This window comes from Manacus vitellinus, unplaced genomic scaffold (genome assembly GCF_001715985.3).
Source record: "Manacus vitellinus isolate BGI_N305 unplaced genomic scaffold, ASM171598v3 scaffold_27_pilon, whole genome shotgun sequence".
NCBI classification, from domain to species: Eukaryota; Metazoa; Chordata; class Aves; order Passeriformes; family Pipridae; genus Manacus; species Manacus vitellinus.
In genome coordinates this window covers 4308975-4450874 of record NW_021940039.1, presented here as the reverse complement: position 1 = coordinate 4450874, position 141900 = coordinate 4308975, and the positions used below count along the sequence as shown (strand labels likewise).

Genomic DNA, 141900 nt, shown 5'->3' with positions numbered 1-141900 from the left:
TGGATGAGGGGATGTCCTCATGTCTCAAACCACGACAGGGGAGCATTCCTGAGTGGCTCCCAGGCTGCAGCCACACAAGCAGCCCTTGGAGAAAACTGTATTTTCTACCATATGAGGCAGCTTCTGGTTATCTGGTTATCTAAAATACATAGAGCTGACCAAAGTGGTTTTTAGGAAAAAAAAAAAGAAAAAGAAGAAAAAAGCATCTTGAAGAAAGCTATTAAGATTTTGTTTCCAAAAGGCACACTTTTCCATTCAGAGCATTCCCAGTATCTCCACAGTCCAATGCTGTGCTGCTGGGCCCATCAGGGACCCCTCCCTGCACACTGACAGACATCCCAAAAAAGCACAGGCAGAGCTGTTCCCAAGATGTTTTCCAGGTTCAGGTCACTGCCAGGTCGTGGGTAAAGCCCACTTGGGCACCAGAGGACGGGAGAATTAGTGCAAGAGAAGTGGCCCCTGGCCAGGCAGCTCCCAGTGCCCTCCCATATTCCTTGGAGCAATGAGCAGGGAGGGCACAGACCTTCACCTGGGCTCACAGGGAAGGGCCAGTGTGGGGTGTTTGGAACAAGAGGGGCCTCATATTCCTCCTCATCTCTCTCCGAGCTCCCAGCCCTCTCTGCAGTGAGTTATGCCACTTGCCAGCTGTTGGAAATAATCGCTGTAAATTAATTACGGTTGTTTCACCCCTCTGATCCCTCCCAGCCCATGAATAGAGTGAAAATTAATTGTCAGAGAGTATTTCCAGTTCTCTGGGAGTCCCATCCCGGCCACTGGCAGGTTATGGTTTATGCCCTGAAGCATGAGACTTAATTACTCACAAATGTTATTTTTGATCATAAAATCACCTTGTCTTTTCATAAATCCAGACAGAGCAGTTGAACCCTCAGATCAGGAGCAGCAAGAGTGAAAACACCCTGAAGTGACATTAGGGTGAGCCTGTGTTTTCTCCCAGGTAAATGCAATTCTGTTTGGGAAAGAACATCACGTCCTGGAGCAATTATTGGAAGAAAAAACCAAGAAAGCTTCCCAAAACAGGCATTGCTCAGTGTGACCCTTGTCAAAAATTTGTGTTGCAGAAAATAGGTTTAACTTGGTGTCTGTGGGGAGCTGGATCAGGGACAGCATCTTCCCCACTTGGTGGGTGATTTTCCGGTGCTCACAGACACCAGAGCAAACCTACAGCCCAGCCAGGATGGGGACAGAGATCCCTGTGAAGCCCTGGCAGAGTCAGGAAAACAGGGGATGGAAGGGAAGTGAAGCCTCACAGCTCAATCCCAGCGTGAAGTGGGGGAACTCAGCCGAGTGTAAAGCAGGAAAGCAAATGTGTCAGGACGGTCGTTTCAGCTCCACCCTGCAGCCCGTGGAGCAAATGGATCCAATTTGCTGCTGGATGGGGAAAGGGAGGGGGGAAAATAAGGTATTGTGAGGGGCAGTGTGTTCCCAAACACCCGTGGGAGAGGCAGGGATTGGGGTTGGGGACACTCATCTCCCATGGCCATCCGTCCTCCCGTGACAGGTTGTTCAGGGAAGGGGAGGCTGCAGGACACCCACGGTGGCACCACTCCACGGCAGGGACGTTATCAGGGCAGGAGGGATCAGGTGCACATGAAGATTTTGCTGATATGGTTGTTTTGCAGGATTTGGAGGAAATTTGATACCAACTTCAGGGCTTAGTTGCAGCGCGAGGCAGCGCAGGGACTTTGTGAACCTCATCAGCTGAGCTTTGAGCAGAAACTCAAAGGCAGCATCAGAGGTGCCCTGAGGGAGCCAGAAGGGCCTTGGGATGCACCTAAGAGCTCCTTAAGCATCACAGCTGGATAGGATGGGTGCTATGGAAGGGGAATTGTCCCCTCCTGGGTGGAGATGGAGTTCCAGACCAAGGTTTCCTCAGCCATAAGCACTCCCGAGGAGGGAAGGAGGTTCCTGTGCCATCTCCTGCTTCTCCTCATGTCAAGGGAGCCAGACATGGCTCTTCAGGCTATGAAGGGGGCTATCAAACAGCCCCCAGTCCCAACCATCATCAGCACTTGCAGGAGAGCCTGGAGACACCCCAGGTCTCTGGTTGGGTTTGAGAGCCAGTTCACAGTTGAAAAAAAAAAACCCACTACAGAAAAAAGGACCCAAGAGAAACCCACACAGCAGCTTAGGTCTTTGTGCCAAATAAACATATTTAAATTTTTCCCCCTTTGATAAAAATCTTCCTATAAAAAGCCAAGGATTTCCCCCCCCCCAATTAAGAAAAATAAAAAAAAATTGTTTTCCAAGACTAGTCCAAGTTGATGAGACCTTGTCAGTACTCTTATTAGGAGACTATAAGTAAAAACAAGTGATCCCAGGGTGCTCTGGGTTTTAGCAGAGGCCTTGGCTTAAACAATGAGCAGAAGAGACCCCAAAAAGCAAAAGAAGTCCGAAGGGGTTCCCTGGACTAAGACACCGTTGAACACATCACACTAAGTTTGAGAGCTGTGATGAGCATCCCTGGCTGAGCAGTACGAGCTCCTACATCATCTACTTATTTTTCCATGCTCAAATCTTGGTCCTTGTTTTTTATTTCCCCTTTAATATTATTGTTATTATTCTTATTTTTCTTCACTGTGCAGCTAGTGGTTGCAATTGCTTTCCAGCTTCCCTTTGGCACGGAGATCTAAAAGCTGCAGTCTTATTTCTGTGCAGCTTTCACCATTCACAGCAAATGTCTAGTTTGTTTAAAATATTCAACAGCTTAATGATTAATCAAGCAATTTCACCTACAAAAATACATAATTTTATGCTGTGAGGCTTAAAAATGGCATTATCTGCTGGAGGGGGGGGGAAGGCAAAAAAACTTTTGGGCTCATTGAGAGCCCTAAAAACCAGCTGGGCTTTGTAAAACCGGGGCTTTTTATTGTGCTTGTTTTCCCCCATTCCCTCCCTTTTCAGCAAGGTGGGGAGCAGCTTTGCTGCAGCGTCCTGGATTCCTGTCATTGTGCTTTGTCAGAACCAAGATCTTGTTTCTTAAGAAATCCTCCTCAAGGAGCAAGTCTCCGCTGCCACCTTCAGAAAGTCCCTTTTGCAGCATTTTTGCCCAGCACAGACTCCAGGAACCAAGAGGAGGCAAAACCAAGGGCTGGGTCTGCAATCACCGGGACTGGGACACGTTTCCAGCTCGAGGAGTGGGTCCATTGGGACCTCATGAGGTTCAACAAAGCCAAGCACAAGGTCCTGCATCTGAGTGAGGGCAACTCCTGGTATCAGTCCAGGCTGGGGGATGAAGGGATTGAGAGCAGCCCTGCCAAGGAGGACTTTGAGTCCCTTCCAGTGTCTAAAGGGGCCCACAGGAAAGATGGGGAGGGAGTCTTTATCAGGAATTGTAGTGATAGGACAAGGGATAATGGTTTTAAATGCAAAAAGGTTAGATTCAATTAGTTATAAGGAAGAAAGCTTTTACAGTGAGTGTGGTAAAACACTGGCACAGGTTGCTCAAAGACATGATGGATGTCCCATCCATGGAAACATTCAAGGTCAGGTTGGATGGGGCTTTGAGTAACCTGATCTAGTTGAAGATGTCTTTGCCTATTTGGAATAAATTACCTTTAAAAGTCCCCTCCAACCCAAACCACTCTGTGATTTCCTCGTGGAGGCACAATCTTGTTATGATGCCATTTATTTAGGACAACGTGTCCTCAACAAGGCTCTTGCAGTTTGTCCCCTAGAGATTTGTCCCTTTGGGCTGAGCTGGGGCTAAGTAAGGCTGCAACACTCTTTGTTGCACCCTGAAGAAATGCACAACCAGAAGAGCTGGAGAGCCTGAAACCTCCAATGTCTGGTTGTCGTGAGGACGCTCACGACTGATTTAATAGCGTGAGACTCGAAGTGAACTGATTTATTTTAAGCTCACTGAGACCAAGTTTGCCTGGCTAATGCATCCTGACTTTTAGATTGAAGACTTAAATATCATGAGACTTTGGACAGATTCTTTGGAGGACACACGGCTTGGGGGAGGAAACCAGATTCAAAAATAATACCTGGAATTGTTTCAATAGTGCTATATCTGATCTTACCAGGACCAAGGGAGCAGCCAAAGTATGGCCATCTGTTTCCGCTCCCCCCTGCCCTCCTGGCTCACTTCAAACCACCCACCCCCCCCGGCAGAAAAGGCATTGAGCATCCCGCAGAGGAAGGACAATTCAATAAACCTAAACCCAAAAAGGAACACTTCATTTTAGCAGAGGAAGCTGTAGTGATGTGACTCACTCGGTGGCTTTTGAGGCTCTCCCCCACCTTCCAGCACTGTCACTTAGAGGTTATTTTTGCGTTTGCCCTCTGACAGCCGTGCAGCCCTCGAGCCATGTGGCTCTGCAAAACGTGAGGGTGGTTAAAGGCATCTTTGGGGTTGCTGCCTGCTGGGCTGAGCACACTCAGGCAGGGATTGGGATGCACACAGGTTGGGATGCACGGGATGCACACAGGTTGGGATGCACGGGAGCCATCAGGGATCGGGCACCTCCAGTCCCTCATCTCTGGGACAAAGCATATGGCAGACAGGCAGAGTTTTGGCTTTGCTTCTCCCTGCTCCTGACCCGCCAGATCCCCTGCCAGGGACATGCCTGGCCAGCCCTGTCCCTCCAGACGGGACACTGGGAGAGGGATCACGCTTGTCAGACTCGGTTGCTTCCCCCACTGCTCGTGGGAAACCTGTCCCACCTCCCATCCTGGCCATCCTTTGCTGGTCTGGGTAATGTTTTCTTATTGTGGTTTGGTCACAGAGTCCTTCCTTTGTTCAATTTGGCCACTGCTTAAGGAAGCCTCCAGAGAAAGCCTTGATAGGAGCATTGTAGCCCTGGAGGTGAAGGTGGCCACTGTGGCCATGCTGGAGGCAGCTCATGTGGCAAATATTCAGTGGAGATTGATCTTACACCAGCTCAAGGGCTTTGGCAGCCCCAGTGGCTGCTGCACACAGAGAAAGGAAGGTGCACAGCAAGAGCCAGGGCAGCTCTGTGACACAGACTCCTCTCAGACAGAGCCACTCTGAGCAGCAAGGCGGGTTTATCAGGGAATTTTCTGCTGCCATCCCAAGCCAATTCTCCACCTGAGCCCACTAAGACATTGCACTGCTGCACCCTCCTTCAGACAAGTGCTGAAATAGGACCTCAGGGATGGTCTTTTCAGGACTGCCCTATTAAGCCATCTGTATGGCCACATTGGCAGGAGGACCATACTGCAACACAATATGTTGCCTCAGCGCAGGAAACACACTCACAGAGCCCCCAGCACTTCAGCTGAGGGGGATTTTTCTGCCTTTTCCATCAGCCACTGCTGTAAAGCTGCGCTGAGAGGCAGCTCCATCCCCCAGCAGGAAGCTGTGTCTCATTAGCAGAGGTAAACAATTCCTCTGAACGTGACGAGTCAGGAGAGCATATTAAATATGTCACTATCTCAGGGTTTCTTAATCCCTCCTCCAGAACAGCGTGTTGAGGCAGGAGAGGACCCCCCAGCGTGGCTCAGAGTTCCACCACACCCCAGCTGGCATTCCCCCCTCTTTGGGGGGATAGTGGGGAGCACCGGGCAGGTGCCCTCACCCTTCAGCCTCCCCCACCCAAGCAAGCCTGAGCACTCCATTGATTTCCCTTGCTCAGTTGTCACAGCTGAGAATAAAACAATGATAAAACCTATCCAGCCACTTGCCTTTAAAACATCAACCAACACATCTATTCAGTACCAGAATCACAGAATCAACTTTCATGCTCTGGGGTGGGCACCACACTGAAGCTCAGCAGCCCTGGCTCCAGCCCTTCCTCCTGGCACACACAGAGGAGGCAAAAGCCACACACTGCTCAAGTTCAGGCTGTAACAGGAGGAACAAACCCCAGCACTGCGCTCGCAGCTTTTCCATCAGGCAGGTGCGTGTCAGAGCAAGACAGTGCTGAAAACAGTTTGAGTGTTGACCTGTTTTCTGATCTGCTTTCCCTGGCAGCCTCGTGCACACACACACACAACGTGTGCTGTGTTTACAGGAGTCCCCTTGTCTCCCCAAGGCTGTCGCTGTCTCCCCTGCAGACGATCCTGGTGCTCACGTGCAGATCAGTTCCTCGCTGTTTTGTTTTATCCCCCGTGCCGACGGAGCAGCCTCCTGCCTTATTTACAGTGCATTACTCACACGCTGCTCTGAACACGGAATTATTTATGCCCTCCTGAGCTTTTCAGGGCTCCTGGGTGCCGTGGCCTCCGCTCTCTTTGCAAAGCTCAGCGCGTGGCTCCGAGCTGTGGGGAGGCACCCAAGGCCCATTTTACAGACACAGAATGGAGAAGCTCTGAGTAGTTCCCAAGACCTTTGGTTGCCCAGCTGGCAGTGGCAAAGCACAGATTTTCCAAAGCACCTTGTGTTACACAGAGGTTTCCACGTTCAAAGCACAGCCCCAAAGCTCCCCTTTGCACCCCATTTGTACAAGCCAGCTCCTCTCCTCTGCTTTGCCTGGGGTATACACAGGGCACCCTAAAAGCAGGTCACAAGCATTCAGACTCCAGCAGTTTCCCAGATCAAAGCAAGCCACGGTGCAGGGTCAGTCCCCAGTGCCACGGACACAGGAGCAGCCTCTTCCCACTCCTGCAGCAGGGCTCTCCGAGTCCAGGGACACAACCAGCCTGCAGAGATCCCAGCCCTGCATCTCATTTTTCAGAGACCCCAGCTACCAACACGAGCTCCCTGCACCCCAGCACAGCCCTAGCACTGCAGGAGGTCTCCAGAGATGGGTGGGAACACACTGATCCCCCCAAACAGCACCTTCCCATGGCCCAGCCACACACAAGGCACCCACAAACCAAACCACAGCACCCGGCTCGGTCTTACCTTGTAAATCCACTGTGCTTGGGAGGGACAGACCTCACACCCCAGCAGGCTCCTCACCTCCAGCCAGAAGCTCTGAGCAGCTCCAGCTGCTTTATCACCTCCTCCTCCTCTGCCAGGTGCCTCTGCCTCCCTGACAAGGGTCCCACTGCAGCAGAGCCTGCTGTTGTACCAATGCCTCTCCCTCTCCAACCCTTTGGATTTTGAGTCTGAGAGGGAGGTAAAGTGACAGCAAAGAGATGCTTCATATGCAAAAAAGATTTGCATTGTGTTGCAGAGTTGATCTGTGGTCTGTACCCACTATAACACAGACCTTCATTATCCCCAAGGAAGGTCTGACCCACCTGCTCACTCCTGGAGGCAGAAGCTGCAGGGCAAGTAATGTTGGGCTTTAACACACATATGGATGAGGAATAAACCCATTGGCACAGCTAATAACCCTGATGCCCAAGTCCAAAGCTTCAACCTTCACACTATGTCCTGGTGCAGCTCAGCACATGGATGGGTACATGTGTCCCTGCAGAACACTCCAGCTTGGCCGTGCACTGTCATTTGTGGGCAAAATGGGGTGACTGTTCCTTTTCTCCCATTGCCAGGCCTGCAGGTGATGGACATTTTCACCTGGATGGGATGAGCCATCCTTCCCTCCATGGTCCCTGCAGGCAGGAGAGGACCGTGGCACTGGGAGCACAAATCTCTGCTCTCCCTGCTACTCCTCAGTCCTATCCCATCTTGGAGATGGAGAAATTTATCTTCCCTCCTCTAGCCATGCTCGGTGGTACAGGGGGGATGGTGTGTCCCCAGGATTTTTGGCATCAGGAGCCATGAGAGACAGGGATGTGTTTGGGGGATTTTAGCCGTGCAGTTCTTCCAAGGCAGAGCAAAGCTTTCTGTAGGCTTGTAAATTGGCCAAGCTTAACCGAAGTTTCCCAGAGACCATCTCAGGGAAGGCACTTTCTATGAAAATTGCCCCTGTGCCAAATTGAAAAGCCCTTTCCCAGAGGGCCTTTCAAAGGAAACAGCTCAGCCGTTCTTACAGTGGAGGCAAAGCCGCATCTTTCTGCCTTAAATTCATTCTCAGAAACAGCTTCCTCCAGAGCCAGGCCCGTGGCACACTCCAGTCCAGTCCAGCAGTTAATGTTTGACACAAGCAGCCAGATCCAGGGCCTGGTAATGGTGTGAGCTTGGCTGTGATGCCCACACAATGCCCACACGGTGCCCACACGATGCCCAGGCTTTGCCTTCTTCCCCGGTGACCGTTGTTGTTGTTCCAGGAGAACCCGTACCTGTGCAGCGACGAGTGCGACGCCTCCAACCCGGACCTGGCCCACCCGCCCAAACTCATGTTCGACAGCGAGGACGAGGGGCTGGCCACGTACTGGCAGAGCGTGACGTGGCGCCGGTACCCGGAGCCGCTGCTGGCCAACATCACCCTGTCCTGGAACAAGAGCATCGAGCTGACGGACGACATCGTGATCACCTTCGAGTACGGGCGCCCCACCATCATGATGCTGGAGAAGTCGCTGGACAACGGGAGGACTTGGCACCCGTACCAGTATTACGCAGATGACTGCATGGAGGCCTTCAGCATGCCAGCACGGAGGGTCCGAGACCTCTCCACCACCAGTGCCAACAGGGTCCTCTGCACGGAGGAGTATTCCCGCTGGGCGGGCTCCAAGAAAGAGAAGACCGTCCGGTTCGAGGTCAGGGACCGCTTTGCCATCTTTGCTGGCCCCGACCTCAAGAACATGGACAACTTGTACACCCGGCTGGAGAGCGCCAAAGGACTCAAGGACTTCTTTACCGTGACTGACCTGCGGATGAGGCTGCTGAGACCCGCCCTGGGGGGCACCTACGTGCAGAGGGAGAACTTGTACAAGTACTTCTATGCCGTCTCCAACATTGAAGTCACCGGCAGGTAACGGCTGCTGTATTTCTTTGGGCATCTCTTCTCTGAGGGATGAGAAGTTACTGCTGGTAAACTAAGCCATCAGCATTTCTGCAAAGAGTGTTTCTCCCTCTGACGCCCCTTCTCCCCAGGCAGGGCAGCACTGGAAATAAAACAGATGTGTCCTTGCAGGGAACGGCTGGGGCACCTCCAAGGCTGTGTCTGAGAGAGGGGCTGTGTCCTCCTGCAGCCGGTGCTGGGGGAAGTGGGACATGGCTTAGGTGGACAGTCAGGGTCTGAATTCCCTCCCAATACCCTGTCCCCAGCTGTGCAAACACAGCCAGCAGTCCCAGGGGTGATGCTGATGCATCTGGGGGATGAGGAATGATGCTCATCCCACTAAACTCCAGATCACTGCCAGTGCAAGCAGGATGGGTCATCCCAAGTCAGCCCAGCACCCCCTGAGCAGCCTCAGCTCCAGCAGAGGAAGTTTGGGGTGAGGGTAAACCCCCCAGACAGATCTGGGGCAGGGGAGGTGGGTGGGGGGTGTTTCTCCTGGGTTTTGTTTTTAATTTCTCTGTATAGTGCCATATGTTACGTTATGACATCAACTGAAAAAGCAAAGTAAGGTGGAAAAGTGCCGAGATGGCTGATTTCCCATCCAGCTTGTGCGAGACTTACAGGCGAGAGGGGAGAAATCTCCCCATCACCCTCCCCGTGCTAACAAGCATCACCACAGCGACAGAGGAGCCGTTTGTATCGGTTCCAAACTGTTTGCTACTAAGACTTGCAAGTGGAAATGTTTTGCAGGTGCCACTGAGGCTGGCTTTGAACAGGCTCCAAGGGGAAGGAAGCTGCAGTGAGGGATGGGAGAGCCCCTTCCACCCACCAGGGCAGGCAGGAGGCAGCGGTGAGGGTCTTTCTCACAGTGTGGTCGCCTGTCTGGGACGAGCAGCTGTGGCTCTCAGCTGGACTGGTGGCATGTTGGGGTGCCCACCATTGGGATTGCTCAGGGAGAAGCCCTGAGGGGCTCAGGCACATGGGCAGAGGAGTGGCAGAGCCCAGGTTTCAGTGCAAGGTGCTTCTGTGTAGATATGTACTGCCCATAAGAAGCATTGCCAGGTGTACTAAATATCCACAGTCCAAAACCAGCTCAGGATGCAGCAAAATAGCAAAGTAAGGAGGGTGGAAGGGAAGAAAAGCAGGCAAAGGCAAGGAAAAGGGCAAGTGCCTTGCCATCACCTCCAACCCAGCGACAGCCAGTCCTGTCCCCTGCTCCTTCTTTTGTGGCCTTGCTCCTCCCCAGGTGGCCCAGTTGCCCACAGGGACACTTGGTGTTACTGACAGCAGTGGCAAAACCACAGGGATCAAACCCCAGCCAAAGCCCACACTGACCAGAGCATCTGGCAGGAAGGGTTGGAGCTGGTGTATCAACTTGCCCGGGCTGGTTAGACTCTGTAACAGGGACACAGAGTTTTCAGCCTAGAAAGTGGTAAATTAGGACTAGAGGTTTGATGTCAGTGCTTGTGCAATGACCTTTGGCTTCCAAGCACCAACATAACTGCAGATAACCAAGGACTTGTTGCTGCTCCTGCAGCAGCTGCAGGATACTTCATGCTTCAAAGAGGTAAAGTACTCTCGGTGTCCTGTGAACGTGATCCTCCTCCTCCTCCCTCTACCTTCCCTGCCTGGCTTGGGCAGCACTTGTTGCTCCAGTACTTTGGATTTCAGGCCATGCTGACAGGATTCTCCCCAAACCAGCACCTTGCTGTTGGCTGCCCTCCTTCCCCCCCACCCAATCCCTCACCAGCTTTTGAGCTCACCAGCCAAGTTTAACACCGTTTAATAGTAGCAGCCATCAGTTCAAGAGGTTAAAATCCAAAAAAATTCTGCGAAAAGAACTCAGGCAGGGGGAGGGAAACCCTTTCAAACACCATGGCTGGGGTGGGTAGGGAGGGGGGGGGCGTGTCACAACCTCTCTGAGGGGGGCGTGTCACAACCTCTCTGAGACATCCAAGATTCCACAGCCACCTGCACCCCAAGGACAGGGCTGGCAAGGGAGGGCCGGGCTGTGAACGCCCGGTGGAAGCTGCAATGCTGCTTTTTAGCTGGGGCCAGGATGAGACAGGTTGGGGTTTGTTGGCTGGTTCCTGGCAGCCTCCCCCCGGCGCTGGCTCTGTGCCGGTGTGGCCGGCTGCCCACGGCTGCTGCAGAGCAGCGGCTCCCGCTCGCCTCCACTTCCCTCTTGGCTCCACTCACCACGAGCTGCCTGACCCACTCCTCTCATGCAGCAGGGCCTCTGGGAGGACAGGGCTTTTCCTTGGCTGGGAACACAGAAAACTATGAAATCTGGTTTTCTTCAGCCCAAACTCCCAAGTCTTGAGCTGCAGCAGGACCCAGCTTTGCACTGCTCCGGCTCTCCCAGCTTGCTGGGATGGTTCCCGGGAGAGGGGGACACAGCTTGGACAGGGAAAAGGTCGATGCCTGTCCTGTGCTGACTCTTCCAGCCCCGGTGGGCACAGGACAGAAAAAGGTGACCAGCTGAGGAACTGTGGATAAGTGGTGTATAAGATGGAGAAGCCTCATGTGAATTAACTCTGCTCCTGTGATTATTCCAGTCCCAGCAAGCAGGTTTCTCACTGAAAAGCAATCTAATTCCAGCTGTAAGCAAAGCCAGTTACAGTGCAGGGACTAAAACCAAATTAAATCTTGTGTATGGCTCAACAAGGGATGGGTTATTGAGAGGAAGAGAGGAGAAATCAATGTGAGCCTGACAGGAGCCCTGTGCAGGGAAGGGGGGAGGAAGGGTAGGCAGGGATGGGGATGGACACACACTGCCACTTCCAGCATGTGGGAACGACTGTGTTTGAGGAACAGAAGGATAAAATTGGAGTGGTGTTAGGGATCCACTGCAGGGGGCATGGAAACAAGAGGGAAGATGATTATGAAAAAATGAGGGCTTAGAGGTAAAAAGCAGCCAGAAAATTCCACCTGGAGAGCAGAGGTGTGAGCAGCCCTGGGAGGCTGGAGGAGCTGTGCCCAGCCATGGTGTGTGGCATTGGAGGAGCAGTGTGTGCTGTCAGAGCATGGCATTGCCTCTGTCCCTGCACAGCACCGGGATTTTGGCAGCAGCTGGCAGTGCCCACGGGGTGATGAGACACTTGGCAGCTCGTTTCTAGTTGATGTTCACAGTCAAGGGAAGAGTAAAACACTTTGCCCTCAGAGCAGACCATGAGCCAGGGCAGTTTCTCCTGCTGCAGCCTTGGCAGGTGGGTTCACAGAGGTTTCTGTGATCCCATCACTCCATGTGCTCCTGGGCCCCCATCCAAGCCCACCCCTTCCTTCACACCTCAGCCTCCCACCACAAAAGACCCCTCACCACAGTCTCCCAGAACTTTGGGGAAAAGCAGAAAGAGATGGAGCAAAGGACACAGGGACAAGGGGGAGGAATTCTCTGCCTTCTCCCAAAAGCCAGATGGACTGGGGTGGTCAAGAGTTTGACAGAGGATCTGGTGACTCCAGGGGTCACTACTTCTTCCCTGGGAGCTGGTGCAATGGGCTGGTGCTTCAGGGTCTCCTCTGCATCTCCTCCTCCCACAGCCTCAGCTGGGTCCATTTCTCCGTTCATGGCTGACAGTTTATTTTTACTCTCTTTCTTCTTGGTATCTTTATCCTTTTCTTTTCTTTTTTTTTTCCTTTCTTCTACCATCCTGTCCCTATTGATCCGCGGAGTAACTGGAGACGCAGAAGAGTCAAGACAGGAATAGACGCGAGCGAGCCCTTGGCCTGTGTGCTGTGTGTGTGTGTGTGCCAGGCAGGGTGGGGAAGGGAAGCGGGAAGACTTTCCCCCACAGATCTCTACCCGTTGCTTGATTTTCTCCTCGGTGCAGCAACAAGCTCAGTCATCTCCTCAGGAACGGGTGAATGAGCTTTCCCCGGCTGCCGGGGCCGGCGCGATGAAAGCCGCTGCTCCTCTTTCCATTACACGCTGAGTCTCTTTGGAGTAATTTTTTCCCCTCCATAACGTCAGTCACCGCCGTGCTCAGCAGGCCAAGCTCCATCACGGAGACATTAATAAGCTGTAATTGAAGTTAATGTGCCATGGCCGGGACATGTGGATCCAGTTAGGAGAAATCACATTGAGCAGAAGCGAATCAATTTTAGGCTGATTTATATTAGGATTTCTCTCCTTTATCCTCCCCTACCCCAATGCGTGCACTGTCTGTCTGTCTGACCATCCTGCTGGTGATGAGCAGTCCCTGGAGGAAGGCAGGAGGAGGGAGTGTTCCTCATCCCTGAGCAGCTCCATGGAACAGTGCCTCCTCTCAGGCTGCACTTCCCCTGCAGTTGTACCTCAGTTCAATCCAGGGGTGTCAGAGCAAAGTGCATCCTGGCAGCACGTGGGCTGCTTTGCCCTGCTTGGACATTCCTCCTTCTGGCTCTGTTGAAGTTGTTGGAGACCCTCCAGCTGATCTTGGCTTCTCCAGCAAAGCTGTCTCTAGAAAGGAGAAAAGAAGCAGGTTTGGTCCATGGAACAGTCTCTTGTTGAGGGTCTTGGATTTTGTGTGGTGGCTGATGTCCCCACTGAGCATCTCTCCCTGGGGAGCAGGGTGGGATCTGCACTGCTACTGCTTTGCCAAAGGGGAACAGGCAGGACCTGGGGTGATCTGTGAGAGCATGGGCTTACCCAGCTGAGCTTTCCCAGCCACAGTGCTGGAGCATCACCCCCAAAATAGCCACAGGCTCACCCAAAAAATTCGCAAGAACTTGCCCAGTGCCCCTGCAGCCCTGAGCCAGCTGCCGCCCACACTCAGCAACTTTGGGAAGGCCACAAAAACCAGGGCAAGCACTGCCTGTGCCTGTCCCTGCTCCTTCCCCTGCAGCTCCTGGCAGACAGAATTCAGGTCCCAAGAGGTAGCAGCATCCTCGTGTCAAGGACGGCCAAGTCTGTGCCAATGGTGCGCCGTGTTCCTCGGCCCGTCCTCGCCTCCACGCTGGGCAGCCCCTGGGAGCTGGATGGCTGAATTTCCCTGGCACTCCTCCAGGCTGGAATTAGCTTGAGTTCAAGCAAAATCTTGCTCTTGGTCAGATAGTTAAATTGAGTTAATGCAGAGCAACTGTTCACACGAGTCTTGCGAAGGTTTCTGCTCCCACCGCAGAACAACGGAGGGGAAACTTGCAGAGCGAGAGGGAGGGAGGGAGTTAGAGAGAAACCCAGAGAGCTCCTCCTTCCCCCAGAGCTCCTGACGCTTTGTCAATAGCCAGAGACGGATGCCCAAGGTCCTGTTACCTGCTCCTGGCTTCGGTTTGTGAGGGTTTTTATTTCCCCTCCGATTCTGTTGCCGAGTTGCGTCCGGCCCTGAGCGGATAATAGGATTTCATCGATAGACTGAGAAGGTGATGTATGTTAAAGCACTTAATATAAAGAGACTTCTACAGGAGCCCAAATTCAATTTGGCCAATGAACTCAATTGCAGGCATTATTGCATTCCAGGAGAAAGACCAAGAGCATTTATACACATTACTCTGCAAATATTTATGTTCAGATATCCGTGTGATGTCCTTTTCACCCTTCCTCCCTTCTGCTGCCCGACCCCCTAATGGGGAAGTTTGGTTTCGTGTTTGCTTTTTTAAGACAGCTTTGAATGTAAATAATGTTCCACCAGTCAGCAGGATCTTGACAGCTGGTGAGTGTCAACTTATTTAAAATAAATAGCCTCTCGGATGGGAACAGCCAGCTAGCGTGCTCTCCACTCTGGCATCTTTTAAATTGTCTCATCTTTGTAACCCAAACCTCAAACCATTTTGAAGGGCACGAGGAGGGTTCCTTCCATCCCGGCCACACAACCAAAAGTAAAAACCCACAAGGAAAATAACCCACTCACATGTCCCTCTGACCGAACTCAGGTGTGTTTTTGTTTTTTTTTTCATTTTTTTTGGGTCTGCACAAAGCAGTGAAACCCAGAAGCCTCTCACCCTGGTTCAAGCTGAAAGAAACAACATGTTAAAATGGCTTTTCCTGCCCTTCAGTCCCTGGACCACAGGCTCCAGTAAGCTCCCAGTCCTGCTCCTGGGATGAATGAGCCACCTTTGTCTTCTTCAGCCCTTTCAGCCCTGCTCCAGGCCTGGCAATAGCAAACCTCTGCCAGAGCAATCTCCCAGCAAGGCAAATCCTCATATAACTGCTCCCCACAAAGGGACTGCGCTTCTTCCATGGCCCAGCCATTAGAAGCTATTTTTACCTGCTTCCACACGCACAGATGGGCCAGAAACAATCCAAGCTCAGCACCCGTTATGCTTTGCCCAAAAGATTTGCTCCCTGCTTTTGCTGAGCTGCCAAAACAGTTGCAAAGGAGCAGGTAAAAGTGGGTAAGTGATGGCCAGGCAGCTGCTGGAGCGTGCTGAGAGCAACGGCTGGGGATGACAATAGAGAGATGGAAAAGAGTTATTCATGTTTCCCCGAGAGCCGAGATCAGTTGAAACATCATTTTCCTTGGGGATGGAGAGGAAAGAGCTCCCTTCAAACACATCGTCCCATGAGACTCATTAAAGGCTCATCAATTACAGTGAGAGCAAACAATTCAGGGGAAGCTCTGATAAGCCTTCCTTTGGCCGGCAGTCATTAGCAGCTCTCTGAGCGCTGCCTCTCCCCAGCACCAGCTCAGGGAGCAGAGGGGGAGCAGGGGGGCAAAGCCACACGGGTAAGGGTGAAAAGCAGGAGCCCAGTGTCTCAGAAACCAGCAGGAGGGGACCAGTCTCCACAGAATCCCTGGGGACACACGGCAGCATCCTCGTGGTGAGCACAGGGTGGAGAGGAATGTGCAGGCTGGGCTGGAAGGAGACTTGGAAAGGAGATGGTAGCCCACTGTGGTGGACTTCTGCTGCTCCGTGTCCTGTCCCAGGATTTTTTAAGGAGCTCAGGGCAGTGTTGTCTCCATGGGAACTCGGTGGAAGGTGCAAGGGGACAGAACAGCTCTCTGGGTCTCCAGCCAGCAAGTGGTTCCTCCAGCCCTACCCCACACAGCAGCGGGGTCACCGCATCAGTCCTGAAGGGGGGTACCAGCACCCCAACACTGTCTCAGCCCCATGGGGAGGGAGAGGGATAAGGAGGTGCTCTTTGCCTTTCTTTGCCTTACTTCCCTGCTCTGCAAGTGGGGTTATGGACAAAAAAAGAGGTTGTAAAACACATAAGAATCCTCGGAAGGAAAACAAAGGGCTGGGAGGACTTTTTAAAATCACTTCAAAAGTAATTATTAATGAAAGCTCAGGGAAAGGGGCTGTTTTCCCAATCCCAGCATGGCTTCTGCACTCACCCCCTTCCTCTGCATGGGCATCTCCTTCCCTCACACGTGGGCTTGGCACCAGACACCTCTCCAGCCGCTCGCTGCTGTGACCTCCAGGATGCTGACTTGGAGAAATGCAGGAAACTGTTCTTTATGGCTGGGAAAAAAAAAGAAAAGAAAAAAAAAGAAGGACACTTTCCTGTAAACTTTCCTTGGCGCTCCAAGCTCCATGATGTTCCCTGGTGGAGGCATTGGCAGCATCAGATCGCACTGCACCACTCTGAGGAAAGGCAGCAGCTGAACAACTGCACTAAAATAAGCTCCTAAATACCCCATTGTGCAAACTGTAACGTCCTGGGCCACACAGTGCCCCAGCCTCCCTTGCTGGGAACAGTGTGAGCCAGTCTCTGTTTAATGCACAATGCAGTTGTGTGACCTGCTACCCAGTGCAGGATGGGTGTCCCCAGGCCATGGGTGCTGCTCACGGGTGTGCTCTGGGGCTGCTCTCCTCGGGCTCTTCACCACCGTGGGCTCTGAATGCTCACTGAGGAACAGCACTGTCAGTGTGTGCCTTGACCCACGAGTTGGAGGAGAAACACTCCTGGCTCTTCAGCCCTCCAGAGCCAGAGAGACCATATTGCAACCAGCACTTTGCTGGAGCAGCCCCGGGGCTGGAGCGGGGCCATCGCTGCAGGACACGGCGCAGGTGTCTGCCCCGAGCCTGCTATTTAAGCCTCACTGCTAAGTAGCTCCTAACCTTTCCCTTCATCCTCTCCTTCCTGCCGTGGCTGGCCGCCGAGGAAGACGGGCAGAGGCAGGCAGGACTAGCAGCTCCCACCCAGGGGACTGGGCTAATGCCATTTGCTCCAGTCTCTGCCAGCTGAGTCTTGGCTGTGCACAGACCATCAACAAGCACATGTCCTTGGGCTGCAGGCCCAGAGAAGGAGGCAGAGAAGCCTGAAGAAGGGGTTGAAGATGAGCCTCTGAGCCCAAGCAGCAGGAAGGCTGGGATGCAAAAGCCTTCTCCCCAAAACAGGGCTGGCTGACAGCGCTCGGCTGTTGGCCATTAAATAATGCAGCCTGATTGATTGGGCTGAAAAGTGCTGTGCTGAGGGGTCAGCCTGCTGGGGTTACAGTTCCCTGCTTAGATTGATGATCCTCAAAGGTCAAATTCAGAAAGCAATTCCCTGGTAAAATTGATCCTTTGGATAAAAAGACTTCTGCACGGTGGCAAAGGGCGAGTGAGAAAAATCAGTGACCTGGGCCCAGGCAGGCAAGGTGAATGTCTGCCTCTGCTTTCTCTTTACTTAGTTTTCCTTGTTTACACCAATTAGGAAGTGAGGATCTTCTCTGGGAAGAGCAGAGCTCCATCACACCTACATGCAGTGGCTGGGGGACGTCCTTGAGCGCCCACCCCATCTCCATCCCGCTAGCCAGGGCAGGAGGCAGCTGGGGCTGTCCCAGGAGCTGGTGCTCAGCTCCCAGCCCTCCTCAGCAGTAAGTGAGCAGTGTGTGTGTATGAGCAGACACATCTGACTGCTCTTGTTTTCCCTAGAGCAAGAAGTCTGGGTCCCACTGCTTGGTGAAGGTTTTGTAGCTGGAGCCAAATTAACAGGTCTCGCCCTCCTGCACTGCAGCAGCTTGGAGCCAGAAGAAGCACCTCAAAACATCTGCTTGGCTCTTGGTGGGGGATGCCAGGAGCAACGATGTGCTATGTGTGGAGGGGGTTATTGAGGCTGTCCCAGGCCACCTCAGAGACCAGGTGGTGGCCCCCAGGGCTGCTGTTCCCACTGTGAGACTTGCAGGGTCAAGGACTGGAGCCAAGCACTACCCTCCACATCATCCCAACCCTCAGGGAAAACAAGGGGCATGACAGTCCCTGCATTCCTCCAACCCACTCCCCTGGGGCTCTTAAACTTGCCTTCAGCTGGATTGTGACACTGTGCCCTGGAGCTGGTCCCATCCCCTCGCTCCCACCACAGGAGGAGGGAGGAGAGAGGAGAGCTGCAGCTCCCAGAAGCTGTTGCTCTGTTCAGGCTGGGCCCAGAGCAGCAGCAGTGAGGCTTTGACCTGCTTTAACCCACTATCTTGCCTGCTTTGCTCTCGTCTGCTCATTCTGAAGTGAGAGAAGGAGGCCACGCTGTGTGGACGCTGAATAATTCAGAGCCAGGCTCTGCAGCACTCCGGGGCTGGGCATCACCTCTGCCACAGGGCTGGGACAGCTCAGCCAAAATCCTTCCTCACCAGAGGCAGAGGGGACACAGAGCATCTGAAATTCAGCTTCCCTCCTGTGTAGGTACCAGCCAAAGCCACTTCCTCCCCCTGGATGCTTGGATTTGTGACTTGCTCCCAGAGCACCGATGCTCGGAGGCTGTTAATGCTTTCAGCCGTGACACGGCATCTCCAGCTCTCACCAACACACAGTTTCAAGTGGAGCATGCTGAGTGTGTCTGCCTCTGCTCCCTGGAACACGTTTTCTTCTTTCTTCCCTTTTAGAAACTGCAAAATTCCCTCCTCTGCTTGGTCAGAGACAGGGCAGGATTGTAAGATGGGGAGAGAGATCGTTCATCCAGCTTATGCTGAGCCTCTGAGCGGGGTTTGCTAGAATTAAGGACAGGGAGGGGAGAGGGGGGGGAAAAATCATACATGAGGTCAGCTTATCCAGCCATGCGTGAGGAGAGCACAGCAAAGGCAGCCTTGGTGGGTCAGGCAGGTGGCTGGGGAGCTTCTTTGGGGGCTCCAAGGGAGAGGGGGAGAGGCACCAGGAGCTGGGGGGCATGCACAGCACCAGCTCCCAGCCTAATCCAGGCTGTTTATCCCAGTGCAGATAGAGCACAAGGAGCAGCAGGCCATGTTTCCTCTGTCTTCTCTGCATGTGGCTCATTCCCTCAGCTCTGCATCTCTTCAGCTCTGTAAAACAAAGTGTTGCCCCATCAGATTTCACCCGTGCACAAAAGGCTCAGCGTTACTGTTTTCCTAATGGTTCTGCTTCTGAGAGTGTAAATTATTGCACAAAGCATCGGGCTGTGCTAGGGATCGACTGTCTGGAATGAAATGAGATGTTTTGGTCCCCAAAGTCTCTGTCTGATGGTCTGAGCTCGGGCCCAGGAGTCACCAGAGCCACGTGTGAGTTATGGGCTCAGTCTCTGTGCTCTGCGCAAGTCACCTCCGGAGTGTGAGCAACAGGAATTATTGTGCACAGACATAATTATTCCCTGCATACTGCACTACAGCTCATTAAAAGTTTCTTAATGTTTGCAAATTGCTGAATAGTGTTTTTAGTTGTTGCCTTCTCTGATGAGGCGCATTCTGATGGTGACTTGCTCTCTGTGTTATTTTGGTCACAGCAGGCTGGGGAAAAGGGTTTGTGCTGTGCAGCTTCACACCACGGGAGAAAACACTGCTGGCTTTATCACAAGGGGCAAGGGCCAAGTCCCACCAGTGCTGGCCATGCTCCTCCATCTAAAGTCCAAGACTGCCTCCCAGTAAAAGGGTAATCACCCAGATTTCTGTAACAGCCCTGAAATGTGAGTGACTCCTTCCTGGAGCCTCAGCTGGAGACATTGACTTACCATTAAAATCTGTGCTACTGCAGTCGGATGGTGGGAGGAAAGCATCTCTCATCTTGGACTAGAGACAGCAGATGCACCTTGGGCAAGAAATTGGACATCATAACTCCAGCACATACCTGGGGAAAACAGCTGAGTTCAGTGATAAGTCCTGCAGAAGGAACAGAAAGGGGGTGACCAGCCTGGCTTCAGCACTACGTTTTCAGCACTACACCGGGGGCAAAGAGGAGCAGCAGTGACACCTGACAGCTCTTCCCTGTCTTCCTCCTCCAGGTGTAAATGCAACCTCCATGCTAACCTGTGCACCTTCAAAGAGGGCAGCCTGCAGTGCGAGTGTGAGCACAACACCACGGGGCAGGACTGTGGCAAGTGCAAGAAGAACTTTCGCTCCCGGTCTTGGCGAGCAGGATCCTACCTGCCTCTCCCTAACGGGTCCCCCAATGCATGTAAGTAACCTGCAGGGAGCCAGCCCTGGCTGCACTCCCACCTTGGGCTGCACAACACCCACAGATGGGAGCAGGGTCTCATCATGTCCTTCTGTGACTGGAATCGGTGCAGGATGCTCAGCTTTCGAAAGGGAAGCGGGTGTTTACCCCTGTCTTTGTACACAGAGACATGAAAGAGGATCTGGTGGATGCAGAGGTGGTGTGTTGGCTGCTGGTAGATGAGCGATGAGCCTAAATGATGGTCAGGAATAGGGAGGATAACCTCAGGCCAAGATACAGGTCCATGGCTTTGTGGCAATGCAAATTATTGTCCGTTAGAGAAAGCATTGTTACCCACAGCAGAGCACTGGCTGGGGAGTAGGAGTAGCAGTGCAGGTTGATTCCTGGATCCCGTTCTGTGCACGTCAGTGTTCCAGGCAAGCGCCGCGAGCTCCGGTCCCTCTGCGCAGCTCCAGTCTCATCCAATTGCTGCTGGAACAAGGCTCTGACAGGAGCAAAGGCGCGCAGGCGGGATGGAGGATCCATCCCCACCATCGCTCGAGCAGGGGAGTTGGGGCAGGAAACATCACAGATGGGCCTGTTCCTCCTGGGTTTCTGTCCAGTCCACATTGGCAGACTTGTTTAAATGTCACGGAGCCACGGTGGCCACTCCAGCCTTTCAAGCAGCAGCTTTGAGCGTTGCCAAAGAGAACCTTTTCCCTCCCACCCCCCAAATTTTTTTGAAAGATTCATGTGCTTTAAGATGATCAAAGCTGAAATTCAGGCTCCGAAGGCCGTGACAGGAATGTTTTGTGTGTGCCAGGGCTGGTAGACGAGCAGGTTCTTTGAAAGGGAACGAGCTTGTCAGCTCCCACCAAGCGGCTGCATTGCTTCAAAGGAGCCTGGGAGAGTTTCTGGTGTTGACAGGCACAGACATGCTGTTCTGTCTCTCTCCCTCCCCTCCGTTCCTTGTGTCTCTTCCTATTTCTCTTTCTCCTCTGCTTGCTCTTCTCCCATTCATCTCTCTTCCCATCTGTCACTCAGTCTTCTTCCTCCTCCCCACCCCAACTCTCTCTGCTGCTTCCTCCTCCCCACATCAACATCCTCTTCCTCTGCAGCAGAGGCAGTTCTCTGAAGCCCTCTCCTCTTGGTAGTCCTACCTCTTCTGTTGTTGCTCCTGTGCTTTATATTCATGCAGAGCTGAGACTTTCCATGATTTACCCACAGCAGGGAGGAGCAGGGCCACTCATCTCCTGGGTGCCAAAAGCCAGAAGCTGGTCCTTGGATGGACTTTGGAGCTGGTGCCTTTGCAGTGTCCTGTGGAGCAAATGCTGCAGTGGGAAGAGTGTCCAGCCCTTCTTGCTCACTGAGAACTGGTTCAGTCCCTACAGCTTGTCCTTAGCCCACTGAGCCTCAGGGGATGTGCTTGTCCTTTGCTGGGCTTTAAGGGCAGGTCAAGGAAACGGTTAAGAGAAAAAACCATCAGCAAAGGCCACTGCTGGTTTTCCTTCCCCACATGACAGGCTTGAGATGCCAAGACCCCAGACAGCACTGTCTGGTTGCTTCTGTGGTTTGACAAAAGCAGCTTTTAAGCTGTTTGTTGCAGCAAACTGATGTGCCCATGAGCAAGACCCCCACTAATTAACTGCTGTTTGGTCCAAGGTTGTGTGTCTGTGTGACCTGCTGGTAAGAAAGTTGGTGCTGCCCTGCTTCCAGTGACTGGGCTTCTTCTTCTTTTTTCCAGGTGCAGCTGCAGGCTCAGCCTTTGGCAGTAAGTAAAACCCAAACTGAAATGCTGGCATTTAACACCTCGGTGCATGGTCCTTGTGGATGTCACTAGGAGAAAGAAATATGGTTATTTTCCGTCCATTATCGTTTTCCAGGCAATAAGTCTTCCCTAATTGTGCCTCATTTTCTGTCTTGCCGAAGAGTCTTACATTTTCCTCCTTTGACTTCAGGAGCCTCATTTTGCCTCTTCCTCTGGCATGGTTTCCCCCCATGAGGTTCGTTAGTATGGCAGCCGGAAAGGAAATAAAAAAAGACTCTTCAAAATCACCAGCGCTCGCTGTGAACTCCCCCCACCCCTCCAGGATTGCAGGATTCTGCTCTGAGAAGGAGCTGGGTGTGAATTATTTGGCATAGAATCCAGTCTGGGTCACCTTGGGCTATCAGTAAAAAAACATATAGAGCATGTGTACATCTGCATGTACACGTGTATGTGTATGAACATATGTCTGTGAAGTGTCGGCAGCAAAGGCAGCAGAGCTCAGTGGGGATTTCTGCTGCAAGATTGATGGGATGAGAGGACTCCTTATTTAACAAAGCTGGAGGTAGTCTGATATCAAAGAGCCTGGAGTTTTGGGTAAGCAGAAGCCCGGGTTTGAATTTTGTGGCTCAGAATTCCCCTCCAGAAGAAACAAATCAGAGAGCTGAATGAATAATGAATTCTTTGGTTTGCAGGCAAGTGGGAAGAATTGGAGGAGAAAGAGTTTCAGAGAAATGCAAATGCAATTAAGAAAAATGCACCTAATTGACAAGTGGAGGACAGGTTTTCTGGGTAAATGAGCCATATTTAGATTTTAAGCAGTTAAATGCTTAAAATTTTCAAATGAAAATTAAAAGTCTCCCTTCAGTAATTTAGAATTAGAAAAAATAAATGTTTTAACAGTCCAAAATGTTCTTCACCTTCCTGGTCAAAACCATTTTGATAACTCTTTTTTTCCCCCCTTAACAAAGCTTGGCATCCTCAGCTCTACCTTTGTTTCACTGGAAAGCGTTTCCCATCAAAATTTGCTGCTGGGGAGAAGCTTTGGGGGTGCTGGGAGCGATGTGCAGGAGGTGGACAGGAGGGATTTGTGTCCAAGGCCAGTTAAGGAGAGATTATTTAGCCTGCACAGGAGACTAGAAGTGACCTAAATTAAGTATTTAAACTAGCTCAGGGCTATTATGAAATTAAGCATGATAATCTGCATGAAGCAGTGGGACAAACAAGGACAGGAGGGCAGCAGGTGTAAGTTAAGTAGGAATTTGTGTTTGAGTGTTATTTCAGTTCGGGCTGTTGTGGTGCCACACTCGGGGTGGCTCCTGCCCAGCTCTGCGGGGGCTCCCTGACCCTGAACCATCCTTTAATTTGCAGGGTGCCAGTGGAAATGAACAGGTGCCAGTGATCCTGGTTGGTTTTGATGGTGCTGAGTAGTTTGGGGGTGTCAGGAGGGAATGGTGTTGGGTAAGGAGCACAACTGGGCATGTGGACACTGGGCAGTGGAAGCACAGCTTGGGCTGGGAGTTCATTCCGCCTGCACCTCGCCCCATCCTTGCCCAGACATGCCTTCATTTCCCCTTTTCAGCTTAATTGGCAATTAGTTTATGATAGAGCTGTAAGTATTTAAGCCAATATCTGCACCAACAGAGTAAGCTGATACAGGCACAGCCTCCAGCCCCTGCACACACACACACACACACACACACACACTCATGTGTGTCATCGAGCTGCCGTCGCCTTAATCCTCTCGGTGCCCCAGTTGTGACCGTGCTGAGAAATCAGTCACCAGTTCAGCCCAGCAGCAGCAGCCTCGTGGGAGTGCAGGCTGGCAAGGAAACCCTCCATTCCCCCCAGTAAGTGCCTCCCACCTCTTCTCTTTGCTTGTCAGCGTATGAGCGACCGCAGCGGGTAAACACCCCAAAAACCACCACTGCAAAAACGACCACCACAACAACGCCCACCACCACCACCACCACCACCTCAACCACCACCACCACCACCACCACCACCACCACCACGCCCCTACCAGCCACCACCACCCAGCCAGGTGGGTGCCACGCTCGCTGCCTCACCTGGAGGCCAGGACTCTTCCCAGCTCCTCTCTTCAGCTGCTTCCCATGGGACTGCCGTGTCGGTGGCCCTGGATATCTGCTCTGTAGGATGATGATAAAGAGACATGGATAAAAATCACCCTGACTCATTTCACATCTCCCAGCCTCCAGGCAGCTCTGGTTTGCTGTTATCTTTATTCAGCTCCTGTCCAACATGAGCCAGGAGCAAGGTTTATGGTCCCTGTAAGCAGGGACAGCCACAGCAGGTCCACCTCAAAGTCAAGAGACAACCACCCCATGGGTTGCCATCCCACCTCACCAGCTGTCCCTCTGTTACCATCAGGACAGCAAGAAGTAAAGCCAGGACTGGATGTGGGGGAACCATTGCTTTTCCCTTTTTTTCCTCTCAATTTTCTTGTTTTTTAAAAACAGAAGGTTTTCAAAATCCGTCCGTCCTAGAGCCACTTGGCAATGCTGTCCTGCACAGGGCTGGCAGGGCTGCAAGAGGTGCTCTCTTACAGCTCCACCACAAGGCAGGGCAGGAAGGCAAGGAAGATTTTCCTGTCCCATAAGAAAGTTAAACCACACATCTCTCTGGAGGGAGAGGGGAACTGCACCCCATCCTGCTCCATCCCTGACCTCCTGCCAACATTCCCCAGGCAGCTGCTGTACAAGCAGCCAGGGGGCATGTGGGGCTGCAACTCACACACACGTGCCAGAAACATCCTTCCCTAATTTCCAAAATCACCCCGTGGAGGAAAACTTCTGTCCTTTTCCTGGGGGTTCCTCCTTCCCTCCCCCCGTGAACAAGGAGACGGCGTTTTCGCTTGTCTTTTGGAAATGAGCAGATAAAACTTAACAGCAGGACATTTTTTTTGAGCTTCTCAGAGGGGAATTAGACACGCATTCCTCCCCTTGCCATGCTTTCAGGGCCTGATATTTCCCAGGAGGACGTTTTACACCCACAGTATGTTAGTAACAGTCTGTCTGGGGGAGCTGCCAGAAGCCAGTCAAAGGGATGAGGAAACTTGATTGCATGTTTATGCAAATATAGATATATTCATGGAAGTACCCTGCTTGGGGAGTTAATCAGGAAGCTGAGAGCTTATGACCAACTTCCATGGAGTTGGAGTGACCCTGGAAACAAAGTAGAAGTCTCAGCTCTGTTAAGAAGTGTTCCTCACCCAGATCCATGCTGTACTTGTGCAGGAGGAGGTTCATCCACCACCCCTGCCTGGAGCTCACACCATCAGCACGGCCCCAGCAGGGGCAGTGGTCACATCTCCATCCACACCAAATGCTTGGGGTCATTTGATTTTTATCCATGCTCTCCTGTAGCAACATTTTAGGGCTGTTTTTTAGCTGTGTACATGTGGGTGATGTGCTTAGTGCCTCTCTTGTGTCTGACTTGCAGTGCTCTGCCTTGTGTGGTACATCTGGCGTAGGCAGGATGCACCTGTGGGGCTGGGGGTGGTGGGGGGAAATCTCTCCTGCCAAACTACTCTGAGGGACCTGAGAGACATCATGCACCTTGGGGTTTATTCCTTCTCCAAAACCTGCTTCCTGGCCAGAGAAAATGTTTTCCTCATGCTTTCATTAACTAAGGGCAAGGGACAAAATTAATAGATGGCAGCCCAGCTGACAGATCCCTGCCTGGATACAGTCAGGCCTGAGCTCCAAGCTCCTTGTCCCCATCCAGATCCCCATCTGTGCTTCTGCACAGCCAGGTCCCACCATAGAGTGGTGACAGTCCCTGGAGGGGCTGTCCCACATAAGAAGGCAGCCAGGGCCACCCAGCAGCTCAGGGACCTGCTCTTACCTGGGCAACACGCTGGGTTTGATGACAAAGGTCCACCTGTGCCCTTGACCAGCAATAGGGAATCAAGGCCCAGCTTAATTCTGATCTGCTTTTGGCCAGAGACGTTCCTCCTCCTCCCTGCAAAACATAAAGTATTTCTTTAAACACTATGACGTCCCCACAGGGTGCAGATCTAACTCACCTGGACCTCAAGGGAAACATCCTGTGAAAGAGGTGACCCCTCGAGCTCCTGGTGGGACACGTTTGCAGGAGACACAGTAACCCCAAGCAGGGTCAGAATCCCAAAGTGAGACACCCTGTTGTCACCCCCTTTCTGAGTTTTAGAAGCATTAAAATCCCTCCTTGCTTTAAAGCCACCTCGGTCAGCCAGGCACTTAAAAAAGTCCTCTCAGAGCCCTGCCCCATCCCCGCGCTGCTTCACCCTCTAACTGACACACTGTCTTCTGCCCTCTGAATTTCTTCTTCCCACCATAAGCAAGCGTCATCAGACCAGCCTCTGAGTTTGCTGCCTCTGTGCCTGTGACAGAAACACAGAAAAAAGCAGGTATTTAAAGCCAGCCCGATGTTTTTTCCCCCTTCTCCTTCGTGCCTCCGCACACCAGTGGGTAGCAGCAGTGCTGCACGTAGGCTTAGAGGAGTAGATTAGATTTGGGTTGTCTCTGGGTTGCATGGATCTGCTAGACATCTGCTTCCTTTGGCTGCTCGTGGTGTTTTCCGTGGTCAAGGTGGAGCTGTGGTCGTGTTTGGAGGATGCTTTTGTCGCCTGCTGTGCGGTGAGAGGGGAGAGAAGAATGAGTTCATGGGCAAGGCCTGTGGTCTGAAGGCAGTTGAGGCTGCCAAAATGGGTAGAAGAAAGGGAAACTGCAGAGTTACCCTAAGGAGGATGAATTAAGTGCTATTCTCCTTTGCCTTCTGCGGTTCTGTTATTTCAAAACCTTCCTCGAAGCCTGTCAGATTCTTCCTTGCCATTTGTTACATTTTTCCCGTGTTCAGAATAAGCAAAAAAAATAAGCTTTCCCCCCCTCTCTGATTTGTGGCAGTTTCAGCAGTGCCAGTTCACCTCTGGGAAAAACAGAATGAACCTGAGCCCTGCTTGATGGTTACGAGCTCCTGACAGCCTGGCTTTGTGGAGGTCCTGCAGAAAGGGGACCCCTGTTTATGTTTTGAGCAGGACTTTTTCAGGGCCTCCCACTACCCCCAGCACTGTTTGCCCCAATGGTTTTTGCTATGAAGTGGGACTTCTTGGTTCAGTTTATTCCACTTCTCCAGAAACCCACCAAGAACAGTGATTTCCATCAGAGCTGCCCATCGTTTCCCATTTGTACAACCTGGGTCTAGGGGCAAAACGTGTCTCTCCCCCTCCCAAAATGTAAAACTGTCCATTATGGCCCTGAGCTGCAAGGGAAAGGTTCTCAGGATAATGAGCATTAATAATTTTCCTGGCTCTGTAAATGTGATTGAGTGGAGGTGTATGTGAATGACTAAAAAGCAAAATGCCTCCAGGGCTGTTTTTTATTGTGACTCTAATTAAACCCTTGCCAATTTGCACCGGGCTTTTTTCATATTCTCTTTAACACCGTATTAATATCAATTGGTTTCCACTTTCCAGCTGAAAAGGACAATGTCTATCACCTTCTCTTAGAGCTTGTCATTAAAAAAATTATTTTTTTTTACTTTTTCATTCTGTATTGTTTATCACCCCCCTGACAAGGCTGGGAAATCACATTTTTCTCCTACTCGGGTTTGTCCTTTGAAACTTGGCAAGGATCAAGAGATTTTTTTTTTTGATTTTTTTTTTTCCTCCTCCTCCTTATGTTACCCAACTGGAGCTCGAAATTAATAATATGGCTTTTAAAATTTTTAGTCCTTGGTTTGTTTTCTAGCAAACCTGAAGATTGTTACCAATACTGAGGAGCTGGGGAGGGGGATGGAGCCAGTGGGGGTGAGGGTTTGCAGGGAAATCAAACAAGTGAGCTATAAATTTCTTGCTGGTTTAATTTCCCTGCAAACTGGCATTTTCTGAGGGAAGGGCAGAGCCTGAGGGAAGGCCTGGAAGTTGGGATTAGGAACCAGGACTTGGTGCCTCTGTCCCAAGACACCTGTGCTGTTTCTCAGCGCTGTTATTTCAAAGGGGTGCAGAGCAGGTGCTGATGCAAATACAAGAGGAAACAAGTGTGTTGAGCTGAGCTGAGAATGGGCAGCTCAGCACACACTGCCATCCTGCCCCTCCCAATCCAAGGGCTTCCCAGCCCCTCCAGAGCCTGAGGACACACTGGCCACCCTGTGCCAGCAGCAGTGCTGGCATCAAGCAGGTGCGAGAACCCGAGTGGCACAGGGTTGGGGGGTTTGGTTTGGGGCTCTGGCTCCCCCTCGGGGTTCTGCAGGGCTGCTCGTGGGACACCAGCCCTCCCAGCACACCCAGTAACACACCTTTCCCCTCTGATCACTCCAAGACTACACCGACTTGTCGGCGGCTGCCCCGCTGCAGGTGGGCTCTCCCCCGGCCCAGGCTGGCCCAGGAGCAGAAGGTAGGAGCCACTCAGTGGCTGAGCTGGGTCCTGCCAGTGAGAACCAGCTCCTGGTGCTCTGAGAACGCTTTAGTTTCCAGCTCTGAAGCTCTGCTTTCCATGCCTCTCTCCTCCTCCACCTGGGAAAGAGCTCGGGGTTTGTCTGTGCCCTGCACGCAGCTGGGACTCTGGTGAGGCTGCTTTGAGCCTCGGGGTTTAGTCGTGTACATGAAAGATGAGGATGGTAAGTGGTAGAAGGGATTGTTCACAGCTTGCTGCTGGGGTGAACGGAGAGGATCATGGAAATCCTGTCATCTCCCGAGACCAGAGCCTGTTTGTAGAGCAGAATCACTCTGTAAATGGATAAGCCTGTGTTGTCTAGAGCATAGATGCCTTCTTGTTCTCCTGAGTGACTGCCTAAGGTGAGCTGCTCCTGGTGGGAATCTTGGGAGGTTTCACACTGACTGTCGAGGCTGAAGCTTCTCCTCCTCAGGGTTCCCACCAGCACACACTTCAGCAGCTGCCCACTGGTGCTCAGCTCCCATTTCCCACCCAAGATCCTGTAGCTGCTCCTGCTGTAGACACTGGCATCACTTCCAGTGCAGAACAGGGCACCCTGGGCCTGTCTCTGGCCTCACAGAGAGACAAAGCTGCATTTGGTGCAGTAACAAGGGATAGAGCCACACCACAGCCATCAGGGCTGGGTGGTGCTGACAGTCTGTGCTGAACCAGGAGGGCTGTGCTGAGTCCTGACAGTGGTCTGCAGATTTGGCTTCTCTCTGTGCTTGGGCAATGTAAAGACCACATGCCAACACTCAGCCACCCAGCAGCTCCCACAGCCTCCCCTTAGGAACACTTTCCCTGTCTCTCTTCACGCTTAGAAATGCTAATTTTCAGGAGACTTTGTCTCTCGTTCCTGCTTCAGCACATCCTCAACCAGATACGGCTCCGCCCACCTACCCTAGAGACCTGCCTAGAGCTTCCAGTGTCCCTTTGCCACCTTTGTAAGCAAACAAGGGGGGATCTGTGTTAAATCTGATGTTCTCTCTGATGCCACCTGTGATGTCCCACCAAACACAGCAGCACTTGGACGCAAGCTGAAGCCCCCAGACCCTCCCAAGAACATGCGAGGTAAGGCTGTGCCCGTCCCCAGGGTCAGGACAGGGCAGGTTTCTCCCTCAGTGCCATAGGCCAGGACAACCCACCTGTCCTCAGCATGACCATCAAATAATCTAGTCTCCTTCTTGCAGAGTCCATCTCAGCTCAGTTCTGCTCCTCCAGCCCCATGGAGGTCTCTTTGGAGACATGTTTGGGGCTGGGAGAGCCCAAGGGCTTCTTTGGGAAGGGGTTTTATGCCATGGCCAAAGTCAATTGGGCAAGGTTAATTGGGCTGATGGGTTGCTTTGGCCCATTAGGGCCAAGCCTTGTTAGCAGATCACCCTGTTCCCAACAGCCCGTGGAGCCTCCTCAGAGCCATGACCCCCTTCTCACTGAGGGCTGTTGCTGTCAGGACGTGACTGACACAGGTGGTTGTAGCTGGCAGTGCCCACCCAGCGCCTCCCTGAGCCCCACAGTGCTTGCCAGGGCTTGTGTTCCACAAATAAACAGCAAGACCCCTTCCCAAACACCCTGTGGGACCTCAGTGCTGCTCCACCAAAGCGCAAAACCCCCCAAGCACCAACCAAACCCCATCAGCTCGATGGCCTTTACCCCCAGCGCTGGGTCATTCCATGTGGGACGGGGGTCTGGCTGGCAGCACAGCCCCCAGAGAGCCCTATCCCGGCTGGGGCAGCCCCTTGCCCCGAGGAAACATCCCAGCCCAGCCGTACTGGGCTGGCCCTGGGAGCCCTCTGCCCATCACAGCTCTCAGGCGTGTTTTGTCCTCTGCCGTAGCGGCTCCGAAGAGCAAAGCAGGGCGCACAGCACACTCTGCAGGCAAGAGGCACGGCAAAAAACCAGGTACGTGCTGCTGGGGACGGGCCAGGCTGGGGCAGCACCTGCTCTGCGGGACCCTGTAGCACCCCCTGCCAGATCCCACCTCCGTAGCACTTTTCCTCCTCGCAGCTTTTTGGTGGTGACCACCACCAAACACTGTAGATGTTGTTTTTAAGCTGTTTAGACTTGTAGATCCTTGTCCCAACCAACCCAATCCACACCACTGAAGGTGCATAAAGTGGGTAGGAAGATGTGTGAGTAGCTCCTCCCAGCTCTGCAATAGAGCCGCGCATGGAGTTTTTCATGCATCAAACTTCGAGGGGGGGGAGAAGAGGAGGAGGAATTTAGCAGCTCCCAGCTCCTGGTGCAGAAATAGAGAGGGGTGTTCCTGGCTTGGCATTGTTCTCGTGGCAGAGCTGCTCGTGGTGTTAAGCAGTGAGAAAAAGCATGTCTCTGATTTCTCTTAAGCGTCCTCAAAGAGCTCAAAACTCATCCGGCTCAAACCAAACTCTGGCCCAGTGGCTCCTATCGAATCATACAGAGGTAAGAGGAGGGAGGGTGGTGCTCCAGGGCTCCTTGTCTTCACTCAGGTGATGTGGTCCAAGAGACTCAGATATGGAGAGCATGGGGAGGGTCTGGCTATCCAAGTCATGGTTAGCTGTCAGCTGTATGTAGGAGTGCATCCCTAGACTGCAACAACACTTGGGAACTGCAGACACAATAATTTGGGCTGAAATTCTTTGGATATTGGTTGATGAGGCAGAAGTTGTTTCACAGCAGGTCAAGATTACAACAGACTGCCAGCTCCTCCTCAGGCAGCTGTGAACCATGGGGAAACCTCTGCCCTGCTTCATCTTCCCTGGTCATCATCTCATTGAGACAAGTCTCCTTCTCCAGTTGCATGTGCATGGCAACCCACACCCTTCCATCCCATCCCTCTGCCATCCTTGAATGTTTAATGTTACTTGCCTGGAACAAAGTCCCAGCTCTGAGCTTTCCCCCTCCTCCTCTCCAAAGGCTGGGGAAGCTCAGACTTGGATGACACTATTTCTTCCCACATTATTCCCTGCCCATGCTGGCTGGGAACCTCCTGACCAGGACAGCTGGGACATAAGGGAACCAAGTCATCTCCTTTCCTCCTGCATTATTATCCTTTTAAACTCCCAGTAAGATCCAGCAGTGGATCTGACACTGCAAGGTTGTCACCGTCCCAGGTCATGGTAATAAAAAGCAAACACAAGAACCACATCATGCAATTCCTCTGGCTACAAATTCAGCCTGGCTGGTTGTGTTCTAACATGTGCCCACAGCAGAGAGAGGTCAGCCCTGGGGACAGGAGCAGCGCTTGGCCAAGTGACGGTGGCATCTCCCACCCCACCAGCTGTGCCAGGCAGCCCTGCTTCAAACCTTCACACACGTGTCCACCAGCTTTTGAAGGACCCCACCCAAGCCACATTGCCTTGCACAGACTCATTTTAAGCATTTAACCTGAGAGTCATCACCCTTCTCAAGCAGCATTGGCTTGGGAGACACAAGGGGTGTGCTGAGAAGGGACACAGAGGGAAAAAAGCCAGAGACAGCAAGGTTTTACCTGGACATACAGCAGCTTCAGGTCCACCTGAGCACCCTCTGCCAGCTCCATCCCATGGGCCAGTGCCCTCTGTGCCCAGCAAGGCAAAGGCTTCACCAGACTGGCTCCTCATGGGTCCTGCAACCTCCCCAGAGCCAAACCCAGCTCTGCTCACTAACAAGGCAGCTGTGTAATTAGCACCTGACTCCACTGCCTGCTCCCACAATTATGCAGTTCCTGAAAGAATCATAGAATCAGCCAGGTTGGAAAGGACCTCTAAGATCTTCAAGTCCAACCCTTGTTCCATTACCACCATGGTTACTAGACCATGGCACTAAGTGCCACATCCAGTCTCATCTTAGAAACCTCCAGGGATGGAGAATCCACCACTTCCCTGGGCAGCCCATTCAGACATCATGTCCTGGGATTGCCAGGGTCTGTCTCCACACCCCAGGGGGACAGAGACCCTCACCCTGCTCTACTCTCTGAGCGATGACTTCCAGCCCTGATGCCCCCATGGTGGTGAAGAACAGCCACCACTGTGTGCACTCATCCTGCCCAGCCCAGCCCTGTGTGGGCAGTGGCCATGACATTCCACCCGGGCAGGAGCAGGAGCATCCCCCGGTGTGGCTCCTCTCCTCCGCCCAGCGGGAGGGAGGGTGTGCCCAGCCCGGCTCCCCAGGTCTCTCGTCCTCTCCGCAGACTGTGAGTGCTACGGGCACTCCAACCGCTGCAGCTACATCGACTTTCTGAACGTGGTGACCTGCGTGAGCTGCAAGCACAACACGCGGGGGCAGCACTGCCAGCACTGCCGCCTGGGCTTCTACCGCAACAGCTCGGCCGAGCTGGACGACGAGAATGTCTGCATAGGTGAGTGTGCCAGCCCCGGGCAGGGCCGCCGGCCTGGGGGATGGCTCATCTGGGTCCTCGCTCTGTGGGGTGGGCTTCGGTTCAGCCCCTGTCCGGAGGATGGTGTGCCCACCTGTGTGTTCCACAAAGATGATGGTTATTACAGTCTGTGCAGCTTCCCAAGGGAGCTCTTCCCTGAAAACAAACCCCAGATAATATCCAGAATCACAGAATGGTTTGAGTTGGAAGGGATCTGCCTTAAAGATAATTTCATTACAACCCCCTGCCATGGGCAGGGACACCTTCCACTAGCCCAGTTTGCTCCAAGACCTGTCCAACCTGGCCTTGAACACTTCCAGGGATGGGGCAGCCACAGCTTCTCTGGGCAACCTGTGCCAGGGCCTCCCCACCCTCACAGTAAAACAATTGTTCCAACTGGATTCAGATGCGTTGCTGAGCCAGGAGGGGCTCAGCTCCAAAGAGGGGTGTTCTTTGCACCCATGGCTGTTTGCACCATCAGAGTGTCTCAGGCCTCCATGTCCTTCCTTGGTCTGTAATGCCCCTCCTGTAGCACATTGCTGGGCTTTTCCAAAGTCCCCAGTGCCTCCCTCAGGGAATGGGCATGCACAGAGGCCCCAGGCAGGGCAGGCTCTGACCAGAATGTCTCTGGCCAGAATGTAACTGCAACCAGATCGGCTCCATGCACGACCGCTGCAACGAGACCGGCTACTGTGAATGCAGGGAAGGCGCCACGGGGCCCAAGTGCGACGACTGCCTGCCCAACTACTACTGGAGACAGGGCTGCTTCCGTGAGTACCGGGGCTGGAGAGGCACGGGGACGTGGGGATGGGTCCAGGCAGGAGGGGGATCTTCAGCACTGGGATGCTCGGGGTGGAGGGTGAGCAGATTCCTGCCATTCGTCCCAACTCCAAAACAACTTCGTAGCTTTGTCTGTGGAGTCTGCACCTCCCACTGTGTTCCTCTGGCCTTGGAAGTGCTCTAGCACTATGAGGGTTGGATAATTGAACCACTAGGAGCTAAGAGCTTCTAGTTCCTGCTGCAGTCAAGGGGTTTAACACCCACACCCTTCCTCTCGCCTCGTAGCCAACGTCTGCGACGACGAGCTCCTGCTCTGCCAGAACGGCGGCACCTGCTACCAGAACCAGCGCTGCATCTGCCCCGTGGGCTTCAAGGGGGTGCTGTGCCAGCAGTCCAGGTGTGAAGTGGACAAGAAGGACTGTGACGGTGCCCCCGGTGTGGGCGGCAGCCTCGGCACGGTCGCCCTGGGGGTGCTGGCCCTGCAGCTGCGCGCCTGGGGGGACCTCTGACCCCGCAGGGCGGGGGGCCCAGCCCAGGCACGTCGCCCGAGGGGGACCTGGGAGCCAGGTAACGGGTGGCTCTCCCCACCGTCTCCTCCGCCTTCCTTCACGCTAGGACTTGCACAACTTTGGGCCCACTTTCCCAGCAGAGGTATCCGCAGAGAACCCGGGGCTGGCTCCTGCCCAGCCGGGGTGGCCCAGCCCAGAGCCGGCTGTGGAGTGTGGGGACTGCACCAGCCTGTGCCAGGGGCGTGGGCACATCCTTCCCTCTGCACAGGGACTCTCCTTCCCTGCCCCACACAGGGCGAGCCGGGGCCGGGGCCGCCGGGGCCCTGCTGAAATAGTGCCGCGATCCAAGGGAGATTTTTTTTATTCTTACTTTCTTTACTTTGGTATAGGCTGGGGTGTTCTTTTTATTTTTCCTCCTCTTAGTGTCCTGTTTCGAAAGAGCCTGTCATGACAACTCCGGAGCCCCACGACACAACAGGCAGGGGAAGGGGAGGGAGGGAAGGGGGGACTCTGGTCCATCCCTGCTGCATAGTCCCACATCCCACCATCGGCCTGGCCGGGCCACGCACATACTGTTGCCTACAACTCTAGTTGCTGCATTGATTTTGTATTTTCATTGCTGGGTTTTGTTTTCTTGCACTTATGGAGGACACAGGGGCCACGAGGCCCGTGGTACGTGAGGAGTGCAGTGTCTTATCCACACATGTCCGAATAGTGTACGGTTCAAATACTTTTTTTGGTAGAGACTTATTTTTGTTTGGATTAAATGTTATAACAGAACCACAACTTAAAGGGACATTTTGCCATGAGCATTTGATTCTGGTGTATTCTCCTCCAGTAAAGCAACTATTAATGGCTGCTTGATCACCACGTTTTCCTTTTTGTGTGCACAGTTAATTACAGGTAAAGACTTATTTTTTTGATTCATAATGTCCTCTTGTGTTTTCTGAGTCACTACCAAGGTGCACCACATGGTGAGGGAGAGGGGAGGGAGAGAGAGGTTGCCTCATCACTGAGAGCTGTTAATTATTTCTCCTAATTACTTTGCTGAACCTAGGTTAGACTACTAACTGCAGATGACGAACAAAGCCTGGGTGATGCATTAAGCACTGGTATTGTGTGGAAAGGCCATTTCCAAATGAGTCTGTGGCAGGAGAAGGCTGGCTAGTCCAAGGCTGCTTCTCCAGGGGGACCTCAGCTGTCCCAGTCCCATTCCAGCTCCCCCTGCCTCCAGCTGGTGCTATGATGCACCTTTTGCAGACAATGCTCTTTATTTTGTCAGCCTAGAATTTCAGTATAGAGATCACAGGGACTAGATAACTTATTTAAGGCTCACAAACATGCCCCTATCTGAGGAGGCATTTGCAACCAAGTGCATAAGCAAAGGCAGGAGAAACCAGAGACAAGAAATGATGTAACTCAGTCAGAACAACGGGAACGTCACAAACACAAGAGCTTTGGTGTTATCATATCCAAAGATTTGGATTTCCTTGACAGGTGAGCAGCCCTTGGTCCCCATCCCAACTCCAGGATGCTCCCTGAGCCAGCCCAGCAGCTTCAAACAGTCCAGGCTTCAGCCTCCACTGTCACTTCAAAGAGCAACACAAATCTGGTGCACATTTGGAGCAGCATTTAACATCACAAAGGCAGGACACAGGGCTTATAAAATAAAAGAGGGTTAAACTCCCCCTGCTGAGATTTGATCCTTGAGGAAGTGGGCTGGCCCCAGCATTGCCTCCCTGTCTGTAACACTCTCTGTTGGTATCAACACTTGCTTTTCTTTGTACTTCCTCACTGCCACAGATTTAAATCATCATGTTACTGTTCGTACAAGTAATAGCAGAGAAAAGGCCGTAACAAGATCAAGATCTCTAATGGCACTTCTGGAAGGTGAAGCAACATTCTCCTTTCCCTGGACTGGTGTTTTTCTCTAGAATATTAGATTAAGCATCAGAAAATTTACTGTTTCATAAAGCCATATCCCAGACAAGCTCTGCTCCCAGCAGATTCACGTTTATTGCAATGCAAGCAGGAACGTGCCAAGCAGCAGCACCAAATTCCTGCAGAAAATAACCTCAGAAGGGCACAACAAAGCTCAGAACAGCCCAGGAATGAAGACTGCTGAAGGCAATAGACCCCTGCACTAGACCTTTTGAGGTTTGGGGATTTTCTCTGGGTTGATTGGGTGTTGGCTGTTTGGCTCTGGGGTTTTAGAATCATAGAACAGTTTGAGTGGAAAGGGACCTTTTAAAGGTCACCTAGTTCAACTCCCCTACACTGAGCAGGGGCATCTTCAGCTAGACATTTTTAAAATAAAGCATCACTGGCTTCCAAACTCGGCTCCAGAGATGGTACCACCTCCCTATGAGCCCTGAATACCAGTAAGATTCAGCCCTGGACCTGCTTTATAACCAAAGCCCAGTGGATGGTTCTGTGACTCCCATCAGAAGCAGAAGGTTGCAGCACAAACCCTCCTGCAGCTGTGCCACAGGACACCTGAAAAATGCTGGGGAACAAAACCACAAGCCCACCCTCCACACCAAGGGCACCATCCTTGGGCTCTTCCCAGTCGTGCAGAAGCAAAACCCTCTGAATCAGTGACTGCAAAGAACAAACACATGTTCCACCCCACAGAAGAAATCAAATGGCCTAAAGGCCGTGAGCAGGGGGGAGTTTTGGATGTCCCTCCCATGGCTCTGCCTGCACTACAGCTCAGACACAGAGCCAGCCCCATGTGTGGGACATCAGGACAGCATTTGACTTGTCCCAACGTGCTGTAGAACTTGAAATCACATAACACAAACCACTGCAAGACAGAAAAGAAAACCTCTCACAGAAAAACTTACATTTGGTATTTAAGAAAATAATTTGAAGCTTCTGAAAGCTTCAGCACTGAAGATCCATTAACTGCAGACATCTGTTAGCACAGGGGTGTCTGCACAAAGAGAACTGAGCATTATTGAAATAACACAGAGAAACCATCACAACAAGTACCCACAGATCCCAAAGTTCATCTTCTTTAAGATACAAACATTTGTACATCAGTTAATGCTTCCAAATGGGAGAAGTTGTCCAATGAGCTTGATGCTTTACTTGGAGAAAGGTTAACCAAAAGGTACTTCTCTTTCTGAGAAAAGCCACTTGCACTCTTTCAAGAGCCTCCATGTGCATCCTGTCACCAGCATTTGATTCCCTTGAAAAAGTTTTTAAATTACACTTCTGTCTGCAAAAAAGTGACCTCTCCAAACAGCAGAAGTAGAGCTTTTGATTTTTCTTGTTTACCTCAAATTTCTACTCTGATTTTAACTATTTAGAGCACCAGCACATCTGAATAACCAAAAGCCCCAAGGCAACAAAAACCTGCCCGATGTAAAATGTTAAACCAAGAGTCCCTGGGAGCTGGAGACAGAAGGAGGAGGGGGGGAAGAATTCCATTGGCACTTCCCAGGTATGTTATTTGGGTTTTCAAAGATGAGGGAGCAGACATCTCATCTGCAGGAGTGACTCCTAAGGACTCCTAAGGAGCCCTGCGGGGGCTGGAGGAGAGAACCAACACTTTAGTGGGAGTAAAATATACGGTCTCACCTCCCAGTTCTGCTCTGTAATTGGCTTTCATGAAAAGACTCAAATGTAAATAAAATGAAGTATAAAGGAGGAGCTGAGTGTTCTCGCTCAGAAACAAGAGCAGAGCTGGGTTTTGAAGAGCTCTGTATCCCCCCTCTTCTCAGCCCTGCTGGCAGGGAGCTGGAGTTTGGCCACAATCACATAGAAAATGGCAAAAAGAAAAAAAAAAAAAGCACACCCTGATTTGAGATGCAGAGAAAAGCTTCAGACCCTCCTAAAGGCTCCTTTGGCATTTTGATTCCCTGCGTGTTGTAACAAGTTTCACTGCAGGGTGAAACGTGTGAGGAAAGCCTAAACCCACCCATTTGTCCTGGTCAGCAACAATACCAGGCTCCAAAAGCTCCATCCTGACCCCATTCTGCATCACTTCATGGATAAAAACAGAGGGGGAAACTGATGGGATTCCTCTGCAGCAAAGGGAGTTCTTGCTTTATGCAACAGTGAAATCAGTGACGACACTGAACAGCTGCACCAGTGCAGCCTGTTGGGCCTTAAAATAAGGTTTTCTCCATTTTCCCAAAAACAGATGTGATGTGCTCTCAAACCACCTTCACTTCCATCATGCTTTTCCTGGGAGTTGGTGGCAAATTAGCCAAGGCCAGAGCAGACAGGTACATATGGTGAGGAGGTCTCGTGTCAGCGATATTGGATGTCCAAGGCTGCTTAGCTCACATTTATTTGCACTAAAGAATAAGGCATTGGGCTCCTTTCCAAGCAGCTTAAAAAGACAAGGAAGGAGACCTTTTATATTACTTGGGAATGGACCCGTTGTGGCAAGAGACTGTATTATATCATTAACATTATAAATTCCATTTACAATACAGCAGTCATTTCATCCATCATTTATTCATGCAGAAGGGAGAGGACGTCCTGCATTTTTAGGACAGTGGTTCACCCTACCCACAGTATTGCTCCAACCACAGGGCTGTGAATGAACAGCCCAGCTCCAACTGTTGGATGATCCCAGGTTCTCCCTTCTCCACACAAAAGTGAACCCCAGCATCTCACCACACTTCAGTGGCTGCCAAAACCCAAAATCAGCTCTGAAATTACTGGTGTTCCATGTTATCTTTCAGATGCTGACTGAGAATGTTGTTTACCCCCAGTCAGTAAGTTTGGTCACCACAAGTTCTGTCTTGCTCTGGAAGCTCTGTGCTTCCCCACATCAGAATAGCAGGGGTGGGGGCTGTTCTCATTCCATGGGCTAGCACAGGGAAGAGGGGAAGTGCCTTTCCAGCCTGCACATCTCTCTCCCGGCTCCTGTACCACCATCCATTAGACCAGTTGCTAATTAGCTACTGCACTCAGCTGCTCTAGGAGACAGCACTGTAAAAAACTCGTTACCCCACCAGTACTCCCAGCAGCAGAAGTGTGAATGCAGAGACTGGGAGGAAGGAGAGGCTGATGCCTCGTGTCCTCCCAGGAGCCTGGCACAGCTCCTGTGATTGTCATTCACAACCCAGTGGCACCACCAGTTCTCAGCACCACTCAGACCCCCCAAACCACCACAGCACGAGGCCAAAATCTCCCTCCTGCAATCCCCAAGCAGAGAATGCTCCTGAAAACTGCTGGTTTCCCTCTGGTGTCCCACAGCCAGCTGGTAAGGCAGCACCCCACTGCATGCACAGGGCCACTGCCCAGAGAACAGTACCTGCTGGATGTCACCACTGCACACACCTGGTTTGCTCTCACATCTCCACGACTGGGAGTAACGACCTGGAAAACAATTACAGCAAACCTTAAAGGAAAAGGGAATAGCCACAGTTATACTCCACCTTTAGTGGAAAACCTATTTTGTGTACAAAGAATAACTTTAAAAAAAAAACCCACACCCCAAAATCCCCTGAACAAAACGTAGTCCAACACTTACAAGAGACTTTCCTTTCTTCCTGATATCCAAGACCACAGAGGGGACTGGCTTTGCACTGAGAATTAAGCTGCCAAGCTTGGAAGCAGCATGGAAGCCTCTGTATAAAAACCTGGATACTGCTTCTTCCAAAGGGTTTCGGCACAACCTCCAATAAAGTGTTTTACATGAAGCTGTGTTGAATGGTTCTTTACTGATTTTTCCAACTTTTAACACTCAGTAATCACTGAACAGCCTCCTCTCATAGCCACCAGTTCTGAGACATTATAAATGGACTAAAGCAAGTCTGTGCTCACAGTTTTCATACACTGACTGCCCATCACTACTCAGCACTTTGTAACACACAGTGGAAACAGCAGAGAAGATATGAAAATTGTACCTGATCTGTTTGTTGCCCATTGCAGATTTGAATCAGTGACAAAACTGCTTTGGATGGGATTTTGTTTGGTTTTCCATGTTATGGGTATAAAACAAAAGGGAAAAAAGTTAATTACAGCTACAAACCTACTCTGAGCAGTATGGGAAGAGGGAGAAGTGTTCTAAGAGCAACAACCCAAGGATTTTTTTATTAATAAATACATCATTAATGATACAGACTGATATGGCAGCAATAAGCCACTGCTGAAAGACTGACAGCTTAAGTCATATAAATCTTGGATTAAATCAGCAAAAAGGTCTGAGCCATTGACCACACCTCAGAGATGACTTAGGGAAAAACACAAGTGTTAGAGAGCACAATAAAAATGAAATATTAAAACAAAATTCCTTCCAGCATGGGGCAAGTATCTCTCTCAGGACACGTTCTGAAATGCAGATTGAGGAGAAAGAAAACTAGAAGACAAGTTTGAGAAACATTCTTGTGACAAAGTTGTATTTAATTACCAGCAAAGCATTTCCTCATTTTATTTTGTTGCCAGCTTCACTTTATTTACATCAAGACAGTCCAAATGGCTTCCCCAGCCATGGGGTTCACAGAGCAGCAGCCTTTTAATGTGCTAAGTACAAACAGCAGGCAGGGCAGCACAGCCCTGCCAACAAGAGCCAAGGGGGTTGAAAGATGGCAGTGTTTTTAAATATTCCTATTAACATAAAGGGAGATAACACACAGGGCAGGGAGCCTGTGATGTGGGAGTGACCAAAATGTCCGGTTCACTAAAGTCAGACCCACTCCAGCTGCCTTCCCTCCTCTCACAAGAGCCCCAGCAGCTGGAGAGGAGCACACACTGCTGACAAGAGGTGGTCAGGGCTCACTGAAGCCACTCAGATTGCAACAGAACAAGTAATTTAAGCCAGACAATGCACAGATGCTGCTCCCACCTCACAGGGATCTCAAGGATTCTCCCATTACACTGAAATGCTCTGTCCTGCACAGCACAAGCTGGACAGTCACAGATGGCAACTAAAAGCTTCCCAACACACCCACAGTGCAGCTGCTGCCAGTAAAGCACCTTTGTTCCAGGCTGGGATGCATTAAAGGATGTTTTACTGGCAGTTACAGTGTGAACCAGCACCCAATGGTTAGTGCTGTAAGTCCAGTTTCCCTTGACTGGATCCCATGGACCCGTTCAAGGGAGGGTTAAAAGGGGCAAAGCTGACACTGATCACTGGGTGCAGGACAGAAACTGGAACTAGAAATGATGGCAAAGAGAATTCTGGTGGCTCTTTTGCTTCAGCAAAGCCCCTGGCATGACACAGGTTCAGTCAGTGAGCAAGGGACAGCAGGGCCCTGTCTGCTTCAGGCTGTACTTGAACACACACAGGGAGATTGCCCAACACTCCCAGTGCACCCAACTGGCACTGACAGCACAACCACTCCATTCCCAAGGGGCTGCACTCCCAGGTTGTCTCCATGCAAAATTCTGAGCAGGTGAAATGTTGCTCTTCCCCTCCCTGAGACAGACACATGGCTCCAGAAAAAGAAAAGTGATACTTCAGAGTGACCCAAAGGACCTCTTAGTAGAAATAATTCCACTTTTATTGTGAGATGTTGTGATTAGAGGAAGGTTTCCTTACAAATAGTTTGGTTTTCCCCCATCCCCTGTTAGTGGTTGTATATTCCTCATCAGCACAGTGGAAACAATCCAGTAATAACACCTAGAAAGAACTACCTGCCCTTTTTACCCCTGTAGATCTCAAAAAAGCTCCACACAAAGAAACTCAGGTGTTATTACCAATAACTGTTAACTAAATCTTTGACCAAGATTCCACAGTGCTACTGATTATTCCTCACATGGACACAAACAGACCTCGTGGGTTTTAATCTGCAGGTTGTGTTGCCACTGCAACAGGAAAGGGATTCCAACTGATGGAGCAGCAGCAAGAGCAAAACTCAAGGCACATCTGTACAAACAAAAACTCTTCTGTTCCTATAAAAACAGGCAATAAAATATACAAAATAAGTAGAATTCTCTCCATCCAACCAATGTACATCTGCCTCAGTCTTTCCTGAGGCACTTGTGGAGCATGAGGAAGAACCACTGCTACCACATTTTCAACATTCACTTTTGCTATTAAATAAATTAGACTCATTAGTGCAAAGGGAAAAAGAAGTCTGGCTGTTTTTTTGATTTGGGGGTGGTTTTGTTTGGGGTGTTTTTTTCGCTTTGCTCTGGTTCTTCATAAAAAAATTACATCTCTAAGAAATTAGCATTTACACAAGGAAAAAAGAAGCTACATATTTGCCAAATTAAATCTTAAAATAATTCTGTATACTGTACAAATATACACTGTTAAACATTTACAACCTTAGCTTCCTAGATGACAAAATTCACTGCTCTTCCAAGCAATTCAGCTGCCCAACTTCTCTTTTCCAAACCTCAAAGCTCCCACCTGTCAGATATAGTCCCTTCACAACCAGGGACACGATGGGAAAAACATCTACTGAGAGTAGTGGTATCAACAGGAGGGAGTTCCAGGTGTGCTGAATAATTTAAAATACAGTCCTTGCTAGACAGAAATCTGGGAATACACTTTCCAGTGATGAGCCAGTAGTGAAGTCAATGAAAGATCTTTCTTCGCTTGGGAGTGCCTGATTCTGTGTTCTCTGGTGGTTCCTCTGATGGTCTCCTGGTTAAACCACGACAGTCCTTGTTCCCCCCACTGCTATTGCTTTGACCTCCTTCACTGAGGGGTTTTGAACCACTTTTAGACACAGCCCCTCTCCTGTCACCCTCGTGCTGAGCTGTGTGAGATGTGGAAAGCACATTGCACTGTCCTGTTGTTTGCTGGGCCTTCCCGAGGTTCTCTGTTCTGGAAATCTGATCCCTGGCAGCTGAGGATGCATTAAGGCCTTGCTGTGATGTGGATCCTGGATTGCTCTGGGCTGACCAACTACCATCTTTCAAGGCCTGCTCCTTCCCTTTTGTCTCAGTTCTACTGGCCAGCCTTGGGTCTCGTGGTTTCTCTGGATTGGCAGGAAGTGCTGCAGCCCCCACGGGCACAGGGGCACTGCCCCTCCTGGAATCTCCAGCAGGAGACCCCATGGATGCAGGGGCACTGCCCCTCCTGGAATCTCCAGCAGGAGTCCCCATGGATACAGGGGCACTGCTCCTCCTGGAGTCTGTAGCTGGAGCCCCCATGGGAGCAGGGGCACTGCCCCTCCTGGAATCTGCAGCAGGAGTCCCCGTGGGCACAGGGACATTGGCCCTCCTGGAATCTCCAGCAGGAGTCCCCATGGATGCAGGGGCACTGCCTCTCCTGGAATCTGTAGCTGGAGCCCCTGGAGGCTGTGGGGGCCCTCGGCTTCCTTGGGGCACTGCATGGCCAAGGCCAGCAGCAGCTTCCCGTGGGCTGCTCCCAGGATTTGAGAGCTCACCCCTCTTGCCACTGTTAGAACCAGCCTGCACCAGAGGAGCTGTCATTGTCCCTGCTTTGGCTGGGAGCTGCACTGCTGGCCTGAGCTTCAAAATCTTCAGAGCATCTTTCTTGTAGTTCTTCTCCACTGTCCTGATAATGGCACCTCTTTTCTGAGCATCCTGAATCAAGTGATTCCAGTTTTTATCTTCCTTTAAAAAAAAAAAAAAGAAAGAAAGAAAAAACCCCAGTTATTAGCCAGAAATCAACACAGAAGGACAGAGGTGTCAGGGGATGAACAACCCCTTTAACCAAGGTACCTGACACAACTGTCATGGAAACCACTGTTATGTTCCTTCTGGAATGGAAGAATCTTATGTTTCAGCTGCAAAACAGCTGCAGACACTCTGGCTGCTGTAACACAGGGAAGGTACTTCGAACCAGCAGAAGCACCAAAAATGACAAATTCCCTGTTTCCAGGGGTTTCTCTCACTGGCACGTGGCTTTATCGCCCTCTAAAGGCAAACGGACACACACACCCCCCCCTGCCCTCAGGAAAGAGCAACCAAGAGCTGAGACACAAAGTTTATTCTCTTCCCGGGAGAATTCTTGAGGATGGGTTTGAGTTCCCAGCCCTGCCTTGAGGGTGGATCACAGAGGACTGTCCAGCTGACACTGCACCTACCATGAGGGTCTGCAGCCTGCCCAGGATGAAGAGGCTGAACCTGGCCCGGGTGATGGTGACGTTCAGGCGCTGAAGACTCGCCAGGAACCTGAGTGACAAGACAAAACTAAGCTCCTAAACTACTCCTTCCACAGGGTTTAGGGGTTGTGAGAAAAAGAGATAAAATTAAGTGTCACTGAAATGAGCAGCAGCAGTTCCACAGGCAGTGGTAGCAGCTCCTGCCCCATCCCCAGACCCCCTGGCAGCAGCCCTGCTTTACATGGAAGGCCTGGCGTGAACTGTGTTTTCTTTCACCACTCTGATCCCTTGAAGGGAATTCCAGTTCTTTCTAGCTCTTGCCGTTGATGTTTCCTTTCTTAGAGCAAATCCCCTCTTAATGCCAACCACTGCTTCTTTAAACGTTCCTCAAAGTACCCAGGACATCAACCTCACTTCACCTATCAAGACTTTAAGCTTCTTTTTGACTTGAACTGAAATAGATTAACAATATTTGGCATGATTAATGGGAAAATATCCTACTGAAATACTGAGCACTGGACATGAATATTTTATTTTAAAGGTGACCTGCACTGGAAGCACGTCAAGGCAGACTTTTGCTTTGTCATGCTTCAAGAGTGGAAAGCGTGTTCTTGCAGAACAAAGTCTGGTTTTGCACTATGAAGAGTGTCTAGTTCTGTTTTTGTGGGATCACCAAGGTACTGAAACCTAAGCAAATGCTTAGTGTATTCTTAAAGGTTCATTTCTGTTAGGACTTACTTATGAAAACTCAAAAAAAGGTTTGTGAAACTAAATATGAACTATTTCTTATCTAATAAAAAAGCTCCCCAAATGCACAGTTTATTCCATACTAGCAACAGCTGCAAATCAAAGTCCATGTACAACTTAAACTAAGTGTGTTCACTATCAGTGCCTGACACTGTGGGCACTGCACTGAGAACTCATCTTCAGCAGATTCACAACCCCTGCAGTACAAAGATTGCAAAAACCACAGAGTCACCTCCAAAAACTTGGACAGTGCAGGAAAAAAGTGAGAAAGGCAGGAAGCAGATGGGGGAGAGGATTCAGCAGCACAGGTATTATAATTCTCTAGGTCTGGAGAAGTAAAAGAGGGGGGATTCTGAAAGACTACTAAATATTCTTAACAGCTTTTGCAATTGAAAGACAGTAAGATAATTTTCTCAGGAAAGATAAAAAAATCCATTGTCATCTCTTGGTGTTTTCTCCTCCCTTTGCAAGTTACTTTCAGAGTAAATTTAACGCTGGACCAGCAACCTTGGAGAACAGAATACTTTGCTGAGCTACAAAATCATAGGTAAGGGTCTGGCAAACTTATCCCATCACACCTCACCCTGAAACACAGATATCCAAGTCATCAGCACCTACAGCTGCTAAGGCAAAGCTTGAATGTATAAACCTTCATATATTTTTTATAGTAAGCTGGAAAGTTTTCTTCCAAAAGAACAGAAAGAATTTAAGTCCTGTGTCAGCCAAAAGAACTGGCAGGTTCCAGATGCCTTCAGTTTCCAAACTCAAATCAACCAGATTAAGAAAACTTCAAAAAGCATTATTGTTGTTTACTCTAGGATTTGGATTCTTTCTCTTCCCACAGTAATGTGGATCAGCACAATTAAAAGCCATTTGTCTTGCAATCAGAGAAACATAAGCAGCTTAGTGAAACCTGGTATGTAGAAACAAAGATTTCTGTTTATGCAACCAGGTTTTCTATAGTTTAACTTAGAAGTCAGCAAACTCTAAGAAGGCATATTTTGTATTTCCACCACCATTTTTTAAACTAAAATTATCCACAAGTTACAGAAAAAAATCAGCAACTGCTGTAGTGCTCTGGGGTTAAATAGCACATTCAGTGTTTAGTTCCTTCTGTTTCAGACAGAAAAAGCAACATATAAAATGAACAAATCTGTGCTCTTGAATCAAGATTCCTGCAAATTTGCCCTTTACTCAAAAGACAAGGACATTCATCTACAAATCTCAGATCCAGCTCAGCTACATCACGTTCCAAGTGACATATATAACTAGTTACCCATATTTTCACAGACAGAATGCTGTACTGACAGGACAGCAGTCACATTTTGAGAGAACAGTGTTTAGAAAGTTACAACATGTACCAAAAGCTACAGGAACAGTAACTGCTGCAGAATTAATGCACAGAGCCAAGACCCCAAGGCCAATCCTGCCAAGCCTAAAGAGCGAAGGGCTAAGGGAGCCGTGCAAACAGATCAGCAAGGAGCAGAGAGCAGAACACCAGCATTTCCCTGTCCCTTCTGTTCTGAGATCCCAAACCAGTAACATGAATTCATGCCCTTTAATTCACTGACTGGTAGAAGTGACTCGTTCTCTGTAACATTCTCACTGGTCCTATCAAAAATACAACTTTATCCACAGTGTCATTGGAAATGTAACCTGCAATTCAGTGCAGGACACGTACCCAATGGATCCTTTGGTGCTGTTTGCCTGGACATATGTCAGAGCTGACCCCTCAGAGTTGTTTGCCCGCACACAGGACACTATGATACAATCCTTCTCTCGACCCTGGAACGCATCCACTGTGTCCACTTCTCCTGGGCTGTTGAAGAAAGAATTAGCAAGCTCTTAAATTCTATTAGTTGAATTTTTCAGCAGCTCACTGATGCAAAGAGTCCAAACACTGTCCTTAATGCTCTGTCAAAACCACCCAGGGTGAATTTCTGCTTCTGTGTATGAGCCTAAAAGATGAATTTACTTTTCTGAGAGCAGCATCATTACTGAAAAGCTGTTCTGGTCCATACAGCTTGGAATTTTAGGTTGTCTTTTAAATCAGCTTTATTCAGAACAGCAATATAATCAAAGCATGTGCACAGGTAATAATTAAGAAATGGTACAAGGAGACCATGCCTGTTTTAAGCAAGAGGGTTGCACTTCCCCTTTGAAGGCACAACCAAACACAAATTTTAGCAGTAGACAAGTTTGAGAGTTTTTGCCATTACTTTAAGAGGATAAACAAAGGATTAGTATGCAAGAGCCAGGTCTCATTTGAAAACTTGTGGTTTCTTTACCTGTTATTCCTAAACACACTGTCCAGTTGACCTTGAATTCTCTTTTTCTGTGCACTGTAAGGGGTGATTATTCCAATGCGACGAAGACCCAGATCCTTCCTTTTTTCCTTAATTGTTCTAATTAATTCCATCACCAGCTTCACTTCCCGAGGGTTACTGTAAGAGCTGAACAGGACAAAATGGAAACATTACAGAAACACCTTTGACAGATCTTTCCAGTTCAATGCCCAGTTTGTTGGGGGACTGTGAGTCACAGCTTGGCTTGAACTTGTGCAGCCTCTTTCACACAGAGGCTCAAAGAATTTGGCTAACAGACTCTGAGGAGGGGCTGCCAACCACGAGAAGTGCAGGCAGGGAAAGGCTGCACTTCCATGTTCCTTTAGCACCTCCCAGCTGTGCTTTCCTTACACAGCAGGCAAAGGGGAGGATTGAGCCTGCCACCTCCTGGCATCACCTCAGCCTGCACCTGGGAAAGGGAAGTCACTGATGATAAAAAAAAATTAGGAACTCAAACTATTACAGAGTTAGCAGAGACTGAAGGCACTTACTGGCATCTAACAGGTAAGTCAAACCAGGATTAAAACCAGAGTTAATAAAAAAAAAAGCCAAAAACATTCAACAGTTGTTTTTTGTAAAATTAAATCAAATCAAGTAAAAAAATGCAGTTCTAGCTACTTAGTGTATATTGGGAACAAGAGAGAAGAGAAGACAAGCCTTCTCTAGGTAATTAATTATCAGAAAATCTGAACTTTGGCTGATTAAAATGCAGGACTTACTCGCAGTCTCGCTCCTCACGACCATCTGCTACATCAAAAATAAGGTAGGGCTGGAATGGCCAGTCTGAAGAACATCTGTTCTCTTCTATTGCTCTGTAAATAACATTTAATCACTAGGTAACCATACAGAAATGCTAACAACTGATGCTTCATTTATGTACATCAAAGTTATCAAACACAAGGAACTCTCCAGGATGAGAGGAAACGGCTTCAAGTTGCACCAACAGAGGTTTGATTAAATATTAGGAATTAGGATTTTTTTTTTTTCCCAGGGAAAGGGTTGTGAAGCACTGGAACAAACTGTCCAAGGAAGTGACAGAGTCACCATTCCTGGAAATGTTCAAAAATCCTGTGGCACTTGAGGACATGGTTTGATGGTGAACACGGCTGACACTTGAACTCGATGATCTTGAAAGGTCTTTTCCAACCTTAACAATTCTCTGATTCCAACTTTCAGCTTTCCCCCCCTCTGTTAGAGTCCTTAATTTCCACTGCTCCCCAAATATACTGAGGCCTAAAAATGAGCTCCTGGCAGTCTGTATGCTCCATTCTAAGGGATCTAGTTAACTCACCTATCACAGCCAGTACCAACAGGACACGGAATGCACAATTTCTCCCCCAAACCATCTTCCCCCCCCCTCCCACAACCTCAAGAATTTTTAGACTTAAAAGAATATCCTGACCTCAGAAGTTATCTTTGACAGAAAGGAAAACAGAGAGCTACTCACTTGGCAGTCTTCAGGGTTTTGCCATAGACATAGTTGGATGGGAAGAGGCAGATGTCAGGGTGCATCCTGTACTGCACAGTGAGCTGCACCACAGGCAGGCTCCGCAGGACGTTCCTCTGCACTTGCTCCTCCAGGAGCCTCTGCAGACGTGCCATCAAGGACTGGTCATAGCCATACTGCTGAGCTTTCTGCCAGAGGGAGAACAGGACACTGACTGCTGGGGAATTAGGTCCCAAATTACAAAGAGGAATTTGGTTGGGTTTTTTTTGAAATTAAAGCTATTCGTTTTCTTCTGAATCGCTGGCAAAATGGCAACTACTTGCACTTCAATTTTTCATGTGTGTTAGTCTTACTATTGCAGTAAAGGTCAACCTGCATAAATGTGAATTTCTGTCTTTAGCAAGGCAACTTTCCTTTGTGAGTCACAACACGGTAACATTTTAAAAACATCAGTAATGAAAAGCAAAGTCTTCCAGGTGGGATCTCATTCAACAAGCCTCTAGAGGATTTATCCCTCTAAGGAAGCCAGTCTGTTTTCTCTCCTTTCTTCATCAGGTGTTTAAAACAGTCCAGAGTGTTGGATACAAGGAAGTGCTCCTATATGTTCACCCTTACAACACACCTGTAGGGTAAGGAAGTGTCCATACAAACAGGTAGTCTTCATCCTCCCTTCCTTAAGGAATGTGACACTGAAGTTCCCAAAATAAGATACCAGCCTGCCACAACATCCCTCACAACCCACTTGAAGTTCCTATTGCCACAATGAAATGCCTCTTTTCCCCTCCTTTAAACATTTTCTATAAATACGATTCTTAAACTACATAGCAAGAAAAAAAGGGTATAGTTTGAACACTTACAACTGATTTCACAGTAGGAGGGAGCTGTTTGGGATCTCCAACAAGGACGAGTTTATTACAGCGATGGATCAGTGGAATCAGTGTCTCCACCTCACAGGACTGCCCTGCCTTTTGTAAATGCAGACAGGACAAAAAGTAGTCGTAAGCAAAGGAAGGAAGTATGTTAAATTTCCTGTAACACAGCCAGATAACTTACATGCTTTAAGTCTTCTTAAAAAAAAAAAGAAAAAGGAAAAAGAAGGACTTTTCCCTAGTTAAAAACTGCAACCAGATTTATTTTATTATTGCATTTGCAGAGCTCTCCAAACAGATATAAATATAACCAAACCATCTGGAAATCTCTACAGCAAGAACCACACTTTAGCCATGATTTTCAAGTAAAAGCTGCCTGCCATTAAAGCACCAAACAAAGTCAGCAAAAGAGGCAATTAAAAGTAATTCTTTCTCCTCATGGTTCTACACAGCAGGACTGGCTGGGTGTCAGTTAAAAGGTGGGGATGGGGCAGGAAACCCACAGTATATTCCACCAGCAGCCAAACAACTACAAGTAGCTCAAGCAGAGCTAGAACACTGGAGTCCAAAAAAGCTGCTCTGACCTCATCCACGATGACACAGCTGAAGGGGTCGTGGCCTTGCCGTGCAAAAGCCGATTCCAGCAGACTCCCTCCACTGGTGCTCAGGGTGCAGCAGATGATGTCAGACTCCAGGATGATGTCTGTCTGGACCTTCTGGGAGTGCCCACGAACCTTCAAGTACAACAGGACATCTCTTTTAGCTTTCTGTAACCTCCTCAGAGCAACTGTTAACTGCCTGGACAGGTCTAATTGCCAACCAGCTCGTGGGTGATGCACCATCCCAGTGGAACTGTCTCCATTATGACAAATGAAAGTCACAAGTTTATTTAACTGAAGTGTTCCCTTCACTTGAAATTACAGGTCAGTGCCACTGAGGGTGGCAAACTGGAAAGAAATGCTCCTTTCTATAGCTATGCAATCTAAACACACTGAGAGCAGAGTTTAGTTTGCCATCCTATTTGTAACTCCAAGCCTCCAAGACCATTAAGGGTCAGCATATATTCATTAGAGGAATCTTCATTCATCTCATTGTTCATGCTACTTCACATTAATTACTGGTTTTGCTATCAGTGCCTGTTTCCCCTTTCAGATCTACAAACACACAGAAAACCCTCCAGCTGTTGCTTTACTCAGAAACATTTAAGAGTATCTCAATTCCAGCAGGACTGTATGGGAGTGTGGATGAAGATACATCCTAGAACATGAGGATATGCACATTTTTATTACCTTATTTGTCAAACATGTTACATTTTGTTTAAAATTCACTCTTAATTTTAACAGTGAATATTCCTGTTTGGCTTTTCTGTCTGTTGCTGGTTTTTTTCCCAGCCAGAGCACACACCAGATTTCACACCTGCTTGTCCATAACTTACTTAGCTTTTAACCTTTTCTTTACTTTACAAATATTCCCAACCACATCAAAACCAAATTCCACCACAATTAAAGGATGCCAAGTATATAAATACATCAGCTGAAGCTTAATAAAGAGCTGCCTTAAAGATAAATTCCTACCTCCTTTTGCTGAGAAGCAAGTTGTTGTCTCTCCTTTGCAAGTCTGGCAATCTCTTCATCTAACATTTGACTCTAGATGGGGAAAAAATAAAGAGAAATCACCTTTAATACCACCCATTTCCCATATTTCTTCTTTCCTCCCATACCCTACATTTAGACTTGCTCAGACTGATTTTTAATATCAGATGTGTCCAAAGAAGCTGAGCAGTTTCTTGCTAAGTTGTCAACACACAACACACAATACTACCTCTTACATCTCTGTGCAACTGGGAAATGGTTCACCATCAGAAATCTGTAATTTGAGCAGAAATTCCCAATTTTTAAACAAAAAAAAAGTGGGAAACTTCAAGGGCAACACATATTCCAAAAATCTCAGGTCAAAAGATCTCTTACTATTTCCAGTGAAACAAAACCAGACCTTTGAAGTATACAATCAAATTAAGCCATTAAGATTTATAAATATGGTTACATTAAAAACTAAAGGTGACAGAACCAAACTGAACACTGGAGCAACAAGTGGCATGAGCAACCAGTGGAAAACACTGGCATAAATAAACAAAAAAAAAAATCCCTGATGCAAAGTTCTTCATTCCCTTTTACAGTTACTGCTCAGAGGTGACATAAAGTTATTCTTTATGCTTTCAATTCTACAAACAGGATTAAAAGCTATCTTGCTACCTCTCTCTTCTCACATCTGTGCATGGCACGCTGCCGGGACAGCATGTCCAGCTTCTGATCCAGAGCTGCTTTTCTCTTCTGAACATCCTGGTCAGAGTCCCCTGGCTTTCGTTCTGTCACAAACCAAAGGACAAGTTACAGGAGGAACAGAAAAACTGTCACAATAACTCTTGCTCTCAGCCATGGATATGAAACTTTTAAGAGCAAACGGCCCATATATAAACTGCCACCTTCCCACTAAGACTGAGAAAAACGACACTTTGCTGCAATACTCCTGGAGAAGAATCTTCCTTCTTACAGGACACGTAGTCCCACGTGTAAAACATCATCAAGTTCTTAAAGAAGACTGAGGGAAAGTCTGATTTGCATGTTACTTACTCATTCTATGTTCCACTTGCTTATCCAGGCTAAATGCCCGGACTTCATTGTTGATGGCTTTTTCAGCACCAAGTCGCACTAATTTGATATCACCACAATTTCCTGTTTAAAAAAAACAGAGTCAAAATACTTCTACATTACTCCAGTCATCTCTCCACTTTGGTATGAGAATTAAAAAAATGTTAACATCGTGGATATCAAACAAGGCTTTTCCTTTTCTACTTATCTGGGGTTTTCAACAATTCACTTGTACTTATCTAAATGCAGCTACAAAAAAATCCAGTACTTCCAGACTCTAAAAAATGAAGATGTTACCTGTGTTTTAGTGGTGGTTAACACTTAATAATGTTATTTTGAATTAACAGAATTACATCTTATTCTCAGGTTTATCTAAAACTTACAGAACTCCTAATTTAGACAATTACTGAGTACCATCAAGAAATGCAGTTGGTAAGTCAATAAAAATTAACATTTGGTCACGACACAGATATTTTTCCCCTTGCCACAGACAAAATACCTTGTTCTGGATTCATCTACTTTGTGTTAGTCACAAACTGGGAGGAGGAAAAATGAGAGGCTCTGACATGTCAAAATTTTCATCACTTTGTTCCACATGATCAGCAAAGCCCGACTTTATTCAAAATCAAGGCAATGGCCTTCTGTTCAAAGCTTTAAGTGCTTAAAAACTGATGAACTTAAACCAACAGCATGAGGAAAAGATCACTGTCTATATACAAACAAAGTGTAATTTATTTAAAAAGAAACACACAACACACCTTTTAGAAAAGCACATTAAAATTAACAACAGTGTGAGGATGTACCGGTCACGTTCTGCAAGAGGAAAAAGCTGCTCAGAGGAGCGTGTAAGTACAATGTGTGATCAACTGTTTCAGTTCCTCCTTCAGGCTTTGCCTGTTTAACATAAAAACAGAATTTTGAAACAAGCCATACCCAAAGGCTCCTGTTTGTTTTGGCACTTTTCCTTAAAGGCCACGATGATCTTTTTCATGAGCTCATCCACAGCAGCGTTTGAGGGGGCACAGACCAGAAAACGGTTTGGCTTCATCTTGGAATTCTTTTTCCGGGCTGTTTTCTCATTCCTGGTGTTCTGTAGAGGAATTCACAACAAACCAAAACGTGCTCTTTAGATGGTTTCATTTGTGATTTAGAAACCAGACAGTACGTTCATTTAATCAGCAGGCAGAGTGTGGGGGCTCTGGCACTTGAACATCCCTTAAGGTATGTTTTATACTGAGGAACAAGCAGTCAAATATATTAATACTATTTGCATAAATTCCCTTCAATAATGTACTTGAATCTACTGGCTGCTTATATGAAAACCATTAAGTGGGACAAGCCAAAAAACATTCTTTAATAAATCAAAATATTACTTTTTTATGTAACAGGTGTTTACACTACAATTGTGCATGTTTTCTTGATTTTTCCATTTTAAGTTCTAAAAAATAAGTGTTCCAAAAAGTATTATTTCCACCTTTCCACCCTATACAACACAGATTTAATCACATCAGCTTCATGAATTACACCCTCAGTAATTACCAATACTACATTTTCAATTAGTTTAAGCTATCACTGACTTCCATTGAGGAACCAAACCCCAGCACATGACCTTCACATCATGTTCACTTACTTCTCTCAAAACACGAGACAGAAGTCCTACAATAGTTTTTGATTTCCCTGTCCCAGGTGGCCCATGGATGAGGCAGATCTTGGGAAGCCCTGGATGTTGCTTTAGCATGGCATAAGCTGTCTCAATGGCTCTCTTTTGATCTTCATTGTATTCATTCATATAAGAAGCCTGAAGGAATAGACAGGGAAAGAGAACAAATTAATGTTGATCAAACCTTTCCTGTATTTTCAGAACATCCCCACCCCTCCTGCTACAGCTCAAAAGCTGGAAGGGCAGGGAAGCTTTTGATTCTAGGTTTGCTCTTGATGCACCCCAATCCTGACCTGAAAGTTACAAAGAAGAGTTTGTTTACTCTCCACACCCTTATTTTCACATTACCCTTTTCCATACTATGTCTTATTTCCTGAACACTTCTCCAGTAAGGAAAAAGAAAACTGAAAGCTGTTTGAAGTGCACAATGTCAATATAGCAAAAACACCTGAGCAAGTTCAGTCTCCTCTCCACCCAATCAGCCAGCTCTGAAAAGTTGTCTCAATGTCTCAGTGCTTTGGAACTCGTCTGTTTGCCCTTGGTCACCTCCACAACCAGATTTGCAAAACTCCCAAGGTCCAAATGCCCACTTTGTTAATCCTGTCCCCCTTGCAGCTGCAGGACTTACAGCACTTCCTGAGGCCACAGGCAGATCTCTGGGACAGAAGTCATTGTAGCAGGGGTTTATGATGGGTCTGGCCAGGGGACTCCTGCTCAGCAGCAGCAGACCTTTGAAGGTTCGGTGTGTGGTCACCAGGGACCCAACCACCACACACTTCACTTGCTTGTGGATGCAGAAGGACAGGTTGCCTCTGGTTTGCACAGTGAGGTGACAGACAGTGTGCTGCTCCTGCTGTCCTGGTAAAGGAGAGGAAGAAAAAACAAGTTGTTAATTCAAATATCCAAATTGTTAACTGAAGGATACTTCAGTAATACACTCCATTAATTCACCAGAACAAGGTGCTGTCTTCTACTAAAGAGCCAACAACTAACTCTTGCAGAAACCCCAACACTTCCCCATCTCCACTAAAAAAAAAAAAAAAAGGACAAAAAAAAAAAATCAGTGCTCTGTAAAACTGCTCAGATCACTGCTTTAATCAGGCAGGTACTGGATACTTGGTGATCCTGGTAATTCACAATTTCAGTTCCAGAAGACAGTGACAAGCTCAGTCAGTGACATCACAGAAGTTCATGGTACTTATCTCTCATGGCAATGCCCTCCCTAAAGATGTGTGCAGAGCACCTACTGATTGTTAGCTTCTGTTCTTACATGAAGTATTAACATTTGTATTGAAGGAAGTCCCTAGGAAAATAACACTGAAGGTCTGCAGCTTCAGCTCCTGACTTTTTACAAAGCTTCTAGCACGGAACAGACATGCCAGAGTGGGAAAACAACCCCGTTTCCTCTGAGGGAAGCAGGATATACCAACAGCCAGCTATGAAGAAGTATTTTATGGCACCAAGAAGAATCCCACTCTCATTCCCACCACAGGTACTTACTCGCTGTATAACCGGACGCACGTGAAAATCGTGTCACGAGCCCAACGTGATTCATCACGTGGTTCTCCATCCCACTTTCTTCCCCAAAGGTGTCTTCTTCCATCTGGACCACCAAAAGGATTAAGTCATCCTCCTTTGGATGAAGCTGCCTTGCCAAGTCGCCTTCTCGAAAATGAGCTGCCCAAAACACACGGTGAAATTGGAACATTGAAAAGAAAACGGTTACAATTCCTTTCTGACTCCAGAAATGCTACAATCAACACATTACAGAGATTTCAGTAATACTCATCTGTTAACTTTTAAAGCTATCAAAGACTACAGCAAGGGATTATGTAGAATTTTAACTTCATCCTGCATTCTTAAGCCTGAACATAGCACTGCATAAAACCAGAGCAAGTCAAGGACTACTTTATCAAAAGAAGCTGAAAGAAAATTCCAAACGAGAGACAAATTCCCTGCAAAATACATATTTCTGTTACATGCATTCTGCAGAATAGCAGAGTCAAGATCCTTTCTGTATTTAAAGCAAATAAAAAACCCTCATACTATAAGTGCCAGCTCATTATAAGGCATCATCTACTTGAAAATCTGAAGATTTTATTTAAAAAAAAAAAATCCTTACCTGTAAAATGTGCTGTGTTCATGTCAGCAGAGAAGTTCTCCAAGGTGAAGCAGTAACTCTTCTCTCTTGCTTTCTGATTTTCTACCCACTCTTGTGCCAGCTACACGTTGAAAAGTAAATAAAATACTTTGAAGAGTTTAGTGTATCAGAAGAAAAGCTTATCATGACTCAAAGGGCAAATACACTACCAGCCTGCCAAGTAAATACATGAAGAATCTTACCCAGTTCTTTTCACATAAGCATACACATTATATATAAACACACAGGGCAAACAAAATTGCTTCCTCCCCACTCACCCATTTAATGTACTTTCTTAAAGCTTTTTAAAACAAATGTGGGTTCCCCCAAGTGCATTTTCACATTAAAACATCAGTATCAGTATTTTCACCTTAAAACTCTGGCACTGACTTAATTTTTTACCTTATTTCTATGGAGGAAGTAATGCAATGACTGAACTTGAAAGCATTCAGACATTAACTGAAGGAACACTGCGTTTTGTTGCTATTAAACTATACACCATTAAAGTTTGGGAAGAATACTTCTTGGATTAACCAGCACTCACATAAATTCTTAACAGAAATCAAAACAGTAGGGTTTTATCCTCTTTTTACAAACGCTGACAGTGAAAGACCTCAGTTTCTTTAAGATTTCTGCTTTGAGTTTTATATTCTCTAGAGGAACCACCTCCTTTGTCTCTCATTTTACATGTTGTTGTGGATTTGCACCCAGGGGAAAAAAAAAAAAACACCAGTTCACTGAGGTGAATAACACTGGTAGTCCCCAATCTTAAACATAACTGTCTAGATTATTTTCCCCAAATCAATTCCTCTACTCTGATCTGTATCTGAACATTTTCAGATGGTAAAACAGAGAACATAAACCAGGCTTTAACCTCTTGGTAAAATTCACCAGGGTTGATGCAACCAAACTGAAAGGCAGAAGCTACTTACTGTTTCAAAGGCGTTCAGCATCATCAAGGGGAAAAAGGTATTAAAATAGTCATTGTAGTCCTGAAATTGGACAGGAACAGAGGCTACCACAGACTGCAGGAGATTATTTGGAGTTCCAAAGCAGCTGAAGTTTGCAAACATTTCATAAGTCCACTTTAGGACCTGATTAACAAAAACACTGTAATCACGCTGCTGAGCGCCAAGAAAGGAGGAATATGCTCCTCGTCCAGACCCTCTGGAGATATTCAAAGCATTGTCATACTGTCTGTTTTGTGACTGGAGAACATTATTAGAGATCTGGGGTTGAGGTACGTTGCTGGAGGCTGGAGCCCTGCACAGTTGATTTCCTATTGGTGTGTACACTTTTGGGAGGGGTGGCCTGACCACGGCGGGTTTCGCCGCGTTCACTTTGCTTTTGGAAGGTGGTGGTAACTTTTTAACGTCTTCCAGGTCCTTGCTGAAGGCTGCATTCCGGGAGGAGCTTACTGAGCTGAAAATCTTGGTAGTGGAAGGCTTTCTTACTTTGGGAGGCGGGAGAGAAGGCTTGGCAAACACGTGGTCTGCTCCTGAGCTGGTGGCTGCGTGTTTACTGCAGGACTCTCCTGGTTTTTCCACTTTTTCCACGCAGTCTTTGTATTGACATTTTGGAATAGCTGGGGACTCGTTCTGCTGAAGGTTTTCAACAACATTCATTTCCTCTGGGGTTTTATTAGCTATAGCAGTTTCTTCAAAACTTTCCTCCTGAGAACATAATTCCATGTCCACGGGATCTAACTGAGTTAAAAACAGATTATCATCATCTTCTTCATTGCTTTCATATAATTCACACCCATTTAGTTTTGAGGTTTTCATCTCACTCTCAGGCAGGACAGCGCAACTTTTTCCTGAAGATTCATCTTTATCATCTCCAAGTGCAGTGGAAGAGAGACTTGAATCCATAGGGACAGGAGCCATCACACTGTTATCCTCCCATTTTCTGTTCCAGTCTGAAGAACCAGGCATTTTAGAGCCACATGCCCCCTCTTTCACAGACAGGCTTTCAAATTTTCTCTCACTGGCAGAGGGACCAGCAGTTTCCTCTCTTCTTTTCTCTCTTTGGCTTTCAACAGACGCCAGTTCAAAACTCTGAGGCTTTTGCCCCGCGGATTTCACGCGCACCCCGGCACCTTTTTTGCTCCTGCTCTCGGAGCTTCCCGCGGGACTTTTCACCTTGGCGCTTCTCTTGGGCCTCATCTGCCATAAGAACTGCCGGTCTTGGCAGGCCAGCAACTTCTTATTGCGTTTCACAGACAAGCTCTGAGCGTCGATGAGCTTGGTCCTCAGCTTCTGCGCGGCCCCCACCCTCCCCGCGGCCTTGCCGTGGCTGCGCAGCTGCGCGACGCTCTCGCGGGAGGGCTGCGACAGCTCGCAGGCTTTGCGGGGGCCCTTCTTCAGCCCCAGCTTCTCCGCCGTCGACGTGGGAGCAGGACGCTGCCGGACCTTCCTCGGAGGGACCACAGCAGGCGTTGACCTGCCAGGCTGAGGACGTCCTGAGGTGCTCTGAAGCAGTTTTTTGGTTTGGGCCGTTTTAGCGGCGGGGTTTTTGGGACTCCTCTGAACAGTTATTGCTAATTTAGATTTCGCCGCGGCCTTCGGGGGGCTTGTGGTGTTTTTCTTCCAGGCCAGCTTTGAAGCCAATGAGATGGTAGATGTGGATGCTCTGGGTTCAGGCAATGGTGAGCCCAGGGTGAAGCCTTCAGCAGCAGTACCTTCATCTGCATGTTTCTCCAGCTGCCCTTTTGCATCTTTCTTACTAACGGATTCTTGCAACATCAAATTAGTTGTCTTTTTTTTATCGTCAGCTTCTTTTTCATGAGAAATATCTTCTACCTGCTTTTCTACCGAGCTTGCTGCTTCTTCCATGGTATCATCACTGAGGTAATCCAGATCATAACCCCACTCATTTATGCTACTGGTCAGGAAGTCATCCGAACTACTCTCAACTGCTGTTGAAACATCATCTTGTTTATACTCCTGGGTTGCTTCTGTAGCATAGGCTTGAGTATCTTGCCAAGCTGAAAACATCTCAGTATCTGTTTCAAACTCAAAGTACTGAGAATCACAGTCATCCAGTGACAAGGAAGGCCCTGGAGATTCTGATTCCATTCTGGTATCACTATCAGAAACGCTGTTGGAAGTGGAAGGCAGCTCTGCAGGACACACATTTTCATTCTTGGTTTTTGTTTCCTCCTTGTCATCCACACCTTTTTCTTCATCAGACGAATCTGAAATGATAATGACTTGATTGCCAGGGCAATCTGCATCACAGAGAGACCTGGTACCTTGGCCTTCATTGGAAGATCTCACAGCACCTTTCACTTTCCTCCTAATGTCACTTAGATTATGGTACACTGAGCTTTCCTGGCTTGACTCCAAGGGAAAATTGACACTTTTGGCATAAGCAGCTAAAGATAATTTACTGAGTTCTCTATCAACCTGGGAGTCTGATAAAGTATCATCTTCAGAAACCATCGTCACAACATCCTCTTTTTTCCCCTCTGAAATGTTTTCCCTCTTGAAATATTCTGAAAACTCCAACAACCTGTCACTTGATTCATGCTTCACTGACAGTGGCCTGATCTGAGGAGCAGGGTTGGACACATCCCTCTTGTTTTCAGACCTAGATGGAAAACAGCCATTTGCTGAAAATTTATTCGTACAAAAGGCGTTTGAAAATTGATGTTTACAGTCATATTTAGCCAGGTCATTTAAATTAGGCTGTTCCCAGTCTGAAGTTGGCATGTCCGTGTTATTCTTAGACACAGCCTTCAACAATGAACCTGATTTTTCTTCTGTTGATACTTTTTTCAGCGAGGTGTCATTAATCCCTAAAAGCAAAACACTGTTATCTTCCTTCTCTTGCATACCAGGTCCATTTTTAGGGCAGTCAGAGCAATCTAGGGATGTTTCTGTTGATCCCTGTTTAGTGGGGACCACTCTGGATTGAAACACACTGTTTACACTTGTCTCCTGCACACTTTTGCCATTCCTTGAAGATGAAGAACCAAGATGAGTTTGAGCAGACAGATACCCTGCTGTTGAGGGCCCTGCTTCCTCTTTGACTTTCAACTCTCTGCCTCTTCTGAAATCTGAATGCTGGGCATTTGACTTACAGCCCTGATTATCCATATTGCATTTCCCTGTCATAAAGTCATCATTCCTATTTTCCTGAACTTTCCTACATAGTTTTGCTGCCAAAGAGATAAATTCCTGAGCTGCCAAGTCATCAGGTCCCTTTTTAATATCCATCAAGGTGCCTCCTGTGGCTGTCCAAGGTGTTGAACTCTTATGTGCATCTCTAGATTCCTCTTCCCAGGCATTTTTTCTTCTAGGGAAAAGGTTCCCTTGACAATCTCCACTTTCCTTTGATATGACAAATGGAGAATGAAGGTCACCTCTCTCATGTGCACTCGTCCTGAATCCATTATCACCCACATTCTTCTCCAGCTTTATAGAAACAGTTGGCAAAGCTGTAGAGTTTGAATTGCTCCCTCCAGCCACAGAGGCACTCAACGCTCTGCCCTTTATACTCCTTATGACTTGCTTTAAGCACGTTTGTAATTCCTGGGTCTCCTGGATGTTCAGCTGCCAACCCATGGAGAGATTTCCTCGCAGGAGGAGGTTGAGTTTGTCCAGGTACCTCTTGCAGAGGGCCTGCTGCCCAATCTGGTAGCCCTCCTTGAGAAGGCTCCGTATGAGCTGCACACAGGCGTGTTGCACAGAGTTGGAGGCTTGGAAAGATCCTGAGGAAGAGCCTTTCCCACAGGGCCCGGAGGTTTTGTCCATGCGCCACGTGAACACCCTGGCTGGAAGAGTAGCACATCTCACCACTGCTTCCACCCACTCCTGGGAGCTGATCCACAGCAAATGCAGGCATTTTTTATTTCTGTGGAGTTCAACGATGCACACCAAGATGAGGAGGAAAAACTCGGAGATTTTGTCACACTGCTGGAGCCTTTCAATGAGAATATCTTTGATTTCCGAGCACAGGTAGTGGATGACCTCTACTATGTAGGCCACACCCAACTCCTTGAGGTCCATGAGGGACTGAACAAAAGGGATGAACCAGAGGAACGTGCTGGGATGGACACGCATGGCTTTGCCCAGGTCAGACTGAAGCACACTAGCCAGTGTTTGCATATCTTCATACATTTTGGGGCAGTACTCTGGACAGATGGCAGCCTTCCAGCCAGAGTCCTGGAAAACAAAGCCACCACACATCACCCTCACTGACATGCACATCTGCACAGCTTAACAGGGCAGCTTTTTTTCTAGCCACAAGTTACTTTCTTTCAAGTTACTTTTCTCATTACTCCAATAATCAATATATTAGTTCAGAATACTCAGAAACAAAAAGTAAAATACAACCCCATGATCAGCTCCTTTTTTTTTTTTTTAAATTGAGTTCAGCATTTTCATTGAGGTAACAAATATTTCAGCCTTGACATGAATTTTAGGGCTTTAATGCCATCTCTGCCTAACTCAAATATGTTCTTCTTTCCTCCTACACCCTAAAAGTACCAGCTAAGCAAGAAGTGACCAGAGTGGCTGCTATCTAACACAACAGTGACATACTCTGTTTCTATTAGAAGTGTTATAAAGAAAAAATATCAAATACTGTCTCCCCCCTTCCGTATTCTACAGATGGTTTTAAACTGATAATGTCAACTCAGTGACCACAGTTCAAAGAATGGGAAAATAAAATAATGGTTTAATACCTTTTGAGGCTTTTCTGTGTTGTAATTATACACAATCTGACTGCAAGTAATCATGTCATCACCATAGTCTGACTCTGGTTCAGATTTTGTCCTAAAAAGAAACACAGAAAAAAAAAACCTAACAAGTGTAACAGGCATCAGAGTTGCCAAAAAGTAGTGAGCACTTATTGAAAGAACCTCACTATTTTAGGGGACCTACTTCAACTTTTCACTGTTTGAAGTTGCAAACATCTTTTACTTGCCATTTCCCTCCCCCCCCTCAACACAAGTTACAGCAGCACTGACAAGAAATCCAAGATCAAGTTCTCCTCTAACAGGTATTAAAGTCATACAAGTGTTTTATTCTCTTAACAACACTGACCTCATAAAGCTACTGCGGATATTTTTAATTTCACTTTTGTAGCTCTCACTGTTGATAATGGTTTGAAAGGCTTGGACAGGATCAATGAGCTGACCCCAAACTTTAGATCCCAGCTGATCCAAAATAACCATGAAACAATGCAGGGCAGGCCAGAAGGGGTCAGCAGAATCATCTGAAATACAACAGCAACAGTGGGGACAGTTGAAATGCAAGTCCTGGACATTCTCAGACTCAGCTGAAAATGAAAGCAGTTGGTTTTCATTGGTTTTCCTTAAATATTAATAGAAAAAGAAGTATTCTGGTAAGTTGCAACTATACTTTTTAATCTGGAAAAAGGATGAAAAAAGTCAAGCTCACCTGTACAGAGACACTGCTCCTTAGGCAGCCTTAAATCAACAGGAACCTGGATGCTCATTGCTAATATTAAATAATACAAATACTTCTCAAGTCTGTGAAAGGGATTCTTTCACACTGATTTTTGCTGGGCTGTGCTAAGAAGTGGCACAACTTACACGGCTGTGACAATTTATACTTCACATTTATACAATTGGTTTTCCTTCAAGTGCATTCCTCCTCCTCCTCCATATAAGATAAATTACTAAATCTCTATAAATTGTGTTTATTAAGGATACATTAAGAGGCAGTCCTGCTCTTGGGCTCATGTGCCACTCCTAGACAATGTCATGGCACGTGACCTACAAGAACTACCCAAGGGCTGCTAATCTAAATTATAAGTCTAAATTTCCAGCTGCAAAAGGGGATCCCTGAAATAGACAGATGGAAGAGTCAAATTTTAAGGCCAGCTGCAGCAATTCAAAAGGTATTTCTTCACTTTAAGATTCGAAATTCTAATTTCATGCCACAATGAAATGTGCATTCTGGATGCACGTGCAGCCTGTACATTAAATGAAAATAATTATAGAAATTACAGATTTGTCCTCTCCAAATCTCTAAGCCAGCCTCAGGCAAAGCACTGCCATCCCTCCTCCACTTCAGACTTTGAATGTCATTTTTCAGCACTTGTCAGTAGTGCTCAAATATTGTTCACCTTCCAGAAGATACATAAACCTCAGTTAAAAATCATCTCATCATTACACTACTAAGAACTTATCAAACTTTCTTGTTTGATAAAGAAGAAAAATAGGCTGTGAACTGTCTTTATCTGAGTATCAAAATTAGTTACCAGCTGCTTCTTTCTCCATAGTGTGAAGTATGGACTGCATGAAATCATTCTGTTTGTCTGGGCCCAGTAACAAAGAGTCCATAGCTTGTTCTTCCAGCACTGACAGCAACATGCAAATCCCTAGAGAAGAAAAAGGAAGCAACCTGTCTGCATATTTGCAAGAATTTGTTCAAATTTTCACCAAATCCAGGATCAATTTTCCAAATGCCATTACCAGTGAAACACTTGAGAAGAGATGAGTAGCAACATCAAACTAATTAAACACAACCTCATTACTGCAAGTGTGCAACATTCAATTCTCCATTTGACAAAGCACCTGTGAAATTGTAGAGCTCTGACCCGAAAGAAGTGCTTACAAATGTGAGAGATTCCACAAATTCACTTCTGACCACAAATACTCACCCAGCCAATAGTTCTTGTAGTTGCTTGTATCATACAAATGAGCTGGCAGAAGGATGAGTTTACCCTTTTCATACATTGAAGAGCTGTAAATATCTGGATTCTCAAAAAGCCCCAGCTCAATAACTTTGAACAAACAAGTCAGCACTTCCTCTAAGTCATAGTAATCATCCCTGTCAACCTTCCCTAAATTCCTTGCTGTCAGGATGGCCCATCGGCGAATCTAAGGATTGAAATTAAAAGTTATGTATTAATAAAGAAGAACAAATAAAAATCACAATTCTGTAAGATTATCATCACTACTAAAAATGGGACAAAGGCATATTTTTACTAAGAGAATAATTAAAAATAACTCTTTCTCCAAAATAATCTTAAAACCAGGCTCACTATACAGCACTCAGTATTAACATGGTGCATGAAACCAGGATTCACTGGAATTCAGCAGAAGAAAAAAAGGAACTCACCACCTCATTGGGGTGCACCAAAAAGAGATAAATTCCTGGGTACTTTTCAAAGACCTGAAAGGCATCGTGGCCGAGTTCCATCCTACAGAGCACTTCTACACACAGCTCACCTAAAAGGGTAAGATACAGCTACAGTAAGGACTAATCTATAGGCTCACAAAAAAATAAACTATTTAGTGTCAAAATAAACAGAAAAGATATATCCATACACGCTGATATTCTGGCTTAACTACTATTTGTTATGTGCACCCTCTTCATTAGAAACCATACCATTCCCTCCAGGGGTGTATGATCAGATACTTACTGACTCTCTCATGCAGCAGCAGATATGGATATTTCAGTATTTCTAGAAGGGGCACTCGCAGGTTATTCTCAAAATCAGGGCCCACATAACCAGACAGCCGAGTCTCTCCATTCTCATCCACCAGAAACAACTCATCGTCCTCCCCCGTTTCTTCCTGCATGGATTTCTCCATGTGGGCAACAAGACGGGCGGTTTCCAAGTCCCACAGGTCCTATTTCAGTGGGGAAAAACAACTAATCAAAGTGCATTTGTGAAGACAGTCATTCAGGACATTTATTAACACCTCCAAAATTTGAGATTTCATTTTGAAAAGCTTCTTTCTAAACACTAAAGCTTTGGCACAGAATTCAATTGTGCAAACCACAAAACTCTCATTTCTGGTTTAAAAGAGTAGCCTTCAAACCAGAAGCAATTTTATAATTCTGCTAAATATTCGTATTTCAATGATTATTTCAGGCCACTGGCCTGTATGCATACACAATATACAGAATATATATAAGGACATGGTACAGAAAAATATCATATTTAGGAAGATGGGAAAAGCAATTTTATCACATTGCCTTCTCATGGATTTTGCAATTAACAGAAGGAAAAGAACATAAATAATGCAAACAGACCAACTGACTTGCTGGATATTTGTAGGGATTTGCTCACTTAACATTACTCATCTTAAAAGTAACTGCTCCAAACCTCAACTAGAAACCAAGTTTATTCCCTGTAGTTAATGGACACAGAAAGGAACTTTCTGTAGTTCAGACACTCTACTTATTTCCAGTCAGATGGGACTGTACTCCAGAGAAATCTTGCTGACTAATCTAAAGAACAATGTTTTGGACACCTGTATTATGATCAGTTAGCTACAAATATGCACTTCACATACACAGACACAAAAGGGGAAAAACAAGCTTTCCAAAACTATAAAACTGGAGATTAGTGAGGGAGAATTACAAAATACTTCTAATAAGAAATTAAGAGGTTTCAAACTTTTCTTGTTTTTAATTGCAGGGTCTCACAGACTTGCAAGGTCTGGCCTCTGAAACTCAAACAGAGTAGAAAACTACAAGTGAGAAGTGAAAGCAAACAAAAAAAGGAAAGGAAAATAAACATTGCAGACATGTTAGTCTGGCAGATGTTCTTTGTTTCACATGACAAAGCACCACAGCATGAATAAAGTCCAAGCCATACTGTCTAGTCAGCAATTTCCCACTACTGTTTTAGTTCTTGCTGATTTGAATACATGCAAAACAAGAGGGTCTTCACTTCACAATCAGTTGTTTACAGCTCCACGTAAAAAGAGGACAGTTAAAAATCAACACACCCTATTCCCAAAAACCAATAAAACACAACCCCGACATAAAACTCCCCCTACACTGAGGCTGGAACGCAGAAGCCTCTTAATTAATCCCTTAATTACCTTATGCAACCTTGGACACTCTTCCCTTGCCTTGTGGTATTCAACCACACACTCCAGGCAGTAAGAGAGATCATCATTGGATCCCTCAAACTCCTCCTGGGACAGCTGTTCAGTGGCATAGTGCTTCAGGAACTCGGTGGTGTCAGGACCACTCGGGGTGCACCATCGGCATGTGCTCATTCTGGGAGGGGGAAAAAAGAGGAATTAACAAAGTCCAAGGACTGGAAGGGGCAAAATGTTTCTTTGCAGCCACAACAGCCACCTAATTTTCAAGGTGTGATGAGCTTCAGGATTTCTGTGGCTGATTAGCAGAGTAGATGCAGGTGTTCCTCCATATATATATACAGGTGCAGGCAGTTAAACAGATTAAAGCATTAAAAGAACATCACAGGGAAATGCCTGGGGAACAGCAAACAGTAAGTGTAGAGCACCAAAGAGAAGTCAAATTTGCAAATTATGAAATAAGGAGTGAAAATTCATTATACCTACAAAAAAAAATCTCCTCACCCACAAATAACACAGTTTCCAGAACTACAATGCTAAAGGTCTTTATATTATTTTACAGGTGACTGTGGAATCTAGGTCTAGCAGTACAGAATTTAATTAGCTTTTTTCCTTAATCTCCTGCTAAAATTTATAGGTCAACAAATCCCTGTTGTCACAAGCAGAGGATATTTAGGCAGAACTTTGCTGTCTTCATTACTGTAAGAGTTACAAAGTGTGACAGAATTGTCACCACAGATTGCTTCCTCTAAAAACAGAAGTTCTTCACTAAGCAGCAGCAGAGTCATCTCAGACCCTGCTGGTCTGAAAAATTCAGCAGAACACTGGAATCACAGAATGGTTTGGGTTGGAAGGGACCTTAAAAGACCACGTCATTTCACCTTCTGCCATGGGCAGGGACACCTTCCACTAGCCCAGGTTGCTCCAAGCCCTGTCCAACCTGGCCTTGGACACTTCCCAGGGATTGGCAGCCACAGCTTCTCTGGGCAACCTGTGCCAGGGCCTCACCACCCAGAGAGGGAAGAATTTCTTCCTCATATCTAATCTAACCCTGCCCTCTGTCAGTGTGAACCCATTCCCCCTTGTCCTATCACTACAGTTCCTGATGGAGAGTCCCTCTCCAGCTTCACTGTAGGCCCCTTCAGATACTGGAAGGCTGAAAAAGCACAAACACTTGAAGTAAGTGTATAAAAAGGAAGATGGTAACTGCCTTTCTTATTAAGCATAACAAAGAAAGCTGGATAAAGCCAAACCATAGTCCTCAAACATAGATATACCCTGGGAAAATCCCAACAATTACCTCCATGGCCTTTACCTTTGGAAAGGGAAGCTCTCTGTCGTGCAGGTGTGCCAGTCACATGGTGGGAAGGAGAATAGCACTGCCCTGCAGGCAGGAAAGGTGGCCGAGCCCTTCAGCCATCCATGCCCTGAGTGCAGCACAGCAGAACAGCGTCCTCAGCAATCCATCCCCTGGTGACCAAGTCTCAGTGGTATTTCAAGGATCTACAGCAGCAAAACAGAAACCAAACCACTGAATCACAGAATCAATTAGAAAAGACCTCTGAGGTCTCTGGCAATCACTACCTTATCAATCAGACTAGAGCACCCGGTACCACCTCCAGCTGGTTCTTGAACACCTCCAAGGATGGCGACTCCACCGCCTCCCTGGGCAGCCCCTTCCAACGTTCAGAAACACTTTCTGTGAACAAATTCTTCCTGATATCCAACCCGAACACCCCCTGGCACAGCTGGAGGCTGTGTCCTCCCGTACCACTCACTGCGGGGGAGAACAGGCCGACCCCCACCTTGCTCCAACCCCCTCGCAGGCAGTAAATCACCCCAAATCAGAACCGCTTTGGCACTTAGAACAACACGGGTTCTACTGAATGCATTCCAAGAAGCGGTAAGAACGACCTGCAAATGAATCCCTTCTGTCCTTCCAGGGCGAGTAAAGACAACACCCGCTTTGCCGAGAAAAAGGTGTAAATATTTATCTGTGCACGTTAAGCAAGGAAACTGCTCTAACAGACACGCACGAACAGACACGCTGCCAGCAGCACCTTCCCCCGTAACGCCGCTACCGACTCCCTGCACCGGCTGAGGAGCCCCGGCCCGCCACCCGACCGCCGAGCCCGACAGCACTTCGGTTTCGCGTTGGAGCAACCCAACCCAGCCCAGCCCAACCCGACCCCAGCCCCACCCCAACCCCCGACCCAGCCCAACCCCGACCCCCGCCTCCGACCCCGCGCAGCGCCGCCGTGCGCCCCCCACCAGCTGCTCCCGGGGCCCGCCACCCCCGCCCAAGCGGGGCCGGCCCGGCGCGGCGCTGAGGCGGCCTGAGGACCCGGCCGAGGGCCGCGCCGGGGCAGCGCGGGCACGGGCGGCACCGCAGCACCGGCGGGCGGGCCCGCTCCGCTCCCCCCCATCTCTCACCCCGGTCCCGGCCCGGCGGTGCCGCCCCGAGGCGCCGCCTTCCCCACGTTTCCGCGGCGCAGTCGGAAGCGGCGCTCGCCCCGTCCCGCGGAGGGGCCTTAAAGGGCCAGCGGAGCCGGGGAGGGGACGTTGAGGGGCGGGAAAGGGGAAAGGAGGGTGCGAGCGGCGCTGGAGCCCTCCAGGGTAGAATTAAATAAGTACTGGAATAATAAAATCCCACCCCAAATGCACGGGCGGCTCCAGCTGCCTGCAGTGATGACCCTGGGGGCGCGGGGGTTTCTGATGCGATGGAAGCCGCTCACGGATACCCCTCGTGCCTCTTCGTGCACATCCCACAGCAGGGGCTGGGCCCTGCTCAGGCCTGGCTCCTCCTGGGGCTGGGGGATGAAGCCACTGAGCTCCAGGAGCGCCTCTGACCCTCCGGGTGACAGGGGTGACACCACCCCACAGCCTGGGGGGCTCTGAGACAGCAAACAGGGGTCACCCTCCTTCGCTGAACTCCTTGGGGATGGTCCTGTGCAGGACTCGGACTCGATGATCCTTGTGGGTCCCTTCCAACTCAGCGTATTCTGCGATTCTTGTTTGGATTTAAAGAAACTCACTCAACACCGGAGCTGATCAATGTTGAGCAGCATTCCTTTTTACTGACAGTGCTGGAGAAGCATTGGGGATAGTCCTCCAAAAATGCCTCCAAGGAAATTGCAAAAGCATTATATTTTCTAAGGTCTTTACACATTCATGTTAAATCCTGCCTTTCTACACCTCCTCACTATATAAATCTTTGGTTTCTAGTCCATAAAAATCCTTTGTATGATGTAGCTTTTTTATCTTGGATGAATTACTTCCCATCCTTGAATGTCAAATGCTGATTGGTTACTTGTCCATTTGAAGAGATACATCCTATTTACTTGCAAAAGTTACGGGTTTTTTCCCAGTTGCAAAAACTATATCCATTATCTAAAAGTTAGAAAATTCTCAGCAAGTTAACCAAAAATGCAAGGTTCTTATTACATTAGAAGTATACATAACTTTGGCTTAAAATAATTCTACATTAGTTCTTTATTAACTATTTTAATAAATCCAGGCTTAATTGGGAATATACAGGATTCAGCAGCTTTTCAGTATACACTATTTAACAGCTCTCTTTCGGACTCGATGGTCTTTGTGGGTCCCTCCCAACTCAGCATATTCTGTGATGATTGTGTGATCCTTGTTTAAGACCTTACAGGTGCAGGGGGTGAAAAAAGGCAAGTCCCTGTTTGATCTCCAGCTGCTGCCACCATAACGCTCCTCAGCTTTGAAGTGTGTCTCTGCTGCAAACACAACCCTTGGAACTCATCTGTCTCTGCCTTTGATAACACCACTCAGGCCATGAACACATCAGGAAAATGCTTGAAGAGACACATCTGCTTGAAACACCCAAGTTTTTAGGTGTTTTTTCAAGTGCTTTCTACACTTCAAGGATCTGTCATGCTCTTATTTATAATGCAGCCTGATACACAAAGCTTTGTCAATGTTATTTCCCTCAGCCTTCTGTGAAGTCTGTTTGGGTTTTTTTTAAACCTCTGCAGAGTTGGCTGTTAGCAATAATATTTAAATACCCATGTGAAACAACTGCCTTCCTATGCCTGTGTTCCCATGGGCCTGGGTAAGAGGATGGCAAAGGGAAAAGCTGCTTCCTCATACCATTATTCAGCACCTGGGAAACAATCAACAACTGCTCTCCTCCTGCAAAGACTTGCAAATGGATTACACCCATTTTATCTAAGGAGATGCAGGTAAGGAGTTTCCTTACTCCACTCCCAGGGACAGACACACTCTTTTCTCAGGTGTTTTCCCAAAGCAGGCAGTGCAGTGATGGCTTCAAATTTACAGTACCTGCCCTGACATACATGTTGCAGAAAAACTGCTTTTAACAAGTATCAGGAAGTCTTCTTTTAGGAGTTTCTGTGATGCAGCAACAGGCCTCATGCCCTGCAGTGATTCTGTGAGCTGGCATGCTCCTGGCTCAGGGCCAAGGGAGTGAAAGTGCCTCGGAAAAATATTTTGGAAGGTGGTTTTGAAACCCAAACATGCAAGATAATGAAAGTAGAGAATGAGATAGCAGAGCTAAAACAAAGACAGCTGTGTTGTCTATACTACTGACTAACTGACAGCTATCTCACCCTAATGAGACTGAACTGCAGCTCGACTGCAGGGTGGGTGGGTGACTCCCTGGAGCAGGGAAACCTCTCAAGGTTTGAGATTCCTTTTCTGAGATCCTTCATTGCCCAAAGATGAGAGATCCCTTACTCTGAGAGATCCTTGGTTGAGTGACACCTACAGGATTAGCAGTAAAGAAACATTACTAATCCATGGGGCTACTCAGTATTAATTATAAATTTTACATATATAAACCACTGACCATGTGGGGGACTAAGCCTGGATCCAGCTGCACCCAGACTCCTCTCTGAGACCCCCTCAAAGGGGTCCATTCTGAACCTCATGACTCAACAGGAGGGTCTTTCTTACCCTTTGTGTCTCCAGACTCTTTGTGAATCATTCTGCCTTGATTCTAACTCAATTTTCCTTTTTATGTCTCTTCCATGCAGTAATTAATAAGGTGAACTTTGCCATCAAACTTACTGAATCTTGATAAACCACTGTTAAACTCTGAATTCCACTGAATTTACCACAGTAAAACATATTGCTGCTTCTCTTTTTTGAGGGAGGTGCATTCCACTCATCCACAACAGTTTTCCTTTAAAGCAAAGAATAAAATAAATCTCATTATGGAGGTAGAAGTTTATTTCTGTGATACCCACTCTATAAACTCTACAACGAGACAGTTGTTTGTGCTCCAGCCTGCAGACAATTCAGAGATTTCCATATTCCAGAGGAAAAAAATCCTTGAAAAACACAAACTGTTTAGATGTAAAAGTCCAAGTTTTGCAGCTTTTCACCTTCAAACCCATAAAACAAGAGAAGAACTGGTGTGTGTTTTCTTCCCCTCTGCCCTACTTCATGTCTGGGCTGGAAAACTTACCCTTGTACCAGTGGCTGATCACAGGGGGTGTCCTGCCTGTCCCACAAAAATCCCACTATCTTGAGAGAGACTAAAGCCAGACACAGTTAAATATGGCAAGTTCTCCTTTAAAATCCTTTGCTACAAGTCACATTCCAGACCCTCCAACAAGGCCTTTATTTCAAGCCATTGAAAGTTCTGGATTTTCAGTAACAATTATTAAAGAATTTATCAAAATGACCCTCGAAAAGCAGAGCCTGAGTCTTCTTGCATTATTTTCTAAAACAGTGCATGGGAAATATAAACAAGCCATACAAACACTTTACACAGTAAGATATTTTTGGGGTTTTTTTCACAGTCAATTTACAAATAATCACTCTGGGCAGAGAGATAAAAATATCATACAAAGCCATGAGTAAAAACTCCCATCTTATTGCTCAATTTTCATATTAAAATGTAGAAATTATCCTTGACACAATAAAAGTATGTGTATGCACATGTATATATATATTTACACTGTCTGTTTTGTGTCTATATTCCAAATATTAACAAAAACATTTCAAATGCACTGGTTTGGTTTTAGCATGAAATAACATTACAATTATGAACAGAAATGGACAAATATCCTTTTTATCTAGGAGGGTTGAGAAAAGTGTAAGTCTACATCAAAAATAAAATTAGGTGCTTTTAAGAACAAGATATACCTCTAAAAAAACTGAGTTGAAAGTTGTGCTGTTTCCATCAACGCAGATGTCTTAAGGACTGGTTATTACAGAGATTTAAAACCAAATTGAAAACCTTTTTCCAACTTCATGAATTTTAAATAAAGAAAAATAAAGTTCTGAAAACCAAGTTTATTCATAAAGGGAAAAGAGTAGTTCTCAACTTCACAGGAAACAAAGCAGTGAAAAAATTGTATTTAAAAAGCAATGAAGGTTTCTAAAACCAGAGCTAAATGAAAGTAATAAAAAGTAGCACAAAAGTTCTGTTGAACTCAATCTTCAATATGAAAAAAGAAAATCAGATGTGCCCATCTTGACTTTTCCCATCACTCCACAGCCTGTGTACCTGCAGTTGTTGAGCTGCACCCACTCTCAACCAGATCCATCTGCAGTTAAAAATGCAAATTAGGAGTTGCTTTTAGGACAGTCCATTAATCACTCTCTTCACTGGAGTCAAAAATGTCACTGAATCGGAAAGCCTTTCTCTCCTGACTGGCTGATAAATCACCAGAACCAAGGTGCTTCCACTGCTTTTTTCTTAACTTTTCTTCTAATTCTGGGAGCTTGTATTGATACAGAAAATCCATAATTTCTAGGGGAAAAAAGAAAAATTAGTTTTAATTGGATCTGTTAGGGAACAGGACCTCACAGACAGAAATAACGTTGTGTTAAATGCACAAAATGTCTGTACTGTTCTGATCACTGTGGCTGCAGGAACACTACTACATACAAACATGCAAAGATAAATTAAAATGCACAATCATAAAACTTTTAAAGCCAAGGTGTTAAAAAGAGGCTCACATGCACTGCACAAAGATGACATTGAAAGTTATAAAAAAAAAATAAAAATCAGTAAAATAAGTATAAAGCCCAAGATTTTAGCCAATTAGGGGTAAGATACATAGGAGAAAATTCAACTAGAATAAGCATTCTTTATTAGATTCAAGCCAAAACCTTAAGGAGTATATACAAACAGCTGGGATACTGACCAGAAAAAGTCTTTTTTTGCCAAGAAGGGACAAAGGAGACTTTTAGCCTATAAAACTGTACTTGAAGATAGGTTGTAGGGACATCTCTGCAAAGAGAAGAGGTCAAAGAATCAGTGGTGCAAGGAACTGGCACAAAGCTTGGTTGTTACTGAGTTATCCATTCACGAGTGATGCCAGTCAAAAAATAGCTTAGCTTTAGGTAGAAAGGATGGAATTCAAATTGTAATTAAAGCAGGTTTTCAAGACAGCAATTCCCCTTGAAGGTAAGAACCTGCACAGTGCCATCACACACAGTAAATGAAACAAAGAATGTGGAAAAAGGGGAAGTTCAGCATTTACAGGACTGGTAATTTCATAGTCAACACTCCTTTATTTGGAAGACAACTTTTTATATTGTATTACACAAGCCTATAATCATCCCTTTTTCCCATTTGTTGATTAACACTTGGAAGCACAGATACACAACACAATATTTGGAATGCCAAGAGTTTCCTGATGTGGTTAAAAGCAAGTTTCAGATCCTGTAGGGATGGTTTCCTGCTCAGTGATATCCCAGGATATACAGCTGTATGTTGTCAAAGTGAACATATGCTGTGGTTACAGAGCTCTAAGAACTTTGATTCATCTGCTTCAACTACCCTTTCTATCCATAAAAAGAGGGGGAAAAGGTTTACCCAATAGCATCACCGAGTTCTTCCCAGTTTACTTCATTGGCATCCTCCACTTTCATTTCATACAGCCTGTGAATGTAAGACAGGAACAGTTTGCAGGCAGAATTCAAGCCATAATTCAGTGCCCCCAGCTCCCCCAAGTCAGAAGGCACAGGACATTTAGTCCAGAGTAAGACTGGTTGCAAAACACATATTGAGCTGCAAGCAGGCCGTTCTCCCCCTGCAAGCTTTTATAAACCAGTTCAGAACCAACATCCCAGTGCCTCTGAACTGTACCTTTTAATAAGAGTGATCTTGTTCTGTACTCCCTTGATCCATCTATGTAACGTCTGCCCTTTGGACATCTTCTTTACTAAAATTGAATTCCTTTGAAAACACAGAGAAACAGGTTTCTATCATTTCAAGAAATTCCAAGCATCAAGATGCTACTGCTGTCACAGAGAGGCAGAAATCAGGCTTTGCTAATTGGGGTAAGTTTTCTTTTTGGTGTGATAGCAAAGAGTTATTTGTCTCAGACACATTTGCAACACTGCTTCGGTTGTCTACGATCTATTACGTGTCCTACCAAATGATCATGACAGCACAAAGCACAAAAGAAATACTCCCCAGAACACATCTGATTATCTCAGGTGAGCACAAACCCTTACCATTTCTGTTTACATTGTCTCCAGTATCGACTTCCCACTTTGGTTTCAATCTCAGTCCATGGGAGATGCTGGCACAGTTTCTCACGGTCAACCCAGAGATCCCTGTTTGACTGTTCCAGGGAGGAAGGAGAACTTCCATCTTCCATTTCCAGTTTTTTCCTCATCACTTCCTTCACTGCATGCTTTAACTTCTGGATCTCTTCCTTTGTCCAAGGACCGTAATTAATAGCTAAAATTGAAAAAAACCACCAGATTGAGGCATAATTTATCATATAGGATTAGGGAAAAAGGCAAAAGAGCAAGTGTTTCACTTTGCATTGTTATTATTTACAGACCAGCTTCTTAACACACCTCCTAGAAACTCCTCTCCATACCAGACTTGAGAGTTCAGACTAATCACTAAAGAACAGTCTGACCCCTAGTTTTTAAAACCTGCCTGCCAAACTCCTGCCCTCCCTGTGAAAGCATCTATTTGTATGTCAGTTGTGTTTAATAAAGAGTTGTATTTGTTCCACTTCTTTTCCCTTTTCTATCAGAGACTGTTCTTATCCCTTCCATATGAAAATGCAATCAGTAGTCTGAAGAAAAGGACCACCACTGCAAAATAATTAATTAATTTTTAAAAAACCCACACACTTGAGGGACTTCTTCATGTGAAGGGTACATAAAACATACAGTTCTAATATAACTTCCCAAATTGCATTACACAAAATTAATGGTTTTTCTTAAAATTACATACCTGACTTGATTTCAGAGAATTTCATAGCAACTGAGAGGTTAGAACGGGACATCAGCTCAGAAATCTTCTTCCAGTCATTGCCATGCATAGCCTGATACTTCTTTAATTGTTCTTTTTCTTCCTTAGTGTACCTGGTTGAGGAAATGGGCACTGCTGTAAATTCAAACCATTTCAATCTTTTAAAAGAGCTGTAACCTCTACAGGTGATCAATGTTACTCATCACTACCACTTCAAGTCACATTTTAGAAGAGAGGAATCAGTAAGGACTAGTCAGAAAAATGACTTGTCCATTAAGACACAGTAACTGGCACAAATGGCAAAGATGATCTTCTTTTATATAAATTTTTCATGCAAAAATAACCAACATGAGCATTCAGAAACCCTTAAATTATTCCTTACCTTCCTTTATAATTATTTGGGTCAAACATCTTCCTTGCTCTGTAATATATCAGCCTCCAGGGTCGGGGTATGCCCTCAGCTAAAAGGTAAAGGATCATTTTTAAGAAACATTTCTTGCAGTGGTGAGGCCACTTTAAAAAAAAATAATAAAAAAAAAATGGCAAAACAAAACCCAAACCCAACACCACACATTTTCATGACTGTGCTGCCAACAACAGATTCTCTCCCCTCAAGAGAATGTACTCTGGTAAAAAATTGTGTAGGTGCCTGCACACGTGTGGGTGAGTATCAGACACTGAACTTCTGAACTCTCAGGCACAAACCTGCTCCTCACAAGCTACAAACTCTGTGGACTGGCTGTGCATTTGATCCAGGTGTAATTAAAATTTAACTGACATAGTGAATACTCCTGTTCATAGAGAGACATGAGACAGCCACCAGTGAGGAGGCTGAGGAGACACTGTCCTTCTGCACACAGAGTATTTCAGCTGGGAAAGGCAGGCCAGCAAAACCAGTGAAGATCTCTGCTGAAGGGAAGATCCAATTTCTGGGAACACATGACAACCTTGGTGAACATTGCCCAGGAAAGGTGACTGCAAGTCACAGAACACTGATGTGACTTCCTGCCAAGTTTTCCCAGACCAGGAGCAAACTCCCAGACCGGAACAGAAATCAACGTTGGGCAAATGTGACAGTGCAGTGTGTGAAACAATCAGAGAGGAACAAATCTGTAGCCTCTTTGACCCTTAAATCCCAATCCATTACAGGTTGCCATTTACTCTGCCTTGCCTGCATGAATTCACAGAATGAAGCCCCTGAGAAAGTGGCCTGAGCAGATTCAGCAGAGATGTTACACAATGAACACGTTTGCCAGGTGAAGTCTGAATGTTTTCTAGCCAAGAAAAGCCCAATAAAATGAGTAAAGAGGGAAAAAAAAAAAAAAGGTGCTCCTCCTACAAACAGAATCATAGCCATAAGAATTCTGTTTTCCTGAAGTCTTGGAAAACTGACTGTTTGGCTAAAGTCATCCTTTCTCAAGTTTCTGCCCTCACTCAGTCCTGCACCTGCCACCTATTTATGTGCTCTAAGAACAGTTGACAATTTCAGACAAGACTTAAATCAATCACAGCTGCCATTAATAACCTTAATTACTGCCCAACAAATAATGCACCCAAAGCCATAAAGCCTAAATATAAAAGTTTGAAGCTCTTTAAGTGCTACTGGTCTTGATATTTTATCATCTCTAAACTCTTCCTACCTGAGACCAGATAATCTTCACAGTATTATGTTCTCTTCTTATCAACAACATCATCTCACCAGCATGCTCCTTTTTTCACCAAATTCAGCAATATCAGTGCTTTTCAATAAAAATTAGTTTAAAAAAATATATCATGGTATCACCAGGCTGTGGAATGGAACATTCAGCTGTTTGAGAAGGAACTAAAATACTTACAAATTTTCTCACAGAACTGATGCTTTGCCTTGAGGCGATTGATTGTTTCTTTATCTTCTGGATACCTGGAAGTGAACAGGAGTTTCTCAGCACTGTCTATCCCACTGATGGATAAGAACTCCTCAACATTTTTCCGGATCTGATCGTTTTCCTTCCGGGTAAATCTGCCAAACTTGACAGCCATGCCTAAAATACACAAAGGTAAAAAAACAAACAAACAAACAAAAAACCAAGTCAAACCTCAAGCATCATCTTTTATATGTTTCAGGTTTTAACTCAGATTTAACAAGAGATCAACAAATCCAAAGAGGAAAAAAGAAAATTGCAAGAGACAAACCAGTAATTTACACACACAGTTTGGACTGTAATTCAACAATTAGAAAGTAGATGCTACAAAACAGAGAAACAGAAAATATGTCAGTTGGAATGAAGTGAATGGATGCAACAGGCATGATACAAATACCTATTTTCCCTCTGTCAAAACACGAGCACAGTCCTTCTGTTACAGAGCAATTCAAATTTAGTAGTAGAATAGCTAAGGCTTAGTAGGAGAGTAGGCCTAGAAAGCAACGCTCCAAAGTAGTAAGTTAGCAACCTTGTTTGTGAGCATGGAATGTGCTGAAGAAGTGGAAACAATAATCAAAGGATTTAGTCAAGCATGTATATAATGATTTGTTACCTTGGATGTGGTAAGGATCTGTTAAACAGTTTCTAGGGGTAAGACAGCTTAAGCAGATTTATGATTAGAGTAGATGATTATTAATTGTTATCAGTATGAAGTATGAGCTTGTTTGTAACTAAGTGTAACTGTTTTGCTGTGGAAACTGCACGTAAACTTGTTTGTGTAAAAGTATAAAAGCTGAGCTGAGAATGAGGGTCTTTGGAATCCTGACTTGGGACGCTAGTCCTCAGGTTGGTTTGTGTCTTTGTTACGGGCAACACTTCCTCGCTGCAACAGTATTTTAGAGAGCTCACCTTGTTTTTTAAACTGTTTAAACCTTGCCAGGTCTCTTCCAGCCATCTTCCTGATGGAAGTGTCTGAGATATTCTTCACATGAGGAATAAACTCTTTCAGTTCTTCTCTGGCAGTATCCAAATCCACGAATGAAGACGTGAAAGAGTCCACGTATTCATCATCATCCAGACTCACCTCATCAGAGGCTGCCATCTCAGCAAAGGAACTGTTCTGGTTCTTCTTGTTGTTTGATGCTGAGGGTTCTGGGGTCCTGATATTTAAAAACAAAACCAGACATAAATACACCACTAGAACTCCAAACCAGAGATTTTTCTTAGCATCTCTACCACTAAAAGAATGAACGTGCCCATTCATTAAAGGAACACTTCACACATCCACCCCCTTGTATTTCCAACCTCTTAACACACATATAATTTATTACCAAATTTCTATACTTACAATAGTCAAAGAGCTTTCTGAGGTTTAGAAAATCCACAAAGCTCTCACCCTTGGACATACTGAAGAAAGTGTCTCTTGGTACCACTGGCACACAGATTTTTTTCCATCTGTCCCTTACTAGTGCACTTATTGTGGGTTCTAGACACTGTAAAAGCATCAAGAGCTACTTACAAGAACATTTGTCTGCACAAAACATTAAATTCTTTAGGTGACCTTACTAGTTGCTTGGTTAAAATGTACATGTTCACTATAAATACCAAATTTAACACACAAACTCCCTTCTTTCCTCCTCCCCTCTTTTTTTTTTACTAAATATGAATTGCTTGAACTTAAATTATTTCTATATCTACAGGTTTTAGAAAGGAGAAAAGAGCCCACACTGAAGGCTACAGTAGTGCATTCTTATAAATTGTTATTGTATTTCCATAAGATAAAGAAGCTTTTAAAGTAGGTCTCTAACATCTCAATATGCTGTGTAAGTTAAAAGTTTTTCTTTAAAATACATACAAAACAGAATGAAGAAAAATCTGTGGACCCAAATAACATTAAAAAAACCCCAAAAAACTCCTAAACTTACATCTCATCTGACTCTGAAGAACTTTCTTCCATGACAAAAGCACTGCTTTTAATTGCCTTTTTAGCATGTCCTGGAGTTCTCTGAGCTTGATCAGGTGCTTTCCTGGGTGTGGAAAAATCAGCAGGTACTGAGGGCTCGCTCGTGGCAGAAGCAGCATCAGAGTCACCATCCTTGTGCCTCTGCCCCTTCTGGGCAGGTAAAGGCCACCCTTTGTCCCCCACTGGCCTGTTTTGCCCTGGAGATGACAACAATGCCTGGTCAACAGCTCCATCTGTGTCCTCCTGCCCACCCTGGGCACTGCTGCCTCTCCTTTTTTTCTTCTTCTTCCTGAGTTTCTCTCTGCTGTTTTCGCTGGGTCTTTGGGAGGGAGGCCCCTCACGCTCCTCACCCGCTTCAGGCACCTTTACTTTTTTCTTTTTCTTCTTGGGGTTTTTTTTAATGTACACATAATCCAGAGTGCTGCCCTGGCAGCCCCCAGGGCTGTGCTGGTTCACCAACACACAGGTGACATCGCTCTGCTCGTCCATGCTCTCACTGCATTCCTGCTTCCTTTTCTTCTGGGAAGCCTCCACTCCAGTTCCATTGGTAATTTCCTGGTCTACTCTCACACAATAATCAGCTATGGAAGCCTGCTGCTTCTCACCCTTGTTTTGGGCTTTTTTCTTCTTCTTCTGGCTGCCCTCCCCACCCTGTGCTCCTGAGTTTTCAAAGAGCAGAGGAGAAGCTCGGCCGAGCTCCGGGTCTTCCCCACTCTCATCATTCCCATGTTGGTCGTTGCACTCCTTTTGTTTTCTCTTCTTCTTCTTCCTCTTCTTGAGGAAATCCTGGCCTTGAAAATCATCTGTACATGCCATTCCTTTCATTTTTTCTTAGATAAAAGACAAGAGCTTTATTGGAGCGTTGTAATTTATTTACCATGACACACGTTAAACAGCACAAAGCCCTCCCTCTCCCCCAAAAAAAAACAACAACAAAAAGCACAAAACTCACCCAAAACTTTAAAAATTAAATGCTCCATTTTATCTTAGGAACAGCAAATAAAAACACTCACTTTTCAAACCAGCTGGTTTTGCAGAGTGCCTATGAAAAACTGACACCTTCTTTGTGGAACAGATGTGCATCACAGCTGGACTCAGCCTGAAAGTGCCCTCCTGGAACAGCAAAATACACACTTTAATAACTATTAGTTTGATTTTGAGTAACTAAGCACCGTCAGACTGTTTTGTTCAACTCTGCTTTCAGCACTGAAGCAGCAACAAGTTAAAATTAACAGAGAAATATCAGACTAATCAGCACTAAATCCAATTCTCTAATTAGAAGCTTCTGACGGGTTCTGCCCGCGCTCAAACTGGCCTATGCTGAGCTCAGCCCTGCCGGCTCTGTCCCAGCACACGGCAATTCCTGAAGAATACAGTTACACAGAGCAGGCACAAAGGATTTTCAGCACGTTTTCCACACCCAGCACATAGAAAAAGTACTTACCGAGCAACACTCGCGTCACGTTCGCAACGCGAGCCCTTGAATTTCGCAGCCCCAGGGCAGTCTGCAGCGCTGGCCGGCGCCGGGCATCACCGGCTGGCGAAGGCCCTGTGGGCAGACACCGAACCGCTCACACACAGCTCCTCACAGCGCCCGTTTACCTATAAACCCGCCCGTAGGCCCGGCCGAGGGCAGGGCCCGCCGCTCCCACTCCGCCGTCCTGGGACTACGTGACACGCACCCAAGGCGTTGTCGGCGGCGCCAGGACCCCGCAGCCCCTCAGGAACCCCCAAAACCCTCATGACCCCGGCCCGGCTCCGGCCCGCCACTACACGTGGGGTCCGCCCGCGCTGCGTCCGCCCGTGCTGCCGTCCCCCCCGCCCCGCGGCCGCCGGATCTTCCGTTCCCCTCGGCGGAAGGGCCCCCGGCCGGACCCGTGAGAGCGCGCACCGCCCGTTGCCCGGGAGACGGACGCCGCCGCGCGCCCCGCGATCGGTGGACGGGACCGGCACCGGAGAGACCCCCGGGACGGCGGGACCGACCCCCGGGAACCAGGAGTGCAGAGAGAGACACACTGGGACGAGACTGAGACTGCAGAGACAACCCGGGACGGGACGGGGACCAGGACTGGCAAGACAGCCTCGGGACCGGCACCGGGACCACCGAGACTCCCGGAGCGGCACCGCCAGGAGACCCCGTGAACAGGACCCCCGAGAGCCCCCGGCCATGGCGGGGGGCAAGGCGGGGCCCCGGCGGCGGCCCATGACCTTGGCCGAGGCGGGCCCGGGCACCGAGAACGAGCGGCTGGGGGTGATCCGGCTCAGCATGTTCGAAAACCCGCTCATCATCAAGGTGAGCCCCGCGACCCCACTGCGAACGGGACCCCCGGGAGGGCAGGAGGGGGGGGGTCACCGTCCCCGCGGCAGCTCCTGAGCGGAAAAGGTTCCCGTTAAAGTTGAAAACGGGAGGGGAAATTGGGTTTCCTCGCTGCTCCTTCGTGTTTCCAAGTCCCGGTGGTCCCAGAGGGTGACGGGTACAGAGTTCTCCCTCTGAGGGTCGGGGGTTTTCCCAGTCTGGGGTCCCACGGTTTGGGGAGCTCGGGGACAGGGACGGGGATGTCACTGAGGTGGCTCTTCATCCCCCCCAGAAGATGAGGCAGAGGAGGGTGACACACAAACTGCACCTAAATACCACCAGCACTGGAAGGGGCTGCCCAGGGAGGTGGGGGGGTCTCCATCCCTGGATGTGTCCAAAGAATGGCTGGACATGGCACTCAGTGCTCCGATCTGGCTGACAATGTTGGTCAAAGGTTGGACTCGATGATCTTGGAGGGCTTTTCCAACCTTAAGGATTCTGTAATTAGGATTTCCAGCCCTGCTGTGGAGGCTCTGGTCCCTTCTCAAACTCCTGACACTTCTCAACTTGTATCCCCGCCCTGCCCACCGGCCGAGCTCGGGGCGGGCCTTACGAAGTTTTAGGCATCTCCCTTCGGTTGGTTCCTCCTCCTCGACCTCCTCAGCCCGCCGCAGGTCCCGCTTTAACCCCGCCTGCCCCGGACCGAGCAGCAGCTGAAAGTGCAGCTCCCGTCCCCTGGATGGCACTCGCGGAACAGCTTCGTGCCCGAACCAGCGCTCCCAGCCCGGTCCCCAGCGGGGAACGAGCCCCGAGCCCTCCGGGCCGGGGGACACGGCGGGTGCAGCTGGACCGGCTGCTCTTTGGTCCTTTCCCTGCCGAGGTTCTGCTCCAAAGCCTTGTTTTCCCAGCACAGCCAGCGGTGACACTTTAACCGCGGAGTTCCGCTCTTGAGCTCTCTCCTGGCTTGGAAATCAGCCATAAAAAGTTTGGAATATCGCTGAAAATTTTAGTCTTTGCAACGTTGAATAACTTTTCTTGCTTTCTCATGAAACTCTAAAAATATGTTTGGAAATTATATCAGGCAAAGAAAAAAAAAGAAAAGCAGGCTTTGCATCAGAACTCAAAAGCAGCTTCACTTGTTCAAATCCACAACTTCTACTTTCTTTCTTTTCCTCTGGATCCTGTAAATTTGATGGGAAGTTTCTTTGCTTAAATATGGAATAAGGGGTGATTTCTCACCTAGTTGCCCCCTAGAAAGAGCTGGTGTGACACAGAATGTGAACCTCCTCGGGATGGAGGCAGCCCCACACCTTCCTCATCCCTCCAAACTGATCTGCCTTTCTCAGCAAAGGGTGTTGGTTAATACCCTTGTAGGTAATGCCTGAATATGCATCAGAAAAACATGTAATTATATGGCATTTCAGGTATGCAAAGGCATAATTGAAGGGCTTGGGTCAATTCTATTTATTTACATTCCTTAAATTGCAATATGTATAAACCACCCGTGAATCCCAGCTCCACAAATGGAACACTGGGAGAATTATAACACTGGAGGGAGACTATTTACAAGGGCTTGTAGTGACAGGACAAGGGGGAATGGCTTCAAACTCACAGAGGGCAGGGTTAGATCAGATACCAGGAGGAAACTCTTCCCTGTGAGGGTGGTGAGCCCCTGGCACAGGTTGCCCAGAGAAGCTGCCCCATCCCTGGAAGTCCAAGGCCAAGTTGGGCAGGGCTTGGAGCAACCTGGGATAGTGGAAGGTGTCCCTGCCCATGGCAGGGGGTGGAACTGGATGAACTTTAAGGTCCAATACAATCTGGATTTCTGCTCTGTGGCCAGGTAAAACTAAAATTAGAGCAAGTTTTTTGAGGGAAAAAAAAATAGTGTTAGATTTTAGCATTCTGGACAATTCCTGTTCTCTCAGGGCTTCCTTGCCAGGGGGGTGCCTGCTGGTAGGGATGTAAGGACATTTGCATCCACCTGATGGAATCCTTGAGCATGGAGCAGCCGGGCTGTTACCAGGGATGGTTTTACTCCTGGAAACAGCAGTAATTTCACCTCGTGGTAGGTTCTGTTGTAAAGTTTGTGGCAGCAAACTGCTGCCCCCCTGCCAGCTGCCTTCCCACACTGTGCTGTGCCCCAGCAAATGCTGGATTTACCAGGGTGTCCTTCACTGCCAGGAGGTGACAGGGAAGGGATGGCATTTGACTGGGTGAATGCTGGCACTTGGCCAGTCCCCCTCACTGGTGCACACACTGGCACTGGCATACTTACAGCATCAGCCCTCTGCCACATCTCCTCCTGCTTCCAGCTGCAGTCTGGAGCCTCTTTTCCCTCAGGAGAGCCCTGGGGACATGGCATTTTGGAGAGGCTGGCCAGCAGGTCCCAGCCCTCACGCTGTGCAGGGCCACCTGAAAACCAAGGACACAGAGATGGTTTAGAAGAAAGGGACAAAAGGTTTTGAGACAACTGCTGCTTGGACAAGTGCTGCTGGCAGCTGAGGGAGGGCATGAGGAACACACAGCTCCAGCAGCTGCCATTCAGATCCTCTGGACAGCAAATACACAGGAACCTGAGGCCCAGGAGTGATGGATGGGACACTTGGTCCTCAAAACCTTGGTGAAAGTGTGACATACCCCCACTTTGCAGCAGCCAACAACAGGATCTGCTGCTTTCTCTCCAAGTTCTTTTATTTATCTTCTAAATGTGGCATCACGTATCCAAACGAGACCACTGCCCAGACTGTTTCTGGCTCTGCCCAGCCCCATCCCACCAGGATGTGTCCACACACACTGGCTATCACAGACTAAAACCATCATCTTCTCACATCAAGACTTCTAGGGATAAATGCTCTAATTTTTCTCTGCTAGAATGCAGGATGTGTTTTAATTAATCAAGGAGTTAAATGAGTTATCAATATATATATTTGCTTGCAGCGTAAAACTGAGGAAAGTATTTCATCTACTGATGCCAGTGAAAAACTGAGCGAAGCATTTTTGGTTTGTTTTCACCAATAAAAGCCTTAGCCAAGCACTTTCCCAGTACAAACTTACTGAAAATTCCTGTGTTACAAAAATAAACCAGCTCTGGGAAGGAAATAAAGAGCTTACCACACTTAACCCCCAGCATGCTCAACAGGAACTACAGAAAAAGTTGTCCATAGAAGTTTGGTGACATTTATATGGAGATCTTCTGGATAACATGGCATAAATAAGTTCCAAAGTCATTGTGTCACCAGTGTGAAATCAGACATATCCCTGGGGTGTGAAGGTAAATGGAGAATTCAGCCCCACGTGCCAAAGCATCCTCCTGCCTGTTTAAGTGGAGCCCCAGGACATGCAGAAAGCAGGGAACTGCTCTCCAGGAAATGCCCTCAGAGCAAGAGGCACCTGACTCACCTTCAGAGCCCCCACAGCAGCTCTCGACATGGAAAAAGTTGTTTCAGAACCCGCAGTTCTGAGGAGGAAGAGGAGGATGGTGAGAGCACAGGAAAGGCTGGCACCAGGTCTCAGTCCAGGCTGCAGGAGAGACAGAGATTTAACAAACAGAACTGCTGGAATGTGCAATATTTGTTTTAAAAGCTGATTATTTACATGGAAATTGATGCCAGGCTCTCTTTATTGGTCTGAATGCCAGGCCATTTAGGATTCATTTTCCTAAGCTTCCCTCTCTGGCCCTGAGGGCTGGAATTTTTTCTTTTTTCCAAATAGGACTGAACAAAAGCCACAGGACTCCAGCAATAAAATTTCAGTGGCTACAATCTCCAGAAGAAGAATATATGATCAAAAAAAGCTCACAAACCCACAGGAACTGGCACACGAGGGCCCAGTAATCCCAGCAGAGGAAGGATTCACTAAACCAGGGAGAGTGAACTGCCCTTTTTGTGGAGGAAGAGGAGGCACAGGAGAGCTCTCCCTGGGCTCCCCCAGGAGCATCTCCATTCTCAGGGAGGGTGGGGGTAACAACAGGGCACTAACCAGGTGGCCACAGGATTCCACTCCCTAAGTGGGTACCAGGTAAAGGCAGAAATCACTCACCAGGCTTTGGTTTTTCCTCTCATTCCTCTCGAAGTATTTCTGCCACAGAACAAGGCACTGCTGAAAGTTGTTGCAAAATCATTTTGGTTTCTGGAATGAACTACAGGATGGACACTACAAAAGCAAGCAGGGACATTTGATCAAACTAAAATTGTGTCACATCGTGAAAAAAGGGGGAAAAAAGCTGTAATTAAGCAAGAGACAAACATGGACAAATGCACGGTGTGAAAAAGAATGTTAGAACTTGGAGCTGTAAACTGCATCATCACAAACATCTCTTGCAAACAGTAATTACTGAAAGGACAGGTTTTCCATCACTCTGGAGCTGAAGCATTATTAATAAACCTGCACTGTGGCTGCAGTGGGGCTTTTACATCTGAATGTTGTGTTCAATCTTTAAGCCTTTATCCCTTACCTTACTGTGAGGTGGGTTTTTTTTAACATTCTCTCCAAATCCACTCATCTTCTTTAGCTTTTCTTGCACCAGCCTGCTGAGGAGCCAAGGTGAACCCAGAACCACACTCCCATCTCTCCAAGCCCCTTCCCAGGGCAGAACCAGGAGGCACCACTCACCTGTGTACTCCTCACCCACCTTTGTGCAAGGATTGCTGACCTGGGCAGGAAGGGAAGGTGCTAAAAGAGAGGCTTCCTTAAAAATACCCCCATGGCTGGATGCTCAGAGAGGGCTGGATGAGCCATCAGAAACGTGCAGGGGTAGTGTCTGTGTGAGGACTGGCACTAACAGGAGCAAAACCATTCCCTTTCCACAGGGCACCCAGGCTCTGAGTGAGCTGAGACAGCCCAGGCAGGGATGTCAGATCCCCTTATCCCTGCTCTCCTCCAGTGATCTGGGCCTTCAGCCACAGCTAAGATCTCAGAGCTGCTTCCACGTGGCCCAGCTCTGCTGCTGGCATCACAACTCTGTCAGGCAGCTTCTAGAATATTTAGATAACTTCCCTCAGGTGTTAGCTTTGATGATTTAAATAACTCTGTTTCCTCTCCTAACCTAAACCTGCTCTCAGCTGTTTGGAATCAATACATCTGTTGAAAATTTGGTCAGAGACCAGGTTTTAGTTTGTCTGCTCAGGTAAAGAACCCCCACAACACAGAGCAGAGTGGCCACAAGTGCCTTGAGCTGTATTTGCAATAAGGTTGTCTTATTTGCTGTTAATTATACTATTTACCTCAAATCACTGCATGTGCTGAGCATCCTGCCTTCTGTGCTTCCTGCTTGGGGACACTGAGGTTTAATTAGTGTTTAGGCAGCATTTTGTGTGCTTATTACTATTATTATTATATCACTCGTACCATTATATTTTTGCAATCTAAGACCAGTGTTGTGCTTTTAAAAATGTATTCTGAAATGTCTACATTGTACAGCTCAATAATTCATTAGAGAAATAAGCTAATGAAGGGCTGGTTAGTCAAATAATCATTAGGTTTGGTTCCGAGCTTTCTTTCCAATGCTCCGACTTCTAAGGGTTTTCTTCTCAGCATGAACTCATTTAAGATTTTTAAATGAATTATTTGGTACACTAAAAATTAAACTCCTTATGAGCTTTAGTGCCCTCCCATATTTTGCACAGACACCACTGAAATAAATAAGGTATTTCCAAGAGGCAAATAAACATTCTGCATGAGCGAAAGGAGTGGTTTTTTTTACTCCTGGTTATTTGAACACAGGACTTTGGGCTGCACACTGCCAGCTGTGATTCAGCAGGCAGAGGGACAGCACCAGCAGCACCAGGCATTCAGAGCTGCTCACCCCCAAGATCCACATGCAGGATGCAAAATCAAGCAAAAGGGCATTTTGATCCTTTATGTGAACAAAACAATGCAAATTGGTGAGACTAATAAGCCCAGAAACGTTACAAGGTGAATGCCTTTTATGTTCGTGAAAATCTTCTATGTTTATTTGTCTAATACAATGGAAATAAAGCTTCAAAGGCTCTTTGATTTAAAAGTGCATTATTGAAGTCAGCCAGCACAATAATAATGGTTAGACCAAATTGTTGCATTATGACCCTAATGGCAGCATTGTCATAGCACAGAACATCTGTACAGCCTCTTGCCTCATTTGGTGGTGATGTAAAAGCAAAAATTAAGCCAAAGGATGAGAGAATGAGGGCAGAATAGGGAAAAAACTAAAATGAAAAAGGCTCACAAATGGGTCCATACATTCACAGTGCACCCAGAGCTGCAGCAGGATATAAATTTTTATGATGAACCTAAAACTTAGGCTTTATTATCTGAAAGATTTAAGAAACTTTGGGGGAGAGCCCCCATCACTTTATAGTGCTGGCCTTGAGCCACACTAAGGCAAGAGATTATTTTCAGACCAAGTCAGGGATATTCCAAATCCCACTAATATGACCTTAACCCACCAACCCTTCTCCAGGAACACCAAGCCCAGCAGACTGAGAGCAGCATCAGAGACCCAGCTAAAACTTGTAAGAGCACAGGAACAGCTCTCCCCTCTTTCCTCTCCATCCTCAGCTTCCCACTCCACCACCAATAAATACCCCTCCTTCTCTGGAAGAGGCACCAGAAAGTGCCCTGAGCACAGAGGAAAGGCTGGTGGGGGCTCAGTGAGGACAGTCCTGGACAGGAGGGTGTTAGACAGGCAACTGCGGGGCAGCTGCCGAAGGGAAAGGTGAAAAGCTCTTTATTTTTACCTTCCCCACAATCATTCCCCTCCTTTTTGAGTGCTGCCTGGCAGAACACAGAGCAAACGGAGCCCGTCCTCGGCAATCACAGGGACCAACATTTTCAGCTCCTCATTTTTGCAAGTTTTTAGCCTCACTTTCCCCAAGGGCAGATTGCTTTCCATGCAAATTCTTAGAGCTGCTCTTATGCCTAATTATTGAATTTGAGAAGCCTTTGTCATCTAGCAGGGATTGTTTTGTTCTTGCTTGGCTGCTCACATTGTACAGATTAGATGGAACCTGCATTTCTGAGAATATTTTCCTTTTTAACCATTTGTATTTTATAAAATAAATTACATTGAGTTTTCTACTCACATTTATTTGAAGTAGCATAGATAAATGGAAGTGGGACTCTTATTACTAGATTTCCAACAACAGCCTTTAAGAAAACTTCAATATCAAGGGAAATACCTCTAGTTTGATTTGTTTAAGCAAACCAACACAGGATTTGTGCCTAAAAATCTTACAAGTGAAACCTGATTAAAAATAATAGTGTAACTCCCAGGCTGGGGGAATAAAAATCAGTAAAGCAAACACAGTGAACCTTGTAAAGAGCGAAGTAGCCTGAAAAATATCACTGGATTTTATGAGGAGCTTTGGGCTGCTCACCCAGGTAGAAGAGCCCCTTTGTTTGCAGCTTTTCAACTTCCCAACATTTGCTGTCTCCATCACCCTTCCAGCTCCCAGGAGATGCCAACGGGACAGTCAAGAGGCGACTTTAACTCCACTAATGACCACGTATTATGGGGTGTTAAAGCCCTGCTCTAACCCCAACCCAAGTTTCCCCACACAAGCTCCATCCCTCATCCTTGCCAGGCTCTGTCCCAGCGCTCCTGGAGCCGCGGAGAGGGGCTGCAATCCCACCTCTGCCATAGTCAGGGAGCTAAAACCATTCCCAGCTTAGCCCCAGCGCTGAAAAGCACAGTCCCAGATCACCCCCGTGGTTAGTTAGCATTTAGATAGGCTGGGCCGGGGCTCTCCACAATAGGCATCAAAGCTGAACTCTTGGTGCAGCGAGAGGGATTAATTTCTTTAACCAACATGCCTGATCTGGCCTATCTCATTACCCTGCCTTGTCAGTGTCGATGTTAGATTTGATTGAAGATTATACCATTTAGGCCTTTCCCCTGTTTTCCACAGAAATCAGGCCTATTGAATTGCACATTCTTCCATGGGCCCCTGTCAATACGCAGTGGCCTGAGCCTCTAATTCTGCTTCATTTAAACTTCATCAACTTTTCCAATCAAGTGGAAGGATCTGAAATAGGCTCCGTAAGCAGAAAGGCCCTTTTTTCCTTTTGTCAGATAATTTATTCTGTTTTCTCTTTCTCTCCCCCTCGCTTCCCCACCTCTTTCTCTTTTTCTTCTTTTCGCTCCCTTTCCCTGATGCTGAAAATGAGATTACAGTATTTAAATGACTATGATAATCAATCGGGGGACCTTGAGCCGAGATTGAGGTTAATTTTTCTTAGCAGAACAAAGAAGCGTGATGCCATCGGGGATTTGAAGGTGCAATCTGTGTTTCATGCTTGTATTCCTGCCTCCCACTACCCCCCCAAACAGAAACTGCAGTTTTAGGAGTCTTCTCTTGTTTCTAACTATGCAGTTGTTGTGATTTTTTTTTTTTTTTTTAAGAGGCAACCCCTAGGAGAGAAGAAATGTAATTTTGGGCTGGTAAACAGCTAACAGCCTTCAATCAACAATTTTAATAAGAAAAAAAATCACTTACATGGTGAGACCGCACATCTAATGAAAATGTTATCATTACCTTATTTATTTTTAAATATATTTGGAATAATTTTCAGCGGTGCTAGGAGTAGTCCTTCCAGCCTACACAGCAGAGTTGGGAACTTTTAACTGAATTCCTCCTTTTATCCAGCCACTCTTCCTACTTAGCATCTTTCTTGGTTGCCTGGAAAAAAGTTGAAACTTTTGTCATGATTTTGCTAATCAGAAATGGAATCGCTTATGTTCTTCTTAGAATCTGCCTTGAAATGGCTTGTTAAGTCTTTAGATGATGTATTTTTGGTTGTAACACGCCAGCTCACCTGGATCATTCCCATTCCCTGCTCTGGAAGAGAGAAAGAGAAAAATATGCATTTCTTTGCTTCCATCCTAGCTGTCTTGTCAGTGCTGTTTTACATGCTGCCACCCAATGTTATCTTTTATTTGTGTCAGGAGAGAGGATTTGACAAGTTCAGTATACAATGTTCATTTGGCAAGGCAAATTTTTCATACCAATTTTGAGTAGAAAATGAAACCATCTTTCAACACAACGAGCAGCATCATTTTTGGACAGACTTATTATGAGAAGAAGAATTGCAAAACTTTATTTCCCTGCACGATCCAAAAGAAAAACAAAGCTGGAAATGAGACATTTAAACAAAAAAATAAAAACCATGTATGAATGTTTGAGGCCATCAGTTTGTTTTAGAAATAAAAAAATAACCACCGGCTGCTGTCAGGTAGCTGTGGCCTCCTTTTTGTTAATCAGATGCTGCTGAATTTGGTTGCATCATAATGTAGCTTTTGTTTCAAACCTTTTAAGCTGTCAGACGATTGGGGAAGGCAGATCAGACCGACTTGAGAAGTTTGTCAGTGTTTGCCAAGCAAAACAGTCATTAGTCAACAGTGTAGGCTGAGCTTTGGGAAGGGGCTCAGGGCCTGAGCCAGGGAGGGACCAGGGGCATGTCAAAGGGCTCTGAGTGCTTTGCCTCCCCCCCCCCAGAATCCCAAATGTAACTTCTGGCAGTACTAAATACTCTGAACGAGCCAATTAATGGAAAAATCTCATTGTCAATTCTGCTGTCCCATGTGTCTCCCAGCAGGGTCCTCAGGGATGAGGTTTTGTTTCTGCCAGCCCCTCACCACAATGGGCTTCTGCTCCACGACAAGGACTTGCTGGTGCAACTGCACAGGCAGGACCCAAGACAGTTAAATAAATGTTTCCTAAGGAAGACCATGCATTAAAAAGGGCTGTCAAACCTTCAGGGGGTGACAAATTCATTTTAGCCCCCAGGATCCCTGCAAGGTTGGGAGGTGCAGCCTGGGAGCCCATATAGGGCATGTTCTGCAACTCCACAGGAAACTTCAGCCTGTGGTGGGAATTGGAGGGTCTCTGATGCCCCAGCTACACCCCACTGTGAATTTTACCCCCACCAAAGCCCCAGGATGCCTGAACAGCCTCACAGACTTCTCCCAGGCAGTGGTTTGCTCTAACAGTGTCCTCTCTTTAAGCAAATGTTGACTCACCACGGGGAAATTAAAACTCCATTAGGCTTTGCCACATTGTAGAGCAGACCCCATTACAGCAGGCGAGTTGCAATTAATTGGTTTCCTCAGATATTACTCAATTCTGGGAAGGCACAGTTAGATGGGAAGGACAGGGCTGATCTAAACAATCATTTCCTAAAATAACATAATCTAAATAAACTAATGAAGTGATTACATAGTTATTAATCTAAATATAAAGAAGAGTCAAAAGAAAATATTGGGTATATAACAATTTAGAAAGAACAGTAGAGTTAATACCATTCTGGTTAGACTCATCATGAGGCAATCAGCATTTGTGCTTAGAGATGGATGCTGGTTTAGCAGATTAATTATATTTCATGCAAAAAGCTGCCATTTCAAAGAGTCCCATCTTCTGCTTATTTTGGCCTGTTGTGCATTCTACTCAACTTTTCAGCACATAGATGGAAGGGGCCACTGCCTACATGGCACTGCAGGTTTGGGGGTTGTTTTTTAACTAAAGTTAATTTTGGATTAAGAAAAGTAAAGCAAAATAACCATAAAAACATGCTCCCTCGTGTGCAGATAGAATAATTACTAATTTGAAAATATTCTGGCCCAGGGAGGGCCCTGCACAGGCAGTCCCTGTGCAGACAGGCAGCGGGGAGCTGCAGGCTGGGGGTGCCTGGGCAGCAGTGCCTTGGGTGCTGTGGGGGTCCCCAGGGCCATGTGGGGTCCCCCAGCCTGCTGCCAGTGCAGGGAGCAGATCCAGGCATCTCCCTGGGAGCTCTGCTGTGCAAAGCTCACTCCCTTGCATTATCAGGGTAGAGAAGGCATTTGGCTTCAGGAGAATAAATAACTAGGCCTTATAAGTCATTAAAAATGTATTACAAGAAAAATACAGTGCAGCTTTAAATAGAAAACAAAGCAACTCCTATATAAACTTTTACAATGACTGTTACTCAGACTATTTTTCACTGTCTGGTTTTAAGTGAGTTGAGCATCTGTGATCTCTGGAGACTGAGATCCCTTGAAGCTGCAGTTCTCCTGCTCAGGCCTGGCAGTGCTCTGGCCTCTGTGAGGCTCCCCCAGTTTGGATGGTGGCATTGGGTGACAGTAGCTCAGGTCTGTGACCCCCAGTTTGGATGGTGGCATTGGGTGACAGTAGCTCAGGTCTGTGACCTGCTCAGCCTCTCAGAGCTTAGATGGAGACAGAGGTTCTGTTCAGTCCCAAACTCGAACTTTGGTGTTCCCTCTCCTCTTTTTTTTTTTTAACTGGAAATATTTTACTTGTTTCTAATTCCCTTACATTTGTGACAGTCTGACACATAGCAATTACTTCCATAAAAGATATCACCTCTCCCTGCAAACCTCCACAGACACAGACCTTGACTTAATATAAAATAAACTCTATATAGAAAGACATTAATCATTCAGTGATGTATCATTACTGTCTTCCTTTTTGTTATTACTTTAAATAGTTCACATAGGTAACATCAAGCATTCAGAATAATTTTTAAACCTTTCTTAAGGAATGTGCACCTTTTTTTGCAGAAACCAATATTAGCTCCACATTCTGCTCAGTGCTCCAGCTGAAGTCAGGGCGAGTTTGCTTTCAGGGGGAGATGAACTTGGTATTTTCAGACTTCAATGTTAATAGTTTTTGTCCTCTGGTCTGGTTTTCTTTTTGCCAAGCAATAAAGTGGAAGAACTAGGTGGTTAATACACCTTAATGCAACGTGGCAACTCAGCAGCAACTTTCAGCTGTGGCATGTTATGACTTTGAAGAATCAAATCCTGACTGTGATCCCAACATAAAAACTCCACCTTTTAGTATTCACAGCACTTAAACTCCCACGTGTAGCTAATAGTTTGCTCCAAGGGAAAAACTGAGCTGCCTTGGCTGGACAGTGATGAACAATAAGAGGTTGCAGCACCCAGGTGTGCTGAGGAATCCATAGTTAAATATTCAGGTCAGGGAAAGTAGGCCACAGATCTAAATGGGGACTCCTAATAGTTCTAATAATCCTAATAGAGTCCTAATGATCCTAATAGAGTTGTGGCTTCTTGGCAAGGAGGCCATTTTTAAAAATGTTACAGCTTACATCTTTAAAAATGGGATGTTTTCATCACTGTTCTGCTGGACACAAAAGAGGGAGATCCTGTAGTGTGGTCCAGAATGAAAATGTTCTGTTCACGTGCAGGACTGTGAAATATCCAGGGGCTGGGAGGCAAGTTCAGATCTTCCCAAGTATTGGGGTATTTAAGATCTGTTTGGTTCCATTAATACATCTCTGATTCAGGATCCTGCAAGGGGGTGAGAGATCTTGGTTTGCATCTAACCCCTGACTGCAGTGTAGTGACTCAAAGTAGTTTGAAAATAAGCCTGGGCAGTGCAGTGATGAAATTCATGGGTGGGAGGGAGGCAAATACCTCTTCTGCATGGACTTGTGCTCTGGGCTGCACTCCCAGCCATGGAAACTGCTGGCTGGAAACACTGGCTGAAGGTTTCTTACCAGAACAGACCCTTTGGGCTAATTGCTGCAAAAATGTGAAATTCAGCAAGCGAGAACTGGGAAAAGCAATTTCCTCTCCATGAAATGTGGGCCCTCACTTTGTTTTCTTTCTAAACTCTCAAGAACCTCTTTCTACAATGCTCCATCAGCCTCCCCCAGTTGGGGTCTTGTTGCCCACCTCCCTCCTACAAGGTTGTTAGCGGGCTGCTGCAGTCCCTTTAATTTGGGAATTTTACAAGTAATTCTAAATTGGGATGCTGGAAAACCTGTGACCTTATCTACCGTGTCTATCCCATCAGATGTGGTTCTGTGCTTTCACTGCCATGAAAACAAAGGGGAAGAAAGTTGAACACATGGTATCCTCAGCTAGAAAGGGCTTTGCTGTAAGAGGATATTGAGTTGTTTTGTAAAGCCCAATATTACGCTTGAATTATGCCTGAATAAGGAGAAAGGACATTGTTAAAGAGCCCTAAACATTGACCATAGTGGATCTTCTTTCTTCCAGACCCTTCAGCGGTGTTGTTTTTGGCTGTTAATGATTTGGTATTGTATTTATAAGCCATCAGGGTAATCCAGAGAGCAGCAGGAGGGGCAGTTGCCTTAAATAAAGCTTTACAATGCTGCTAATTAAAATGATCCTTCCTCTCCCTGTGACGACTAATGAGACAGAAAGAAGAACCGGGGAGGGTTAATGAAAATGTTGCCATGAGATTCCCTATTTTTAATTGGTCTTTTTAATGTTTTAATCTTCTTTACGGTGTGGGGGTAGAGGTGGAGAAATTTTCTCTCAACCTTTCTTGAACCGTGTCCAATAGGTTGTAACACGTGGCATTTGAAACGTCCAGTTCCAGCTTTTTATTAAGAGCCTGTAACCAAAAGTCTTCCTTGAGATGGAAGAAGCAATTCTGGACTTAACTGAGACCAGAAACAAGAAATGTGAAACCTGTTTTTAAGCTCAAGCTTCCAAAACTCCAAGGGAGCATCCGTACCCCGAGGACTGAGGCCAAGATCTATTGTGAGGGATTGGCACTGATGCTCAATAGTATTTAGGGCTTTAGGTCATGATGCTCTGTTAAATGCAATATTTATCCCATGAGCATGTCACAGTTCACCTCAGATGTCAAGAATTCAATTAATATTCTGTTTAATAGAACACACCATGACCTAACCTTTTAATACTCTTAGTGCGTCTGAGCCCTCCTTATTAGTGTCACTCTCTAACTCTCCTTCTCAGCTGATGCATCTAACAACAACTGGGATGGAGAAATTGGGAGCAGGGAGAGAGGGGAAGAGATTTAAATTGCTTTTGGACCTCACTGTGAGGGTTCAGCAGCTTTATCCCTTGTAAAACCCAGTTCACAGGGGGTTGGCACACCCCGCTTTTCCCATTTTTACAGGGTTTGTATCTTGCAAGCTTCAACTTTCTGCCAATTCAAACCCACAAAAGGCACCACCGAATTTTTCATGGTTTGAGCCGGTCCAGTTTCACTGCAATTGCCCCTGGCTGACATCACATTATCGAACTTGGGGTCAGGGGAAACCATTCATGTGAGTAACACGTGCAGGACCCAATCTTTGGCTGGAAAATTTGTCTGTGCGCTGTGATGGTGGGTTATAAATACCCAGAAATCAGCACTGCAGAAATTGCCCTGCCTTGCATCTGGAAACTGGCTCAAGAGGTGAGATCCCTTGAAAGCACTGTGATTTTATAGATCAGAATAGAAAACTGGAGGACTCCTCCTGGCCTTAAGTCTTTGAGTAAACAGGGCAGCCCAGCTCCTCTGTTTGTGGTGGAAATCAGAGGCACAGAACCAGGTTTTGCCATCCTTGTGTCACCTCTAATGAGCTACCAGAAGAAAGCCATAAAAATCCAGTAAATTGTGTGTTTCAGATCACATGAATTAGGAGACAGGCTTAGTAATGTAATGGGGTTTATATCCAGCTTTTTTAAAAGAATAGAATTAAATACTCCTAATTGGGATCTGCTTCAGGCTGATACTTTTCCTGTGCAAGACCTGCATAACACATTAGAAACGGAGAGAGCTTAAAAGCAAAGTAAGTGTTTTAAATTATTCTGTGTTGTGTAGCCTTTACATTTTGAGAAGCACTAAACAGCAAGGCTTTCTTTGAGGCAGCATTTCCCTGCCTTCAGCCAGGAGGGGAAGGATGGGGTGAGCACAGAGAACACCTGCCTGCAGCTGGGAGGGGGCCACACTATTACCACACCTGTGATTTCAGTAAGATTTGTTGGGGAGATCAGCCAATAAATACAGAGGCTGTACTGCAGCTCCTTAGAGGAGGAGGAAGAACAGACATTGTGCTAGATATTTTCATGCAACTATATTCATTATTTATGCAGAAGAAGAGATATTTCAGGAAAACAGAGCTGAACCATGAGTGACAAGGTATCTTTCCAGAGCGTAGGGTGCAGGAAAATTGCACTGAGGTTGACAGCTTTTTAATGTAGAGTCTCCATTTCACTGAATTACTGCATGTTGGCATTTCAAAAGTACAAGATGACCTATTTATTAGCTGTGAATCAAACAGAAATTACATGCTAGAAAATAAAAAAAGTTGTATGTTTCTTCCAGCTGCTAAGATGCTTATCCTACAGAAATAATATATACATAAAGGAAAACCTGGAAACAAAGGATCATCAATCACAAGGCACTAAATTTAACGTCGTAGGACCTATATTCATCTTGTAATATTGCAATCATATGTGCTTGTTCCCTTACATGTGATGTAATATTAAATGTATGTGTGTCATAATACTTTAAAATTTTACTATCCTTGCTCTGCTCAGGCTCCTATCACCCCCTTCCCTTTTGGACAGGGAATACTGGCTTGGAAACGTGGCTTTAACAGTAACATGGATTCTAGAGCAACACAAAATGGCTCTCTGAGATCAAGTTTTCCATATTCCTGGCTGACCTCTCCAGGCATGTGCCCTCTCCCTGTACAGCCTGGCATCAGAGATGTCTCTGATTTGGGGGTGCCAGGCTCTAACCCTTCCTCTCAGTACATGCAGCACTTCTTTTATCTCCCCAAAATTCTACCCAAGCTTGAAAAAGGGCTGCCCAACATCACCTGTAGAGCACAAACCCAATTACAGTTCTTTTACATAGAGGGGTTCCTACACCACGTGGAAAAGGCAGGTGAACATCACCCATGCAGTGTCTCTCATTCACACAAGGATGTGCTTCTGTTGTCCAGAAATACTTAGAAATACTATTGTTCTTATTTTTCATCTGATGGTGATGCTGGATTTCATGTTTTCATTGGAGATGGCATCATCCCATGGCTTCCAGGCAATATTTGTAGGTCAGCAGTAGCTAAAGAATCCCAGAGCCTCTGTTCTGAGCAGCCTTTCAGGGTCCACTGTTAGAAAGGCAGCTGTTGCTCAGAGAAAAGCACCCTGTTCACTGCTGCTAAAAACTAACAGAGCCACAGCCAGCCCTGGGGCTTCTCTGTGAAGTTGTAAAATAGCAGGAATTTATCCACAGCTTCTAATGCAGGGAAACTACAGTTTTCTCTTATGAAAAAGCTGAATATCAATACACAGTAGAAACCAAGCACCACATTTTAGGCTCGTGTCAGAGCCACTCTTTGCCTTCCTGCTTGTAAATGGGCAGTGCCAAAACCTCAGGAGGAAGGTAACCAGATACCAAACTAAATACTAGGAACTACCAGGCCATGCAGATGGAACATTTCCCTGTGGAAAAGGCAAAGGTGGGAGGAAAAACTGCCAAGAGAGCCCAAGAAGTAGCCCTGCACTTTCCCAGAGAGGCAAATGCCACCTCTGAAGGAAATATCCTTACAAAGCATGACAGCATGTCATTTGAAGAGTGGAAATTTGGCTTTCCCTGGGAACTTTGAGATCAAGGATCTGAGCAAAGGCCCAGAAAGGAAAAGGCAAAATTGCTGGATTTGGCAACTGACATTCAGATGAAGGTGGAACAAGTTCTTGTGTTCTCTTCCCTTGTGTTCTTACAGAAACAATTAGATAAGTTGCAGGAGCAGAAATGTCCAAGCCCAAACCTGTAGCACAAAGTTTTTGTGTCTCACTGCGTGGCCTGGCTGGTTTTCCCAACCAGAGCAGCAGGATTTGTAGGGGAGATGAAATGATTGCTGACTCTTTTCTTCTCATTAAGTTTGTTTACTCTGTGGACCATCAAGGCTTCCTGGCTTTGTGTCTCTCATACCCTGCCCTGAGAATCCCCAGCATTCATAAAAGTGAAGCCACCTAAACCTGCACAACTCTTATGCTGCTTAGAAAAGTCCAGATGAACTTGTATCACATTTGCAGCGTTTTGCTTTTTTAAAAAAATAACCCTGAAACCCACAAATTGGCTGCCTAAAAGAAGATTGCTGCCAGGTTTATCCTCAGACCTGGCAATTATTGTACCCAAAACCATTCTGGAACAGCAGCTTCCAGAATCAGGGCTCCATTTATACCCCAGTGACTATGCCCAAGAGCACCAAACTCATCCTGACTTTGCCATAACCACATCCTGAAGAGGGCAATTGAGCAATAACCCTCCCAGTACAATTATCATTCCTGCTAATCCATCCCTATGGCAGGGAAAGGGAGGACAGCATTAAAAACTGCTGCTCCAAAAAGAAATGAAGGAAAAATGACACAAAATTCCTGTGGACATATTTGAAACCCATTAGTAGAGGCACGTGGTGAACTTTATAAGGGCACCTTTGGCTCTGCCACTTTGCCCTTCTGGGGCTGCAACAAAAGGTCTTTCACCAACCTTAAATTCAAATCAGCTTTGCAATTAATCAGCACCCCTTAGATATATAAGTGTGCATATATATATATTCTATCAGTATAATTTTCAGACTTATCAGTACAGTGTCTACTCACAATAGCTGGATAAAGCACATTTTTAAATACCTGCTGATCCAAGTATTTTGCAATAGAAGCAGGGCAGTTATTTCATCATTGCACATTCATTCCAAGTTAACACACAGGATCTTTGGGAAAAAAAAAATCTATACATTAGAAACATTTAATTGACCACTTGATGTTATTCCAGTCCCTCTGTGTTGAATCCTGAATGGTAAAACTTAACAGGACTCTTTTTTGCTTGAATTATCCTCCTCCTCTTGCATATATACAAGCTACGTGTTCTAATGCAAGGCTCATACATTTGTCTTAGTAATTTATCTCATTTCCTTTGGAATGGTGTCCCTCAGTGGCTCAGAGAAAGTGGAGCGGTTGTTTTAATAGATTTGAGTTTTATCTGCCTCTCTATTTGCAGCAGGGCATAATAATAATAAATTATGATACTAATAAGTAGGTTGTGCAGAATGGACTACAGTGGTACCACTTCCCTCCCCCTCCAAAAAAGTAATTTATGGGTACATTCTTGTGACTTTAGGGGTGTAATAAATTATCAGGGTTCGTTTTTCCATCCAATTTGAGGCAGTGCAGCTGTGTTTTGCAAGCAATAAACTCTCTTGTTGTATTTCTTAGCTAAGCACTGAAAAACACGGGGTGATTTTTTTTCCCTCCCTTCCCAATTATTGTTGCAATGCCTGGTAGCTTCTCTGTAGTTAAGGGTTTGCCAGGGCTTCTATTATAAACCTCAATTTTCAGGGGCCTATAACTTTGCTCTTTTAAATCATAGAGGGCTAGAATTTGGTATGTACATCTCTCTAAATTTTATGCTTTTTTAACTGAGAAAAAGGCAAATTTTTTAAGGAGTCCAGAACTTGATATTTTAGCCATGTGTGGAAGTCACACATGGTAATGCTTGGTTGCCTTTTCACTCCTGAAAAGCCTATGAGTGTCTCTTATTTTGGACACATCTTGGGGCAGTGTTTGGATCCTAATTAAGTTTCTGACACCGTACAAGAAGGGGAGCACCACGTGCCACTTTCCTGCTGGAGGTTTGGGGATCAAGGACAAGTCAGCCAGTTGCAGGAGCTGCCTTCTTAAAGGTGATGCCCTGCTGTTGAGTGCTGGTCCAGGAGTTCAGTGTGCTGCAAATACAGAGGGTGTAAAGGAAACTGCAGCAATTCACCCTTCCCCAGCAGCCACGGGCAGCCTCAGCCAACTGTATCGACCAAAATGCTGTCAGAGGGGCCCTGGATTCAAGGAGAGGTTAAGAGTCTGGACCTGGCTCCCATTCCCACACCTGCCCTCTTTGCATTCAGCCTGACACGAGCAAGGGTCAAAGAAGGGAGGAAGGAAATAAGAAGATACAACAGCAACATTAGAATTACACAATCTACAGCAACCTGGGAGACCCAGGGCTGGGAAGTGCAGTGTGTGTCCAGCTCTGCCAGGAAATGGTGCATTCCTTCCCCTCTGCAAAACCTTACTGAATGGGGAAACAAGCCAGTGCTGCTTTGTGCAGGTACAATTATGTCCTGTATGTATTTTGCAGCCTCTGCTGTGCAACAGGGAGCCCAACACCTTCCAACCCAAGGGAGTAAACCAAGAGTGGAGTAAAAATGACTCCAGGTTTCTGGGGTGCTCTCAGGGAGGGAAGGAGCAGCTCCCAGCCCCTTTGTGCAGGCTGCTCTTCCAGCTGCTCAGATCAGGCCATGCAGCACTGCCAGACTAATGCTGCTGCTAAAGCTGCCTTCTACGTGATCAGCAATTAAGCTGTGAAGTCAGCCCCTTAATATTATGTTAACATAGTTCAGTATATTAAATGTAAAACAAGTCATAATTTTTAAAGGTACCTCAGCTTACTGAGTTTAAATAAAGGCAGCAGTAGGACTATCACAGCCATATGCAAATCACCTGCATTTTAAAGCTAACAATAGATTTTGCTTTATTGTTTTGGCATTTAACGAGTGGGAAAATAATAAATTAAGCCACATGGGGAATCCCTGGTGTTTTTACAAACTGAAGCAGTGCCCATTTGGAGAGAGAACATTCCCCATTTTTCTCCCCAGCTGCATTTCTCTTAACCCACCACCTTATTAAAGCTTATAGGGCAAAATTCTCTTCTCATATTCCTCTGGCAGCTCTTAGTCCACATTCAGCTCTCCCTGCCTTCCTGGCTGTCTTTCATCCTGCCAGCTCTCTCTGCAGACAGGAAAGAGAAGAAGAGTAAAGACTGGCTGGGCTATGGGGAGTCAGAAGAAGGATGTTGTCATAGTTTTAGGAGGGTTACAATAGCTATTAGAGCACGGGCAGCTTTTTCTGCCTGCTGTAATAGGGGACGCAGCCAGCAGCTACCAGAGCAAGGTCTGTGGAAGAGACAGCTGCATTAGGCTCTGCTCAGCAGCACAGTGGATCCATGCAGCATCCATGCAGTAAAATAACAGGGCCTCTGCCATGTGTGCCACCATGCCAAGGACCAGCTCTGACACCAGCACCACGCTCGTGGCCCAGCAGAGATGTGTTTGCTCGGGGCTGCACAGACGAAGGAAGGAGGGGGCTGAACATCTTAGCAAGATGACCTCTCTTGTTTGAAGCATTTTTTAAGAGGTTCATAGGCTGCCTCACACAGGGCACAAGCAAAATAAAAGAGTTGTATTTTCATTTTAACTCCCCCAGCTCTTACTGATCAAAGCCCTGAGCCAAAATCAAGCTTGGCCATGAGGATTATAGAATATCTCAAGGTGGAAGAGACTCACAAGACTGATTGAATGGGCTGTTGATCTTGAAAGTAGCAATGTTTAGCTCTCTCATCAATAGTCATGACATGCAGCTGAAAGAAGATCACATCATGGATGTTGGAGACTCAGTGCCATCCTGGATGTGCCTTCTCCAGGCCGTGTTTTTACAATTCACCAAAAGGAAAATACACCACTGCTCCTCTGTGGGAACAAACACACACCTTCCTTGTGCAGAGCAGGCACACAATTGTGTTCAACACGTGCTTGTTTCCTGTGTTATCCGTGAGAAGTATCATTTATGCACATCCCTGAGCATCCCCCTGCATCTCCTGTCCCCCAGGAACACTTTTACCAACACCAAAGGATGCAACAGAAATCAGGGACCAAGGCAACCCAGCCAGCCTAAAGTGAGCACAGCACTGCAGAATTAACTGGCAACAGGAAATTGCCAGGGAGAGCGAAAATTTAAACAAACAACAGGAACACAGAAAAATACTTTGAATGGAAACCTACAAACCTCAGACAAGTCTGGAACATGCCTGGGGATAATTCCTCAGCTTCCATCTCATGGCTCTGTACAAGTTCTTAGAAAAGCCCCTGTGGTCTTGCCACACGTGTCTGTTTTCTGTCAAATCTGCTGTTTGTCCTATTCAACACATTTCATCAGTTGTGTGGAACGTTTGCACTTACATCTGCACTACATGGGGAAATTGCAGGCAGAAGGTTTGTGCAGCCCCGTGAATATGTGAAGTGCTCCACAAGGATTATGGTTATTTTCATAATAATTCTCCACCCCTGCCTACGTTTGAAGTCAGGGATGTCTGGTGGCTGAACCAGACAAGCAGAACACAAGCAAAAGCCCAATTAGCTCCGTATTGCCAAAGCTCTTACAAACACTAATGCATTAATCATCGTAAAACTAAGAGAGGAGCGTTGGTCTGCACTCCTGCCTCAGTTCAGTCAGGTTTTCACTTGAATTATACGATGAATCTCATCCATCCATTTCTGCTGTGCAGGACAGGAAACAGAAACAAAGGCAGAGCATCTCACTGGCCACCCTGACCTCAGTCCTTGGTGTCCCTTTGTAAAACCTGACCGAGTCTCAGCTCAGGAACAAGCACATCCCAGGTTCAGGTCCAGAGGAGCATCAGTCCTCCATGCAATGCTTTCTGCTACCCTGTTAGAAAATCTGGATGCTGCTTAAAACATGGAAAGTCTGAAAATGACATGAGAATAGACAGGGAAAGGCTAAACAGCAAAATGAGTGTTTGGTTCTGTAAGAGTTGCACAAACACACAAAAGCAAGCTGGCTCTAGGAAGAGCTTTTCAGATTACTTGAACGTCTCTTAAAAAAATGGATTAAAATACAGATTTCCCCCTATTATTTTTCAATAATAGAAGTGCAGCACAGAACAACTCACTAGTGCCACAAACTACTTTTTCATTTCTGTTTTTGTTTCATGCTTCAATATCTTCTTCCAGCTGCTTCATGTCTCCTTTTCCTTCTCCTCACTTTGATCTATTAGTTTTCCCCAGAAATGGGGTTTATAAATCATTGTAATGCAGCCCTGGGAAAGACGGTGCTTAGTGCAGGGAGAAATACATTGCAGCTAACAGCCACGGCAGGGAGGAAAACTCTCACCTCGTACAGGGGCTTTGGCGACAGGTTACGGATGGCGCTGGGTTATTTTATGTCTGCATTCCTGCCATCAGGGGCAGGGCCACAGGGAGCGCTGCCTGCACCCCCTCGCAATATTTCAAGCTTCCTTCTGCCGGCAAAAACAAACCGCTCAGGGGCACGCAAGGGAAAGGAGAGGAGGAAAAATTGCCAGAAGAAGAGGAGGGGAGGCAGGACAGGTGGGGATGGATCACTTAGTTCCTGCTTTTGCACCCTGGCATCTTTTTTTTTTTTAAAAAAAAAGAGAGACATTTGTCTCCTTCCCCCTGGAAAGGTGCTAATTCCATGCAGGTCCCATCCATTGGCAGCAGTGGCAGGATCCAGCTCGCCCATGAACGTTTCCACCCCTTTGTGCCAAAGCTTTTGTGTTCCCATTTGGCGCTCAGGAAACTTTGTTGCTGGAGGCCCGTGGTCAAGGCTGACCCCGAGGCTGAAGCTGGGGGGTCCCACAGGAGCAGCCCCTCCAGCACTGCCCCATGAGAGCAGGTGCAGACACACCTGCTTGTGGTGCTCAAAAATCTTCGTGTTTGAAACCTAAGGATTGAGCATCTCTCTCTAGTCAGCATTTTGAAACTTGGCTACAGTAATTAAAAAAAAAATCGTCTAGAATATGAAATGGGAGCAGTGCAAGGCTGGGCACCAGGTCACTGAGCAATGTCAAAAACAGACTTTCCAGGGCAAGTTGGTGGCTTTAGTGTTTGTGGCACGACACTGTGGCCCACTTGGGTGAAGGTCTGAGCGTCTTCCCAGCAAGGGGAGACCCCCTGAGTCCCCTCCTGGGAATAAAGGTTAGTTCTAAATGCAGAAAACCCAACATCATCACAGAGCCAGAGAGACAAACCTCTGTCAGCAGAGCTTTATGTACTTATCTCCTGCCCTGGAGTGCAACATGGATTAGGGGAACCCACTGCCAGCCCTATTTAATTAGGGAGGAAATCTTCATAACCTCCTAAGAGCATCACAATCACATGCAAGCTACAGGCATTTGAAGCACTTGCTGTGTTTTTAGGATCACCAGCTCCTAATCAGACCACCCCGGGCAGACACACCATCCTTTAGTTCCGAAAGCACACAAAAGAGACACCATGCTGGAATCTTACCTCTATCTTTAACAAAGCATTACCCCTCCTCACCCTCTTCCCCATAATTGCCTTGTTATTGTCATTGGTGCCATTGTTCATTGGCTCGGCCCTAGAGAGGCCCGAGGGAGCAGTTCTGCCTTAGCTAAACCAATATCTCCTGCAATAACCCCCTGCAGTTTCCCCTTTGCTATCCCATGTTGAATAAATCCTCCATCTCTGTTTGCTGAATGATCATAAAGATATGATTGAAGTTTCAGATTTATGGTTTCCTTCGAATCAAGGAGCAACTCCAATAATGCCAGAGCCTGTTTGCTGACTGCTTTTGGCAGGACAGACGTAATGGGGGGGGGTTGTAAGAGCAGGAACAGGAAAGCAAAGATTAAAGGGAGGTATTTTCTAGACATGCAGTGCACACATATGCAGTCATGTATAGGGCTTGAATTCAAACACACACTTCCAGAGCCTCCTCCATCCAAGGACCTCGCTGTGGTTCCCAAGCCCCCTGCAAGGCAGGGAGTGCACACAATATTTTACTCTAACAGCAAATCTGTCTCGAGCAGCCACACAAGGGACCCACATGAACTGGTTGCCTGGTAAAGGAGGATTCCTGACTAAAGACCTCACTCAGCTGTACTGAAAACTAAAGTTGCTGAAGGCTGGCAGAGGGCTGTATATTAAGGTGGTCCTTACTGTCAGCTCCATGCTCCATGTGCCATGAGTTCCCTCTGAACTGTGTTAATGCAATCCTCTGGATGCCTGGGATGCTTTGGGGAGTGCAGAGAAACCCTCTTGCTCCTATGGGGGAACATCCCAGATGTTTCCTCTGATCAAAGCACTGACACCCAAAAAAAACCCCAACAACAACCAACCAAAGGGGCCTTACACTTGCAGGGAAAAGCCTCCTGAGGACACCCAGCCTTGCACCCTCCCCTCTGAGGCAGCAGTCTCCCAGGGAATCTGGTGCAGGGTTGTGAACCTCAAACAGGGGATAATTATCATCTTTCCCAATGTTAATGTCCTGGCCTGGGTGTCAAACCCTTCCCTTCCCTATCAGCCCAGCCCAGCAGCATTTAGTGTCTCTGGCATACAGCTGTATCCTGGGAATTACACAGCATGGGGCACATTGCTATTCAGATTCAGGTCAATATTAGTTTTTTAATGAATAAACCACCACAAAGCTGCAGTGAAAACAAAAAGTTTGTGACTTTGGTGTCAAAATCTGAACAGAGCATCCAAAAATGCATTTCCTCAGCCCTGAGGCCGTGGCACATTTGCTTTTCCCTGATTCACAGCCATTTATGATCATTCTCATTTCAACAGAAACCTATAAAACTCTTACAGCGTGGTGCAGCCCTAAATTAAATGCACTTTAACATCCCTATATAACAAGGGAGTCTTTGCTCTTTTAAATTAATGCCTGTAGCTGAGAAGGGGACCTTTCCTGGAAAATTTATTCCGCTTTATTTGGAGACAGAAAACCCCACCTCGTTCCACCTTCTCTGAGAGCAGAGATTATTTTGTGTGTTATAATGAGGAATTTGTAATAACGAGAGCGTTGTGTGTTGGACTAACTACGAAAGGAACAACAGAAGACTTCGGTGAGCAGCCCTGTTTGTGTGATGTATGGTAATATTTTTCCTCAGTGCATTACAAAAGAAAAAAGCAAGACAAAAATATCTTCCATTTTCTCCCTAATTTGTAGTTTTCTGGTGTTAGCAAGGCTTATAAGACACATGCTCCCAATTAGCTGCTCCTCTTAATTTAAATGCTTCATAAATTATCTCCTGCGCTTGTGGATTATCACTTCATAATGCGAGTTAGCATTTAAATAAATAGCTGCGATGTAGGAAATTAGAGAGGTTTACAGTCTGAGGCAGCAGCATAATGAAGGAAAATACCACAGCAGCTGAACAGGGGTTGGGAAGAGATGTGATGAGACAAGAGATTTTTTTTTTCCCCTTTACCTTTTAGCGACCAAATTTGGACTGCAGCAGGGAAAATATGGGTCAGAACTCCAGCAGAGCAGGAGCCTTTCGGAATGGCTGAACATGAAGGGAACATAGAGAATTCCTAAGCACATAAAATATCTGATTTAGCAAATATGATGCAATTATGAAGTGACTTTTTTGAGCCAACTCTTGGTTGCCTCAGAAGGTCGCCCCTTTGAAAGAAATTTGGCTCCTCGTGTACATCACCTGAGCAGTATCCAACCCCTTATGTTCTACCCTTTCCAAAAAATATGGGATTGGGGAGAGAAAAACGGTAGAACAAAGCAGAGCTGGAATTATATTGAGAGAATTTGGTGGGGAGAGCAATGAGGGAGTCAGATGCAGGATTTTAGAAATATATATCTTGGAGAATACAGGCATTAATTTGTAAGCCAAATAATTTTCACTGTGTTTTTAGCACCATTAATAAGATTGACCCACAGGCAATGATAGTTTTTAACCATTGGCAGCAACTTCCCAGTGCTATTTCAGCCCAGTCTCACAATTATTGTCATAAATGTAGAAAATTAGGAAGACAGGGCAGGGAAAAACCTCATAATTCTTTCTTGGAGGATTAAGGGTTTTCTCCAGGGCTGGATGGTCTTGCTGTTGGTATCACTGCTGCTTCTTCTGCCACAGCAAAAAACTCTGGGCAAGATCCTGCCAGGGGTTAAGCACATTTGACTGCCAGGCTTGCTCAGGAGCTGAAGACAGAGGCCCTGGTGGGCTCAGGACCCTTTGGTGTTTATCTTGCAGAGCACCCTGGGTTGAGCACTGCAGCTCCCAGGGAATTCAGCTGTTCCAGCTCTCTCCTTGCTCACACACAGAAGCTCCCAGCATGTCAAAATCATGGATATTTTTTTCAGAAACACAGGAAAATCATAGAAGCCTTGACAGCCTTGACCAAAGTCCAGCCTTAGGCAGGAGTAAAGTTATTAGCTACCTGATTTCCCAGAGAAAGTCTGACACATTAGGATTTCACAGTAACTGGCTGTAAGTGTAATGGGCAGGGTGTGATTTTGCTCACTAGGTTTTGCAGTTAAATTCCAGCATGTTGAATACATTTTGCTGTAGGACAGAGCAAATGATTCAGGCAGATTCCTGCATTAGCACAAGGCCCCCTGTGCTAAATGGGAGTCCTGCCTAACTGACAGCACAATTTGGGTCTTCCTTGTATTTAATACACTTCAAGAGCGGGGGTCAAATCGTCTCATCATTTACATCCCTGCAACCCTGCTGATCCCAGGGGAACTGCAGTTCCTCTGAAGTCAGCAGGAATGAACATGGGCAACTGGACTGAAATCTGTTGGAAGGAGATTTCTGCCTGGGCCCCTCAGGATTCAGGTGGAGTTTGCAGCCGTTGCCTGGAGATGCAGTTCACCCTGCAGAGAGTTCAAGTCAGCACAGCAGGACCCCTGTTTCATCCTATAATTTTCTATTCCAACACATAATGTTTGGAAACTAAAAAAAAAAAAAAAAAAAAAAAAAAAAAAAAAAAAAAGGGACTCATCCCTCTCCAAGCAACATCTGAAAGTTTACAGCTCTTCATCTCTCCAAGTTTCCACGTGCTAAAAGAAAGGCTCTGGGGGCCAGACTGTACCTGTGGTCACAGCTCTGCAGTGGCTTTGTCCTCTGGGGCATATTTGCTTCTCTATTATCACTTTGTCTTCTGCACCAGGCAAGGAATGGCCACAGGTGCTATTGGCTTATTCTGTGCTTGAGCCTGATAAGCCTCAATTTTGCTGGGCTATGAGGACACAGAAAGCAGCTCTTCTGTCCCAGCTGCAAGGGCTCTTCAGGTCTAAGAAAAGCCTGGCAGAAGTGTTGAGTGCTGAATGCAGGAGATCAGACTGGAAACCCGAGGACTAGATTCCTTCAGGGAGGTGGTGCCACTTTTTACAGAATCACCTTTTCTTCTAAAAGGGCATTTTAAATAATAAAATTGGAAGCTGCCGCATATCTTTCCAACTGATCTACTAATCATATTTCTTCAAATTTTATATCCCTGACCCTTGTAAAGGGATTGCAAGGAAGGCATTTTTTAAGCTGCATTTTAATAAGTCAATATGAAAGCTCAAAATTATTTAAAGCTTCTTAAATAGGATTATATTTGATTTCTTGTGGGAATAGTGGGGGATAGTCTAGTAAAGACGTTCTGTCCTGCTGAGGTTTTATTACATTAAAGAAACAGCATCCTTTTTTTAACAGCAAAAACTTGATCTATTCTCTAATGAAAACGGAGATTATTCTGTACATGAGGTGACTGAAGTTGGTAAGTTCCTGCATCTGTGATCAGAGATTAGAGTTTCTCCTTGAGTGAAAGCCCAGAGATTCCTGAACCAGAGGCTTGCCTGAATTTAACAAGTTGTCTCCTTGTGTAAAATATTTGAATTTTGTTCTAGGAGGTACCACAAGTGTATTGACTTCAGACAAATTCTTCTTTGAAATAACAGGTAGCTCTCAAGGCAGCCAGTATCTCATTTTGCAGCCAGGGATTTAATTTAGCCTAAGAATCAGAGGTCTGTGCTGCTGGGGAACTATTTCACTGTACAGGAAATGTGGCCATATTCAGTCTGCTCAGAAAGGCCCACAGTCAAATTCTCACTTGAATTCAACTCCTTTAATGTCACTGTGGCTCATATGGATGCTATGCTGGCAGCATTTAGCTTAACATGTTCTATAGCACCCAAAGAAAAGCAGGAGGGTTGAATAAAAACTGGAGCTGAAGGAGCAGCAGTGAGTTACATGGTGTAAACAGCAGCTTCACTGAGCTGAGTTGCTCTGGACATAATCTGGGCCAACATCTGGCCTCGAGAACATAAGGGGATTTTTCTTGAAGTAGCAGATGGAGAGGTTCAAAGAACAGATACTATTAAGGATGAAACACAAAGAAAAGGTCATAACTGCTTGAAACGGACAGAACCTTTAAAAAAAATAAATCAAACAGCATTGTCCATTCTCTTTAACATTTAGAGAATGTCCTCTCTCATCCTCAAACAGTCCACACCCCATCTCAGCTAAACCTGGTGCTCCCACTGAAGCCAACATCAGAATTTGACTTCAGGGTTTGCAGTACAGCAGGTATGCCCAGTGCTGTGGTTCTCTGGGAAATAACCCCACTACAGCCTTTCCAGCTCCTCTCTGGATGCCCCTCATTTCTCTGGGCAGTCAACTGCAAAGATGGTAAAACAGCTTTTTTTGGCCAAGTTACTATTGACTATTTTGTCCACATTACCCCCAAAGCTTCCAAAACTGCTGCCACATCAAAGACAGAATTATTCCACTGATTTTCCCACCCTGATCTGTCCATCCATGCCTCCATTTCCCCCTTTATGTTGCCTGTAGGGAGAGCAAGGACTCAGAGAAGTGTCTCTCCATTCAGCTGCTCCACCCCATGCTGCACCAAACCTCTTTGCCATTGTCCCTACATGTCCTCAAATCTATCCCAGGTTCATTCTGTCTCTTAGAGGTAAATGGTGGTTGTAGCTCAAGAAAAATCATACATAGGTAAAACCTCAGTCTAGTGATAGCTGTAAACTGCCCCCATCTTCATTTAGCCCAAGTAACCCATCCCTCCTGCCAGGGACTTTGTCTTCTGACTACAGACCCTGTTTGTTCTCCAGGGCTGTGAGCAGGCAGGGGCTGATGTGAACTTCACAAGCTGTGACACCCTCTACAGAAACACATGTGCTTCTCTGACCTTCAGCGCTGGCACAGAACCTTACACAGGCTCAAATTTATCTTAAAGGCAGGAGCAGATTTAATAGAGCAGGAGAAGATCGTTTTCAATATTTCCATCTCAATTATAGTCAAACACCTCGGTGAGCCTCAGCCTTTGGGGCTGTACCTGGGCTGCCTGCTCCCAGCGTGGGGACTGTCGGCAGAATCAGCAGAAATAGCACAACTGGGCAAGGTGTTGGTGATTTATCAATGCTGAAGTAATTCATCCTGACACGGAGGCGCCGAGGAGGAGCTCAGGGTCCAGCAGGTGCCCCCAAAGACCTGAGAGTTATTCGGTGCCACACATCGACAGCGACAGACTTGGGATCTGACTCCTTCACAAAAAATATCCCCCCCTTTTTTTTTTTTTCCCAAGCCCATTTTCAAACAGCAGAAAGGAGCAGCCCTGTTACAGAGAAAGGCAATTTTAACAGCTGCAATACACCACTGCTAAAATTGTTCCTCTAATGGCACATTATCTTCTAATTCAATAAAAACTAGTATTCAGAGTGCCAGAATTTTTGGGCAAGCAGGATTTTTCAGTGGAAAACCAGAAGGTGAATACACCCATGAAGACAAACGAAAGTGTTGTGTACGCAAATACTTTCCTATGTGCCTGGCCCTTTAAAACCAAAATGATAGAGTTCATTTGCATTTAGATCTCTTTGGCTCCCTCTTTTCATCTAAAGACAAATCCTCACAAAGGCTGCTTAATTAGACCAAATTAGATTTCCACCTAGTGGCTTGTCATTCATTAGAAAACGCTGTTCTTTTTTTCTGTTTTGGTAATTATAAGCTGGTCTCGCAGTGTTCACTTCAGGCTCAAAGTCTGACTTGCATTCATGATTTTGTGCAGATGAGAGGAAAATTATTCAGTCGCATCAAGTCTGCCCATTTTACAAGTTGGATAAAGATCATCGCTGGAGTCTTTTATGTAATGGGGTATACTCTTTCTTAAGTCTTTAATGATTAATTGTAATAGCATATCTCAGGGCAATTTTCAAGACTAAAAGCTGAGTGCAAACAGTTCGCACATGAAGTGGCTGTATCAGACAGTGCCTTCCCTAGATGGGGGTTTCTGTGCTGGGGACACGTGTGTGGCCTTTGGTTGTGGGTGTTGCAGCCCTGTTGTGAGCAGGGAAGATGGTGCCTGGGGTTGGGTAGGGAGATCCTGGGCTGGAAGTGCCATCTGCCTTCTCTACCTGCCCTATCCAACCCATCCTCCACTGCCAGCATCGCACAAAATGTAGCTTTCAGAGGGCAAAACCTTTCAAACTTAGACCTGACACTCAAAGGTTGGTATCTAACAAGGCTACAGCTCCCAGTGCAGGTCAGTCAGGAGCACTGATTAGCACAGATTGCACGTGTAGACATACTCTGGGTTAGCAGTGTTGTCTACCCTGTCTGGAGCATTTGTAATGATGTAAATTTGAAGGAGTTAAACTCACAGCAAGATCCTCGAGCTTTGCCATTCCAGACTCCAAGGGCAGCAGTTTGCCCAACCATCACCCTTTTCTCTGGAATAATCTCACACTGCTGTGGGACGCTGTAATAATTTGGTCTCCTACTCTGAACTCAGTGACTATTAGGAATGGTCTGCTTCTCTCCTCAGTCCAAACTCCATTCCCTTTGCTGTCCTACATGGTCACACTGATTCCCTGCCTCAGTTTCCCCACTACTACAGAGGATTAATGCTCAGTGGAGTGTTTTGAAGCTTCATAAATCAGGGACAGATTTTGTGGTGGTCCATCAAGCAAAACTTCCTTTGACTTTGACCTTTAATGCTTATGAAAAGCTTTGAAGACAACTGCCAACTTATTATTAATAATCTTCTTGGAGGTGGAAGTTACAACCAGTTAGCGGCAGGCAGCCCAGCAGCCACCAGCCCCTGCTAGGATTTCTTCTGCACTAACAAATCCAGATTTTCAGGTGTGTTTTTATAACAACATTCTTGTTTTCCTGTTTTGGTTTTTTTTTTTGTGAGAGAGGGAAAGTTTTCCCTCCACCCTTAACCAAAAAAAAAAAAAACCGAAAAAACAAATCTCATCAAATTTGCCTTTCTCAAAACACTGAACATTCCCTTTCTCATCTACCTAAACCTGATGTTGAGTTACTGTCCCCCGGAGGCTTTCAGTAGCTCAGTTCTGATGTATCCCTGCACTTTGTAGCTCACTGCCTTCTTAGAGTGTAATCAAACATCAAGCTAAGTAGCAAATAAATCTCCCGATCTCATAAGCTGCACAGCAAGATCATGTAAATGCAAATGAAGGGCTTGATTTCAAGCTGTCGCGGGGGGAAGGAGGGAAAAATGCTGGGCCTTGTCACTGCAATCACTTCACTCTGCAAGTGCAGTAAATCTGCAATAATAATAGTAATGGCAGCGTGACGGGAGGCTTTACTGTACAAGGGGGTGTCATGAAAAGGGGAACAGAAGGTGGGAGGGAGGCAGGGCCTGGCAGGATGAAAAGGCACCGGCGCAGAGTTTGCAGGTGGCCACAGAGCCAGAGAGGAGGGGATGGGGCAGCCCTGGCTGATTCATGGATTTGCCCAGCATTTCCTCTCAGTGAAGGGCTGCAGAGGCAGGGATTAAAAATCCTTGCCTGTCTCTCGCTGTACCTCTGCACAAACACATCTCCAACCCCTCTCAGTCGTCTGTAGAAAATTGATGCAATGTGTGTCACTGGGCCATAAATAGCAGGGGATGAAACACAAATATGTCTTGCAACAAAACCTGAAAGGTTTTGTGCTTCCTTACACCTTTACAATGTATCCACCTCTCACAAACAGACTCCTTCTCTTCCTTCACAGCAAACATTTTCCAACACTCAGATACAAATCCAGGGCTCAAGCCCGTGGCTGCAGAAATCAGAAACTACCTGGGAAAGGTCAGGGATATCCTGATACACCCAACACCTCTTGCTTTTCAGTGATCAAACACCCCCAGCACTGTGCTGGGGCCAGTCCAAGCATGGCACCCTCCAAACCCAGTCCAGACACACCCAGTTCAACCACGAAAATCGTGTCCAAGGGGAAAGGACGGATTAGCCAGGTCCCTAAAGACAGTTGGAGAGAGCAAACAAAGCCTCGGTGCACATCTCCTGCAGCCCTGGGAGGAGGTGTTATCTCTGCTGGGTGCTCTGGGAATGCTTCAGGAAAAAGTCTAGAGTTGTCCTTTCCAAACAGGCTGGATAAACAGCATTTAGGATGCTGGATTTTCCTCACTGAGGTCGTAAAGGGAGAAAACTTGCAGAAGGTACCCAGAGAAAATTAGGACCGCCTGGGATGCAGAGAGAGACGGTTTTAATTAGAGCCAAGAGGTGGGAAATAAGGCAGAGAAATGACATCTTAATGAGGTTTAATGAAGTTGTCTACTGATGGGCACAGCTGTCAGACAGATCTGTATTCCAGCCAAGCAGCTTTGTGACAGCCTAAACCTGAACACAGGGAACAGTGCTGGAGCTGGGGGAGAAAAAAGGACCTTCTGCATCAACTTTGGCTCGCTCTCCCCACTGCTTTATGACAGAGCACACCTATAATGCCCCAGGACAAACAAATGAAACCAGCTCATGAGCTGGAAACAGCATTTTGTTAATTTATGAATGAGAAAGGCTGTAATCTTGGATTACACCAAGCAAGATTCATTCCTGCTACATCCTTCCCCTTCTTTTGTAGGTAAAAGATGTTGGCAGGCAACCAGAGTCCTCTGAGTTCGTTGATTTTGATTCAGGCACAGATTCTCTCCATGTTCAACATATTGGACCAGATTTTTTTTTTAATTAATTATCCAGCACCTTCAGCTTTATTTATTCAGTGCAAAGTGACTGTAAAATGCCACCTGATCATAAAAGGAAACAGCATGCACTCATTTTGTGACGGAGTAAACACCCAACTGTGTTAACTTCAGGTGCTCTACAAAAGGGACTCTTTAAATTCCATAATTTCTTTCATTCTACACAGTTCTGCATTCGAGGGTCTGGAAGCAGCTTTGCCACAGGTTACAAACCTCTCTCCTTCCCTGCAGTTTCTCAGCAATTTTCTCCCATCTGCCACACCTTTGCCATCGCGGATTTCTGACCTCACTTAACTGATCCCGTATCGGAACATGATCCCTGGAAAAAGCCTTTTCTCACGCGCCTGAGGAACGTTACACCATTTCCCTCGGACACCAGTGACAACCCATCTAAAAATAGCTGTAAATACAGGGGAAATAGATCAGCAGTGAAAGCCACTTCATCATCCCTGGCAGAGGTTCGTGTGCTGTGCGTGAGCTCCCGACTCACACGCAGCGGGCACATATGGCTCAGCACTGCCGGGGGGGCAGCTCACTCGTGGCAGCACTAAAAACACTCTCACTCCCCTCGTGCTCAGTGCTGGACACACCTGCAAGGGACAGTCCCTTCCTCTGCCACAGGCAGCCAGGGAAATGCAGCCATGTTATGCACAGGTTGCATCAGGTAGCTGACAGGATGGCTTTCAAAGAGGTCTGTTGGCAACAAAGGATCTGTATTTCTGCGCAGGGCAAGGAGCCTCATGGGGGTTTTGAGCCTACCAAAAGATCTTAGCAAGTCCAGAAAACTCATTTTCTGGTGGACTTGTGCTCCTGAGAGTCAGGGGGATACCACACCTGCTTTATAGTGTCACAAGTGTGTGGATTTAACAGGAACAAGATGAAGCACCTCCCTCCCAGACCTGAGAAGTAAGACCCCAGATTTACTTGAAAGAATCATTGTACTGGTGTGCAGACCCAATGATCCCAGTGATCCCAAACTGGCAAAGCTGGCAGCCAGCTTGCCAGGCTCTGCAGAGGAGCAGACCTGTTATCACACCATGATCAAGGCACCACCATCTCCCCCCTGGACACACTGATGAGGATCCCAGTGCCACAGCCACCGTGTGCTTTTAGGGCTTGTGTAGCTACATATAGAGACAGAAGCTGAGAAACCCCAAACTGAGTGCACAAAGAAATGTCTCCAGGTGAAAAAGTTTGAGGAATTATGAGCAAATTCTAGAGAGCTCAAGACAGAGCCCTCTGGAAAGGTGCCTGTTTGGGGCAGGGGTTATTAACCCTCACTCTCCAGGCAAAACTGGATCAGTGAGAGTTTTGCCTGAGCTGAGGTGTGCAAACCTGGCCAGGGTTTGCACAGTGCTGACTGGGAGCAGAATGTAAATTTGGGGTTGGATGATGTTCCTACACAAGCAGCTCCAGTAAGCTGGGTCCCTTATCCCTGCTGTACAGCCTCAGCCTGCCAGAGTGGGAAGCTAGAGGTGGTTCATTTGCAGTCTCTTTTCACTTGGTCTGCATTTGATTCAGCACCTCCAGATCCACAGAGCGTTCACCCTGGAGTGTAGTAATGGTCATCTCAGTGTTGGTGTTCAATGAGAAGCACCAGAGTAGTATTTCAGCACTTTCATTCTCCCAACAAGACCTGACAACACCTACAGCATCCCAGCTCCTCTAACACCCTTCCCATGGAAAATGACCTGTCCCAAGGCACCCACACAAGGCCCTCAGGGCTCCTGGGGACTTGCTGCCTGACCCTGCTCCAGCTTTCCCTCGCAGGGACACACAGACCAAAGCTGCTGCCAGGCTCCCACCCCTTCCCTTCCCTCCTCCACAGCCTCTCTTTCAAGCAGCAATAAGGTTTCAAGACACACACATCCTGCAGTGACTTCACCATGGAAATGGGAGGGGAAAGACAAAAGGGGTGAGAGGAGGTCAGTTAATCCCACAGACACCACCAGGCTGAGACACACATGGGCTGGGCAAGAGTTCATTTTAAAACTAAATAGAAATGAGGTTATTGAGCTCAAGTTCTCTTCTATACTATAAGCCCCAGGCTCTGCTGTCCCTTCTTCATCCCCCTTATCCTCCTCCTGTAACATGCCTTGTGTCTTGATTATTCCCAGGCAGGAGCAGCCATGTGATTGTGCCTGGGGAAGTTTATGGCTGTTTTCTAGAAGGATGCATAACTTGGAAATTAAATAACTCAAAGTAAAGTAAAGACTAGCTTCAATCTCCCCAGCAGACACCACAGCTGGACATCCCAGCCAATCGAGACATTAACCAAACAAGAATATTTCAAATTCATATATATTGAGTCAGGACCCCTACTTCCAGCAAGACTGGGTTGCTTTATAACTCAAGTACAAACTTGTGTGAAATTCAGCATCCCTTAGAGGCTTCAGCTCCTTCTGCACTGTGCTTGTGCAGTGAGATTCAAACCCCTGCCAAGGGGAGCCACAGCCACTCCTGGTACTTGTGGCCATGTTCTGTTACAAACTTTTATTTTCAGGGGCTTTATCTTATCAGAAAAGCTTTTTATGCTTCTCTTTTAACTTCACTTTTCTGCAGCATGAAGTGGGGAAGCCTCTGCGAAACTGCTACTCCCTGCCAGGCCTTGACTTCACCTATGGGATGTACGTGCACAAGAGAGATGGAGGAGTTGCTGAAGGTATGACACTGCCACTAAAATACAGACCTGCAACAAGGTCCTAGGGCTAGCAGGGACTATCCTCCCATTCCCAAGGCTCTTCAATACTTCTCATCAGGCTGGAGGTGCACCACTCCAACATTTACCCACTTTCATTAATATCACACAAACTGCCTGGTGACCAGTAAAGTTTCTCTATCATATTGGAAACTTTGGGAGGCTCACACAGAGCCCAGGCAGAGAGGGGTGTGGCACTTGCAAAGGGTGATTCACCTGGCCCCTGTCAGAACTCTGTTAGAGCTCCTACTTTGTGCTCTCAGGGACAATTTCCCTCTGAAATCAGGCCTCCTGAGCAAGCCAGGGTGGAGGGTGAGAAGACATCCACTTCAGATGGGAGGTGTCCCCATATGAAATGCAGTGGGACAGGATATGAAGTTCACTGCACAGTGAAGCCGTGACAAAATGCATCTTGGCCACACAGGGCCCTCGTGCACGGTGCAGACATCAGCCTCCTTTCCCAAAGAGGAGCTAACTGAGATGCCTCTCCTATTTCCTTCCAGCCATAGGCCACTGGGACTCAATAAAGCCCAGGAAGTCCCTGGGCTCCAGGAAAAAGGTCATGCCCCGGGACTTCCTCACCATGGACCGCGGGGCCGTGAAGGCCGGTTGTACCACAGCCCGCGAGTTCGGGCTCTACTACAAGTTCATGGACATTCGGTTGAAAGATGAGAACAGATTCCTCAGTTGGGTTCCCAAAATCCCAGACATGACTTTCGGCAGGCCAGCACGGTAAGGAAGACTTGGGGCCCTTCTCAGAATGAAGTTATCCCTTCCTACCCTCACACCTACATCTCTCCCACATCCCAGCTAGCACAGTCCCCAAAACACAAGTGCCCTGAACCTGCACAGGCTGCTGCTGGGTCAGAGATCACTTTTGGGGAGCAATGGATAGGGTTAAAAGTTAAAGGAGAATAAGAATTACAGAAGGAGACACAGCTGCTGCTTCCCAGATGAAACATGGTCGGGATGCCCCACAAAGGTTCTCTAAACACTGATAACTACCTGTTATTGGAGGTTGCACTGGGAGAGGGGTTGGGCATATCCCCCCCCTTTCCACATGACAACTTCCATGTCTGATTCCACTTCTGTCTGATAATCAACCACCTAAATCTATCATACATGCCACAAGACAGCCCCATTTCACCCGTGGCATTAAGGGCTTGGAACCTCTTAAAAATATGTTCATTTCCAACCCTGTAAGTTCAGGGAATATGGAGAGTTATAAGCCAGAAAAATGGCTTCCCAGGGTCAAAAAATCAGGGCAACAGCACTTCTACTTGTCTGCACTGGTTGAAATGCTCTGGTGGAGTTAAGGATCAGTTCAAGCTCTTTATCCCACTCTCTCCCACTTGTTAGTTCATCATCCTGCATGGGGCAGAAACTGGTAGCGGAGCAGAATAGAGGCAAAGAAGGTTTTCACTACTCCCTTCTGCTTCCTGGAGGGGAGCTGGTACAAGCTGACCCTCCAGCAGCCCCTCCAGAAGGGCATAATCTTGCCCATCCATCCCTTGCACTGCAGAAGGATGTTTAAGGCTTCACTCAGGGGCAGCTGGAGAGCACAGAAAGCTGAAAGAGCCAGTGGACTCCAGCACAAACCAGCACTCAAAGGCTCTGAAAGTCCTGCTTCTGCTGGAGCACAGAGGCTTTTTCTTGCTCTGTGCAGGTCTGGACCAGACATTAGGTTTCATTTTAAGAGCTAGATAATAATCACTACCAGAAAAATAACAGCTACAAATTCTAGAGAAAAGACATGATGAACGGCACCGTGTATTTTACATGATAGTAAATGGCCTTTGCATATGCAAATTGAATGGATTTTAAAATGGTATTTAATGACAATTTTCGTAGCAGACATTAACATTAATTGCATCAAAATGAAAATGTAGCATTAGCTTGCTGTTAGCTGCAAATGCCCCAGCTATAAAGCTTTATCTTTATCAGTATCAGCCCTCACCAATGTGACAGGGCTGCTCTGCAAATTGCAGGCAAAAGGGCTTTTATGTTGCAAAAGTATCCCCCAATGTAGACCAAAATCAACATCAATTTTGCTTTATTTCTTCATAAACGGAGGTTAAATGGCTGCCTGTAAGAAGCCTGGGCACGTTTCAAAAGTTTTAAGGAAAATGTGCAGACCCCACAACAGCAGAAGTAGTGAGAAAGGGCTTTTAATTTAAAGTTATTATTGTACAACTAGCCTGGCTCCTTAATAGCTACCTTTTATGCAGACTGATTGTATTTATCCCTTTACTTTAAAAGCACGTTATAGATAAAATCAAATTACTGGGATTACCAAGGAGCTGTTACAGCCATTTTGGTAAAAGTGGGAGTTTAACACACTTTTCCATGACTGGCAAGTTAAAGAAACGAGCTCTGGTGAGCACTCCCCAGCCCGAGCTCATCCCTAGTAACAGCTCCCCAGGTTCAGCAAGACCTGTCTTGCTAAAAATGACTTGGTTGTCAATGGATTTAAGTTGGGTTTGGACCCTAAGCCCTGTAGGACTGTGTTCTTAGTGCTGCTGACTGGGAAGGCACTTCCAGCTGAGGCATGTGCTTGTCTGGGGGCAGAAGAAAAAAACGGTGGTGTATGGTCTCTTTCCATGACTCCAAGCACTCCATGCCTCTTAGAAATAAGAGCTTGGATAAACTTCTCAGGTGCAGTGAAGTTTTCCAGCAAGAACAGAGCCTGCCCGTCATTCCCCAGCCCACAGCACAGAAAACATGGCCAAGAAGGGCAGAGAGCAAAGGTGCTTTCCCACTGCACTGGAAGCAGCTGGAGACACCCTTCCTGATGCCAGTGGTGCTCTGGGACAGCCCCAGAACACCAGTGCAAACCCTCCCAGTCTGCACCCAAAGCCCTGCTGTGGCTCTCCCACACCATGGGAATTGCAGGGCTGGGCTGCCCCCCTGGGAACAGCAGCACAGGGCTTAGAGCCCAAATAACTCAGCAGCTGCCACAGGAAGGTGTCTGTGCTCAGGGGGTGATGCACAAGGGGCTTCTCAAACCCTGCCAACTTATCTCCAGCCCTTGCTCAGCCCCAGGCTCAGGCTGTGCTGCTAAAGGTTTCTGTCTCCTAAAGACACCAAGGTCAGGAGTTCTCCCCAGGCTCACACGTACGAGCTCCCCTGGATCATCCCAAACAGAAACGAGCACAAGTGCTGCGGTTGCTATTAGTGCCTTATTAATCACGGGCTGGCCCTGCTGCTCCCCCTAGCACAGCAGAGCACTTGTGCCTGTGTTTTCCCCTCGCGGTGGACGTGTGCTGCATGGAGCATTTCACCAGGCAGCCTCAGACAGAGTGGGCTTTCTGAAGCTCTGAGGCCTCTTTCCTTTCTTTTCCTGGGATATTTACCTTCAAAGGTCACCCATACCCCTCCATTAATTCCCCGTGGGCATCTTCCAGGGGAGGGAAGCAGCTCTGCTTTTTGCTGATTCCCCCCTCCCCATTCTCTCCCTCCCTTTTCCCAGAGTAATGTTTGCTACGAATCATGTGGCCAGCTTTGTTGTGAGAGTCATAAAAAGGACATTTTTCATCTCTCCTTTTTCCTGCTCTCGCTCCCTTCCCTCTCTCAGTATCAGACAGAGATTTATTCCTTCCCTGATGCCTGTGGCATTCGGAGCTGGGAGGGGTCAGGGGAGGCACTGATGGGACGATAATAGATAATGCAGTGGTTCCCCAGGGTCTTGTCCAGCTCCGGAGCCGATCCATCAGCAGGCAGTGCTCGTGCCAAGGTCAGCGGTAACGAGGCTGTGGTGGGGTCCCAGCCTCCCCCAAGGGGCACCCTCCAGTCAGCCTCCCCCAATTCACACTCCAGCTTCTGATCTCTACCAGAGCTGCCTCGTGCAAGCCACAATTTGCAAGAGAGTACATGGCCACTGAATGGAGGTGCCAGGCTAACAACACACAAGCAGGTCTACAGGTTTGTCTTCCAAGGAAAATGCCCATCATTGGCAACACCTCCCCTCCAGGAGCTAAACCCCATCCTCACGCTCTGTGCATGACATTATGGAGCTATAAGATGTGTGCAGATGAGGGTTGCTGTCCTCCTGGCCCTAAATCCCAGGTCCCTTCATTCAAAATAACCCCACAACACTGGCAGGTTATTCAACCCCACACTCTTTGCAATAATGACCTTGTTTTACAAGGGGGAGGATGGAGGGCACTGAGAGGGCTAGGGTTTGATGATAGTGGAGACCTAAAGACACAGAGAGTCTGTGAAGACTTCCAGGAGCTTCACTGGTGTCAATGAACACATTGACACAATGTCACAGCTTCACTGCCTGTCATTCAAGGTGCATTTGGAAACCCCAGTCAATGTCCAGACCCACATTTATCCTCCTGATCACCTTTTCTGATTGAATTTCACTGGGCACTGAAATTAGCCAACATTAAATGAACAGTTTTTGGAACTAGAAGTAACCACAAAGATGTGGATGCTGTCTATAGCCAGATTTTAGATTATATTGATTTGTGCAAGGTCATACAAGGAGTTTGAAGCCAAAACAACACCAGCACACAGTTGGTACCCCAAGCACAAGTTCTCTCCCCAGGAGCAAGCAGAGTGCACCCTCAGCATGAACACACTGCCCAACACTGCCAGGGCTGCTTTGAGAGAAAAGCTTTCATTCATCTCTTAGTAAGTTCCCTAAGTCTTCCCACTGTGTCCCAGAACCTATTCCTGGACACAAAGACTGCACAGACGTGCCACTCTCTGCCATCCTGCACCTGGACCTCCTTCCAACCCTGCATGGCCATAACCCTGCCTCCCACGTGCTGCCATCCACTTGGCAGTTGGCCTGTAGGTTGGGCTGACCTTGGGTGTGCTGGCAGGATTTCCCTGGCACTCTGTCATCCCCATGGCTCCTGCCGGGTCCCCCCCACTGTCTACCTTCGCTTCAGTTGTCCCTTTCCCGAATTTTACATCCCATTTTCCTTCTATCTTCATCTCCTCCCTCCATTCCACCTCCCATTCTCTAAAACTGGTCTTAATTCTTTGGCAGCTGCTTTCACCATGTTCCTGCAGCAAACTTGCCTCCCTAAAGCATTTGGTCATTGCAATCTCTCTTTGAATTGTTACAATTGGCCAAGGGCATCAATTATCTAATACCTCCTCTTTAATTTGTATCATTTGCAATTGTCCTAATCTTTCACCTTGCCCAAAAAGGAAGGTTTCAAAGTTCATGCTCTGCTTAGCAAGTGGTCTTTCCACCCATGATGTTTTCACACAGAACAAAGTTTAGAAAGCTGCCCAAAGGTACTGAGGTATTTCCAGCATCTCTTCAGCACACGGAATGCACTGGTAGGTTTATTTTTGAAACACTTAGAGAACATTTCAGGTCATTAATACCTGGCCCTGAAAAAAAAGTTAATCTAGATATAGACCAGCTGCAAAGATATGATGTTGAAAAGCAGAGGGTGTTCCTGGAAAGAACCCACCGGGAAAAGCTGGACAGGCAAGAAAGTTTAATATCACAGCAAGCTCACATCTGACCCACGAGCACTAGAAGCCAAACAAAGAGAGTGTAAAGCCATTAAAATCCTAAGGATTAGGGCAAACAAAACTTTTAGAAAAAGAAATATCTGAGCACTGACAAAACAAGTTGTAAAAATGAGACACAGTGACTGGAATCACTGTCAGGATGACAGCGCCAGAAAAACGCAACCAAGTCAAAAAATACAGGACTCCCATCAGCTCAGATAATTACACATCCTATCCAATTCCACAGTGAAAGGCACTTTGTGTCTCTGCCACCATTCTCACATTGCTAAGATAAGAATTTCTATTTCAAGGATAGTTTTCTTCCACTGGAAATGTTCCAGGCTGGGTATGTGCTCTCATCACTACCCAGCCCCATCCACCTGCATCTTGCTGCCTCGTGCCCCGGTGGCTGCAGCTTCTGGTTGGGCAGAAAAACCTGTTGCGCCCTTCAAAAAACTCCTGAGTGCCCCATGAAGATGCTGATTCTCCTCCAGTGTAGTTATTTACTGCAGTTATAACAGTTTCTGACTACTTCAGGTTCACAGCTTAAGAGAAAATAAACAGGCAAGTCATGGTTTGGCATAAGGTTTGGGTCCTGCACATCAGCCACAGAGCTGGGAAAAAAAAGATCTAAAGAACAGAGATTTAGATCCCTTATTACCAATTTACACTGAATAGGAAAGTAATTTACTCTCTCACACAGACTGGCTGCTTTCTGTGGGTTTATCTCCATTGATTACAGCTGGCTGAAAAAATTCTTTCAAAACTTTTACCATCTAAAACTACTTCTTGCCACAAGTGGATTTTTTTCTTTTAGCAACTTTTGCTTTTGCTGCCTTTGCAATGAAAACCTGGGTCAGGGGGGAATAACCACCGAATCCTTTTTGTGAAAGCAAAGCTTTTCAGCCCTCATTGACATCTTCTCCTTTCAAACAAAGTCATGTTCCCACCCATCCAGAGAGATTCAAGCATGGGACGGAGGTCAAGGGGAAGACCTTGCTCTTTGATTTATTTTGCTCAGCACTGGAGGGTTTTTTTTCTTGGTTTTTCACTCATTGGGATGTTTTGCATTTGTTGGTGGCTGCAGACTGAGCACTGTTCACTCTCAGCCATGGATTGAGACCCCAGGCAGAACAGCTCTGTCCCAGAATCACGTCCCACCTGAGTTTCTCAGAGAGTAACAGCAGAGTTCCAGCCTGTAGACAAATATGTTGAAGATAACCCTACATAATCTTCAACTAAGTCAGCCAAAAGGTATCTCCAACCCCAAAAATCAATGCTAACACACAAATTTCAGCTTGTAAAGCCAGTTATTTAAAGGGTAAAAGCTGGCTTGGTATCTTCACTGCAAGACACACGTTTCCATATGTGCATTTAGGACTGTTGCAAGTAAACATCTCACTCGGCCTGGGAGGGAACAGTAAGGCAAATTGGTGCTCTTGTATCCATGTGTACTCCTAAGTACAGCTCTGAGCATCTGATAAATCTTCTAAAGTGCATGTTTACAATGGATTTTATTCTTTTTACTGTTCTACACATACGAGCCCTTGGAGCAAAATAACAGATCCTCTGACACTTAGAAGAAGCCACTGCCTCATTGGCTGCCCACGGTGAAATAATTTATATTGTTATTTCCTCACCCAAATTACAAGGATTGTAAAGAAGCTTTGGAAATTCAGAGTAATCAGTGCCTTGGCAGCACAGATCCCGCAGCTGCCACACGGGTGGAAGACCCACTGTTGCAACTGAGAGTTTTGCCAGCCCAAAGACTGCAAAAAAAAATTGGTCCCTGAGTGTTCTCTACCAATTTTTCTCTTGTTATTTTCTTCAGTGGTTAATGGAAAGTGAGGACAAGTGGAGATCATTTGGAAATGATCTTTTGGGCCTCTCCATGGGTTTATTGCCAGGACCTATTTAGAGGACCATAAAGCTGTAAGGGGTGTATAACTTTATAGTCTACAAGCTTCTTAGGAAAATGAAGAGCCTTTAGACTCACACCCAGCGTGTTTTGCCGTCTCTCCCTCTCCTCACAAACACACCCACACACGTGTGTGCGGGGACTTCAGAGCCGCTAATTGAATTCACCCCTGTGAAAAACGTTAACAAATTGTAAGTGACCTTTTATACAAATTTCAAAGTCAAGAATTCACCGCTAACTGCACATCCCTCTTCTGCCATTCACCCTTATGCAAAACCCACAAACAATTAAAAGAAATAATGAAGAGCCCAGCGGCCCTCTTTCCTAATTAGCTGCAGGAGGCAGTGCTGGGGAGTGTGGCTAAGTGCTTCAATTACCTCGGCCCTCCTCGCAGCCCTTGTTAGAGGAGACAGGTCCACCGGCCAAAGGGGAACAATTAAGGCGAGGCAGAGCCAGGCAGTTTGCAGGGGGATGCCGGGGCCGTGCCGGCTCTCGAACGAGGGCCAGAGCTGTAATCACACCCCAGCTTCCTGCTGGGCTACACGGAGACAAATTAATGGGAGATAGATGGCTACCTCCAGCCCATCAGTAACCAGGGAGGAAGGGAGACAATATAGCAGGACAAGGGAGCCGTAAGCAGAACCTTCCTGTGCTCTCAGCCCCCTTTCAGGGCAGAGGGAGCTGAGCACTAATGTCTCACTGCTGCCTGCTTTGGGGGTACCCAAGGCCCCGAGCAGAGTCACAGACCCCCCAGCTTGTGCTTTATTTGCTGAAGATAATGTGTCCAAGAGATGCTGGACACCAAACTGCTTCCCAACAAGAAACCAGTTAGACTTGATCTTGGAGGTCTTTTCCAACCCTAATGATTCCACAAGAAACAACCCTTTGCTGGTAGAAACAACTTCTGCTGGCCTGTCCAGGAGCCGCAGGGAGATCTCTGTACGGACACAGCTATCACAGGACAAACCCTCCCCTGCATGAGGTACACTAGAAAGGAATACAAAGGTGGTGCCCCTGCAGCTGCCTCCCCTGAGGACTGAAGACCCCAAAGACACATCCTGGCTGTGCAGCAAAAGCACGTCTTAGATGGAAGGACACCAGCAAGGACTAAACCCCCCTGAAACGTCATTAACCTTTCAAGAAAGGGTTAAAGTTTCGGGATAGGCAGTGGTGCGGCAACACGGTTTTAACATCAGGACTGCAGACAAATTCCATTCTGTGATTTATCTGTTGCATAAGCACCTTTGCAGGGCCAGATCCTGCTGCCTCTAAGCTGCCGCTGCAATCGGAGCAGCGTTTTCGGCCCAGCCCAAACAGCTGCGCGGCCGCCGGGGAGCCGCTGCCTGTGCACATCGTCCTCTGCTCCCTGCCCCGCTCCCCGCCCGAGCACGTCCTGACCAGCAGCGGGAAAAGTGCTGCGGGAGCTGCCTGCCCTGGCTGGAGAGCCCCCCGGAACATCCACGGGCTGGAGCTGGCACTGAAATATTCACAAGCCCCTCTGCTTCTGCATTACACAAGAAGAAAGCAATCACAAGCCAAGTTTTTACCCTTTTACAACACAACTTAGCAATCAAATTGATTGCACCTTTCAAGGTGCTATAAACCTCCTTCCTGAGCAAAGTCCTCTGTATCCGCTTTTCCCAAGTACCTTTTTTTTCCTATATCAGTTGATACCTAAACCTTTGAAAATAAGTTTGAGGGGAGACTGACAACCTTGAAACCTCAAGAGCAGCATGGCGTTGACGGGTGCTACTCCCCGAGCTGCACATTATAGATAGATTTTAATTTCATTTTAACAAAATAGCTGTCTCCAGTGGAAGAAGCATCAAGAGCTAAATGAGGACCCGTCTTGAGCTGAATCACGCTGAACAGACCTCGGCACTGTCATTGATTTTCTGGGAAGAAAAAAAATGCCTCTGGCTACTAAACCAAATTAGTAGTCACTGATGACCAATTATTTTGCCCCACTGTGAACGGAGAGGCGTACTAAAATTCCAGTTTGTCAGACCCAAGGCTCTCTTCTCAAACACCTTTCAACAAGCGTGTACCAAAAATCCCTCAGATGGTTCTGACGCCTTCCTGTTTTCGGCAACTTCTCCTTCTCCAAAGTTTTAATGAGCTGCTGCTCCGAGGATGGCCTGCCAGAAACTGAGCCTTTCCCAGGGTGGTGGAGCACTATTTGGCATGGCACCAATCACAGCTGTCAGAATTTATACACACATACACAGAAAAGTGTCAGCCTAATGTTTGCAAATTATAATTACCATTTCTCTTGCATGTCCCTGGTGCCTTCATTTTAGATAAATCCCAGCTCTGAGGTATCAGCTGCAAAGCACTGAAGGCTCATATTGAATAGAATAGATTTAACTAGTTTGTAGCTCATTTAAGGCCTACACTGTTTTATTTTAATATTGTTAATACTTTATTATACTTTTTAACATTGTTTTCACAGTAAAATAGCCTATTAGGAGGCTGCAGCTTCTTTTCCAGGAGATTTCTGGCAGACTGGCATTCCACATTGTATAACCAAGTTAGCAGGTGCTTGTCATTTCAGTTGAAAATAGGTCTGTACCCTGACTCTTGAAAGTAAATTAGAGAGATTCTATTAAAGAGACAGGAACTGTTTCAGGGATAATAGTTTCGAAAATGTGCACAGATAAATTTTAAAATATTTAGGAAATGTCAACATTAGAAGTGGCTCCAACTATTTGACTATAAAAGGAAGCAGCTGAGGATTTTTTTTCCCTATAATTATAAATAATTTGTTACATCCTATCAGAACTTCTTTGCCTTGCCTTTCTGTGGCAGGGTGCTTGTGCCAAAACAAGGAGATCTGAGTTACTCTGGATGAGATGGATTTTAATCTGCAATAAGCATTTTCAGCGGATGCTTCCCCCGCTCTCCCCACAGTAAAATCCTCCCAGTTCAGGAGTGACATCTGGGCAGGGTGACAAAAGGAAACGGAGCACACAAGCCCTTCATTCCTGTCCTTAAGTAACACTGAGGTGAGAGCACATTTTCCCAAAGGCCAAATAAGCTGCAAATAAGGGCTGTCACCCTGCCAAGTGTCACCAATATCGGGGCCAAACTCCCTGTCCACTCCTATGAGATCAGGGTTTGACCTACAGAGGAAAAGCTGCCTCACTGGAATTCCTCCAGTAACCTCAGTCAAAGTGTGTTACCTGATATCCCCTGCTCTTCCCCACTCTCTCAGTGTTTCTCTCAAAGGAGGCAGGAAAAGCCAGAGGAAGCCTCATGTCCTGCAGCCCCCCCAGAGCTCACGTGGATAAGTGAGCACACGAGTCATTCCCGCCGATTTCCGAGGCAGTTCATGCGTGCACCATTCCAGGCATGACTCTATACTTTGCTGGATCAGGACTTAAATGCGATTAATCACACGGCAGGGAAGGACCTCTGAAGAGCATCAACCCAAATGTGTCCTTTCAAGCATTTACTTACAAGCCAGCTGTGGACTAATCAGTCACCAACTGGCTGGTCCACTGGAGAAGGTAAAAGTCACCTCCATAGAGATGTGAAAACCCATTCAACTTCCACAAAAATCAATAATCAAGGACTACAAAGGCTCAGTGCTTTCCTGCATCCCTCCCTGCTACTCCTGCACACCAGGAAGGCTCCTGCCTTGGAGAGCAAAGGGGCAGGAGGAGAGAAGCTCATGTGCAATGCTCACCCTGTGTCAGGAATACCAAAATTTACACCACACAATGAGACTGGAGACCCCACACAGACAATAAGACACTTGACTGCAGGTTCACCACATCTTTTAACCTCTCTAAATATTTTGCCCAGCTCTGATCGGTGTGAAAGGCCAAAATAGAAGGGAAGGAGGGGGAAGAAGAGGGGACAAAGGGTAAATGTCAGTGTCGCCTTTGGCACCGGATGTCTCCAGATTACTGTCTGGAGCAGCAGAGCTGATTTGTAAGCAAAGGCTTGAAAAGCCCTGCAGCATGTGATCTATGAAACAGGAGGTCTGCAGAAGGATGTCTCCTCTGATATGAATGCCCCCTTGGGATGTATATTGCTGGATTGCACATCTAGTATCATTAGAAAACACGACCATAGATTAGGCTGTTTTGAAGCATGTGGTGTGCAATAATTAAGTAATAAAAGTCACCACAGGGGTGAAGGAACAAGAAACAGAAGAGTTACTATTTGCATACGCGCTGCTGGTGCCCTCTGTGATCATCAAGGATTCTCCAGGCTGCTAAAAGCTGGCGGCTGTCAATTTTGGACCCACTCCTGCCAAGAGCCACAAAGCACCAGCTCACTCTGTGGCACATGGGCTCTTTGCAGAAAAAGACCTTCTGGTGGAGCTGGTGGCCCAGAAGTTATCCCAAATCCCCAGTGCCTTGCAGTTGGTCGGGACAGGCAGGGAAAGCACTGTCCCTGTTAGGGGAGCTGCAGCTGAAGGCACTGCAGGCCACAGGTGGGAGCTCCACAGTCATCGGCTGCTGCTGAGATCAGCAAAGTCCCTCCTCAGCAAGGTGTGCAAGGACAAGGACCCATAAAACTCGAGATCGAGGTCCTCCATCACCTTCAAGTGTTTGCTTCTGGGGGAAAAGAAGAGCAGCAGGACCACGGCAATAACTGATACGCTGTCCTCAAGGCAGGAGTCCTGCTGCTGCCACTGCCAGCTCTGCCTCCCACACTGGCTGATGAAGTTAAAGTATCCTCACTTGCAAGGAGCAAGGCTCAACAATTTCAGGCTGCAGCTCTGCCACAAGCTGGTCAGGTTAATGCCAGCTCAGAGCAGCTGAATGGGACACTGGCCAATAAGCCACTGCCTTTTTTTCCTGTTTTTCTAGAAACATAGTCATCTGCAGCTCCTCTCCACTGCTGTCTCCCCCTTGCTCCTTGCATGCTCCCTGGAACCTTGTTTCAAGGGGCAAATATATCTGGTCTGTGCAGCTCAGGAACTAGCCCAGGGCTCAGCATTTCAGCTCTGCTTTCTGCTGCAGACACCTGACCATCTGCATTGAGTCCATTTTTATCCCCATTCAAATTGCTTAGGACAGCACTTACTCCTCTCACCCAATCCATCATTGCATCTGTTTGCAGCCTTTGGTGCAAACATGAGAGAGATTTTAATAGCAAAAGCAGTGTCATCTTAGCAAAACACACTTTGCACCCAGTGGTTCCTCCACTGGAGGGGATCCAGCCAGAGCTGCTCCTCTGAGCTCCAGAGTGGCAACACCAAAGCCCAGCCCAAGGCTGAGCTGAAGTCTGTGGTGCTCTGTGGTCCTTCCAGCACACCAGGGTCTGGACAGAGCTGCTGCAAAAGGCTGTGCAAAGATAGAAATTGTGCCCAGGTGTGTGCAGATTGTGGTGTGTTAACTGCAAATGAATGTGGGTTTGAGGTTTCTTGAGGAAGAAAAAGCCTTTCCCAGTGCAAGGCTTTTTTCTTGTTCTCACCAGTCACACTTTCTAGGAGCAGAGATGTGAACCAGCACGGGGAGGTAAAGAGAGGCATTACCCCTGGAGATTATATTGTTGTCTTTTCAATGTTTTCCAGGCCTTCCACTCCCATTTATGACATCATCCAACACAGATACAAGGAGATGTGGATGGAGCGCCAGAGAGCCCGGACAAGAGTCCAGAAAATCGAAAAGAAAAAGGTGATAATACTGCAGCAATGCCTCCCCTTGCTGTGCACTGCACTGCTACTGGGCAGAACCCCCCACTGCCCTACCCCTTGATGGATGGGGAGGGCTCTCAGCTGGGAAAACATCCTCCCTGACTACTAAAAGGCTGATGAAGCCTAACAGAGGTGAGCATCCCATGCCAGGAGCCCCGTGAACAGTCCTTTGGGCAGCATCAGCTCTGCTCAGGTTACCCATGACAGTGGCCACAACAGGAGGACAGCCAGTAAATGTTGGAAGGACCAGCCCTGCCCCTGGCATGGTGTGGTTGATGACAGCACCCACAGCAGTTGTTGGAGTATAACACTGGGTTGTTAAACACACCAACATTGTAATATCATTTAAAAGCAGCCAATGACTGTTTTATTAGTTAATGGCTCAAAGAAGAGTCAAGCTAATATGGTAATGACCAATTTCAATGGGTTTACTGCCATCACAAACTATGCTTTATAGTTGAAATGCAGGAAAACAGTATCCTTAATTAGCAGTTCCTTTATGAATACACCAGCCTGGGATGTTGGGAAGTGCATCCCTACTTTATCTATTAATGACTGATGTTTTTAGTCCCTAAGTTTTCTCCACCAAGTTCCCAAAGCCTGCAGCCACCAATTACTGAGCTAAGCAACACAAACCTACATCCTAGACCACAGAGCAGACAGACTCCCCACGGTTTCATGCAGTGGCCAAAACATTCACCAGGTACCTGCACTGGCTTGTGCTGGGACTATCAAGCACTGTGAGCTGCAATTAATCAGAGAGCAACACACACCAGCAAACCCCACCGTGGTGGGGGTGGTGGAAGTGGCTTTCCCAGCTGGTGGTGAGCCACTGCTGTAGCTCAGGGCACAGGGCTTCCTGCAGGAAGTGGCCATCTCCCTGGGATGCTGTATAAAGCAGGCACTGAGAGCTGACAGCTGCTCATGTTTTCCTCATCATTACATTTTAATACCACTATCAGTTGCATGGGCACGAGAAACTGCCCACATCAGGCAGTTGTGGTCATCAGGCCAAAGTGACTTTTAGCCTTGTCCACCCCAGTGTCCCTGCACTGCATGACACCAGGCTGCTGCTGTGGCTGTGCTGCCCTCTGAGCTCGCTGTTGTTTCCCTTTGGTTTCAGCTGGACCAGGTGCGTGGCAATCGCACCACGTACCTGCGCACGCACCCACCCCCCGTCAAGGAGGAGTCCTTCTGGCACCCAGCCCGCTTTGAGAAGGTATGGAACGCTCTGACATCCCACCACAACCCACCCCCTGGCTAAACTCGGCTTTTCTGGGCTCTACAAGCACTTGGGTGAACTCAGGGACACCTTCTAGCCCACATGTCCAAATAACATCCTTAGGACACAGTGAGGCTCTTAGCTCAGAGCTCCTTGAGACCCAAACCTTAAAGTGGTCCCAAATGGGTTCGAACATCAGCCCCTTTTGGACTTTAGGGTGGGATTTTTTTGCCAGCCATAAGCCCTGGAAGAGAGGCAGCAGTTGTCCAGCTAACTTATTTTCTAACTTGTGTGCACCTTCACTCACAATGAGATGAGGAGCATCTTTTTATGTATCACTGTTAGAACAGGGGTGGCCTTTGTTCTCTGCTGGTGTCCCCACAATGGCCCTACACAAACAGGACAGTCACACCTGCATTTTGGTACCCTGACATTTCATCAGCTCTCACCACAACTAATTCAAACCATACCAGATGTTTCAGGAGGCTTTCCCACCCAAGAATTAGAGCTTTCCAGAAAGCTGCACTCTTGATACCTCTCTAAGCTGCCTGATTGACAATATTTATCCTGAGACTAAGCAAAGGGTCTGGCCAGGTTGTAGATGTGCATGACACTTCCTTTAATTGATCCAAATAAGAGCCAAGGTGAAGGTTTCTTGTTCCAGCACTGGGATCTAAACACCTCCCTGAATTCATCTGTGCAAGCTGCTGTGCTCTGGGGTGCTTGTTTGAGTTCTGTTACCTTTATCTGTGGTGCAAATTACAAGGAAACTCCAAGTGAAGAGCTAGGGGGCATTTTAGGGAGGAAGGGGAAAGAGCTGGGCAAGTGGAATGGAAAGGAGACACCAGAAAATGAAAGCACTGAAACCCTGCAGGGAGTTTACGTGGCCAAAATCATACCTGGCATTGACAGATACCACTGCAAAGAGCCTCTGAGGTCCCCACCCCAGCTCTTGTTCTGGTGGGGTTATTTTTTTGCCACGCTGCCGATTTTTAACCGCGGTTTAAAACAACCAGGAAGCCTTGTGACTTCCTGAAGCTGATTTACTCGTACAAGTTGGGGAGTTTTGCCCAAGAAATGTGTTTTGCAGCACCTTGATGTATTCCTCTTCTGTCCTGTCTCAGACTGTCCGATTAGCATATGTCAGTAATCATTTATCCCCACTGCCTGTCAGCTCAGAGCTGCTGCTGCGGCGAGTGTCAGCGAGAGAACATGACCGATCGCTGTTAAACAGATTGTGGAAGTCACACGAGATACTGGGGCAAGCCTCCTCTTTAGAGCTCCTCTCACCCCAGACCTTTCCATCACTGTTCATTTTTCAGCCTGTGTTCTGCTTCGTGCTTTGCCTTTTGTTTCATCCATGGCTGTGGTTGGGTTCCTCCCCCAGCCACAGTTCTCAAACCTTGGAGTCTTTTCTTCTTTGTGCCTTTCTCCTTCCTCTCCTCTTCCCTGCCTTCACAGGAGCAGCATCCAGAGAGGAGGGACAGCTCATTTTGCACAGCCTCTGCAGATTTCTGTATCCCTCCTTTCTCATTAACCTGGAAGGTTTGCCTTTCCCCAGCTGCAGATCTAAACAGGCACAGCCCACGACAGAACTTGGATCAGGGAATTTGTTACTCACTTGACTTTCAGTGCATGGTTTCCTCCATGGAAAAATAACTTCATACATCCATAAATGCTTCCCCATATAAAAGCAGCAACAACCCAGAGAAAGTTGATTCTCAAAGACACTTGATGGCCACTGAACAGTTGTTTAACTACCACTGTAAAGGTGGATTCTACAAAGGTGGTAGAATGGTCTTGAAAGCAGACTGGCCTAACCCTTCAACCAAACCCAGGGACTCCAGAAGTCAATGTCAGTCCCTTCTTTACAAAGGTGACAATAAACCAAAACACTGTCTATAATCCATGTAACACCCTCATCCTACTGTGCAAAAAAAGTATGAAAAGCAACCACAAAAATATCGCTTTACAGAAAGCTTGTTAGCAGACTCCAACTGCATATTATTTCCTACCAGCCTTCAGTGACACTGTCCTGCTCTGGCCAGTACAGAAAACTCTCATGACCTGGGAAATACTCCAAACCCTGGACAAGAATATTCAGAGACTCCATTGCCCTGAGCACAGCCCCACTTTGAACTTTATTTCCATGTGACCTGAGGCTGGTGTGAGCTGCAGGAGTGTGATGTTCTCAAGCCACTTGTCCTTTCTTGTCACACTCACCCCATCATCTGGTGTCATGCCTTTAAGTCTGGCCTGCTCTGGGCCTGAGGGGAGCAATGCAGAGCACCCAGCTACCGAGGTGGTTTATAACCCAAAATAGGCAGCAGCAGGAAGGTGAGACTTTGTTCCTTTGGACCCGTAAAAATCAACAAGGAAGATTTTTCTACTCCCATCCTGACCCCTTACAAAGAGCTGCAGAAACTGGACATGGATGTCACTACTGGCTCTTAAACTGGACTTTCCATTCAGTCCCTCCAAGACTCTTTCCTGGCACCTTGCTAGAGCTTGCCCAGGAATTGGAAGAGAACAAAACAAAGGAGCTTTTCCCTCCCCACTAATTGCCTCTGCTTGCTGCCTGTGTTGCCAGAGCTGCATGGCATTACATAGCCATTCAGTCAGTAAAGTACAGACAAATTGACTATATTTTCATTTGGATTTAGGTTTCAGCCCCACTGCTTTAGAATAATGGCCCACACTATTAAGCTAACCGGGTGGCTCACAGGCTCTCCCACACTGGGTGATCGCTCCTGTTCCGCTCTGGAGAACCAACCCGTGGTCCCCTGGGCCCCCCAGCTCACCAAGACAGACAGGTGACAGGGAGCCAGTCATCTCCTGATGGGCAGTTCATTAGGGAAAGTATTGTAGTGGGGTTTTTTAAATTATTTTTTATATTGTTTTAACAAAACCAAACAAATTAACTCCTTACTACCCTCAGCAAGATGCTTCTACTGCCCTCCTCTTCCTCAGTCATCCCCCAAAGCAAACAGCCTCTGCCTTGCTCTGCCTGCAGTGACATGATTCCTGGGCTCAGGTTTTGCCAACATGGCTGGGACTGTGAACCAAAACTTAATTTATTTGTAGATGAGGGACTACATTCCCTAGGGACTGTACTCTTGGGCACCCAGCATGGACATAAATCATAGAATGGTTTGGGTTGGAAGGGACCTCAAAGATCATCTTGTTTCTACTCCCCTGCCATGGGCAGGGACACCTTCCACTAGACCAGGTTGTTCAGAGCCCCTTCCAACCTGGCCTTGGACACTTCCAGGGATGGGGCAGCCATACTTCCAGGGATGGAACACCTGTGCCAGGGCCTCACCACCCTCAGAATGAACAATTTTTTCCTAATATCTAATCTAAACCTACTCTTTCAATTTGAAACCATTTCCCCTTGTCCTGTCACTACATCTCCTGTAAACAGTCTTGCCCCATCTTTCCTGTAAGTTCCCTCACTGGTACTGGAAGGCTGCAATCAGGTCAGCCCAAAGCCTTCTCTTTCCCAGGCTGAACAATCCCAATTCTCTCAGCCTTAAATACTCCTGTTCCCCATATTCATGGGATGTGTCCCATCCCTGTGTCACTCCTCACTTGCTGGCTCAGGCAGAACAGTATCCTTGGTGTCAAACAAACTGTGGAAAGGATGTTGCTGCCAAAATGCAGCATCCCCACAGCCATGGCTGTACCAGCATGGGGTGAGGCTCCAGTTACCTCCATCTGCACGTCTGATGGTCACTGCCTGTACTGGGTCTGGCTGAGATGGAATTCATTTCCCCAGAGCAGCTTTGCCTGGGAAGGGGAGTGATCGAGGGGCTGGGTGGGCACTTGGTGTCCAGCCAAGGTCAACCCACTACACTACCAAACCAGTAAGGCAGTGCTGGCCACTCTGTGAGAGATTTCCAGGGCTCTGTCAAGTCAATCCAGAAGGATTCAGATACCAACACCTCCCACAGCAGTGCTGTAGGACAGAACCCACCCGTGTGTCAAAACACCTCCGTGCACCGCGGCACAAACACACCAGGCCTTCCCCCTTTGCTCATTAGAGAATTCCAGCTTGCACAGACACTGAGGTGGCTCGTTTCCTTGACCAAACAGGGGGGAGGGAAGAAAAATGCAGCAACTTTGGACAACACTTTTGTCACCAGCACTGCCTCCCCGAGCAGATGAAACGCGCGGCGCTGGGTGCGCGCTATGAATAAGCGATAAGCCATTGACGAGCAAGTGTTCGGGTACCTTGGCAAAAGACTTAATTTGCAACCTGGCACAAAATCAAAGGCTCTGTCAGCGGCTGAGCGGCTCTCCCGCATCTGCCTTCGCGTTACCTGGGAAAGCTCTGTCAGGTAAATTTCCACTGAAAGTAATTAGAGGAATCCCCACTGTATAAACTTTGCGGCAAAAAATTCTGGGCTCCGGAATTTGATTCTCACCGGGGATCCGATACCTGCTCGCAGCCTGATCCTTCGTCAGAATTAACAGTGGAGGTTTAACACGTACACGCAGAAGTGTTCCACATTTTTTTTTAATGCCTTACCTCTATTTTTGTCTACAGAGCTGAACTGACAAGCACAGCTCATGTAATCTTGCAACTGTTGTCAGAAAAGCCACAGATTCTGCTTAAATAACCTGGGCTTGATGCACACAGCACAGGGGCTGGCTGTTCAGATACAGCATTGGTCCTCCTGCCTTTGAGGGCAGAAAAACTTCCTGGACTTTGATTATTATTGTAACTTTTCTCCTGGGGCCTAAGTAGTGCTTAAAAAAAAATAAAGCAATGAGTTTGTTCCACCATAGTACCAGATCAAACCTCCCTTCGGCTGCAATTTTGGCTGACCAAAAAAAATTAAAATCAGTGTCACCAGCTGGCTGTTCAGTGGCACAGGTGACAAGAGTTGGTGGGTCCCAGCCCTGCAGTGACAATCCAAACCAGCATCACTGGCTTGCAGCAGGCACAATGCAGAAAGAGCACAACACCCTTCAGGGTTCCAAATGGGCAGCAGAGACTCAGGCCTGACTATGATCCCTGCACATCTCCTGTGGGACCAGAGCAGAGGTGTCACCTCCCACACTGCAGCCATTCCAGGACTAGCTGCAGGCTCTGGACCCCTCTTGTCATCACTACGTTTCCTTGCACATTCTGGAGGTTTCCTTGGTTTGCCTGATAGCTGAAGCTTCCAGCAATAAAACTGCTCAAATCACAGCAAAGCATCTTCATGGTTCAGCCTTTCCCACTATCCCTTGAGCCCTGGACACACAACTTCTCCCTTCCACCCTAGTGCTGCCCTCTGCTATAGAATAGTTCAGGGTTTGAAGGGACCTTTAAGGGACATCTGGTACAACCCCCCTGCAGTGAGCAGGGTCATCTTCAATAGATCATGTTTCTCAGAGCCTCATCCAGCCTGACCTTGAATGCTTCCAGGGCATCCACCACCTCTCTGGGCAACCTGTGCCAATATTTCAACACTCTCATTGCAAAAAAAGAAAAAAAAAAAAAAAAGAAAAACCAAAAAAACCCAAACACAACCACGCTTCTTATATCTCACCTAAATCAACCCTCTCAGTTAAAACCATTACCTGCCTTGCTCAGCCCTTTCTTGTGTCTCCCTCTGCCATTTTCATCTCCTGATCGACACAACCAAACACCACCCTCCTTGTGCAGCCTTACAGCCTGGACCCTCTCCAGGGCAGGCTCCACCTACATCCAAGCCCAAGCATCCAAAGGCAGCACAAGGAAAACTCTTGGCAACCAGTTTCCATTGCTGTAATACAGATATTCTGCTGTGAAGGAACAGATTTTGGGTGCTCACAGCTTCATGACTTGTAGCAGAGTAAAACCACACACACTGTGTTGGGTTACAGGTGAGCACCTACCCTTGCTTTCAGTGCTACCTACTTCCTACACAAATCCACAGAAGCACTTCTGAAATGGATTTGGGATTTCATTTGTGGACCTGTTCTGACTTCTGCAGAGATGCTATTTATCAACAGACAACTTTAAGTAAAACTCTTGCCTGGCATGAGAAGGGTCAGGATGCAGATCTCAAGCACATGAGGCAAAAGCTGCCAGCTCTGGTCTGACCCAAAACACTAGGGGCACATGCCAGGTTACAGCTCTAGTGGGTTAATTCTCCTTTCCTCATACTATTGCCCAAACCAAGCGACCAGTGAACTCCAGCAAATATCTGTGGACGTTATTTTTAGGAAGAAAAGAAGAAAAAAATCCCAGATCTCCATGGGACTTTAAAATACGGCAGCCAAAAATTGCTGAGCACTGTTTGAAACCTTCTCGGCCTTGAAGCAAATAAGGATCATTTAGCCCAGGCTCCCTTGTCCTGCATTCCCCTCTGTTCTTAGAAAGGTGGGGAGAGAAAAATCAACCCCATTCATTAAGCCAGTTAAGCGTGCCAGTGGCAGGAAAAGCCACAGTATTTGTAACCCTAATAATCCAACGCTCACCTCTGAGCACAGCTCATCTTGGACAGAATAACGTCTGTTTTAAAAGTACCTGCCTCTCTCTAACTTGTCATGGCATTTGTTGACAACCCTATTGAAAGCCGCTCTCGATGCGGCTGTGAAGGATCTTTCAGCACCTCTTTCTCTTTCCTAGACAGTTTTTGAAAGGGAGGGGAGGAAAAGAAAAAAGCCATCAATACAGGGGGAAAAAGGCATCAGCAGCCAACATCGGCTGATGAAGCGCCTCACCTGGGCCCCCAGCACACCGCCTCCAATTAAATCAAAATGGTTTGTTTTTAATGGTCTTTTACACTGACAAGTGGGCTATCATTCCAGGCCTAGAGAGCTGTCAGGGAGCCGAGGCAAATCCTCCGTTGATAATGCCCAATGCTTCCAATTAGGAGCCGAGGCCGCTCCTGGCGCACTAACGATTCCCCAGCCTCCCCCAAGGCCCCTTCGGCGTTGGCTGTTTCGTCTTCCCTCTTCCTCCGCCGCAAATTACTGACACAAAACGGAGGCGCCCCGGTGCCTCCTCACCACGCCGGGCCCCGGCCCTGTTGGATTTAATGAGGCGATGGAAGTTTTCGCGGATCTTTCGCTAAATTCTTTTCTTGTTTGACAGCTGCTTGAGTGTTGACCTTATAAAAGATTTAGTGTTTCTCATTATTTTCTGTCAAGCTTTACAAGTGATAGCTTCACGGGAAAAATCATTTGCATCCCGATGCGCGCGGTTTTTTTTGTCCGGGCGAGGGGGATGCTCGGCACGGTGTGCACGCCCTGAACACCCTGCTCCCCCCTCTGCATTGTTTGTTTTACTCCTTCCTCCCCCCTCCCTGAAAAAAAAAAAAAAACATCGGATTTGTGTTGTTTTGGGGAAAAAAAAAACCAACAAAAACCCACAACAAACCAACAACCAAACCCACAAACAGGATAAGACTTTAAAGGCCCAGGATTTGTTAGACTCCTGTAAATGAGGGAGGTTTTGAAAAAAGAATAGGGATTGGTTTCCCGTAAAGAGAGCTCAGCAAAGTGTTTTGTCACCCGCTAAAAGGATTCGATCAAATGGATGATGGAAAAACCAGGCTGAGCCCCGGCGCAGCTTTGGTGTTAAAGTGAAAAATCATGCGAGGCTGGGGAGCTGCCTGTGAGCAGGTGGGCAGAGCCAGGCAGGTGCTGGGAGAGGAGCAGGTTAAGCTGCATCTCCCTGCAGCCCAGTGTGGATCCCTCCAGGGCAGGGGGACAGCCTGGTGCTGCTTCTAACTTGCTTCAGCCCCTTTCATGGGTTCTTCCTCAACAGCTCCTACAAGTCATCACAGTCCATTAAATCCTGTTAACTAAAACTCCTCCCACATGAGCTGAGCTTACTGAGCACCCAAGGGTGCTCACAGTGCCCAGCACCTACAGCACACACACCCCAGGCACCAACCTCAACATGGACAAGCCCAACACCCACAGCACCCACAAAACCCTGGTCAGTCTCTGGGGTTTGCTGCCATCGGGGGAGCTCTGCCTTCCCACTGCACCAGCTCAGCATGTCTGCATCTCATATGCGATTTCTGAGCCCTCCATTGACATACCTGCTTTAATTTATCCTCCATAACTAAGAAACCCAAATTAAAATACCCCCCCAAATACATACTTAAGTTTTAGGAGTGGTATTTTTTGTTGCACCTCTAATTCTTTGAAGCAAACACAGATATGACATCCCAGCTCCAAGGGTCCTGCAGGTTTTCATTTGTCAGTAACAAATGCAATGAGCAGCAGCAAAAACATTGCTCCTCATCAGCAGCTGAAGCCCATTGCAGCTCCATCATCTGCAAGGAAAACCACCCAGCTTTTACCTACAAACTATATTCCTGTCCTGCTACAGCCAGTGCTCCAAATCCATGATTCAGACAAAATCCTGACATAACAATCCACTACCACGTCAGAGTAATGGCAAAAATCATCAGGAAGTACCTTTGGGTTCATCATTTAAAATATGAATTAGAAGAATCCGAGATGAGGATTCATCACTGGCATTGACTTCTCAAGACCAGTCTCTGTCATAATAAGACCTTTGACCCAGGGACACCCTTATCTGGGCTCTAATTACTGGCCTTCATTATGAGAGGGTTTCTCATTTTTTAAAATAGCACTTGTCCCTGTCCTACACCTGGTGCTTCCCACTCACTCATGCTGAGGGCAGGAGCTGGAATCCCTCACAACTTTGTCAAGGCTCTGCTAATTTTAATCACTGCCAGTTGTGGCTCAGTGTGACATTTCTCACCCCGTAGCTTTGTACCAAGTTTGGAGTGAATAAACTGCTGTTTCCTTTCCTGTGGCTTCAACCCAGTCCCAGGCAGAAACTTCTCTCTGCCCAGTTCCCAGCACTGGTGGGTAAGGGAGCACAACAGAAAGGCAGAGGCACATCCCAGAGAAGCAGCTCAACTGTCCTTACTTGTGAGCACTGGATTTTTCCAACAATCCCAGCTCTGAGGGGAAAAATGTGTGCATCTTTAATGGGAGGCTGGAGTTGGAACAGCCAGGGATTGTCCCTGCCAGCTCCCTGGGGCTACCCACCTCCTTTAGCAGCCCTTAGTTCTGCCTCTCCCACCTTTCCCTCCCAGAGAAGGGTTATGTCACTGCTGCTACTTGTGAGAAAGCAAAAACATCCAGAAACAGCTGTCTGAAGTTAGGCACTCAAATGCATATTTAAGTACCTGAACGCCTTCCTCCAGAGAGGGGGAATAGCTAAATACGCTTTGTTTGTCTTGATTAATGAGATCACTCGCAAGCTTTTCAGGGCAAAGACTGCTCTGTATTTTTACATATGCAAAACCTGACACCCAGCCAGCCTGAGCAGGGTGGGGGAAGCAGGAGGAAGCTCAGCACATCCACACGAGGCAGATGTATGGCACAGAGAGTTGGGCTGGGGCAGGCAAAGCCCGTGGCCCCCCATGGCAAACCCACTCCCTGCAGGAAGACACATCTCAGTAGCTGCATCTCCCGTGCAGGGGTGCTGTGTGTGAGCCCCACTGCTCACACCAAACGGCCCTGGGACCTTTCTCCCCCAAATTGCTTCCCCTTGGTTTGTTGTCATGGGCATTTTTTCACCCTCTCCCCACCTCGAAGGTGATTCCTGGGGAGACACTGCTTCTGTGTTTGTCAGCCAGATCCTGATCCCAACAGTGTCTTCCCTGAGAGCTCTGAGTCCACCCTGCCCCCTCAGTGAAGGACACAAGTCCTGTGTTATAGAAAACAAGTCATATTTATTTCAGGGTCCACCTTAGGGCATTGCCAGCCTTTGAAAGTGTCAGACAACAAACACCCCACAGTAAGACTGCAGAGTTTTGTTACTAGAGCGGGATAAGAACCTGCTGAAGTCAATCAGAAAACTACTCCTCATTTTAAACAGGTTAAGTGTTTAACTTGAGCTGGAGCAACGTTTTCCAATCAGACAAAACCCCTCATGCAATCCACAGTCTCTTCCCTGTCTGTGCTACAACCTACTTTCCGTGGCTGACTGCTGGCTGTAACCAATCCTCTCTCTGCTCCTTCCCTCACAGGCTGAGCCTCATCTCAGTACTTTTCCAGACCCTGAAGCTCGTGAAAAGGCACTCAGTGCCTCCCATTGAGAAGTGCCTGCCAGAGGTGCTGCCCTTCCCCAGAGCACCCACCCATCACAGACCGTGCTGGGCACTGCCCTGTGACCCCACACAGACTTTCTCTCAGGTTGTACAGAGTTATGCTAATGCAGATACAGCCAAATAAAGCACAAGTACAGCAGGAATGATTCTGTCTCAGCCCATTCATTGCTTCATGTCAAGGGCACAGCACCTTAGTCTGAACACCACTGTTCTCATTGTGCCCAGGGTACCCCAGGAGCAGGGCAGTGTTCAACCAGCACAGCCCCACAGGGAAAGCAGGACAGTCTCCTTCTCTGCTGGTTCTGAACAATTACATTAAATGCAGTCGATATCAAATCTAGAATATCTCATACTCCATCAGTCCTCCTCACTTCTTTGCCAAATTACTGCCTGATGCAGCAAAGCCCTTGCCTGTGTGAAGGAATCCAAACACCTGCTTTAACCACTCTGCCAAGCTGAGGCCTCACCACAGAGAAAAGCCTCCACTTGAAGGTGACTCCAGCCAGCTCCACACTCACCCTCCAAGAGCTGCTGGTGTCTCATGTCCCTCGGGGCTGAGCCTCTTCAAGCACTTGCTGAACAAAGTCAAACTCCAACAACAACTCGACATCACAGCACCCAAATCCCAGCTTGGTCACCCACAGGTGACAGCAGAGGCTCAGTTACCAGCACATCTGGAATCCATCTCCTCCCAACAGAGCATTTTACCTCAAGGCAACACCACTTAGTAATAAGAGTGATTACTTTATCTGTGCCTCTCCATTATTGCTACAGGAATAATTAATTACTCCTGTGTAGCCTGCCTCTCACATCTACTGTTAGAGCTCAGATTGTACCAGCTATCTAAGTCAAATTAGCTTTCAGTTTTCATATCCATCATCCCACTGGCACTTACAGAGCTCAGGTATGTTCTGAGCCACACTCTGAGAGGTGAAATTTGCTGCCCTGGGCAGGCCCAACTGCATCCCCAGCTCAGGAAGGGGCTGGGAACAAGCAGTTGGAGGGTGGATGTGCCCAGAATGATTTTACCTCTCACACCTCAGCACTAGGACTAGCCCAGCCCTCCTACAGAGACCCACCAGCAGCCAAAGGACATAAAGAATTCATGTTGAGCCAAGGGCTCATTGCCCACTGGATTTCCAGCCAAACTTTTAAGCCCAAACCTCAAAGAGAAAAGTTCTTCATAACATTAAACTGTATCACTCAAGATGAAAGAACAAAGTAAACTGCTTAGGCAGATTCTCTTACCTCTCTCAGGACAAGGAAGGCTCCCCACCAGCCGCTTCAACACCTCCCACATCCACTCCTCAGGGGCAACTTGTGCCTCAACCTGCCCTTTATATAAGGAAGGAGCCATAACAAACTCCACCCTGCCCACACCTGAGCTGAGGGAGGAACAAAATCACCTGCTCCACACCGGGGAAATCCTGGGATGTGGTTGCCTCTTTTTAGTACAGGCCTTTAAATAAACCCCATCTAAAATAACAGGGAGGATAACAGCAGGGTTTGCAATCCTGGCAGAGGAGGATTATAACCAAGGACCTTTCCCACCTCCCCAGGGAGGGAGAAAGCCAGGCCTTAAATACTTATCTTGCTAAAAATGACACTGGTTACAAGTGTGTGAGAAGCCCAGGCACAAGGTTTGCCTGGTGGGAGCC

The 141900-nt window shown here is 47.0% G+C and overlaps 4 protein-coding genes across 6 annotated transcripts in view; 2 read left to right on the top strand and 2 right to left on the bottom strand.

The window, feature by feature from the left end:
* Positions 1 to 34090, top strand: part of NTNG2 (netrin G2) — a 44035-nt gene extending 9945 nt beyond the window's left edge. Inside the window, exons 2-7 of the mRNA XM_008919378.4 lie at positions 8101 to 8744; positions 19840 to 20012; positions 21736 to 21762; positions 32338 to 32505; positions 33159 to 33293; positions 33589 to 34090. Of these exons, the coding sequence (XP_008917626.1) occupies positions 8101 to 8744; positions 19840 to 20012; positions 21736 to 21762; positions 32338 to 32505; positions 33159 to 33293; positions 33589 to 33812 (1371 nt within the window). The 3' untranslated portion in view covers positions 33813 to 34090. The remainder of the gene's footprint in view (positions 1 to 8100; positions 8745 to 19839; positions 20013 to 21735; positions 21763 to 32337; positions 32506 to 33158; positions 33294 to 33588) is intronic.
* Positions 34091 to 40160: 6070 nt separating this feature from the next.
* SETX (senataxin) lies at positions 40161 to 67517 on the bottom strand. Of its 2 annotated transcripts, XM_018074342.2 has the most exons (26): positions 67386 to 67517; positions 66787 to 66974; positions 65469 to 65649; positions 64055 to 64265; positions 63751 to 63860; positions 63290 to 63509; positions 62888 to 63007; positions 61705 to 61876; positions 61344 to 61434; positions 56587 to 60822; positions 55637 to 55736; positions 55015 to 55191; positions 54143 to 54372; positions 53485 to 53652; positions 52788 to 52944; positions 51837 to 51938; positions 51459 to 51571; positions 50781 to 50852; positions 49791 to 49940; positions 49195 to 49302; positions 48338 to 48525; positions 47610 to 47702; positions 46834 to 46998; positions 46227 to 46364; positions 43781 to 43868; positions 40161 to 43307 (listed from the first exon to the last, which is right to left on the bottom strand). In XM_018074342.2, the coding sequence occupies exons 3-26, from the start codon at positions 65646 to 65648 to the stop codon at positions 42300 to 42302; spliced, it is 8397 nt and encodes a 2798-aa protein (XP_017929831.2). In that variant the 5' UTR covers position 65649; positions 66787 to 66974; positions 67386 to 67517; the 3' UTR covers positions 40161 to 42299. The 2 variants fall into 2 exon arrangements, with proteins under 2 accessions (XP_017929831.2, XP_017929832.2); XM_018074343.2 differs by lacking the exon at positions 43781 to 43868 and having other exon boundaries at positions 43158 to 43307.
* Positions 67518 to 70668: 3151 nt separating this feature from the next.
* Positions 70669 to 80357, bottom strand: TTF1 (transcription termination factor 1). 2 transcript variants are annotated; one of them, XM_018074410.2, is made up of 13 exons: positions 80332 to 80357; positions 80003 to 80107; positions 79572 to 79671; positions 78521 to 79388; positions 77505 to 77755; positions 76530 to 76715; positions 75077 to 75155; positions 74677 to 74807; positions 73938 to 74166; positions 73567 to 73656; positions 73294 to 73359; positions 72620 to 72705; positions 70669 to 72222 (listed from the first exon to the last, which is right to left on the bottom strand). In XM_018074410.2, the coding sequence occupies exons 3-13, from the start codon at positions 79639 to 79641 to the stop codon at positions 72062 to 72064; spliced, it is 2217 nt and encodes a 738-aa protein (XP_017929899.1). In that variant the 5' UTR covers positions 79642 to 79671; positions 80003 to 80107; positions 80332 to 80357; the 3' UTR covers positions 70669 to 72061. The 2 variants fall into 2 exon arrangements, with proteins under 2 accessions (XP_017929899.1, XP_017929900.1); XM_018074411.2 differs by lacking the exon at positions 80332 to 80357 and adding an exon at positions 80241 to 80259.
* Positions 80358 to 80581: 224 nt separating this feature from the next.
* CFAP77 (cilia and flagella associated protein 77) lies at positions 80582 to 140378 on the top strand. Its single transcript, XM_018074207.2, has 6 exons — positions 80582 to 80851; positions 115754 to 115853; positions 116393 to 116621; positions 128819 to 128921; positions 130065 to 130160; positions 140162 to 140378. The coding sequence occupies exons 1-6, from the start codon at positions 80726 to 80728 to the stop codon at positions 140228 to 140230; spliced, it is 723 nt and encodes a 240-aa protein (XP_017929696.1). The 5' UTR covers positions 80582 to 80725; the 3' UTR covers positions 140231 to 140378.
* Positions 140379 to 141900: the final 1522 nt, after the last annotated feature.

Bases quoted from the DNA above. Each gene is read 5' to 3' on its own strand.
- SETX (XM_018074342.2), bottom strand. From the start codon at position 65,648: ATGAGCACATGCCGATGGTGCACCCCGAGTGGTCCTGACACCACCGAG. The intron at 52,945-53,484 runs GTAAGTGAACAT...ATTCCTCTACAG, and splicing joins TGTCTCGTGTTTTGAGAGAA to AACACCAGGAATGAGAAAAC. The intron at 43,308-43,780 runs GTAGGTGCAGTG...TTTTTTTTAAAG, and splicing joins GCAGGCTGCAGACCCTCATG to GAAGATAAAAACTGGAATCA.
- CFAP77 (XM_018074207.2), top strand. From the start codon at position 80,726: ATGGCGGGGGGCAAGGCGGGGCCCCGGCGGCGGCCCATGACCTTGGCC. The intron at 116,622-128,818 runs GTAAGGAAGACT...AATGTTTTCCAG, and splicing joins ACTTTCGGCAGGCCAGCACG to GCCTTCCACTCCCATTTATG. The intron at 128,922-130,064 runs GTGATAATACTG...CTTTGGTTTCAG, and splicing joins AGAAAATCGAAAAGAAAAAG to CTGGACCAGGTGCGTGGCAA.
- TTF1 (XM_018074410.2), bottom strand. From the start codon at position 79,641: ATGCACATCTGTTCCACAAAGAAGGTGTCAGTTTTTCATAGGCACTCT. The intron at 79,389-79,571 runs GTGAGTGTTTTT...CTTTTATCTAAG, and splicing joins AAAACCAGCTGGTTTGAAAA to AAAAAATGAAAGGAATGGCA. The intron at 74,808-75,076 runs GTAAGGAATAAT...TTCCTCAACCAG, and splicing joins CCAAATAATTATAAAGGAAG to GTACACTAAGGAAGAAAAAG.